Source organism: Meles meles, chromosome 7, assembly GCF_922984935.1.
Source record: "Meles meles chromosome 7, mMelMel3.1 paternal haplotype, whole genome shotgun sequence".
NCBI lineage: Eukaryota > Metazoa > Chordata > Mammalia > Carnivora > Mustelidae > Meles > Meles meles.
In genome coordinates, this window is record NC_060072.1 from 84,045,604 (window position 1) to 84,189,782 (window position 144,179).

Consider the following 144,179-nt stretch of genomic DNA (forward strand, 5'->3'; position numbering starts at 1 on the left):
CAACAGTACCCCTGTACTGTTGAAGAGAGACCTGAGTACGAACTGAGATAAAGAGATAGGAAGAGAATCTGACAGCATATAATTCTTGTGAGTTACAAAAACTCAGTCATAGAACTGATGGGACAAAAGTTAAGAGTATTTATAATATTAATAGACATTGCCAAATTTCTTTCCAAAAAAAGTTTACATTACCATCAGCCACATATGAAAATGGGTATTTCTTACTTCCTGACCCAAACTATAATAGCAACTGTTTTGATTTTTGGCAATATGAAAGCAATAATTTTCATTTATTTACCTATGACTTAAATTGTTAGATTGAATGTCTTTTCAAGGTTTATTTCTTTTTCTGTTCACTTTTTATATTAATGTAGTCCATTTTTCTATCGGGCTTTTTATATTTTTTCTTGGTGATTTTTAAAATTTGATTTATTAAGGAAATTAACTCTATGTTAAGGACTGTGTAGGCAAAACCTTAAGAAGTTTCTAGGTGCTTCTTCTTGAAGACAGTTTAGTCGCTGTTAAATAAGGAAAAGTCAATTGAATGGCCCCTCTTAAGTTCTAAGTAGGAGTCAAACTGACAGGCATCACCCTTAGGGAAAAATGTAACTGAAACTTTTTTGTGTTTTATCTATGACTGTCCAAAGCCCAACATCCCTTGGTATGTTGAAACAGTAGCTACCGAAAAGGTCAGGCATATCTGCAGAGTACCAGGCTGCCTCCTGGGAAGATCGTATTATGTCTTCTACCCAATTCCTTTCCTTTTGAGTTTTGTTTCCGAACCTCTCTTATAGATTGAGATGATCTGGGAAGGGACAGGAAACAGTCCTAAGAGTCTCAAAGTGAAACTCACCATGAGGGATATCTAGAGTCAAGACCTGAGATCAATATCAGGTTTAAATGCCCATGGATGGGGAAAGGGACAGGGTTGGCTCTGATACAGTGTGTAGCTCTACTTGGAGCCCCTTCTGAGCCAGACAGCCTGTGGGCATGAGCCTGGTGGGAACAAACTTCTGGTGAGCTGAGGCACTATAGATTGTTTGGGCTGTCAAGGTGACAGCTAGCATGGCACTATATGGATTAAGGTTATCCTTCATCACTTCAGCCCTCATTGAGTTGTGGACCTTTAAGGGCATTACTGCCACAGTAGACACCTGTTAAGAAATTGTGCAGCGCTGGTGTTCAACAGTGACCCCGTGTGGCAGCACCAGAAGCTGCACATAGTGGACAAGAGGCTGATGTGAATGGATTACATTCACCAGTTCATTCTCTTCAATTTGGAAGCAGGCACCTCAGCAATCAAATGTCTTGAGCGTTCCTGGACAATTTGAAGGTGGGACTATCAAGAAAGAGTTGTTGGGCATCCCGGTAATTTGACTGAGGGAATATTTTGAATAATTTTGACCTCAAACTTGAGAGTCAGATTATACCAGTTATATTATACCTCTCAAGGAACTACCTACCACCCAAATTAAAAAACTCTGAGTTCCCTTACTTTTTCACAGCAATGTGTTTATTTGCATGGGTTCAACAAGAATCTTTATACCAGAATATAATTGGAAAAAACTGATCTTATAACCATGGCCTTTCTTGGAATGTCCTGTTTGAGAATGATGCTCATTTAATCAGTTATGGCAAACAACTCTAAGGAACAAAGATTGATTTTACTTATGGAGTTACAAAACCATCTCAGGAAAACTGACTTTAGTATCATCCCTAAAGGTGATAAGAACACGGTGGGAGGGTGGGGGACGGGACTCAAGTAGAGGAATTCACCTAAACTTATAGATCGTGCAAGCAAAATATGGGTAGTTTCTTGGAGTTCCTTCCCCAGCCTTGAGCTAACAAATAATAGACATGTAAAACTACAATTCTGTGGTTCCATTAGCTGTTCAATAGTACATGGCTCTCAATTTTTCAAGCAAACCGAAGGAACCCTACATGATTAATTAACACTTTTTGCACCTATGAAAAGAATCAGGCAAACATAATGAGTCCAGCTCTTTTTTAAGGGTCAAGAATAATCCTTGCGATTTTTATGGTCACAAAAAGGGAAGTTGTTAGGGAAATTGGAAAGACTGAAAGGGGCAAAAAAGGCTACTGGGAATACTTTGATGGAATACCAGATACCAGATATCTCTTCTGAATTATCTGATTCTAGACACATGTTGCCTCTTGGGGGGGGGGGGCATTGTGGGCTTTGAGTCCTGTAAATTATGGAAAACCGATGTAGAAATGATTACTGCCCAGAGAAGTAAAAGAATTCTGCTGGTGGAGATCAACTGATTTTCCCCTTTGGATAAGGCCAGTTTTGTGTCTATTAGCAAATTCATTTTAGCTCTCCTGATTGCTTATGTATGTGTCTGTTCTCTAAATTATCCTTTGAACCATTTTTTTAAACATCTTATATGTTTCTTCATTAATAATGAGCTAAATAAAATTTTCAACGTAAGACAGATTTATGACTGTCATGGATTTACACTTGTGAAAAAATGTATTTATACACATGTTGTGTATTTGAGCTCTCTTTAGGTATAAGAAGTGAACCAGGGACCCAGCTTTATTTTCTTCAAAAAATTAGTCCTTTTTTCTTAATTTATTGAATAGCCCTTGCCTTCCCTATTAATTTGAAGGCCCCCATTCTGGTCTTATTTGGGCCATTTATGTGTTCTCTCTTATGATCTATTTATTTATTTCCATATCAGTAAAAATCTGTTGTAGGTGCTACAGTTTTAAAATACATTTTAATAATCTGACAGGTTATTTTGATGTTGCACTGAGCCCATGGAGGAAGAACAGATTGTCCTGCCAATTTAGATTAGTCTAAAAATTTTTTAAAAAATTTTTATTTATTTTTTGTTCTTTTATAAACATATAATGTATTTTTATCCCCAGGGGTACAGGTCTGTGAATCGCCAGGTTTACACACTTCACAGCACTCATCATCGCACATACCCTCCCCAATGTCCATAACCCCACTCCCCCTCTCCCAACCCCCCCTCCCCCCAGGAACCCTCAGTTTGTTTTGTGAGATTAAGAGTCACTTATGGTTTGTCTCCCTCCCAATCCCATCTTGTTTCATTTATTCTTCTCGTACCCCCCTAACCCCCCATGTTGCGTCTCCACGTCCTCATATCAGGGAGATCATATGATAGTTGTCTTTCTCTGATTGACTTATTTCACTAAGCATGATACCTTCTAGTTCCATCCATGTCGTCGCAAATGGCAAGATTTCATTTCTTTATCTTCATCTTCTTTATCCATTCATCTGTTGATGGACATCTAGGTTCTTTCCATAGTTTGACTATCATAAACATTGCTGCTAGAAACATTCGGGTGCACGTGCCCCTTTGGATCACTACATTTGTATCTTTAGAGTAAATACCTAGTAGTGCAATTGCTGGGTCATAGGGTAGTTCTATTTTCAACATTTTGAGGAACCTCCATGCTGTTTTCCAGAGTGGCTGCACCAGCTTGCATTCCCACCAACAGTGTAGGAGGGTTCCCCTTTCTCTGCATCCTCGCCAGCATCTGTCATTTCCTGACTTGTTAATTTTAGCCATTCTGACTGGTCTGAAGTGATATCTCATTGTGGTTTTGATTTGTATTTCCCTGATGCCGAGTGACGTGGAGCACTTTTTCATGTGTCTGTTGGCCATCTGGATGTCTTCTTTGCAGAAATGTCTGTTCATGTCTTCTGCCCATTTCTTGATTGGATTGTTTGTTCTTTGGGTGTTGAATTTGCTAAGTTCCTTATACATTTTGGACACTAGCCCTTTATCTCATATGTCGTTTGCAAATATCTTCTCTCATTCTGTCAGTTGTCTTTTGGTTTTGTTAACTGTTTCCTTTGCTGTGCAAAAGCCTTTGATCTTGATGAAATCCCAATAGTTCATTTTTGCCCTTGCTTCCCTTGCCTTTGGCGATGTTCCTAGGAAGATGTTGCTGCGGCTGAGGTCGAAGAGGTTGCTGCCTGCCTTCTCCTCAAGGATTTTGATGGATTCCTTTCTCACATTGAGGTCCTTCATCCATTTTGAGTCTTTTTTCGTGTGTGGTGTAAGGAAGTGGTCCAATTTCATTTTTCTGCATGTGGCTGTCCAATTTTCCCAGCACCATTTATTGAAGAGGCTGTCTTTTTTCCATTGGACATTCTTTCCTGCTTTGTCGAAGATTAGTTGACCATAGAGTTGAGGGTCTATTTCTGGGCTCTCTATTCTGTTCCATTGATCTATGTGTCTGTTTTTGGGCCAGTACCATGCTGTCTTGGTGATGACAGCTTCGTAATAGAGCTTGAAGTCCGGCATTGTGATGCCACCCACTTTGGCTTTCTTTTTTAATATTCTTTTGGCTATTCGAGGTCTTTTCTGGCTCCATATAAATTTTAGGATTATTTGTTCCATTTCTTTGAAAAAAAAAAAAAAGGATGGTATTTTGATAGGGATTGCATTAAATGTGTAGATTGCTTTAGGTAGCATAGACATTTTCACAATATTTATTCTTCCAATCCAGGAGCATGGAACATTTTTCCATTTCTTTGTGTCTTCCTCAGTTTCTTTCATGAGTACTTTATAGTTTTCTGTGTATAGTTTCTTAGCCTCTTTGGTTAGGTGTATTCCTAGGTATCTTATAGTTTTGTGTGCAATTGTAAATGGGATTGACTCCTTAATTTCTCTTTCTTCTGTCTTGTTGTTGGTGTAGAGAAATGCAACTGATTTCTGTGCATTGATTTTATATCCTGACACTTTACTGAATTCCTGTACAAGTTCTAGTAGTTTTGGAGTGGAGTCTTTTGGGTTTTCCAAATATAGTATCATATCGTCTGCGAAGAGTGATAGTTTGACTTCTTCTTTGCCGATTTGGATGCCTTTAATTTCCTTTTGTTGTCTGATTGCTGAGGCTAGGACTTCTAGTACTATGTCGAATAACAGTGGTGATAATGGACATCCCTACCGTGTTCCTGACCTTAGTGGAAAAGATTAGTCTAAAATTTAAACTAACTAAAGATAAAGCATTGGTTTACAAAAGATTGGCCCAGTTATTCGGGCCTCATCAACCCCTCCCAGACTATCCTAACCAGGCAGAACACAATTATGAGTCTAGAAGGTAAGAAAACATGTCTTCTGAGTTGTGAAGTTAGTAAGCCCATCGTTTATTCCATAGAGGGACAGAGAATAACCCTCACTTGGACAATTATATGAGAGAATAGAACAGTATCGACAGAGGCATTCATGGAGTGATAGCGGAAGAAGTCAGAACTATCAAAACCACCAGAGGCTTGAAACTTTTGACTTAGAACCAAACCCACTCCTATGCTCAATGGCTTTTTGGATGTTTGCATTTTAACAACTGCTTGAGTTTGAATATAGTAATTACTTACACCCTTTGCCTCTGGGGTTTTGGTCAATGAAGCTACATTGGAGTACGCAACTTGGACCCCTGTGCCCCAAATTTCCACCTTAAGATCCACATGTGCACCCGTGCTCTGAAGAATGGGCTATCATCGTGGCATCTCAGGAGTCAGGAAGGGCCTTAGACTCAGTCATACCATGAAGGCCCAGGTTGTTTTTGCACTAACCCCGTCTTCAAAAGGAATCTGGATATCAGACTCTGACCATCTTGCTGTTCTGATAAAACTTTTCTAAGATCATGGGGGAGGAGCCAGGGATGGACAGAGAAAAGGTCAAGCTGTAGAAGCTTTACCCTTAAAAGCTCCAGAGAACTGGAAGTGCTGATAGAATTTCTGTGTTATTGGGAGGCTACAATATGAGTAGAGTCCCTGTTACAACATAGTACAGAAATTGATCTCCATGAAGATTAACCTGAGTTTAAAAAAAAAATATTATGTTTAACCTACTCTGATTACAGAGAATGGAGAAATAGGATAGGTAGTATGTTTCAGATCAGATAGAGTTTTTTAAGGTTTTTAATTATTTGACAGAGAGAGAGAGAGAGAGAGCACAAGTAGGCAGAGCAGCAGGCAGAGGGAGAGGGAGAAGCAGGCTCTCTGCTGAGCAGGGAGCCCACTTGGGACTCGATCCCAGGACCCTGAAATCATGACCTGTGCTGAAGGCAGTGGCTTAACCCACTGAGCCATGCAGGCGCCCCTAGATTTCTATCAGAAGAATTTTTTTTCAAGTTTGGGTGCATAAATATAGCTTTCATGAATAAGTAATGTTCTAGGACACTGACAAATGTGTGCAAATCTGTCTCCAACGATCAAACGCCCCCCACTATTTTAGTATTACATCCCCGAAAAAGAAAGGCAAAATTCAAAAATACTTTTAGCTCACATTTTTAATGTTTAAAAACTATGTTAACAGAGCAATTATAGAACAGAATTTCTTATATTTCTTTATTTACACCATATCCTGGGGGGAAAATAAACGATTTGATTAACCATGAATAGCAATGTTCTGTGACTTGTGACTCACTTCTATCACTCATCTGAAAGTCATTTACAAGTTTTCACATGAATAAAACAGTGGTGTGTTACACATACTGGACCTATATGAAGTCTAAAATACAACAAAGACTCTGAACGGGTTACGTACCAATGGTCAAGATTCAAGTGTTTTGGGGAAAAAATGACTTAAGATGGTTTATGTTGGTGTCAACACTGAAAATGAAAAGCAAACATGCAAGACTTTCAAAAGCTTGATAAAATAATGGTCTTCTTTTGTCCTTCAAATTTGTGCTCATAGTTAATGTTCAGGTCCCCCCCCCAAGATCCCAACGTTTGGGAAATGCAGCAATTCAACTTAATTTTGAAAAGAAAAAATTCTCCCCCACTTGTTTTAATAAATACTGTGTAGTGGTATCAGTGTTAACAGCATAAGAGCATTATGAAGAAACAGTTTGTCATTTTGGGTGTATCTATTTCTATATGACAGTAATTTGGGTCTAAATATTCCTTATTTGTAGCTCAGAGGGTTATCTCTTAAATGATTGAGCTTAATACCAGTATAAGAAATCAATGCAACTATTTCTCCGACATTTTGCTTTCTAAACAATTAAGTAAGATTTTTAGATTCCAAGTTTACACTGAGAGAACGATGTTACCTGGGCGAGAATGTAAATTTTTTCTAATTCCCAAACAAAACCACTAATATCTATGACATTTATTCTTGATATGCAAATACTAGATTCTTGATATGCAGACTTCTATTTCAGTGTGGATCAACAACTGCAAAAATATACAGCCTCCTATTTATTTACAACATATTTACATACAAGTGAAGTATTTCCTACAATAAACCTCAGCTGCATAGATTCTTCCTTTTAAAAACACAAATTCAAGCCTGTAGACAGATGGGCCCAGTTTGCAGCCCTTCCTCTGAGAAAACCCTAAGGGAAAATGACCGAGCCTTGTGAATGTTACAATTTTCAAGAACTCTCCCTTTTCGATTTAGTGATATTTTTCAGTTGTTAGCCACCCTATTCTCAATTTGTACCTGAAAGCCCTATGTCATCATAAATTCCCTGTGTATATTTTGGAGGAAGTATTTCTTGTTGCTAAAGGATCCCCAGCTCTGCCATCCCTCAGGAAAACCATCTATTAGCACTGCTAAATGGTACAGTCTGTATCTTCTCTGTTTTGAGAGTGGCTACAAGTTGACAGTGAAGTGAAACGGAGGAATTCTGTTCTTCAAGTTTCTGCCCTTTCTAAGCCTCAAGCCATTTACCTGGATAAACTGAGGGAAACTCGTGGCTTTTGCTCTGAGCCATCAGATCAAATATCTGATCTTGTCCTCAACCTCTTCTCCACCCTGATGCATGTGCCTTCCAGCACTGTGACTTACTGAAATGGAGCTGAGCTCTCCATCCCTTTCCGAGCAGTTTGTAGGTGCTTATGCAGTACAGACCTTTCTAGAGAATCCACCTTCAGAGGACAGGCTGGCTCATCACACGACGCACATGAACGCTGTGGAGAGCTTACTCCTACACGAATTCAGTACTTCATCGAAGGCTGCATTTACAAAGGGTATTTTCTTTTCCTTCTCCGCAAAAAACACAAACACTTTACTTCCATTTCTTCACAGCCTCAGACAATGTCATCTGAGTGCCCCTCAGCCCAGGCTGACAGACCCGAGGGCAGGCGGCCTTCCTTGACGACTGAGCACCTGCACCAGCATTTCCTAGGAACCATACTCTGAGGTAGGACTGATGGGGAGAAAGAAATGACAGACGAATGGACTGGGAGCGGTTCTCACACTTATCGCGCATCAAGATCAGGCTGAGGGCTTGTTCAAACCCAGATTGCTGAGGGTTTCCACCCCGAGAGTTTCTTTTTTCCTTAGTTCTGGGATGGGACCCCAAACCCTGCATTCCAACAAATCCCTGGGTGATGCTGCTGCCGCCAGTCTGGGGACCACACTGTGAGAACCACGGGCTTAGAGGCTTGAATCCAACTCCAGAAGGAAGTCAGCTGTGGGCCATTTTTGGTGTGGTCCTCAAACAGGAATCTTATCGCAGTCCCTTGTCCATCCCCAGCCCCTTGACCATCCACCGTCCCCCCCCCCGCCCCCCGCCCCCCGCCCGCCTTCCCGCCCCCAGGGTGCTTTTCTCAACAGGGTCTGCAAATAGAAAGAAGGAAAGTCAGGGGGAAGCCTTCTTACACAGACCTGATTACTAGACAGTTAGACCATGGTTCACTAGCACAAAACCCATTAAAAGTGCTGTGTGCGGGTTGGCTCCAGTGACTGGCACACGAGAGAAGCTGTGCAGCAACATCCTGTTCTCTAACAGGCAGGGGGAAGAGACAAACTATAGGAGCAGCAGGTCCTATGAACAGAAAAGTCAGGCCAAGCCTGAGACCTCCAGGCAAAAGAAAGGCCACAAGCTGAGGAATGTCCCTGGGGGGCTCACGAGAAGCCCCTCATCCTCCTTCCCCTCCTCCTGCCACCAGGTTCTCCGGTGGCCCTGGACTTCTTTTTCCTCTCCTTTGCTGGAGACCCTGCTTCAGGCCCCACTGATCTCCACTCACTGGTGGTGACCCTACCCCCACCGTCCGGCAGCTGGCGTGGGCAGTCCAGATTCCACTAATGGGAGTGACATACTCTTGGCAACTCCGAACAAAGACTCCTTCAAAATAATATTATTTTTGGTGGTTAAGGCTTTTTAGCCATCATGTTATATTATCCTATTCTGCTGAATGATGGGTCTGATCATCTTTCCTAGCTGCTCTGGGGGGCCTAAACACCACGTATAACCTTGTTTTTAAAGGAAAATACATTCCAGCTTGTAAACAACCACCTAACAGGGTTTTGCAACATGATCTGCTTATAAATTGGGGACAGCCTGTGTTTAACGAGACTAGATTTCTTTCCTGTACATCCTTTCCTATTCCACTCCCAGTAAGTAACATTAGGTAAATTAGGGATTTACAGCATATTGTGTTATAATAACTAGAGAACAGTTCTAAATCCAAAATATGAAACCGGCACTGTTCGCTAGTGTTAAGGTTCTATCTACCAAAGGAAAACGTGCTGCTCCCAATGGCTAAGGTATAATATTCTTTAGTCTACTAATTTAGCAGAAAAACTTCTATAGCACTTGACTGCTGTTTAAATTCTACCTAACATCTGTGATACGTGTATTTTTGGCTACCAGTTCACTATTCTGAACAAGAAGAATTATTGCAGTACACTTTACAGCTAACCCCACACAAATGATGTAATTAATCCGTGGTATTTGACAAGTTACAGTAGGGCCTATTATATCTTGTCAAAAATAAACTTCGATAAACATACAAAGATTTTTAAAAACCTGCAGTATCACAGACATCAACAACAACGTGCCTCCTCTAAATAAATATTTTAAATAATAATAAAAATTCCCTGTACTGACACATAAAATCCAGAGATCCAAAAATACCACTACCCGTCCCAAAAGTTAATGGTAATTTTCTAAGTTGACTTTGTGAGTGTCAAGTGAATTGTTATAAACTAATGAGGAAAATAGAAAGTAGCATAATATTGCTTGCAAGCTCAACTAAGTATATTTTTTAATGGAGGGACTGTCTACTACCTGGCTATTTCATTACTCGGTGCCCTAGACAAGCCTCTGAGGGTCACCTGACTTGTTTTGCTTAATTTCTCTCCCTGTTCATCCAATATGGAAGACATTGCTGAAAAGGACAGAGGGGGCTGTGGATTTTACTAGGTTAGGTATTCACATATGGGTAGGTATTCATATCTAATTACCGAAACTCTGACCTAAGAGGGATGTAATTCTGGAGCATTACATTAAATGCTATGAATGATCCTACCAACAAATGCAGGAAATAGCCTTTCGAGGGAAAGGAAAGAGGATCACGAGGGGCTTCATGCCTCCTTTTCTATGGAACATTAGTCTGAAGAGGGAGGGGACAGCTCCTTGTTACTCCCAGTGAATGGTGAGCAAAGGCCTTTAGGGATTTTAGTGAGGGAGGAACAGAACTCAGAGCTAAGTGCTTGGAATTCCTCCCAAGAGTCTGTGGTTAGAATCTACTTATCTCTGGATAAGAAATCTGTGCTTGGTGAACTTATGTGTTTGAGAAATTCAACCAGAATATAAATAAAACACAAGTTCTGTTTCAAAAGACCAGCTCCGAGAGCACCAACGTTTCTTGCTGTGCGACAGAGACAATCCAATCACAGGTGATGGTCCAGCTTCAGGGGGATGTGATTCTGGGTTTCCTTGCGGTCCCACAACATTACAAGCTATGCCTTAGCCCCAACTCTCTTCTCTTGTAGTCTCTGTGTAATTTCCTTCCACCCCCTTTCGGAGATAGTGGGGCTGGAGTAGGGGTGCGAGGCAGCTCTGTCCTCCTGTGTGGGTCATGTCGGGTGGGCTGTAATGGCCCACCCCTTCGTTAGGGATGAGAAGAGGAGACAGCACAGGCACCGAAGTCCCTGTCTGAGGGAAGGAAGGTACACTGATTTGTCACAAGTTCTTCTCAAAGGCTATCTCTGAGGGCTCACTCGCTTGCTTGCTTGCTTTCTTCTTTTCTATCTTTCTTTCTTTCTTTTTTCAAGACTCTGAGTGGATTATTGATGGAGAAGAAATAGGAATGAGGCTTATTTAAGGTACAAAAATCTTGTATTTGTAATAACCTAAATTTATAGATATAAAACAAGTCTTTTAAAGACCCCCTAAAGTACCCAATATAAAACAGGAATTACTTATCCTAGATCACCCTTGGTTAGATACACATTATTCCCTGTGCAAAAAGCTGGTGGACATGAGTAAAAGCTGCTGGGTTTATAATTTAAGAAAGTGTTTTTTTCTCCCTTCAACAATACAGGTGTAGGGTTGAAGGCTATTTGCATCAGAGGAATATTTGCTTAGGCATTTCGGATGCTCTTTTTGCAATACTCGTGCTTCTCGATTTATTACAAAGGTGTTGTGGGTCTCCCTCAGTGGAAGGTGACTCAGATTAGAGTAACTTTGACATGACTGGCCAAGAGGGAAACAAAACTTCATTTTCTAGATAACCCAAATGTGTAGTTTGAGATGTTTACCAAGGTAAGAAATCCTTCTCACCCCCTTCCCAGCTAAGAACACTCATTGGAGAAGGTCTCCCCAGGATGCAGGGTGTGGTACTAGTGAGGCCACTGGACCGCCAGCGCCTGGCTGCCAGGTGATCGGGGTCCCCTCAAATATTGGGCAGGTTCTGACCCAGCAATGGTACACACCCTGTCACTCTCTTATGATTATCCCTGTGTGCTATGGTAACCAAAGTAGGCAAAATATTTATGAAACCATTTTTTTTTCTGTAAAGCAAAATAACTATATACAATTCAAGATTCTTTTCTCTTCTAAAAAGATACCGACGGTGTGAGTGGAACACCGGCAAGAAAATTATTTCAGAACCTGGACGCATAATAAATAAACATGATCGATGATTATGTTTCCAAAGTTCTAAAGGACCATGAAACCCCCCCCCCCCCCAAAAAAAATAGAGTTAGGAGAGTGAAAAATAACTGATTGTGAAGGGTACTGAGAAATACAATTGCATGAAACTTAAAAATATCCACAATCCTTAAACTGATCCCAACTCTTAGAGGGACAGGAACTATTATAGAAACAGGTTTCTGTTTTGCTACCGAAGTGTTATTCCATTTTAAGTATCCTGTGAATTCCTGTTTTGCTTCTGTAAACTTGCAAAAGAAGTGATGAGAGATTGCTGATGTGTGGTGACGTGACCGAGCCACGGGCTGGAATGTTTCCTGTCCTCAGCTGGTCTCAGTGGCCTTCGTCACTACTTGATGAGCAGGCCCAGTCGTAGATGACCAAGGGAATGCTGACCAGGGAGAACAACACCCCCAGGACCAAGAAAAGGGCAGCCTGGAGCAACATAAAAGCATGGGTTATTTTCAGGGAAGCCAACATCTCTCACATACACCTAGGAAACAAACAGAAATGCTTTTCCCTCTCTTTCTGTGTCCCCTTGTATTTGGAGTCTGTTACAACCATTGGCAGACTCTGAGAATCATTCCAAGACTGTATGGATCTGATTCTCCAAGGAGGGGGCAAACAAGAACTAGCTAGGCAGGGCCATTTCCCATATTCTTTTGTTTGACTTCACGGTCAACTCAGAACGAATCCATTCTACCGACTGAGTATCCTTATAGTTTCTTACAAACTAAGATTACAACTAAAAAATAGAGAGAGAGAGAGAGAAAGGACTTTGAAAACATACAGGCCATTTTGTTACTTTTTACCAACCAACTGAAATTACCACTGGCTGGCAAACATTTCTATTTGAAAAAGTGGGGAAAAAACATATATAAAAGCAAAGTCGAGGGGCGCCTGGGTGGCTCAGTGGGTTAAAGCCTCTGCCTTCAGCTCAGGTCATGATTGCAGGGTCCTGGGATCAAGCCCCACATCGGGCTCTCTGCTCAGCAGGAAGCCTGCTTCCTCCTCTCTCTCTCTGCCTGCCTCTCTGACTAGTTGCAATCTCTCTCTATCAAATAAATAAATAAAATCTTGAAAAAAAAAAAAAAAAGCAAAGTCGATTTGATCAAGTGAAAAATGGGCATCCAGAACTAAGTTATTGTAAGGGTTGAGGAAGGCCAAAAGGGGGACTGGTTACTAAAACCAGAATCTGGAGAGCATGAGATTAGAAATTGCTTGGCCTTGAAAGCATCCAACCAGAGCTTTGCAGGAGAAGCATGAAGGAACTTGAGAGTCAAGGGGGCTGAACTTGAACCTGGAGGATAGAGCTAAGGAAAGGAGAAGAGGCAAATGGTGGGGTTGTCCACAGGCTTCTCATCGGAGGTCTGGTCTAACTCCCTGGGGGGCCCACATGGACAGGAGCCTTTGTCTAATGCTTTCCGCTAGATCCTACGACCAGTTCTAAGGTGAGAGCAGGGTTGGGGAGGCCCACAGAACTCACGGGCAACAGGCCTCCGGCAGTTTCAGATTTAATCTGCATTGTATGTTACCGCTATGTCAGAGTGACCGCTCCCTCTCTGTGCTTATGAAGCCTGGTACAGTTTAGAAGGACGTGGGACTTATGGTTTCAGGGAGAATCCTGCTGGGGAGGCAGATGCTATACCAGATCTGTGCTGCTTCTCCTAAAAGCACAAGGAGGGTTCCTCCTGCCTGCATCTCTCACCCGGGTCTGTTGATTTGGGTCATGTGTGCATTGGAGCGCTGACACTATCTGGAAGGGCAGCTGAGAAGCCTTCTCCGAGGCCAAACAAATGGTGCTCCGGGAGGTGCTCAGGCAGCAGCCACTTCACCCCTGCTTCCCTCACTGTCTCCAAGTGCAGCACCTTCAAGATGCCCTTGAACTTCACCAGACCTGGAAGCAAGAATCCCCACATAGAAAGGTAGTTTCTGAATCTAGGTCTGTTGTTCCAAAGTATTTCTGTCAAATTAGAAGAGGTCTCTTTAAGCGAACGCCGCTGTTCTCAGGAAGGGATCCCATGTGCCCTGGGCTGTGGGAAGCAGTTACAGGACTAGGAATGGTACGGAAACAGCGGGCTGTGTAAAGTCTTCGAGTTCCTCTCCCTTTCCTAGCTTGCTAAAGACAAGGCATCGCCTCACAGAGACACAGGATGACAAACGTCTAGTTTCCCAGCTGGCCCTGCCCTAGCTCAGAGCCCAAGTTAAGGCACAATAAGAGTACCACATCTTCAGAGAACAGATCAGAGTTGGATACGGTATTTTAAATCTCCCAAAGGGGAAAACGACAGGACTGCTGCTCCCCTTTTGAGGCCGCTAAAAGTAGGATTAGGTGGGGGAGATGGACTATTTATTTGGTAAATTTAAATGAAAAACTAATCAGAAAAAGAATGGCTGGCCTGAGACATACCCAAATTCTTTGAGTTCCTTTATCTCCATCCTGGCTTGTGATTTTTAAATAAAGAGATGAAGGAAGAATGAAAATAAGCATATTAGCGGATGTGACTCCTGCAAAATAAGAAAAAAAAAAATGAAGTCATTACAGCGGAATTTTAGCTTTCTGAACAGGTATCGGAGAATGAGAAGTATGAAGTTCATAAAGCCATACCTACGACCCCAAAAATATCCTTCATGGAGGGTATGAAGATCACCAACAAGTTGATAATAACCAAGAGTATGAAGGTAACCAAGATATGACGACACAAATTAAACTTTGTTTTCTTAGCCAGTTCAAATAAAGACGAACGAACCTACAGGAAAAGAAAACAAAGGCTCTGTGAGGGCCCCTGGCACACCAACTGTCGCGTCCTCAGCAGAAACACGTGTCCTGGTGCACAGGAATCTGGGAAATGTTTTCTAAGTCCTTGTGCAGGATTACAGGTAGGGGGCCTGGCTTAAGGAAAGTATGTTTATTTACAAATCGGTAGTTAGCTCTGGTGGGGGATCATTCCCGTCTTTATCTGACTAAGGGTGCTCTTCCGGTCCGTTTCTGTTCTCTCATCACGCATGACCAAGATCTGAACGCTCTGTCTACATTTTGAAGAAGGAACAGATTCATGAGAATTAAGGTTCATCCCAGCAAAGCCTGCCCTATCTCACTACCCCAGAGTCTTGAGGTGCCTCCTTGGTTCTGTTCCAGTCACCCTGGGAGGTTCCCTGCAGCAGGCTCTCTGTGGGGCAGGCTCTAAACAGGGAGCGAAGGGCGAGACCTCGGCTTTTCTTACAGGGCCCCGCGGCCTGTTACTCACCGTGAAGAACAACACGGGCACTGTGAGGATGACAGCAACAATCACAGCCAGCCGCACGGTCAGGATGAGAATGTCATCTTTACTCTGGTACTTGTGAAGGAGGTCTGACTGCACGTTTTCTGAAGCGAGCAAAAGAGAGTATTGAGAGAGAAACAAGGCACGTTGCTGAATGACAGCTGATCTGAACAACAAAGAACTTGCAACCTAAAAGGCAAGGAAAGCAATGTCCTGGGTGTTGCAGTAACTATATGGAAACAGTTTGTGGAGTTGAGAAGAAAAATGCCCTGTGACAGGTTCCACCTGTCCGTATGTCACCTTTAGAGGAATGATGACTGTAAAGTCCTCGCTAGAGGCCGCTGCCCAGTATGCGGGTGCTCGATTTATACCAAATTCAGCCTAGGCGTAAATTGGGGCTAAAAAGAACATCCAGTCAAAGCACAGAACCCTTCTTAATCTAGACTTTCCCCACTTGCTGCCACTCGTCAAAGGACGCTACACTGCCTCAGCCTTGTTGGGTGGACAGCAGGCCCCACAGAGCCTTCCAGACCCTCCTCTCATCACTCAGCTTCCGGGGGCCAACCAACGGAGGTACAAACTTCACCACCAGCAGCAAAGAATTCACTCCATGTATGTTTTTTTTATTTAAAAAAAAAAGTATCTAGTTTTTGTACCACTTTGAACCTTTTCTTGACTCTGAACTTCAGGATGTGATTTCAAAGACAACCAAAGCTAGAATGGCAGTCCCTGCGAATGCGCACTGCTTTGACAAGACCTCCTTCCCCTCCTGCCATGTCTCCTGTAAGGTCTTCTCACTGCACCAGTCTCAAGGTTCTGGGGGTGGAATTCCAATTCTATTCTGTGCCTTAGATTGGGCTCAGTTTTGGAAAAGGGAGCCTAGGTTATAATAAAAATCTCATTAGTTCAAATTTTCTTGAGTCAAAATTTATAATGATCTAAAAATAGCTGAGCCTTTTTCTTTAACCAAAGACTACAAAAAGGTGTGGTGTTTTATTTTATGTGAAGAAAAAATATGGATTTGCAAAGAAAACTCATGGCTGGAACAAGATAACAGTGAGACTGTTGAAGGAACATGAAGCTCTCCCTCCCTTAACCTACCCCCAGCCCTGCAACTCTGCAGGCAACCTACAAACACTATTTTTATGCAAAAATTCAACATGGCATTTATGGATTCATCAGACAATGCTATTTGCCATTCCTTGTGAAAATGGTGACAATATAACTGTATAATCCGGGTAGCCATTCCCTCCAGGCTGAATTAATCATCTGCAAACATGTTTAAATTTTGAGACATTTGTGTTTTGGGGGAAAAAATATGCCCCAGAGAAATATTATTTAATAGAGAACAATGTGAAATACAGATATTTAAATTTAAATCAGGTCCCAAATTATAATGCTAATGAAAGATGTTCAATACAGCTTGAGGATCATCTGAATAGCAAAGGGGGAAGACGTAATAAAAGAAAGAAAACTATTCCTACAGGGCCAAGAAGTTACAAATGAAACGCAATTATTCTCTTTTTCAGATTTCATTCCTTTGAACCTTCCCTGCCATTCCTGCAAATCTTTGCAGGGCTCCAACTTCCAGTGAACAATCAGGCGTTTTATTTTTAATTAACACAAGTGTCATGAGTGTAGCACTCTGCTCTTTCCCACTTTCAGCATCTGTCCCTGTCTCTCTTCTCTATTAATGGAATCTGACCCAATTTGCACCAGCAATTAGGAGAGCCTTCTCTGGTATAGTTTTCAACTTTGCTCAGTAAAGGTGGCATGCTTAAAAAAAACGCAGTTTCTTTCTTTTTTTTTTTAAAGATTTTATTTATTTGACAGAAAGAGAGATCACAAGTAGGCAGAGAGGTGGGGGGGGGGGGGGGCGGCGGCGGGAAGCAGGCTTCCTGCTGAGCAGAGAGCCCGATGCAGGCCTGGATCACAGGACCCTGAGATCATGACCTGAGCCAGAGGCAGAGGCTTAACCCACTGAGCCACCCCGGCACTCCAATGCAGTTTCTTTTAAGGACAGTATTAGGAAGAAATAATTACAGCATCTTGTTTCAGTAATTACTCTATTGTGCAGTCTGCTCAAATAGGTAAAGGAATCATCACCATTTACTTTATGTAGAAGAAAAGACCAGCAAAATCAATGGGTAGATTTGTTGCTTTTTGGTGCTATCGTGTTAAAAGTTATTTGGGTATTGGGGTGCCTGGGTGGCTCAGTCGGGTAAGCAGCCGACTCTTGATTTTGGTTCCAGTCATGATCTTTGGGACTGAGCTGAGTGTGCTGGGCTCTGGGCTGAGCAGGGAGTCTGCTTCAGGATTCTCTCTCTCCCATTGCCCTCCCCCCTGCCCCGTGCTCTCTCACTCTCTCTCTAAAATAAATACATAAATCTCTTAAAAAATATTAAAAGTTCTTCAGATACGAATTTTCACTAATTTATCTACAAATACATATATTTGTGTGTGAACAGAAGTCACTTACCGTAGAATGTCAAGTAGCCAAAAATGGCAGTCAAGAAGTACATAACAAACATGGCGAAAAAGGAGATATTGGACACCATCTGCATCTTTTTCTGTGATCGACTAAGAACAAAGATAAGGGAATTTTAAAAATTAAAAACCATGTTACTGAATTTAAGTACTGGTGCTAACACTGAAAAATACTAACAACTTTCTGTCGGGCTAGGGAAGGTCTGAGCGGCAGAGCTTACCTGCCTTCCCCTCCCCTGCCCCCAGCAATTAACCAGTTTAAAATAGCTTCTTTTATGCCAAACGGGTAATGTGAGAGAGTGATTCATGGAACTACCAATCCCTCAAATGCCCTTCCCCATTCTTTTGAAAGAATATCAGGTTCTCATCTGAAGGGAGGAAAATATTTTTTTAATATTTGTTTTTGATATTATCTCCATACTTAGCATGTACGGGGGAAAAGGGCAGAATAAATTCAAATACTATTCTCGCAGCCCAGAGACCACGGGCAAATCTGGAACTTCATCTCAGGTGTTCTATTGCTAAAGCTGTTATTTAGTTTCCTTTTTTCCCACTGAGTAGCCTCGGGGATGCACTTGAAGTCTATGTTTCCAGAAAAATAAATCCCAAGTGATCACAGCTGTGATGATGAAGGGCTCTATATCTTAGGTCAAGTTTACTCGGGGAGTTTGGGTGGCCATTTAAGGTTCTTTAATGGCCGAAATAACTTGTCTATGAGACTTGTACTCAATAACAGACCATGATAGTCATAACATTTGTTTGGGTCATAACAGGAAAAACTGAGATGCACACACATCAGAAAATTACAAACTAAAAGCTGGACTATTAAATTTAAAAGATGTCAAAGACACGTTTAAATGTCCGAAGTATAGGATCATAAAGTAGGATTGGTGTACACATAGGTAGATAAAGATATTGCAAAACTTACCCATATATCAATTAAATGTGAAAGAGGACGAGTCATGAGTGAATCAATGCTAAATGATATTTTATTTTTCAAAATGGAAAATATTGTATATCTTTTCTGAGCTTAAGACTATGTCATGAAGACTATTTTTATCTGTAAAGTCTGCTAACAGTCAGCTAAAAAGAGAACCCAGGAGGAAATTTATAAGCGGGACTTTAATTTTCTCTAAAACAGCAATCAAAAAAAAAAAAATCCATAGAATCATCTTAATAGTTTAAAATGAACAATTATATTCTCTTGTCCAGTTTTTGGCCTTAACGTTAACTTCTTTCTGCCTGATTTCACAGCCTTTTCCCTCTAAACTAATACAAGGCAAATCAGACACAAGGCATTTTGCAGTTTATACATGAATCTGATTATGATTATAACACTTGGCAAGGAAGCGTAAGTCACATAAAGCAACACAAAGACTTGAACTCTCCTAAGTAATATAGTATGGGAAAAACCAATTTAACAAAAAAGGCCACATAGGTGGCCACTTTATATATTTATGGCCAAAACATAATGCAGTTTTCTGATTTTTCTTATTTTTTTTCCTTTAATATAGTACTTGTTCCAGAATGGCAGATAGTAAATGTTGAAGCTGGCTGATGAATCCATCTGCCTGTTCATTATGCAAATCTATTTATTTCAATACAGTACTTGCCTATTAATGAGGGGATATAAAAAATGATTAAGGTAAAAAAGGTAAAATGAGTAAGGTAAAAAACAGATCTCTTACTCTTTAAGCTCACTGTAAATTGGCAGGACTGATGGGTGGCAGACAAAAGCAAACGCAATGGTCGGTAAAGCGTACACGGTCTGTTTGAAAGAGAAAAATAAACATTACGAAGAAGCATTTTTTACTCTAAAAATTATTCCGCTCCAATAGTTCTGTGCTGTCGTTTTCTCTGACAGCTCTTCAGAATCCCTGGATTACTCGATTATTAGGAGGGCTTTGGTGTCAAAAATAGAAGCAGCTTTTCTAAGAGGGCTTATCTAGCCTGAGACGTGAGGCACTTGGCACACAGAGGTCTTAGGTTCCCCTCACCTACATCCTATTTTACTGCTTCAGGCAAAGCATCATCCCATAGTTACATGGCACTGGCCGGTCACCCCGCACGTTCCCTGCATTATTTCACGAAGTCCCTACAACAACCCTGATCGGTAGACAGACCACTGATGCTCTCCCGCCTCCCTTCAACAGGTTAGGTGACATGCCCCGGGCTTCTTCCATGTCTCTTCCACTGCTCTTTGCTCTACAGGGCATGTCAAACCAGACTTAAAAGATGGCATCTAAAAAGACAACTACTTTCTCAGTCACTACTTTGGCTGTGTCCTTAGAATTGTGCCTGCATGCAAGAGCTCTCTTTAGTTTTCTTTCTTTCTTTTTTTTTCTGGTCGTCACATTTTTATTGGCTTCTCAACATGTAACTTTATTTTGTGTATTTTTTTTATTAACATATAATGTATCATTTACCCCAAGGGCACAGGTCTGTGAATCATCAGTCTTACACACTTCACAGCACTCACCATAGCACATACCCTCCCCAGTGTCTATAACCCCACCACCCTATCCCTCCCACCGCCGACTCCTCCAGCAACCCTGAGTTTGCTTCCTGAGATTACGAGTCTCTTATGGTTTTTTTTTTTTTTTTTTTAAAGATTTTATTTATTTATCCGACAGATAGAGATCACAAGTAGGTAGAGAGGCAGGCAGAGAGAGAGAGGAGGAAGCAGGCTCCCTGTGAGCAGAGAGCCTGATGTGGGGCTCGATCCCAGGACCCTGGGACCATGACCTGAGCCAAAGGCAGAGGCTTTAACCCACTGAGCCACCCAGGCGCCCCAAGTCTCTTATGGTTTGTCTCTCTTCCCAGTCCCATCTTGTTTCATTTTCCCCTCCCTTCCCCCCATGACCCTCTGCCCTACCTCTCAAATTCCTCATATCAGAGAGATCATATGATAATTGTCTTTCTCTGACTGACTTATTTCGCTTAGCATAATATGGCCATACCACCCTGAACGGGCCCAATCACATCTGATCTCTTTAGTTTTCTTAGATTAAGACATTTTAAAACTCTCACACTCAGTACAACTTCTGATGCAAAAAAAAAAAAAAAAAAAAGAAAGAAAGAAAGGAAGGAAGGAGGAAGAAAAGTAACATTTCTCATGCTCTAATTCTGTGAAAGCACTGGACCAGGCCCATTCTAAAAAAAAAACGCTGTGAGATATAGAACAGTATCCTTGTTTTTCACTCGGGGTCTGGTAGCTTGCCAAACGACTTAAATCCAAGCCTGACCGGTTCTGTAGGCCACGGTTCCCCATGCTAATACCAGCATCCCAACTGTGTGAAAGTTTGAAGTGTCAGTTTGTGTGTCTGTATTTCAGCATCTGTATTTCCACTGCGCGAGCTGGGGAAACCGGAGGGATGCCTTTCTATCACCACCAGGGAGGAGAGGTGAGTGGGCTAAGGAGGTATTAATCTGTTTTTAAAGATCTACAAGGAAGAGAGGAGCTGAGACAATGATCCACACAGAGATTTTCACAGAGAATGCTTAAGGTTGTCCTTTATGTAAACTGGATAGGAGGAAGCATGAAATCTAGTATTTGCCTATTTCTCCAAGGTCTCTGAATTATGGGATTTGGCAAGCAGTGGTTTTGTGTTCTGTTGAGAATGAATTCTTTCAAAGCAGTTTAATGACAACAAATAGAAGAACTATAATGCCCTTAACAAAATGCTCTTTTTTATATTGAAAAGATGAGGAACCTTACCTTTGAGTTGAAGGTAACATATTTTGGTGTACACATGTCAGGGTTTGTTAAATTAGCACTTGTTGTTGAATTTAGCTCTGGAACAGTGCAGGGAATTTGAAATTTCTTGTAGATTACCTGGTATTAAGAAATATAGGAGAAACAATTAGACTTTATCAAATAAAACCAAATAATAAATAACTGCTGTATGGCATCGTACTGTGGCAAAACCAAGCCAATCATTTCATCAGCACTTACCACTATTAGGAAGAAAACCATACAGCTCAAAGAAAATCCACTAGTATAGCCAAGATACCCTAAAAGAAAAGTTGAAAAAATTTATTATTATTTCATGTATCACCTTGTTTCTTTCAATGCATTATTTCCAGCATAGGTTCAATAATATACAAATATGCCTATGTGAATAGATTTATTATTTGAGAGTGCTCCTTTATTTGGCAAAAAAAAAAAAAAAAAAAAGGCGACTTTAAATAAAAGTATATTATCACTTTGATTCTAGTTTTCCCTGATACACTAGACAATGCAGATTCCCAGATAGGGAAAAAGAGCCTCCCAAATCCGGTAGCTCTCTGTTGCTATACTCTGATGGAGCCTTCCAGCCAAATCCATTTACTCCTTGATCTCGATATTCTTTATTATGTACCTATCGCGTACATACTGACTATCAGCTATAAGTACTTCTCTTCCCGGATGAGGGGCCCACACAGAGGAGATGAAGTGATTTCTAGGAATAAATTGAGCGTCTGGGGATCTTCACGTTGCTCCCCTTGGACTCCCCATCCACTGTAACTTCCACAAAGGCGGAGTTAAGTGGTCTCTGGGAGGTTGCATTGTTCCCAGAGAAAAAGAGCCCTTCCCTCCTTAAACTGAAAATAGCTATGTGTGTATATACAGAGAAGCCAAAACACAGACCTAGGAACCATAAAATTAAGTCGTTTTTAAGATCTACTTCTAGATCTTACATAACAGCTGCAGAGGGTTGATATTCATACAAAACAAAACACTACGGTTGGCAATCATTTGCAGGAAGAACTTTAATCTAAATGTCTTCCTTGAATTAGTCCAGAATTAAAGGTGATGCATTTTGGACTAGATACCAATCTGGCCACATGATTCAATGTATACAATTCCCACAACATCAGGCACATTTGTCTCCAAATATAAACATACACACACGAAAATATCAAAACCAAGTGGATAGGACCTAGATTATGGCAACCTTTGACCTTTCATTTCAATCTTTCCCTTCAATGAAGCAAATAATTGAGATCGGTTAGACTCCAATAATATACGAATGATTCATTATACTTTAGGGGATAAATACAAGCAACTTTCTGTCTTGATATTAGATTTGAAAATCTACTGATCTAAATAATCAGGATATTGAAAACCTTGTGTATGGAGAATCCATATTCTGCACTTTTCTCAGAGCAGCCTGTAAGTTGGGCTCTTCGATACGGCACTGAGTCTGTTGCTGGCCCCAGAGCCTCACCTCCCCCCTCCACAGCTCAATGGAGGGATTGCTTAGGAGGTCACATACTGACCAGTGTTTTTAGCCCATACTAAAAGTCAAGCCTGCTTAATACTTGTAGTTTATCATTCACATAATCTTTAACTTACAAGTAAAAGTAGAGGGGGCAAAGTTATTCATTTTTATTAGGTTTCTGACTCATCTGGGCACTGCAGAGACTATGATAAAAGCAAGCTCTTTCCTTACCTAAGTTCTTCAAAAGACACAGAGGGAGGATGATGCCAAAGGTAACTACTACTACCAGCACGCGGCCATCCACATACCAGGCTCTGAAAAAGGCATTTAAGTTGGGTCATATTTTCATAGAAAGTGAAATTTTGTTCTCAAATGTAAAACTTCACAATACATTTTAATGAATTTTTATTATTATTAATTTTTACCATTAATTTCTATCATTATTCAGGCTTATCCAAACACTTTAATCCAACCACTTCCTATTTACCATCGTCTCTCTCCTTAGTGATGGAAGAAGGGACTTTTTTCCCTCCCCCACCAGCTAAATGGGGCAGTACTCTGAATAATTTACGTGGTGTCAAAGCTGAATGCACACACTGCATTCTGTCAGATTACAACATGTCTTATCAATTATTTAAGGAGAAGTTCCATTTTGTTTTGCTTGGCTAATACCATTGAAAAACAAGTCAGCACAGGTAGGCATTGCTTTCTCCCTAACCTTTTGTATTTGACCTTGAGTCCTGATGACAGAACACGAGGAATTCTGGCTCCTATGATTCTGCCTTGAAAGAAAACAGAGAAACTAAGACTGGCAAGAACTATTAAACAAGAGGGAGTTAAAACAATGGATATGTCAGGTGTAGCTCCAACATTTTCCAAGCTTAGTTAGATCTTTAATGAAGTTGGCTCATGTAAATGTCGCTCTGCTCCCTTCTTTAAGAAAGAGACTAGGGTCTTAATGTGTTTGCATGTTCCACTTCTGTGTTAAATATATGTCTGTGCTAAAAATACTCTGTATCTGTTCTGTTCCGTAGAAACTGGATATAGATTTCAGGCTCTCCGGGAGATGCAGCATCTACTGTTTGCAGCTTGACAGATAAATCTACCTTTTAAATGCTCATCGTCAAATGGCTTTCCCTGCTTCTTTCATTTATCTAAAAACCCCAGAGAAATGTGATGGAACAACAAAAGAAAGAAAAAAAAAAAAAAAAAACCCAGGGAAAACTCAGGTTCCTGTAGTTTTCATAAAACAAAAACTTTGGTTAGTCCACATTAAAATTAAGAATATTTTTGTTATCTTACAGAAAAAAAAGGTCTATCACTTACGAAAATGCCTCTTCCTTTCCCATAAGAAACTTTATGGCGGAGGGCAGCTCATTTTTTACTATGAAGAGGTAGCTCAGCATTGCTAGAGGAAAATGAGAACATTTTTAGAAAGAAGATACTAAGGCTCATGTTGCAAGCTATATAAAAGGCTACCAGCCTGTTCTTAGACTGACCTTCAATAAGACACAAAGACAGTTTTAGCTACTCAGTATACTTGGTTTTAAATAAGTGACTGCTCTCTCTGCCTTACTTTCCATGTGCCATTTTAGCAATGAGAACGATACTGCTTCCATTTTGTTAAAATTCATAGGGCCACCCAACCACCAGAATTAGAAAAGATAATAATATTCACACACTTTAAAGTTATGTATAGAAAAGCATGTTCCTTTTACCTCCAGTGTTCTGTAGAGAGGTGGCTCCAAAGATTACGAGCTTCCCTGTGGTGCCAAAGACCTGTTCTCCCAGCTTTTCATAAACCATGCAGCCTATTTAAAAATCATAGTTGAGAACACAAGAAATGACAGGGATCTAAAAGTTAAAGAAAGCCAAGATATCCTCATTCTAGGGACTATTCCCCAAGTTATTCTCTCTTTCTCAAAATAACATACATAGCCTTTTGGGCTTGCAAGGGTTAAGGTGCCACAACCTCGTGACATTTTAAAATGTCAGACATGACCACCATTTCTCCTTTTTCAGGTTGGCTACAAAAGCACTACAGTTCAGTTATTAGGTCATAAGGCTTATTTCTAACTCTCTCGAAGGGTTTTCTACTGGATGGGGGGATTCCTACTCTGATCTCCTTTCTCAGGTCTGGTGCATATCATTAAAGTAAAGATTTGATTTAAAAATAAAAATCCTTATTGTTGGGACGAAAGTTTCCTTTTGAATTAATTACGTGAACTGACGAGGCTAACAAGGAATTATCTTAATCTTAATAACGTTCCATGAATGCCTCGTGTGTCCTAAAAACAATAACAAACATACAATAGTCAACACCAGAATGTTCATCGTTTGTAAAATTTAGTTCAGATACATAACTCAGAAAAGAGAGCAATAGATAAATCTGTCAAAAGAATAATTCGGCTACAGGAATATCCTAACATGTTCAACTGTCTCATCTTGATAAATACTAAACTGCTAAACCATTCATTAAGAAAACATGTTTATATGTCTTTATGACAGTTCGGCTCACGTTTCCAAAACTTTCACAGAACGCAATATGGGTCCAGCTATAATTAAAGCTTTGTTCAAGCTCTCAGAAGACTGGTGTTTAAACAAGACAATGGTAGACGCTCAATCTATTACAAAATGTCCCAGTTAAATGGAGTAATCTCTGTACATTAATAGTTGGCCAATGTGGTTTCAACTAAAGTGAAAGTCAAACAGAATCCATTTGTCCCAGGAATAGAAAATAAACACTTCAGGTATTACACTGCCCAGAACTTGGAGCCCTTCCTCAGTACCCTCACTCCCACATTGCCTCAGGCATAACATCTTCTCCTTGGAATATACAAAAAAGGGAATGAAAGCACTGTTTATTTTTAAAATCTTGAAGGCTATAAAATCAAAACATGGGATTCTTGTTCTGAATTTATAAAGACCTAAGGAAAAACTGAAGCTTTTCAAATGAAGTCATCTTAAACTAGAAAAACGGGTATGATTGGGGGTTTGCTTTCAAGGGCAATGCTATTCTCTCAGTGTACAAGACAATTTAATGTCCATGGTGCCGTGTCTGTTTCTCTGGGTAAGTACCACGATAGGTTTCTGAGGAACTGTAGGTCAATGTACTCTTCAGTAATCCGTGGCTGAACCGGGAGGGCATTACTCGTTCACAGTATCACCATGCAAATCATCCGTCCTGGCTTTAACAAAATTAGACCTACCATCAGCTTACCTGTTTCCTTTGAACAGATCAAAAGAAGGTTTATTGAATATATAGATAGCAGTGTCACGGAAGTCAAAAGTATCCTAAAGCAAAGAAAACAAGCCTTGTAATAACTATAACAGAACATACTCAGACCTTACATTTTAGAAGGGCAAAGGCTTATTTATATGGTTAACACTGTTTGTTGGTAACATCCAAATTTTGGAAAAGATTAGTCAGACCCTTTTTAAAATCCTCAATAAAAATGTTCCACCAAATAAACAGCTGCTCATTAGAATCTGAGTAACCCTAACAGTGCAAATCCTCTATGTTCATTCAAAGCCTAAACAGCTCTCTGAGGTCATTTCAGTTGAAATGACTTTCAGACAGTATTAGGAAAGAAAGCTTTTATGGTCTATGATGCACTTTCTGTTACATCTGAGTGAGAAAGTATGAAAGAGGTGTGGGATGGGGTGGCGGGGGGTGCGGGGTGGGCAAGGGCTGAGGGGAAGGCTTGTAGTGACTCTTAGGTCGATGACCATGTGACTTTAGGCAAATTGCTCAATTTCTCCCACCCCTAGATTCCTCACCTATAACAGACACAAGCTAACTGATGCCTATGGTTCTTTTCATCTAATTACTCTGTGGCTATTTTTGAATCTATGCATTGGACCACTGAGATAATTCACATTTTTTGCATCTAGTTCCTCTTAAAGACCAAGCATTTCTTCTAACTGATGGGAAAATTTTGATTAGGAAAATGAGAAGACATTTTTGAAGGACAAACTCGTGTCTTTGTTTTGGTACATCTGGCTCATCATCAAACCCACCTACCTCAAGAAAAAGCACAGCTAAAATGACATGGGAGATCACCTAGATTATTTCCGAATCATTTGGTTAAAACAGACTTGGTAATTGAAAATAAAGCCTATTTGCTTAAAAAAAAAAAAAAGTTCCAGCCCCCCAAATGAAACCACTTGATGTAGGGGATCTATCCCTAGAACAGTATATAAGTGCAGTTGATTCCACATGTGAGTAAATAAGGCAGGGAATTTTCTGGCAAGGGCCATTGAGAGGTACTTGGCCTATCATGGGATTCTCTCTGTGTGGGGTCTCTCTTCCCAATGCCAACCCCCGCCCGCACACCCACTGAACCCCTGTCCTTGGGCTCAGCTTAGATGTCACCCCCTTATGTGCCTTCCCTCACCCCAGGCAGAAAGGCAGCTCCGTGGCTGTCTCACATCTTACGGTGTTTTGCTTCCCCTATAGGCAATGCGGCCGTAAGGAGATCGATGGGGGAGAAGAGAATGGCCAACTGCAGAGCAGACAGAATGCCAGAGACTGGTCATAAAACATAAAAGAGGGACAGAGCTCAGCGGAGGTAAAACAAACATGGGGAGAAAGGACAGAAAACCTAGCACTCTAGGTGAAGACCAAACTGACCAGCCAATAAAAAGGGGAATTTAGGCGAAAAGATGATAAGGAAGTGCATTCAGACATATATTGACTTAGCTAAGATCCCGGAGGGGGAGGGTGATTCCGAAGGTAAGTCCCTTATTACCTCTTCTGGCTGAGGGACAGGAGAAAGTGAGAGCAGGCAGTTAAATACCCAGCTCGTAGTTCTGAGATACGTAATGGAGCCCCAGGTGATATGTTCTGCCAGAGAGGAAGATACAGGACCCAACTGTGGTATGATTTTTCTTTCACCTTGTAAGAGATAAACAATATTTATTCTGAAGAAGCAAGCTTTGAATTCTGCTCAGAGTTCACTCACATTTTTAGGGACATGAAATGAACGGGTGACTTCCCTGTGTGCATGCGATAAGCCATAGAGGACTTGGGTGTAACGCAGCCTAGCATGGGTTTCCCATAGGGGACAGGAGAGATGCAAGTTGCTGCTGTTCTGGAGTGACCACATGCCCTGTTGAGTCTATTGCCCTGGGACTGATCTGGAGAGGAGGGGGATCCTGCCGCCAGGCCCCAGGATAATGACTAGAGAGTATGACCTTATAGGAACTACGTGCCTGGCAGGAGGGACAATTACTAATGTCTACCTAATGATTAACCGAAGGCTAGGAAAACTGGGTACTTATTAGCAAGAGAAACATTATAAGGAAATATTCCTTCCCTCAGCTAGCAGCCCCTGGGACCACATGGGTCTTACATATGGTTGCCTCCCAACACATTCTACTGGGTCACATCTCATTGTAGGTGATGCTCAAGCTGGCCTGTGGCCCTTGGCAAGAAGTCAAGGATTTCTTCATGAACTCTTATCACTTCTTTTTCTCTTTCCGGGAGAAAAGTCTTGGTCAAGGAAGAGATTAGCAGGGAGTTCATCTATGTTCTCCCCCACACTTACCAACAGCAGAGTGAGATCCTCCCACTGTGATGAAAACAACCCTCCTGCTTCTGGGTTTAAGAGACATAACACTGCATCCCAGTCAGAAGGACCCGGAGTGACATTCTGACAGCCTCTGCCTTTAACCACCCCAACTCTGAAGACGGTCTTCTCCATCCCTCCCAAAATCTAGAGCTTCCCTTCAAAAACCAAAAACGAATATAAAACAAAATGCTTTTTTCTAGCAGGTCATAAAAGGCAAAATCTGTACATAAAATTTTAAGACCAGTTTAGGGTATAAAAAAAAATCTAGTAGTATTTTTTTTTAATCTAGTAGTATGAATGGAATTAAAACGTAGAGAAGTGCACCTCCTTGTTTAGATTCTTAGAAAGAAACTCTAAGTTGTCTAATTGGCTATAATGATGCTAGACCAGTTTAAGGGGACCCAGGGGTGTCAAAGATGCAAAACATAACATCAGAAAGAAAGCAGGAGGAATGACTTGAGGGAATGTAATGACTTATTTGAACACGTCTCCTGTCTGAAGCGTGATTGTGTCCGATGAGATCTTTGTACATATAACTGGTTTGCTGGCAGAGAAATATACACCGGTATTCCTGTGCTAAGAGGAACATGAGTGATTCCTTTCTGCATCTCATCCAGACATCATGTTCACTTTCACACTTCTGATCACGGACAAGTTCTAATATGGTTACGGCAAAAGCCGCTTGCTGAAAAAGGTGTTTGGGGGGCAACTAAATCTCGGCAATATCTCGGCGATAGGAACTGAGCTGTCAAGGTGTTGGTATTTCAGACTTATGTTCAGCCTTGAAGAGAAGGCGATCCAGACCTTGTGGGTGGACATGGGCACTGGGTAAGCAGCGGCAGGAGAGTTATCTAGTGAAGAATGTGATCAGGGACTTCCAAGAACCCTCACATTGTCAGCCACACTTGGCAAGAGGTGGTGCGGGGACATCCTCAGAGAGTCTATGTCCCCTACGCGGAAGGAGCCGGTTAGGAAACAATTCGAGATTCCAGGATCAGGGAGGGGCCTTTAGACACCGCCCTGTCTGGTTTTCCACCCAGCATAGGTAACCTCTCTGCTCCATCCCACACACAGGCATCCAGGTCTGCAAAGTGTGTCACAGGGGACCCATACACCGCCCATCCCATCCTGCTTCTGTAAAGCACCACACACAGGAACCTAGGCTGAGCTGAAACTACCGCTGCCATTTCACCCTTTGGACCTACTTGCATCTACTTAAAATCGAAACCCTCTTCAGCCAAACAGTCCATCTGATGGTGCTCTTTTTCAGATTGTGCCTTTGACCTACACTTTTCCAATTCTTCCAGCTGTCATCCTGTGATGGGGCATTCAGGCTCTTTACATCTCAGTCATGGTCCAGTTCCTCAACCATCCTTTGTCATGGCTGTGTGCCAAGAAAAGCACAATGCTGTCACATCAGTTTGAGTCCAAATAGCACAAAGCATGTTAAGATTATTAACTTGAGATGGACATCATGTTTCCTAGAAGGCAACCTATTTTGGTGTTCATTTTTACGGCAGCCAAGCCATACTTTTGATTCTTACTGAGCTTCTGTTAGAAACACCTATTAGGCTACTCTTCCTGGTTCCATCCTGTGCATACTTTGTTTTTGTTTTTTTAAAAATGATTTTTATTTATTTATTTGACAGAGAGAGATCACAAGCAGGCAGAAAGGCTGAGCAGAGAGCCCATGGGGCTCGATCCTAGGACCCTGAGATCATGACCTGAGCCAAAGGCAGAGGCTTAAACTCACTGAGCCACCCAGGTGCCCCATGTGTATACTTTTTTTGAAAGGATTCTACACTTTCCATTACATTTTGTCTTTCCAGTCTCGTGATATCTTTTAAAATTGTTGACCTTTTTTACTTATGTATCAGCTACCTCATCGAGCTTCATATCTTGAATTTGCCTTCATCTAAGTCACTGGTTCTAACTTTGAAGAGAACAAGACCCCAATCTAGAAAATGGCCCGCTGTCCCATCAACTGCTCCAGCCAGAAAACCGGAAGTCACCCTTGATCTTTTATCTACTCTCTCATCCCTAACAACTTATCATTGGCAAGTGTCCTATCACTTCTCTCTCAAAAATAGTTCCTAAATCCATATGCCTCCCCCCCCAATGCCACTACTCTCATCGAAGGCACCATCACCTCTAATTTCTGGGCAACTGTCATAATCTCTGTCTCTCATTTCTTGCCCTCTCTGATCCATCTTCCAACCAGCAGCCAAAGCAATCTTTTTATTTCATTGCTTTATTATGTCCCTCCATTACTAACTAGACTGTAGGACAGGCCATAACAGTTCGGAGTCATGGCCCATCTTATTTGCCTATTTACATATAATACCAAACAAAGCACACAGCAGACTCTCAGTGAAGAATGAACTTACAGAATATTAGTATCTCATTTGTAAGTCATATGGGATTATGCCAAATGTCTTGCTAAAATCAAGATACATTCTGCTTAAGACAATCCTGTGACCAACTAGTTCACTATTATCTCAAAAGATGAAGTTAGTTTAGCACAACTATATAGGAAAACCCTATTGACCTCCAAGGAACAATATTTTCTACAGTATTTGTACATAAAAGCTATTTAATAATTCACCCTTAAATATTGCTTGAGATCTACTTTTTACCACTTCTGAAAGCTGGGATGAAATCTGCCCATTTGTAGTCCTCTGGTGATACTCCTGCTCTCCATGATTTCTTAAATATTTCTGACAGGGGTCCTTGATACATTTAGTGTATTTGGTGCAAGAAAATTTTGGCTCCTACCTTAAACAATAACATCTAAACATCTATTTTAAAGACATTTATTTGTTATTGTTTTGAATCAAAGTGATAAGACTGTAATTCTTTGCTTCCCATAACTTACCCAGACATTATATGGATAACATTATAATAAATTTCATTTCTTAAAGTGCTATACGCTAATCAAATGGAAAACTGTGTCAACAGAACCACATATTTAAGGCAATTGAAATGTTCTTTCTTTCTTTTTTTTTAAGTAGGCTCCACGTCCAGTGTGGAGCTCTACGTGGGGCTTGAACCCACAACACTGAGATCAAGACCTGAGCTGAGATCCAGAGTCATATACTTAACCCTCTGAGCTGCCCCAGTGCTCCAACAATTGAAATAGTCTATGTGATTTCACAACTATATTTGGGTAAATTTATCAAATCCTATCCTTTAAATTGAAGAATTTTACTGTATATAAATTATACCTTAAAAAGACCAACCCCACAACACATCTTTTAAAAGCCTAGCGAAATAACAAGAAATCATATACCATGCTCCCCACCCAGCATCAGAGCCCTTGAAAGAGGTGGAGATGAAGCAGCAGTCACCACCGTCGATCCAGAAATAGCTTCCATGGGGGTGTTTACATGGGGGTGTTCCGGGCTGCCATGCAGGTGAGTGCTTTCAACTCCTCCCGGACCCATTTCTCTTAAAAAATAAGAGAACCCTTCCCAACCTTCCCTGCATGACTCTCCCTGACCTCTCCTTGTCCAAAGTTTAAAGCAGCTGCCCTCAAACTTTAAGGGTATATACGACTCTCCTTAGGATCTTGTTACACTGAAGCTTCTAATGCAGTAAATGTGGGGTGGGACCTAAGAGTCTGCATTTCTCAAAAGTCCCCAAGTATTTCAGATGCTGCTGGTCCAGGGACCACTCTTGGAGTAGCAGGGATTTAAAGCTGCCAGCTCTGACCCTGTGGCAGACAGATCTCCGTGTTCCCATTTCTCACAACTGTTGAACCAATGCCACATAACCTGCCACACTGTCTGCAGCGGGGGTGCCATGCCACGATCACAGTGTGACTACCTATGACACGGCCCCATGGCTGCCCAGGGGAGAATGCAGTGAAGTGAAGCAGTTACAGCTGAATCATTAGCATTCCTATGGGGTGCGGACCATTCCTATGGGGTGCGGACCATTCCTATGGGATGCGGACCATTCCTATGGGATGCGGACCATTCCTATGGGATCCTGACTTCCTCAGGATATTAGGGCATTAGTTACTCCACCAATGTATATATTTTAAAATTAGGGACTCATGGGTGGCTCAGTCAGTGAGGTGTCTGCCCTCATCGGGCTCCCTGCTCAGCACGGGGCCTGCTTTGCTTCTCCCTCTCCATCTGAGGGGGCCCACTCCTGACTCATGCTTGCTTGCTCTCTCTCCCAAGATATAAACAAAATTATTTTCAATGCCACACCCCTCCCCCCCACCCAGCTGCCCTCAAACTTTAAGGGTATATACAACTCTCCTTAGGATCTTGTTAAACTGACGATTCTTCCAAAAGGGATCTGAGGCTCACTACACTATATAATTCTTCCTCTTCCAAACCCAGTTAAAAGTATAAAACATTTGCCATCATCGTGATTAGAACAATCCATATAAAAACTCTCTGCACTGGAGCAAAAGTAATCTTTTTCACTAGTTTTGCTTTTATCTGCCATCATCTCCCACCAATCTACAGCCCCTCCCTCCAAAATTCAGAGACACACGTTCTGGTTGAGGCAGAATATTTACAAGAAATTTAAAATTCCAGTACAAGCTAGTTCGAAAAACTGTAGGAAACATACTATTTTCTGGCCAACCATCTTTCTCCAGTCCTTCCCCTCTGTAACTGGCCTCTCTTTTACTTTCTTCTACCTTTCCCTTTCTCAACCTTTCTTCCTGTCTTCCCCGCTCCACTTTTTTACTCATCTCTAATCTCCACTAACTCTGTCCTCCATCCCCTCCCTGCCAGCTCCTCCAAAGGGAAATACCTACATGAAGTAAGTAAAGATCTAAAATCACTGCTTCAGAGAGCAGAGAGCACTAGCTGGCGATGAAGGGAGGGCTGGGCAGTAGGGAGAACCCAAGCGAAGATGCTGAATGTAGTTACCCATCTGCGTAGTTAAGAAGCTCAGATTCGGGGGGTTTCCAGCTAGTGTGACAGAAAGCTAGCGGAGAAGGGAATTTTAGGGTATGGGAAAGAGAGGGGTTTTCAAGTGAAAGGCCATGACATCTGCAGTGGACAGGGAAGGAAGCGTACTTCTCCCTGAGGTTCTCCGAGGTTGTTGGTGACATCGGAGGCAGACACAGTGGGAGTACCCGAGGGAGGAGCCTGGAAAGGGGGAGGGAGGGTTGTGGTCACAAGTAGAACGTCTGGAGGGTAACTGCAGAGGCAGGTGGTGCAGCACAGTTCCTGGCCCAGGGAAACCATGCTAGCGGGAGGCTTAAGTGGGGGGGGGGAAAAAAAGGGCAACACAGAGGAAGAATCGTCTATTTAATGAGAGCCCATATGGAAGGGGATGTGCCTGAAAGTGAGGAGAGAGACCAAGTGTTCTGAGTTCCTAATCCATGTGAAAATTTGAAATATTTTGGAAAATTCAAACCTGTCTTTTACATACAAATCCATTTCCTAGAACTTTAATAGGGACTCAATCTAATTAATAAAACAATTGATCATCACTCAATAAATTTAGGGTATTTTCAGTACGTCAGGCCCACACTAAGCACTTTAAAATATTTCACTTATGAGTAGTACTATTACTATTTTACAGATAAGGAAATTGAAGTTAAGAGAGATTAAGTATTTTGTCTAAGGTCACAGAGCTAGCATTAGAGCCTTCAAAGTCTGATTCCAAAGTCATTACCCACCCATGCTATATTGCCTGCCAAAGTCAAATGTCCACAGAGGAATGACAGTGTAAAAAGTAAAACCTAAGCAGAAGACAAATGACTTAGAATGAAATACATCATGAGCCTAACAGAGCCCGCTGTTAACAGTGAGATTTGGGGTGATTTCTTTATACTTAATTTATTTTATGCATTTTCAAAATGGTCTTTAATGATTGTCTCACTTACAATAATAGTATTAAAATGAAAAATGTAAAGAACCTCTTAAATGATACTAGTATTATTCCAATTCTTCCTTTTGGGGAGGGAGAGGGAAGAGTTGCATTTGTTTAAACCCCAAGGTCATTAATATAGTCCCAATTTCTTTTTTTATTTTTTTTAAAGATTTTGTTTATTTATTTATTTGACACAGAGAGAGAGATCACAAGTAGGCAGAGAGGCAGGCAGAGAGAGATGGGGAAGCAGGCTCCCTGCTGAGCAGAGAGCCCGATGCAGGGCTCGATCCCAGGATCCTGAGATCATGACCTAAGCGGAAAGCAGAGGCTTAACCCACTGAACCACCCAGGCGCCCCTATAGTCCCAATTTCATTTAAGGAGCTCACAAAATACTTAAAGAAAGGAGCAGAAACATATAATTATTGTGTCCCAAAGTGTACTTCCTAGTCACTAGAGTGTGATTAAATTTCAACATTCTGAGGGTCAGAGGACCAGCATACCAGGATCCGGTAGCATGCAATTATTTGTAATATTTACAAATTAGAGAGTGAAAGGGATGGTTTTTAAATGCTGAGCTGGGAACAGGCCAGGATCAATTATTTGTACAATTCCTTCCATTTCCTTCCTTGTAGATAAATCTACATTTCTTGGTGCAAAGCTGCTCTTAAACTAGCCTCACTGCTGGTTAGATATTTCGTCTTGTCTAATTTCTAATGAAAGAAATACGCCTCACTGATGACCAAATCAAGGAAGATCTAGTATGATCTTACAGAGAATGAAGTACTTAAAAGACGTATGCGGACAGAACTAGAATTTTATCAATTTAGTTGATACTTCATGAAGTTAAACAGTTAGGAGGAGGTTTGAGTTTAAAAGAGGAAGTTGTACCGGTAAGAAAGCAAGCCATGTGCCACTACCACTTCCTGTTTTTGCTTGTAGTCGTTGGTCGAGGGCTGTGGGTTTTGCGGGCACTCCATTTATAACTCTTGACATGTCCTCCTTCCTCTTCTTCCACTCCACAAGAACAACTGGCTTCCTTTTTCCTCAAACCTGGATCCTTACCTTTGAAAATGATGCCCCCTTTGTCATACTCTTAAGATGTAACTCCTGAGTGAGTTACATTCCACGTAACCATTAAATAAAGGAGTGTGCTGTTCCCGGTGGGTATTTTGGACTTCCACTCCAAGGGGAACGATGGAGCTGTGGCTTCATTCATCCTTTCCTACTCTGTTTCCATGGTAACGATGCACACTGAAGGAGCGATGGGAGAGTTAAGAGGACTACACCATGGGCTCACTGCCCTCCTTCCCCTCATCCCACACCAATCACAGTGTCATCCTAGCAAGTGCCTTAGCCTCTGTGACTCTTAGCTTCTTTACCTATAAAATAAGGATGATAAATAGGGTTGTTATAGGTCCCACGGCACACGTATACTTGATAACATCTTTTTTTCTAACTCTCTAAAGGAAAAAAAGCTATTCGCAGCTAGCAAGCCTGACAAAAAGAAGCTACAGGTGGTTTTGGTCAGCACGCCGTAGCTGGCAAACCTCTACTGTAGTTGCAGATCGTTGAAACGCGGACCTGATGTGAAGGGAAGCTTGTAGCCATTGAACAAAGCACAGCTAACTGGCCCACACAAGGGCAGTCTTCCACTCTACTAACCCAGCTACCACTCTGTGAGTAGTGAAAGTTCAAGCTAACCTTGAAAATCCACATTTCTGGGCTGTCCGGACCTACTGCGCTGATACACACCTGGCTTACTGCAACCCAGGAAAGTGAACGAAAGGGCATTCACGCATCACGGAGGTCTTAAAACTGGTAAAACCTTAGACAGTAGAGTTAAATTGTCTCTCGCAATCCGAGAAAAACACAGTGCTCCAAATGGGGGCCATGCTGTTGTCCTTCGGTGGCCCCGGGACAGGATGCGACTCAGTCTACACAGGACGGCGCCAACTCAGGGTGCATGCTCTCGCGCATGCGCGCAGTGCACACACCCGCGCACCTCTGGGGCCACGAGAATTGCCTTCTTGGAACCCCTTATCAGACACGTCTTAGATGACTCACCAACTAAGCATAACTGCTCAACTCTTAAAAACAATGGGTGGGACTCATCTCCTACGCTTGCCAACCCTCTTCGTTTACAAAATAAGCACTCATTTTTAGCACAACACTAACCACTCTCCTATTTCTGAAGCGCTTCTTAATCCAGCGAATTTCAATAGAGTTCAATGAGTTCAACAGAGTTCAATGGCACTGCCACTGCCCTTTTCACATGTGTCTCAAATGTTGGCAAGGCTGAATGTGCCATTTCTCCTCTTCCAGTATTATTATTCCCAAACAAGAGACTCTGATGCCAATGATTTTTGCTGCCAGCTTCAGGACAACAATTTTCTCTTCAGATCATTTCTAAGAAACAGTGACTATAACTCAAAGAATTTTAAAAACAAGTAACTGATTGACAAGAGGGAAGAGGATTGTGACTATACTCATGGACCTCCTCCTAGGATCACCGGAAGAGTAGGGTTTCCCTATTGACTTCCTCTTTAATCGGCGGGTTTTTAAGATCACAAGATCCAGTTGGTCTTTCCCCCGGGAGGAGGCAAAGAACTGCCTGCTTAGGAGTGCAGAGAGAGACGACTTAACATTTATGAGGAATAACTTGATAAATATCACACAGACCATCTCTGTTACTGCTAAGAGCAAAATTATCATCTTGGTGGGTGTGATTCAAACTTTCTGGAATACATATGAAGTAACGAAGCAGTGACAATTCGGGATCATGCAGAGTACATATTTGTGAAGGAACACTGCGGTCTCACTCCAATTTAGTAGAATCTGCTAAAAAAGATAGGAGACTCCAGAGCTCTGCTGAGACAGTTATTTAAGAATACAAACCTCCTGATATCATGAGAAGCCCCCCCCCCCCCCCGTTTTTTTTGGCTAATAATGATCAAATACCTACAAGATAAGAACAGGACTTAGGGCAATGTTTGATGGACCTATGGTTCTTTTTTTTTTTTTTTTTAAAGATTTTATTTATTTATTTGACAGATAGAGATCACAAATAGGCAGAGAAGCAGGCAGAGAGAAAGGAGGAAGCAGGCTCCCCGCTGAGCAGAGAGCCCCATGTGGGGCTTGATCCCAGGACCCTGGGATCATGACCTGAGCTGAAGGCAGAGGCTTTAACCCACTGAGCCACCCAGGCGCCCCTGGACCTATGGTTCTAATTCCATTTCTGTCTGTCCCTGATGTAGGCTCAACCGTAAAACACTGAATTTAAAGAGAGAAGTCCCCTGCTAGCCTGATCTTGATTTACAGAGATCTTTATGTTCTAGATTGACCCTTACTGGCATGGTCATTTACTGGTGTGTTTGTAAACACTGTAATTATAGGTAATGCAGTATTGCATCTTTTTAGTGGTCCACAGAGGTAAATATTAAGAAAAAGAGAGACAGAATTCACCTACAATTGAAGCCGACAATTTACCACAAAGTGAAGGTAATTGCTGTGCACTGAAAATGACAATTACGTTCCTTTTTGCAAATAGCAATTTAACAACAAATGCCCTTTTAGCAATGTAATACTAACCTCTTACAGGATTTAACAGGCTCTGAATTATTTGGAATGTTCAAATGAAAGAGGCATTCCCAGGAAAGTAACCAAGTAACCACTTGGGGGTGAGTCCTGTGCTAACCTGGTTATTATCATTACATCTCCACAGCCCACTGAAAATTTGAGGGCGAGCTAAACCTTTCAGTTGGTATTTGCCCTCCAATAAGTTTGCACCAATTATGAGGGCCATTGTTTTGCCGTAAAGGCTTGTTTTGGTTTTGCAAAATCTAATTCTTAGGTATTCATTCATTCATGTCAATGAAACTTTATTGAGAATCACATATATGCAAGCAACTGTTCTAGATCTTGTTGGGGCCAGCAGGGTGGGAGGGGGGGGTGGGGAGTGAGGAGTTAGTAGTGGTGGTGGGGGGGTGATTTGAACAAGGAAGAATTAGACATTAATCCTGCCCTTGTAGGGCTCAGAGTTCCATCGGAAAGGTAAAGGAGGATCAGGGAAACAGGTCTGGAGGTGGCATCCGACTGGACCTCACAGGCCTGTCAGGATTCAGAAGCACAGAGGTGCGTGGGAATAAGGAGGGGGAAAGGCCAGGGTGATGAGGATGGTGCAGGTGGCCTTTACAGAAAAGAAGGACGTGGTGTGGCTGAAGTGGAGGCTCTCTGAAGGCAGATGGGGTTGAAAATACAGTTTGGAGTAGATGGCTCGGCATCAACTCCTTATTCTCGCTCTAAGGGTCTTAAATATCAATACTGAAAATCTGCTTTTCCTCAGTTTTCTGTAGGTAAGAAGGGGGGAAAAAAAGTCTTATTGCATTGGTTTTAAATGCCTTAAAAAAACAGGCTTCTTTTCATTAGTTTCTTCCCCTAAAAACACCTGGTAGAAAGACAATACAGAGTGGAAGCTTTGCACCCCCACTGTGCCCCAGCCCCTGTGCCACTCTCCAGAAGCAACCCTTGTCAACAGCTCCCTCGTGCACCCTCCGAAATAGTCTGCGGGGTGTAAGCACACACACACTCTCCTCCCTTGCCCGCTTCCACCGAACGGTCAGGCTTTTTCAGACAATAACATTCTTGTGACTTGTTTCCATACCAGTACCTATAATTCAGTTTCCTCTTTCATATAGTTGTCAAATATTCTATTTTATGGAGCTACTATGAGTATGGAACCAATTCGCTAATAATGGGCTTGGTATTATCTTTGTCAGTACTTGGTTTTTAATTCTTAAAATTTAGCTAAATATTTGGAAGGAGTTAAGGTCAAGGGCTCACGAAGGCAAGGGGCATTCTTAAATCGCACTCGAGGCCAAGTCGGGTGTAGATACGACACATATGAAGCAGTTCAGAAGGTACGTTAGTTTTATGATATACTTTAAGCATGTATTTTATGGGCTGTTACCAGGAACCTGACCACCCCTGATCTACAATGTGGTGCACTTGATATTACAAAACTATTTCCATTACAATAAGGGCGACGGTTCTTGGTGAAACAGTAGTAACATAGTCCGGGAATATTGACGATTATACAAGATGATTTTTAAAGCTGAAATATTAACTTGCTGGTATCTTTTGATAAGAATAGAATTTCTCTGATGATGTACATTAATAATGCAGAATTGGTTTCTGATGAAGGTATCACAAAAAGACAGATTGGTGTTTTAGATCACACTGGTTCTAGAGTCAGAAAAGCCTGGAAGGAATCTTGGCTCCCCAACTTGGTAAGTTGTTATTAAGCCTCAGTTACCTCATCTGTAAAACGGAGCTAATACTTACTTCATAGTGTTGATGGAGATTAAATGAGATAAAATAACATATGTAATTACTGTTCAATAGATGTTAACCATTATTTATGACTACCTAATTAGTAATTCCACAAACAGGTACTATATAGTGCTACTATGTACAAAGCACTACTGGTACTCCCTTCATTTTTCTCTCTCAGAAACACACACACACTTTCTCACGCACACACACTCTCTCACACATACTTTCTCACACACATACTCTCTTCTCCTTCTGTCACACACATGTACACACACACTCTCATAGCAGTCCTATAGGGTTGGCACTAATTAATAAATGCCTTCTAGCATGCCACTTTTCAAAGTGTGTCTTTATTATATTTTTATCTTTTATCTTTTATCTTTATTATATTATATTTTTATCTTCACAACCAAGTGACATAGAGAATGGCAAATGGGACTCAAAAACTACGAAAACTCAAAAAAAGAGCCTCTGGAATTGTAGTCAACCAAAATAAAATTTAAACTTAATATTGTTTCACAATTATCATTTCAAACAGATGGTTTATAAACTCAGCGTTTATAATAAATGATCGTATCTTTCGAGGTCTCAGAAGTATCATCAATTACATTCTCCTTTATCACAGTTTTACACTTAAGTGTTACATTATTAAAATAATAATATGCCAGAAAGATATGAAAAAATATAAAATCTATACAGTTTAATAAACCTCTCGTTTACTTACTACTATGAGGAAATGATATGTTCTAAAGACATTCATTTTCTATAAAATGTATGCTTTTAATAGATACCTTTAGAAATGTAACTTTCCTGTTTTGGGCTAGGGTGGGAGAGATGGTAAAGTGAGATAAAAATTAAAACAAACCCCACTATTCTTCCATGCCAAGATTTACTTTGTTTTCCTTTTCTTTTCTTTCCTTGGGATGGGGAGGGGAAGAAGGAGAAGGAGACGGAGGATCTTAAGCAGGCTCACACCCCGTGCGGAGCCCTATTCCAGGTTCAATCTCAGGACCCTGAGACTGTGACCTAAGCTGAGATCAGGAGTTAGATGCTCAATCCACTGAGCCACCCAGGCACCCTGCCAGTATTTACTTTAATGCCACTTTGGCCATGAAGGAGTTACAGGGGAGCTATGTTAAAAAAAAAAAAAAAAAAGTGATAGAAGAGGGAGTTCTAGGGGAAGAGTTTTCAGCATTCACTGCCTTTTCCTTGGATTCCTAATCTTAGGAAAACTGAGTTCAACGGGTGCATTTTACCCTGAGATACTGGTGCCTCAGCATATCCCCGACTTGCTTCCTCAGGGTACAGCCCCATTTTCCCCCAAAAGAGAACATATTGTAACAACTGAACAATTGTAAACTGAAGATTCCCCGTTCCCATACTTCCTGTTCCTCGGATGGAATACAGGGCTTCAGAATTCAGGAAAACACAAAACCTAACTGCATTCTTCCAATGGGGCAGAGTTCACTGAATCCAACCGAATCAGATGTGTGTTAAACAGGGATGACAGCCATTATGGTTAGGTCAAAAAAAATGAGCCCCAAATTCATCCAAGAAAAAGAAATCACTCCCGCAAGTTTTCAGATGACCCCAGTGACGAGCTCCGCACCCAGCCTCAGAGAGACTTGGAGGAGCCTTCCCAGCTGCTTTTCTAAAGAAGCTTGGACAGGCTTGGACTCTTTTTCCGTGTTGGCTAATATGAGTCTGGAACAGGGCCCTGTACCAGATGAAATACCTTGATCCTGCCAACTGCTTCTTGGCTTTGAGCAGCTGTAGGAGCAGCTGGTTTTACGACACACAGAATGAGTCCTTGTTCTGAGGTAGGAGAGTGCTGCGTTTTGTGAAGAGCTTATAAGTTTGGGTCTTTATACAGCTACCTTCACAAGCTTTCACCTGATGATTCGGTGTGCGGTGCTTGCTATTCACACATCTTGCAAGTAACCAAGTGATTCATAAGAGTTTTCTGCAGGGCAGTCTTCCTACAACTGTGAGTGTCGAGTTTATCCGATTCTTCGCTTCAGTCAGAAACTGAACAGTCATGAGACAAGAGATCAATTATCCCTGAATCACTGTAATTAAAAATCAACTGAATTCTAGGAATGGCAGATTGAATATACGAACTTACTCTTGCTCCCTCCTAAGAACACTAGAGGAGACAGTAAGCACAAAATTTCAGAACCGGAAAGTAGACAAAGCTGAACCTTCAACTGGCAGTGGAGAAAGCCAAGACTCATCCAATTTTCACCACAGAATTCCCAAAAGGCCCCGGTGGCATTACTGCAAGTAAGGAACAGTGGAAAGGATGAGCTAAAAAAAGGGGATCCTCAAGAAATAACTAGATTCCCCAGACCGGCCACCTATTCTGTAAAGCTGAGGGGTTGCTCCTCCCCTATCTGGCAAAAGATGTACATCTGAAGAGACATTCTCTGTAAAGTATAAAATTCGGGTCTCTGGGTGAGGGATCCAGCACAACCTTGGGGTGGGGGGGGGGAGGGGGGCGTGGGTACTGCCAGGAAAACTGGGATTAGAGGAACACATGCAACTGAGATATCCACCCTCAAACTGTGTCCCCAACTTGGTTCGCAAAAAGATGGCGCAAAAAGATGCTGAGACCCTCCCGGCAGGTAACTGGAAGATGCTGGGTGATCCCAGCAGCCAAAGAGTAAGCAACACTGCTGGTTCCCCAAGTAAAAGGCTGGTGACAACACCTTAAGTGAAACTGTTCCCAACAAGCCCCACTCATGTGTGGCAGGCGTAAATTGGCCTTGTTTTCCCCATCCCTTACTTTTGAATATAACAGACAAAGAAGGACCACCTGACATTTCAGGAAAGATCCTAAAATGAAAGACCAGTTTCAAAGCAAACAAACAAAAAGTCAGCTTGTGCCAGAGGGATACAGTAAATAGAATTCAGACTGTTGGAAACTACAGGACAAACGACCCAGTTTCTTCATCACATAGATTGCATAGGAGAAAAGAAGAGAGAAATGGGGGAACCTACAGCTTCAAAGAGATTAAAACACATATCAGCCAACTGCACTATATGGACCTTATTTGAGTACAGATTTGGAAAATCCAGTTGTTGTTTTGTTAAAGGAGATAAACAGGCAACTCAAATATTGTTTGGATATGTGATGATATTAAGGAACTGTTCATAATTTTTTAGGTGTGACATATTATGGTTATGTTTTCTTTTTTTTTTTAAGATTTTATTTATTTGACAGACAGAGATCACAGGTAGGCAGAGAGGCAGGCAGAGAGAAAGGAAGGGAAGCAGGCCCCCTGCCGAGCAGAGAGCCTGATGCGGGACTCGATCCCAGGACCCTGGGACCATGACCTGAGCTGAAGGCAGAGGCTTTAACCCACTTATGTTTTAATAACCCTTATATTTTAATGGGTGAAATGATATTAGAGCTGGGATTTGCTTCCAGACAATCCAGGTGAGGGGGATGATTAAACAAGTAAGGCCATGGGATGCAGGGAATATGGGAATCTTTTATACTCTTCTTCCCACTTTATGCTTGAAATTTTCCATAACAGAGAAAAACTATCACTAGAATCCTTAGTGAAAACACTGAAATCATGAAACAAAATAATATCAGAAAGGAACATTCCAAGAATTTTTAAACGCTCCTGTAGAAAAAAAAATAACAGAAATAAAGCATTCAGTCAAGAGCGGAGGGAAATTGAGGACATGTCCCAGAAACTATAGTGAAAAATTATAGAAATGAAAATAAAGAATAAAACTGGGAGGACAAGTCCAGAAGTTCCAGAATCTGGGGATCAGTTCCAGAAACAGAGAAAAGGTAAAAAAGAGGAAGGAATTCACTGACACAATAATGTGTATGAAAATATCCCCAAACTGAAGACTATGACCTTCTAAAAGAAAAGGAGGTACCGACAGCCCGACACAGTGGATGATTAGGTCCACGTCAAGACACATCACTATAAAACTGAAGAACATGCGGGACAAAGAGATTCAACAAATTTCCAGAAACAAAACAGAACAAAACCCAAAAACCCTGGCTATATAGAAGAGATCAGGAATCAGGAGGATATGGGACTTCACAACAGAAGAAACTAGAGAGCGATGAATCTCAAAATTCTAAAGGAAAATTATTGCCAATATAGAGTTCTTTATCCAGCCAAACTGCCAATCCAGGATGCAGGTAGGATAAAAACGTTTTGCAGACATGAAGGCCTCGGAAAAACTTATTTCTGTTCATCCTTCCTCAGCAAGGAAGTCGATCCAGAAAAAGGAAGAAATGGAATACAGGGGAAATAGGGGATCTAGGAGAGAAGAGAGGCGAAGGGGATTCCCAGAGAAGGGGTTCCCAGAATGGTGACAAAGAGAGATTTCAAAATAAAAGCCTGTTCCCTCTGCCTCGGTTCCCTTAGCTGTGAAAGCAGGAACTAACACTAGTACCTATCTCAGAGACTTGCAAGGATTCAGCATAAAGACTTAGAATAGTACCTGGTACAAAGTAAGAGCTACAAGAGTCACTGTGGTTACCATCATCAAAGAATTGACTCTTCAACTACTAAACATAGAACTAACTAATACTGTGATAGTAAACATAAATACATCAGTGTAAAACACATTTCTGAAACGAACGTTTTTCCAGCTTAGGAATAACTGAATATAGTCACAGAATCATCGGGTTTCAGAGGTTGGCACTGTTCTGAGATTTTTCTAGTATAGTTGCCTTTTTTTACAGAGTAGGCAACTGCAGCTCAGAGTGGCTAAGTAACTTGCTTAAGACTACACAGCCATTCAGAAGAGGAGTTGAGACGACCAGGCGGGTGTCTCCAGTCACTGCTCTCAAAGTCACAAGTGCAGCGACCCTGCGGTATCCTCAGAGGGTCAGAGTTCCACACGTACCAAAAAAGTCACTATAGAAATATTTTGTCCAGGGGCGCCTGGGTGGCTCAGCGGGTTAAGCCTCTGCCTTCGGCTCGGGTCATGATCTCAGGTTCCTGGGATCGAGCCCCGCGTCGGGCTCTCTGCTCTGCAGGGAGCCTGCTTCCTCCTCTCTCTCTGCCTGCCTCTCTGCCTAGTTGTGATTTCTCTCTGTCAAATAAATAAAATATTAAAAAAAAAAAAAGAAATATTTTGTCCAATGCCATCCTTTCACCCTAAAACCTGGCACCTGGCTCAAGATATACAGAAACAGAAAGACCACACAAAATGATCCACCAGCACAATAGAAGAGGCTGCAGTTGGGTTTACAGAGTTGGGTGGACAATAAGGAAAAAATGTCTTGAATTCACTGTCCCAAACAGAGTTTTATTTCTAGGAAACACATGTCTAGTGCATTTACACGTAAGAGGAAGAATGTTAATCCCTAGTGCTACTGACCAAAATGGCCCAGCATGGGTGGACATCATTGATCCCTGGGTAATGGAATGGGCAGCAGTGTACTTTCATCACAGTTTTCTTTCTTCTTCTTCTTTTTTTTTTTTACAGTTTTCTAAGTCTAAAGGAATATACACAATTTGTAGGAGTACTAGCCATTCTAGTTACTGCTTCCAAGGAAATAATGCTCCCATCTCAACGATCCAGCAATGAAAACTACTGAGTGAGGCCAATGAGGAACACTGAGTGTAGTCTGTGCGGGGGAAACGCTGGAGAAGAGAATTTCGTCTTCGCCTCTTCAGACAAAACACCACTGATACTCCCTACAGGTTTGAGAGAGGAATCGGGCTGGGTGAGAATTTTCCTGGTATAAATTCTATGATCTGTTTTCATCTTGTTCCAACTGAAAACAAGCCCTCTGTACATCTGCAGAAAGTCCCATTTAACAGTGCGAGGAAAAGTTATCTGAAAACAAAATTGCCTATTTTCTTTTAACTAACTCTCAGAGGAAAAGTACATGCTAATTTCTCATCTGTGCTTCTTGGCTATTTATTACAAACAAATTTGCGATTACCTTTGGATATAGTACATGTTCCATTGCAGTCCAAATACCAAAGTGGTGAGTGGTTGGATTAGACACCTCTAAATATTTTGACCTTTTAGCTGAGATTTAAAGTGACAGAGAATCCAAAAATACCAAAAATCTTATTTTGAAATTTTTAAATCCTTTTTATAAAGGCTCATTTTGGTGTTTTTGGTGGATAAAAAGGTTTTCTCTTTCCCCTTCCTCATAAACATAAGGTGCAACTTGGAAAATCATTCCAATAAACAATGTAAAAGTAAGTACTCATAACTTAACCGAGTTAGTAAAAACATGAAGAGAAAAATTATTTAGAAATATTTCCAATTTCTTCTATAGCTGAGCAGAAACATACAGAAAATATAGTTTTAACACGGAAAGTACAGCAACGTCAACACTCACAGAAAAAGTAGGATTCCGGTGTTTGCCAGGGCAAAGGCGAGTCCCAAAATCCCACTGCCCATAATGGCGTTGCTGAGGTTAAAAACAGACATTCCCAAGGAGGTTGTTCCTGGAATCTAAACAAAGAGACAAACATAAGCAAATCAGTCCCCAGGAAAGATCATCGTGCCAAAGTCTTTAAAGCGCTATTAGGAACCGGTGCGGCAATAAAATTCAAGAAATACTTCCTTAGTGGTCTAGTTATTTTTTAAAATGGGTTTCAGCAGAAGATACATAGGATACCCTGGGGAATATAAGTAGCTATACTTTTGGTATTATGCTACATGAATTAAAAACATCTGTCCCATTTTATGTGATTAAAACAAACAAGCATCCCTTATTATAATGACACTTACATATTCATCACATTTCTTTTTTTCCAAATGGCTGTTAGTGAGACTTCTTCTACTCTCGCGGTCAGAAATAAACTTGCTGTAAAGACACGTATAATAATTTAACTTCACGATAATGATTGAAGCTTCACATTATTACTTATCAAAACATCACACACGAAAATTTATCAGTCCATTCCTTAAGCATTTACAGCCCGATTCAACCATCCTTCTGTTTTGTGTTGCCTTTTTTTTTTGGGCCAGAATTCACTGTCTCCACTTTCATTTTACCGAGTAAACTCCAAGCGCTCCAAGGGACAGATACTTTGCTTCATTTGTTTTTCTACTCCTCACTCTACTTTGTAGAAACCATTGCTAATAGCAGGTGATCATCTCGAGATGAAATGAAAGACAACCATAAATCAAAAAGAATAATCTCAAATCATTTCCATACTGATGGATTAAAACACTATATGCAATGGAAGTTAACCTTTACAAGGAATTTTCTCTCACTGAAAATTCGATAATGTCAAGGATACTATAAAGCGGGCATTTAAAAGAATCCTGGAAACAGGCCTCCTTCCGAGCTCACATCCCTGGCATGCAAACTTAGTAAATAAAGCATTCCCTCTCTGCTGCAAAAAAGAAAACAACTTTCCCCATCAGACATTCCTTCAGCAACTGCTATCTGCAAGCCAGCAGGCCAGGTGATGAGGGAGGCACGGGGATAGGTAGTAAGCGATGCTGACACCAGGCCAACATGAGGCTATAGGAGTTCAGGCTGGGAGATCATGGTGGGGGAAGGCAGAGCATGTAGCCCACGATGAGGGGCAGAGCTATAGGGCTTTAAGAAAGTGTGGCATTTAGAACTTGAGCTCAAATCCTCACTAGCTCTGAGGCACAGGGCATCCTGTCTCAGTCTTCTCATCTGTGAAATGGGAGTAACACTATTATATTATCTCGTAGCATTACTGGGAGAATTAAATAAGAGACCATGTGTAAAACATCGGTACAGCTCCAGGCACAGAGTAACAGCACTAGGTGTTAGTCACTCTGCATGGGGGAGGTGGGACTGAGGTTGGGATGGGAAAGATTCAGACAGGCTGCGTAAACTATATACAGACATAGAAGCAGGAATCTAGAAACCTCAAAGAACCATCAAATATATTAATGATGAATATAAGACCGTTATGGGCTAAATTCCCAATTAAAAAAAAATTCCTAAAATCTTTAAAAACAAAAAACTTTAATTAAAAAAAAAAAAAAAAAAAAGGAAGGGGGGATGTGCCTGGGTGGCTCAGTTGGTTAAGCATCTGCGTTCGGCTCCGGTCATGATCCTGGGGTTCGTCCTGGGATTGAGCCGCATGTTGGGCTCCCTGCTCAGTGAGGAGCCTGCTTCTCCCTCTCCCTCTGCTGCTCCCCCTGCTTGTACTCTCTCTGTCAAATAAATAAATAAAATCTTAAAAAAGAAAAAACTTAAAAAAAAAATTCCCATGGTGCCTGGGTGGTTCAGTTGGTTGAGTGTCCAACTCTTGATCTCCCCTGCATTGACTTCCACATTGGGTGTGGAGCCTAGTTAAAAAAAAAAAAATCCCAGGGTGCCTGGGTGGCTCAATCAGTTAAGCGTCTGCCTACAGCTCGGGCCATGATCCCAGGGTCCTGGGATCAAGACCCTCATTGAGCCCCTTGTAGGGCTCCCTGCTCAGCATGGAGTCTGCTCCTCCCTCTCCCTCTGCCCCTCCCCTAACCTGCTTGTGCACTCTCTCTCTCAAATAAATAAATAAATCTCTAAAAGAAATCCCCACTAACAAAACAGGTGTTATTGTCAAAGAAGAGTCCATAGGTAAACTGCTGCATGGATTAGTAAGACTAATTAGGGATGCTTTTCAGTTATTCCTTTGAAAATTTAATTGTCCAGTTTTGGGAAGAACTAGTCAGAGTGAATTTTTCACTAATAAATGTAAAGCCACTTGAATTGGACTATTTTAAAGAAGCAGATATCTTTAAACTGTACGTTACATTTTCATATGGTGTTTTGAATGATGCTGTATTTCACAATAAAACGTCTTTAAATAAAAGATATATCTCATCAAAGTTGGCTTAATTTAGCTACCCTTTTCATCTTTCATCAAGGGGTCTGGCTTCTCGCTGGCCTTACTTCTATAAGTTCGCCTTCTTTTGCCAGGATAAGCTAAAGACAGGTGATATACATACTACAAATTTGCCCTGCGGCCATCACCTCATATAAGCTGCACGATCTGTGACTTATCCCTTCAGCATCTGCCTGTGCCTGCCACCCGTCCAGCAAGAGGGTGAAACGAAGTAGAAGGCAACCTCGGTCCCCTGAAATGCAGGAGAGACTGTGCCAGCTAAAACCACAGCAGGGAGGTCTGGCTGTGTGAAAGGGAGTAGAGATAAGGAATCCAGAGAAGGAAAAGCCTCTTATATTGGTGGGATCAGCCAGAGGGAACTTAAAGGCAGAGGCCTGAGAAATACTACTGCAGGTTCTTAGCAAGAGAATGACCTAGGGACACCAGTATCTTTGGAGACCAACCTGGCAGTGATATGGTGTTGCTGTCGCTATTAATAATTGGTGTGACCTTTCTTTTGCCTTTAACATTTGTTTAAGATTTTATGTATTTATTTGAGAAAAAGAGAGAATGAGTGGGGAGGGACAAAATGAGAGTGAGAGGGCCAAGCGGACTCCCCACTGAGCACAGAGCCCAGCACAGGGCTCCATCCCAGGACACCAAAGTTGGGCGCTCAACCCTCTGAGTCACCCAGGTGCCCTGCCCTTATTTTAAATCTTTACACAGAATTGAGGTTTACAGATCTGGCTGAAGAGGGCCAAGGAAAAGCTGTCTTCCTTTTCACACAGACAGCCCCCTGAAAAATGGGGGTGCTGGACTTGCCAGGATGAAAGGGACTTGAATTTGTGTTGCTATTAAATAAAAGACTGTATTTAATCAGGATAACGTTAACAGCCAACGCAAGTCTAACCAAATTTTTATCCACAATGTTCCCCATTTGCCTTTCTTGTGGAGGGACTTGTTTTCCAAAAAGCATTTCCATTATTTTAAATCAAGAGAAAAGCCCCAACATGTTCAAAGAAACCAAACAGAATACCAATACGCTGCCTGTTAGGGCAGATCTATGTTCCCAGCCCGGCAGCGTGCCTCAGAGTCCATGGCGGTGGGCTGGTGGCAGAGAAGAATGGGACGCAGGCACCATGACCCCAGGGGCATTTACTAAGGTCAAACATTGTACCAGGTAAAGGGATAAAGAATAAAGTTCCCGCATGATTGCTAGGGCTTTCCTGCAGAATTTCTGCAGGATGAGAATAATGAGCATGACTTGCAAAGCTGTGGTAATAAGTAACCATTAAAAAGCATATTAAAAAACACAGTGTGTCAAATGCCTCTGTGATTCTGCCTCTTCTGGGGTGCTTTCTGCAGCCTGGCTTAATCGGTTTTCCCCTAAATCTTCACTGGCTCCCCCATGGACAAAGTTTCAAGTAGGGATCCCTTACCCTGCAATTCCAAGTACTGCTTAACTTAAGGTTGTCTCAACGTCCCAGTGTTAGCTCCCGCTGCTCCTCAAAATGATCTTTGTTTTGGTGAGGATGAGACAGGCCAGGCCAGGACATTCTGCACTTCACCCCAGACCTTGACTACCACCAGCCTATTGTTGCCCAGAGCCTTTCCAGTAACGCCAACAGTTGATGCACACGTATTTTGTGTTATATGTGTTACATACTGTTTTCTTACAATAAAGCAAGCTAGAGAAAAGAAAATGTTATTAAGAAAGTCACGAGGGGGGCGCCTGGGTGGCTCAGTGGGTAAGCCTCCGCCTTCGGCTCAGGTCATGATCTCGGTGTCCTGGGATCGAGCCCCGCATCGGGCTCTCTGCTCAGTGGGGAAGCCTGCTTCCACCTCCCTCTCTGCCTGCCTCTCTGCCTACTTGTGATCTCTCTCTTTTTCAAACAAATAAATAAAATCTTAAAAAAAAAAAAAGCAAGCTAGAGAAAAGAAAACGTTATTAAGAAAGTCACGAGGCGGGGCTCAATTGGTTAAAGCTTCTGCCTTAGGCTCAGGTCATAATCCCAGGGTCCTGGGATCGAGCCCCACATCAGGCTCTCTGCTCAATGGGAAGCCTGCTTCCTCCTCTCTCTCTCTCTGCCTACTTGTGATCTCTGTCTGTCAAATAAATAAGTAAAATCTTTTAAAAAAAGAAGAAGAAAAAAAAGAAAGGAAGGAAGAAAGAAAGTCACGAGGAAGAAAAAATACATTTACAGTACTGTCCTGTATTTACTTCAAAAAAACTGAACCTGTGTGGTTCAAGCCCGTGTTGTTCAAGGATCAACTATAGTAGGAATCCCTTCCCCCTCAGGAGACCCTCCATCCTCCTCTCAGCCAGGGGCATCCTGCCAGCTCAAAGCCTTCATCTTCCATGGTCTTCTTATGCTCCGGCCTTAAATGGAGTTTTCGGACTCTGACCTATTTACTATTTTTCTGCGGCAGAGACGGCGTCACGAGGTCATTTTGCATCCTGAGTGGTTATGTGATGCCCGCACTCCCTCTCCTTCCTATATGTCCCTGCCCATGCACCCACAACTCAGAGGACCTTATTAACCTGAATATGCATCTTCTTTTTAAGAAGTATGGAGACGCTTAGGCTGCAGGGAAATCTAGCTCAGTAAGAACGAAGTCCTTAAGAAAGCATCTTTATTCTCTTTATGTTGTTCCAAATTTCCTTCTCTTAGTCTTTATATCTCTGCTTTGCATTTCTGTAAACTTTTTTTTTAAACAAATAAAACCAACCTCTTTTGTGAACAGTCCATTCAAAATAACTAGGTTGTATGACTTATTACAAGTTTCCATTATCTCACCATTTAAAAAGTGCAATTCCATGCTAAAAAGCATTGACCTCAGGCAAAGAAATTGAAATAAAATTTCTCTTTATTGACTAAAAAAATGAGCTGTGGGCAAGGGTGCCTTTGATATGTGGTCTTAAATGATAAAAGTGTTATTAAAAAGAGTTTCACGTCAGTCTGTACCTAAGAAGCAGAATTCAACTAACTCTTAGGTAGCCAATTGTTCTGTGCACAAAACCTACAGTGGCTGTCGTGATGACCTTCAACAGACAAAGCCTTGGAAAGGATGTAGGCGTTACACGGAGGTAGTGTGAAAGGAGGCGAGAAATATAGAACAGTTATTTCAAACCAAAAATAAATCAACAACAACAACAATCCAATTAAGTATGGGTTGTACGATAGGAGAATAATCTTCCTATTGTATTCTCCACCAATCAGGTTCTTACTAGATTATAGTGTTTCATTCGAGGATTCATAACACAAAAGAGACGAGTGCTTGAATTTGAATGACCTTTGTTCGTTCTTTCCCTGAAATCCCAACACTCTACTAAAAAGGAAAAGAAAAAGAGAATAAGAGGAAAGAAGCAGTAACAAGGAGATTAGAAAACATGAAAGAATGAAAGAAATGGAAGGCATTTAAAGAGAAGACTGATTCAGGTGGCCAACATACATGTGAAAAGATGCTCAACATCACTCATCGTCAGGGAAATGCAAATCCAAACCACAATCAGACATCACTTCACACCTGTCAGAATGACTAACATCAAAAACACAAGAAACAGTAAGTGTTGGTGAAGATGTGGGGGTAAAGGAACTCTTGTGCACTATTGGTAGGAATGCAAACTGATGCAGCTACTCTGGAAAACAGTCCAGAGGTCCCGCAAAAAATTACAAATAAGATTACCATATGATCCAGTAATCCCACTACTTGGTATTTACCCAAAGAACACAAAAACACTAATGTGAAAAGATACATGCACCCCTATGTTTATTGCAGCATTATTTGCAATGGCCAAATTACGGAGGGAGCCCAAGCATCCATCCATAGGTGAATGGATAAAGAAGACAAGGTACAGGGGTGCCTGGGTGGCTCAGTGGGTTAAGCCTCTGCCTTCGGCTCAGGTCATGATCTCAGGGTCCTGGGATCCAGCCCTGCATTGGGCTCTCTGCTCAGCAGGAAGCCTGCTTCCCTTCCTCCCTCTGCCTGCCTCTCTGCCTACTTGTGATCTCTGTCTGTCAAATAAATAAATAACCTCAAAAAAAAAAAAAAAAAGAAGAAGAAGACAAGGTACACACATACAATGGAATATTACTCAGCCACAAAAAAGGATGAACTTGTCATTTGCAATAACATGGTGGACCTAGAGTGTATTATGCCAAGTACAATGTCAGTCAGAGAAAGACAAATACTGTACGATTTTACTCATATGTAGAATATAAGAAACAAAACAAATGAATAAAGGAATAAAGAGACAAAAAACAGAATCTTAAATACAGAGAACAAACTGATGGTTATCAGAGTAGGCGGGGCTGGAGGGATGGAGGAAATAGGTGAAGGGGATTCAGAGGACACTTATCTTGATGAGCACTGAGTAATGTCTAGAACTGCTGAATCACTATATTGCATACCTGAAATTAATATAACATTGTATGCTAACTATACTTGAATTAAAAAAAACCTTTTTTTAAATAAAGAGAAGACTGGGAAGTAAACAAAGCCTTAGTTGACGGGTAAACTCTACTGAAAAGAAAACAGACTTTATTTGGAACAGGAATTGTTAAAACAAGGAAGGACTTTTCTGACATGAAAATTGAGGATAGGAAGAAGTAGTGGAAATTTCTTCCTTCATATGTAGAAAAGACATTACATTTTCAAGGGCCCTTCCAAGTAATACAAATTTAGGACCCAAATTCTGAAAGATATAGAGGGACCAAAACAAGCAAACAGAGGCTGGTGAGGGTATAGACAAGAGCTGCCCCAGATCCTTTCAAGAAAAATTTTAATTGAAAGACCCTCAAATTTTGTTAGATGCTTCTGGGGTCATAACAACACTAACTCTGCTAGACAACATACATGAATATTTGCATGGATACAGCTAGGATAATCAACTAATGTTTCAACAACTTTAATATTTCAGCTGCTTCAAAGTAACAATAACCAGCAACCATCCACAAGCTAAATCGATACTGTTATTCCTTGGGGTGGAGAACAGAGAAGTGCATCCCAAAGAAAGAGGGTTGCCCTATGATTGATAGAGACTTTTCTACTTTTTTACTAAAAGGGTTACTATTGTCAGACACTCTGCCAAGTACTTTACATGGATTTTATCATCTCTTTTCTCAATACTTACACGTGGTTTCGTATACTATGTACTATTATCAGCTCCATTTTAGAGAAATTAAGTAACTTGACCAAAGTTACATTGCTAAAAACTAAACTGCTGAGCCAGGATTTGAACCTGAGCTGGCTGGAGGCAGAGCCTGAATTCTTAACCTACAAACGGCAGAAGAGTATTGCATTTACTATTCCCCAACAATCCTATGAAGTCAATTATTATTATTATCCATGTCTCACAGGGATGGAACTAAGGCTCAAAGCACGAGATCACAGAAGATCTATTGATAGAGCTAGGATTCAATTCAAATCTAAGTCTAAACCATGCACGAATGGTTCTTGTGTGTGTGTGTGTGTCTGTCTGTCTGTCTGTCTCTCTTTTTCTCATTTAACAAATATTTTGTAACATCCATCCTGTCCCAGGCACTCTTATCATATCATTACAAGGTATAAGAGATACAAAGATGATTAAGACGGCTCTTTCGGCTCTTTCTGCCAAGAAGCTCATATCTAGAAAAAGAGCCTATCTAGAAAAAGATCTCATATCTAGAAAAAGAGCTTGCTACTCTGAAGTGTGGTGCCCGGAGCAACAATATGGGCATCACCTAGGAGCTGGCTGGAAATCAGAATCTCAGGCCCCATCCCAAACCTCCCGAACCCGAATCTGCATTTTCGCAAGGTTTCCAGGCATTTTTGTGTGCACATTAAAATGTCAGCAGTGCAGGCCTAGTGGACATTTTGAAAGGTTTTCCTGTTTCAAGTATAGATTTCCATGACTACAACCCAAAAATTAGGGCATGAAGTAAAACAACTGAACTGGAATAAGGGCAGGAGTCCCAATACCCACACGGCTCTACTCTATTTTTAACTAAACTTAAAAAGATGATTCTGATAGTATCCTAGTGGGGAGTTTGCAGGCAAAGCTATCAGTTACACGCCAGGTAAGCAAAGATCAATATTTGCTTTCAACAGCCCCTCTGGCTTCCTAAAAAGAGATGCTGTGATCTAAAAGTTCACTGCTCTGGCAGAGGGCTCCCGCCTAGATTCTCATAATTGAGCCTGTTTCCCTTGCCCCCATGTGAAAAAGCCACAAGAAGAGGGAGAGGTATTTAGGTGTAGCTTCTGCAGGAATCATGATGGGGGTCTTTTTTTGGCCTTTTCCATTTGCCTGTTTTGGCTTCATGTTGTCACATGCTGTTTTTAATTTGAATTGTCCTAGAGCCAGAAAGGAAGCAAGATTCATGAACTGTGTCAGGCAAAGAGATGCATCACACTGTATTTGCAGAAGCAAAACCAGATTCCACAAAGCAAGTGGTCAACACCCGCCAGCGCTCCCGCTGTCCCCGCTTACTGCCTTAGTCACAGTCTGGGAGGAAGTGAGATCACCCAGGCAAGGTGCCCAAGCCACAGGCAAGAATGGGTGCTTCCAGCTATTACAAGCTGTAATCTCTTCAAAAGCTTACCATTCTTAGTTTAGTAAGTACAACTTTTAAAGATCAAGTTCAGATTCTGAACGGAATAGTATAATGACTCATTTTAAGGTCCTCAAAGGTTTGCACTGCTTCAGGAATGAAGCTCTATTATACAACCAAAATGTCCTATTTGTGAAATGGTTAGACTCCATCCCCTGTTAAGCGGAGGTCAGCAGTGACTGCAGAACCCTCTGGGTGTACAGAGCTTAAGACAGCACTGGTATTTTAATAAAATTAGTAAAGACTCTTTTATTCACCCATGTCCCAGGATTATAGCTGCAGGCAGCAGAATAGAGCAGAAAGACAGGCATTTCTGACGGACCTGTGTGTGCCTTTGCACAAGTCATTTCGTTTCTCGGAGTCTCAGCTTCCTTATTTGTAAAATGCATTTTTAAAGTTTTCCTTATTCGCATAAGAAAGCTTTGCAAGTCATAAGGAAAAATGTCAATAAATGTAAAAACACCTGACATTCAAGAAATGGAATTTACCATTGATAATTACTCAGAAAGGGTGCAAGAAGCATATTTTGGGTCCAGCCATAAGACATAACCCAACACAGTGAATGGTACTTGGATGATAATGAGGAAGTGTCTGGGTGGCACACTTCACCTCTAAGAATATTTAAGGAAGGGGAAAGGGAGGAGAAGAGGCAGGGCTGGAGCTTGAATTCATGAATGATGGCCCCTGAGTCCTCTGCTGGACTTCCAACTGCACGCCACAGCAGAAGGGAGAGCAGACTTCCAGAAATAATTTCCACAAAGGTATCTAGTTAGCTGACATATGTTTCCCAATTTCCTTCTGACCATCCCCCAAATGTGTACATTGTTGGTGTTCTCATAAGTGGTGTATCTACTCCACTCTCTGCCCCTGGCCTTTTAGCAGGCTACACGCTTTCCACAAACCACATCACCAAGTCCCAACCAGGAGAACTTCCTGTAAAATGACCCCCGCATCTGGCTACAAAATCCACATGTCAGAGAATGCCCCAGATCACTTAAAAAAAAAAAAAGTTATTGGCCCTACTCTTCTAACTTACGAAACAAAGGACCCAAGAGTTGCAGGACCCGCTGAGGTCACAGCTGGGGCCAAGAGCTTCACCGGCAGACTTTTCCCACCTGCCTCCCACCTCCCCTCCTCCCACTCATGCTATCTTTCTGTTTCATGTACTAAATCTCTACTACAGTTTCTCAAGAGAGCCACTGGGCCCCAATTCTGGTTATTACTATTTAAAATCTGTGTTATAAATGATGATTATAATGCTGTATTTGTAGTTTTGAAATGCGATCATTGGCAAAGGGGGTGTTGACCGTTGGTGGGTGACTATGTAAGTGAGGGCAGATGATGCCCGTTCACGCTCACATTCAGAGCGAAGTTCCAGCAGTCAGTCTGATTCACAAGCACAGAGCTTTTGAAAAGTTAGGGCTGGTTGGGGTCCATCGTGTTTATATATTTTTATTAGACTCAATCGAAAGATTTGAAAGGATGAATAAATTACTTTCCTATTTGCTTCCTCGGCTATTGCAGACTGAGCCCAACAGATGTCACATAAGAAATTCAAATTACATCTTCAAATGGAGCATAACTTTAGTAATGAATAATTCAGGAGAATAACTGAAAACCAGAATAATATTTGAGAGACGTTTCTTTCATGGGCTTGAGAGTGTAAGCGCAAAAATACTTACCTATTTATTTGACCATTTTCTACTTCAGTGAAATCATTGGAATCGTTGCTAATGTTATCGTCCTCGGGCACTGTCATGTTCTGCAACTCCGTTAATTCGAGTCCACTTTTGAAATGCATCATGTTTACAAAGTATCCGGAGTCAAAAAAATCTGTCCAAATTCTGTTGTGAGTGTATTACAAATGGATAGCAGCAAAAAAATAAGCTTGACAAACCTAGAAAACAGCACAATGAAAACTACTTAAACATACGACTATCACTGCCAATGCAAGATGAACTATTACAAGTAAACAAAGCTAACAAAGTTAACTTCCTGATAACTTGTCCATTTTGCCATCCAATGCATTAAGGCGATCTTTGTATATCAAGTTATGGAGGCTTATCTCCTTTTTTTTTTAAAGATTTTATTTATTTGTTTGTTTGTTTGTTTGTTTATTTATTTGACAGAGAGAGGAACAGCAAGAGAGGGAACACAAGCAGAGGAAGTAGAAGAGGGAATGCAGGCTTCCTACTGGGCAGGGAGCCCGATATAGGGCTCGATCCCAGGACGATCCCAAGGCAGATAGTTAACGACTGAGCCACCCAGGTGCCCCTGGAGGCTTCTCTCTAAATTTTATGCCTGTCATAAATCTCTCTCCATTTTAACTATAAAAGGAGTCCTGTCCCATTCTCTTCGTGTGCAGGCTAACAGGAATACCGCATCAACAGCGGCCAATATAGATGCCTTTAACGGAACAGTGCATTTAAAATGAAAGTGATGCCGTTATTTTAATGCACCTGATCCCAGGACACACACAGAGTGGGTACAGACTACACAGACACAAAAGCACCTCGGATTTAGCAAGCCCGGTTTAATAAACATGCGGATCCCCAACAAATGGCATCATGCGGGATCAATGGTGCAGGCTGGGGGGTCAAGAAGCAAAGGACAAATCTGTGGTTGGAAATTTAGCAAACACTTTATCCATCAACTGCAAGAGATTAAATCAATCTCTTCGGTGAAATCACTCTGTGTCAGGGAATTAGGGAATTAAAAACTCATACTCGGGGGATTTAGGTTAATCCACCTAAAACTATATTTCCTCTCCAGAAAGGAACGACTTGCAGAGTTCACAGTCTCTCCCACATGGATGACGGGGACATACATTTCCATGGTATATAAGCAGGGGTGGGGGAGAGGTTCAGACTCAAAGCATCACAAATTAAGAAACAGGTGGCCGGGCACCTGGGTAGCTCAGTGGGTTAAAGCCTCTGCCTTTGGCTCAGGTCATGGTCTCAGGGTCCTGGGATGGAGCCCCACATCGGGCTCTCTGCTCAGCGGGGAGCCTGCTTCCTCCTCTCTCTCTGCCTGCCTCTCTGCCTACTTGTGATCTCTCCCTCTGTCAAATGAATAAATAAAATCTTTAAAACAAAAACAAAAACAAAAAAACTCTGATGTGCCCAGCTAAGCATCCTAGTATATTCTAAGAAGCACTGTGCTCATTGATAGAATTTTCCAGACCCATAGACAATACCTTAGAGTGATAATTTTTTACAACTTTTCTTCTTCTCTTTCCCACAACCAGGCCATACTGTACTCCTTTTTGTTCATACAGACTCCTATCTGGCACGAAGTCCCCCTGCTTCCAGGATCCTTTACAACTTCCAACAGAGAGATTCCCCCAGTGCCGGGACCTCTGTTCCTGTCCTCCCCCTGTGCTTGTCCTCTGGAGTCTGGAGCCTCAAATGAGGAGATGGGGGAAACCCTAGAAACCAGGTACAGACGGGAAATCCTCGAGACAAAGCCAATTATAGTACATTTGAAACCTGCGGCCCTTAGTGTGCCAGAGACCGCCCCTGCCATCTGGGGCCAGGGTAAATGGACCCTGAAGTGGGGGCCTAGAGCTTCCTACACACCCTCAGAGAGAGGGGAGCAACTCTGTCCCCTGCTCATGAAGACACTCTCACTGCCCACTGGGGAAGATGGGAAGAAAGAAAAGAGAGGAGAGAAAAAGAAGAAAAAAAAGAGAGAAAAGGAAAAGGAAAGAAGGAAGAAAGAGGAAGGGAGAGAAGGAGGGAGGGAAGGAGGGAGGAAGGAAGGAAGGGAAAGCGAGAGAGAGAGAGAGAGAAAGGGAGGATGGAAGGAAGCAAGAAAGCAAGCAAGTAAGAAAGAAAGTACTTCCTAATACCTCAGGTTCTGGGAGACTCACCTTCCTGCCGGGCAGGGCCTCTCCTGGACAGCAGGAAGCCTGGGCAGATCGAGTGGAGCCTCGCAGTCTCCTGGGCAAAGGCACAGCTGGTGGCTCAGGGCTGATTGTTCTAGGCCGGAGGCTGGTAAGGCTAGCAACCGGGCCATCACTAATTGTTCTCAGTGCCTTCACACAGCAGCAGTGTTTACAACCTGGCTTTACTTGACCCAAGTTGCGGTGTGCTAACACGCACTCTTACGTGCTGGCCGCCTTAATGAAAGCTGCCCAGATGGGCTAGACTCGGTAATTTCCAGCAGTCTTGCCACACTGGCTCTCTCCTGTACAGCTTCCTCAGAGTCTGAAGTGATCCTACGGGGCTGGTGGGAAGCTGATTCAGTGGATGGTGTTTGCAGTTGGGGCTGCGTCCTTTCCTCTCTACAGACTGGTAGAGAGGTCATTTAAATAAATGGCAAAAAGGCAAAAGCATAAAAAGAACCAGAGGACATCCTCGCCACTAAAATTATGTCAGTATTAGGCAAATACCAGTACTAAGTTCATCACAAAGAATAAATATTTTTTTCCTTTGGCTTAAACAGGAAATTTTTTTCACAGTTCAGGAGGCTAGATGTCCAAGAGCAAGGAGTCAGCAAGTTTTGTTTCTTCAGAGGCCTTATGGATAGCTATGCCTTCTCTCTGTGTCCTCATGTGTCTTGCTGCTGTCTCTGTGTTGTCTGCGTCCTAATCTCCTTTTTTTTTTTTTAAGATTTCATTTATTTATTTGACAGACAGAGACCACAAGTAGTCAGAGAGGCAGGCAGAGAGAGAGGAGGAAGCAGGCTCCCTGGTTATCAGAGAGCCCGATGGGGGGCTCGATCCCAGAACCCTGAGATCATGACCTGAGCCGAAGGCAGAGGCTTAACCCACTGAGCCACCCAGGTGCCCCTAATCTCCTTTTTTAAAAATACATTTTTATTGTTATGAAATAACCTATCTGAAATCTAACTCATTCTTGGAAATGAGGTAAGTTAAATGGGGTAAGTTAAAGTTAGTGACACCTCTTACCAGGACTGAGGCCACACTTCGTAATTCCTCTCTGTGCAATTTATCATCTGTCTCACTGAGGCTCGATAATGAGAGATTTCACAGTTTGAAAAAAATCATATTCAAGAATCTGAAGCAGCTTCATAGGAAAGTCACATTCAGACCAGTCCTTGAGAAAGAATTTTTTTTTCTTATTCTATAACTAATACACACTCACCGTAGAATCATTAGAACAGACGTTGTAAAAAAGATCCCATCACCCAAAACTGGGCTACTGTTAGACTCTGATGTATTTCCTCTCCTTTTTTCTTCATTAGCCTTTCCTTCTTTTTCTTACCCCCTCTCTAGCTCCCTCTTGTCCTTTCTCTCTTTTTTTTAACAATGAGATTTTAGACTGTTTTTAACCTACTTCATGTAGAATTAGATTACAAGCATTTTGTAGAACAGAAAAATTTTTTATTTTTTAAAAAAAGTTTTATTTATTTCTTTATTTGTCAGAGAGAGAGAGAGTGAGAGAGCATAAGCAGGCAGAGTGGCAGGCAGAGGCAGAGAGAGAAGCAGGCTCCCCACTGAGCAGGGAACCCGATGTGGGACTCGATCGCAGAACCCTGGGATCATGACCTGAGCCAGAGGCAGCAGCTTAACAGACTGAGCCACCCAGGTGCCCCAGAAATGTTTTTTAAAAACATGTTAATTCCTCATTAATAAATAATATAAACTTTGCAGAAAAAAATTATAAAATAAATTTTTGCAAACGAAGGGGGACACAAGTAAACAGAAAAAAGTTACCTGTTATGTCAGCACACAGAGACGATCACTGTATACATATATGACCTTCCAGGGCCTTTCTACCCACATAGATACAGTGCCTGGCACGCAGTAGGCACTCAATAAATATCTGTGAAATGAAAAGAGTATAAATAAATAGCAGGTATACATTTACAAAAATCGAAATCATACCATAGAGTTTTAAACACACACATTTTTTTAAAATATTTTATTTACTTACTTGACAGAGAGAGAGAGAGAGGAAACACAAGCAGGTGGTGTGGGAGAGGGAGAAGCAGGCTTCCCCCTGAGTAGGGAGCCCGAGGTGGGGCTCGATCCCAGGATCCTGGGATCATGACCTGAGCCCAAGGCAGACGCCTAAAAACTGAGCCCTCCTGGCACCCCACGTATTTTTTCGCTTAACAAGATACCATCTCCAATCCCGAGTTACTTGGAGATAGTAAACCCGGGTCTACACCATCGGGGCAAATGTTTGCTGATCAGTGGGACTCTGCCGTAAATTGACACCCAATCTTTTACTTCTGGACAGTGACCCTGCTTGGCAGATAAGAGACTGATAGGCGGAGATGGGGCCAGAGCTGAGACTTCTCAGGGAAGGAGGTCGTGATCAACGGCACTGGCAGGAAGTGCAGGTTGAGTTCAAGAAGCAAAGAATGACACCTTCACTGAAATACAGAGGGGATTATAAGACAATACGATTAAGGAAAAGGCCTAACAGGGTCACTGTGTGAAGATCTTGATGTTAGCTCAATCATAATTACACTCTCTCAACATTTATAATGGGTTACAAATTAAAGTTTAATCAGCACAGAACATCTTTGGTCCTTTACCACAATCTTGCGAGGTACTCTTAAGCAAGCATTATCTCAGTACGCTGATTGGTACATTTTACCAAGAGTACCAACATAAAAGACATAAGTCTCTACTCTTCATGATGTTATGTATCAAAGAAGATACACAGAGAAACTCGTCTAGGCTTACATTACTTGTACCCTATTTAAGCAAGCAAGACCATCCCACACATAAAGTGACAGAATAGCATAAAGTATCTGCATGATAGAGACCCAGCTACATGACAAAGAGTAAATCCAGAAAGATTTCGGAGATATATATGGATACAGATATACAGAAGGCAGGCAGGCAAGCAGGCAGGAAGGAAGGGGGGAAAGGGGAGGCCTGGAGCAACCAGCTAAGATTTTACAAAGTTAGGACTTGAACTAGGTCTAAAACCAGGTGGATTTAGACCAGTGGATTGGGAAGACATAACTTGTACTGGGAATAGCACTGGCCAAATGTACACAGAACAGTCTTGCATGACCATTCAGATGAAGCTCGTTAGAGCAGAGGGAGCAAGGTACACGTTCTTGAGTAGTGGAAGGTTTACAGATTTGGTAAATGCTGATTAAAAGACTGCAGGGGGGTATGCTTGGGCATCCAACTCTTGACCTCAGCTCAGGTCTTGATCTCAGGGTCGTGAGTTCAAGCCCCGCACTGGGCTCTGCACTGGGCTCCACGCTGGGCGTGGAACCTACTTAAAAATAAATAAATAAATAAATATAAAATAAAATAAAATACTATGAGGGAAAGACAAACCAAAGAATATATTGTCACTTAAGCCACGTCAAAACCCACTTTTGAGGATAAATACAGTTTCAGTTGCTAATATACTTCAGAGTGGATTGACCTGCCCGGTATTTGTTCCTACTCCTATTAGTCCAGTTCTGTAACGATGGAAAGTCAAGAGCTACATTTCCCACGATCTTCTGCAGCTGGGGTTCTAGGTATATTTGGATCCCACCAATCAGAGAGCAAGGAGTGGCGGGGGGGGGGGGGGGGGCGGGGGCGGGGCAAGGCTTCCATTTTGCTGGTGCAGTTCTAGCAGGTACAGCAGATGGAACCAGCAATTGAGGCTCTGGATTCCTGATCATCAGATTTAGGTCCCGTGGTGTGTTTCTGCATCATGCAGCTGAGACAGTGAGAAACTGGCTTCCTGGTTTCCTGGCTTCTGGATGGAGGCACAAGGAGCGGTTCCCCTCTGGACTAGTTTTAAGTGGTGGTATTCCAGTAATTATTCCAAGAGACCCAGCCTACAGCCTGTCCTGCCGTCTCTTCTGACAATTTTATAGGCACTTAATTGCCTGTATTAAATCCCTTTCACTTAACATACATAGAAAGATCTCTGCTACATGCAACTAAACCCTAACTGATATTCATAATTTTATTCCCCCCCCTTTTAAATTTCTTATTATGGGAAATTTAAAACATACATGCAAGTAGACAGAACTGAATAATGAGCCCCCATGAACCAACTTCAACAATTATCAATTCAGGCCAGTCTTGTTGAAGTCTAACCCCCACCATCACAGAGAATTATTCTAAAGCAGATCCCAGATATCCTCTCATCTGTAAATATTTCAGCACTTATCTCTGAAAAAAATACTTTTATAAAACAATACCTCAGATCACTATCAAACCAAAAAAAAATGCCTTCATATCAATAATATCCAGTCACACACACTTAATTTAAAAATTGTTATGAATTTTTTATTCTGTGAAACTAGTAAGATTAAACCTTTCCTAGCTCAACTAGCCAGGTCAGTAGTTTTGAGAAAGCATTAGGCCTAAGGCCAATGATGGTCCTATTCTTCCTGCCATCTCTTCTCACATCTAAGCCAGTTTGCCCATCTGAGGTCCTTGGATAACATGAATTCATGAGCAGCTTTTTGTATCTCAAAAGGCCTCAAACAAGCCAAACAAGTTAACTAAAATGTCAGGTATCCTTGCTTTGGGCTAGATTGCATTAACTTGCTGTGATGATCCTAAATTCTGACCAGCAATTTTGTATTTCTTTGAGTAATAAAAACGGGAAATAAATTAATATATTAAAGTTGTAGTCAACACTCATTAAACAGTATACTTACAATCTGGATATTGCATCACGTATAAATTACACTTCAACTAAAACAAATCCTAGTGTATAGAAACGCAACTGACTTCTGTGCATTGATTTTATGTCATGCGACTTTGCTGAATTCCTCTATCAGTTTTGCGGCAGGTTTTGGGTGGAATCTTTTGGGTTTTCTACATAAAGCATCATGTTTTCTGCGAAGGGTGAAAGTTTGACTTCTTTGCCATTTTGGATGCCTTTTATTTCTTTTTGTTGTCTGATTGCTGAGCCCAAGATTTCCAGTACTGTGTTGAAGAACAGTGGTGGTAGTGGACATCCCTGCTGTGTTCCTGACCTTAGGGGAAAAGCTCTCAGTACTTCCTCATTAAGGATGATATTCCCTGTGGGGTTTTCACATATAGCTTTTATGATATTGATGTATATGTTCCCTCTATCCCTACACTGCAGAGAGTTTTTAATCAAGAAATGATGCTGCATTTTGTCAAATGCTTTTCCTGCATCTATTGAGAGGACTGTATAGTTCCTGCACTTCTTTTTTTTAATTAACATGGTATATCACATTGATTGATTTGCAGATGTTGAGGAACCCTTGTGGCCCAGGAATAAATCCCACTTGGTCATGGTGCATGATCCTTTTAATGAACTGCTGGATCCTCTTAGCTAGTATCTTGGTGAGAATTTTGGCATCCATGTTCATCAGGCATATTGGTCTGTATCTCGCCTTTTTGGTGGGGTCTTTGTCTGGTTTTGGGATCAAGGTAATGGTGGCCCCATAAAATGAGTTTGAACATTTTCCTTCCATTTCTATTTTTTGAAACAGCTTCAGAAGTATTCATTCTTCCTTAAATGTTTGGTAGAATTCCACTGGGAGGCCATCTGGTCCTGGACTCGTTTGTTGAGAGATTTTTGATTCCTGCTTCAATTTCTTTGCTGGTTATAGGATCTGTTCAGGTTTTCTATTTCACCCTGTTTCAGTTTTGGTAGTTCATACGTTTCTAGGAATGCATCCATTTCTCCCAGATTGTCTAATTTTTTGGCATAAAACTGCTCATAATATTCTCTTATAATTGCTTGTATTTGTGCAGTGTTGGTTGTGAGCTCTCCTCTTTCATTCATAATTTTATTTATGTGGGTTATTTCTCTTTTCTTTTTGACAAGTCTGGTGAAGGGGTTACTGATCGTATTAATTCTTTCAAAGAACCAGCTCCTAGATTTGTTGATCTGTTCTACTGTGTTTTGTTTTGTTTTAATTTCTGTATCATTGATTTCCACTCTAATCTATATTATTTCTCTTCTCCTGCTGGACTTGGGATTTATTTGCTGTTTTTGTTCCAGCTCCTTTAGGTGAAAGGTTAAGTTGTGTATTTAAGAATTCTTTCTTGAGAAAGCCCTGTATTGCTATATACTACCCTACAACCCAGCAACTGCCCCACTAGCTATTTATCCGAAGGATACAAACACAGTGATTTGAAAGGGCACATGCACCCCAATGTTTATAGCAGCAACGTCCACAATAGCCAAACTGTGGAAAGAGCCCAGATGTCCATCAATAGATGAAGGGAAAAGAAGATGTGGCATAGACCTACAATGGAATATTACTCGGCCATCAAAAAGAGTGAAATCTTGCCATCTGCAGCAGCATGGATGGAGCTAGAAGGTATTATGCTAATGAAATAAGTCAGTTGGAGAACAATAAATATCATATGATTTCACTCATATGTGGAATTTAAGAAATGAAACAGATGAACATGGGGGCAGGAAAAAGAAATAAAATAAGATGAAAAGAGAGAGAGACAGGGGCACCTGGGTGGCTCAGTGGGTTAAAGCCTCTGCCTTCAGCTCAGGTCATGATCCCAGGGTCCTGGGATTGAGCCCCGCATTGGGCTCTCTGCTCAGCAGGGAGCCTGCCTCCCCCTCTCTCTCTGCCTGCCTTTCTGCCTACTTGTGATCTCTGTCTGTCAAATAAATAAATAAAATCTTAAAAAAAGAGAGAGAGAGAGAGAGACAAACCATAAGAGACTCTTAACTACAGGAAACAAGCTGAGGATTGCTGGAGGGGAAGGGGGTGGGGCGTGGGGTAACTGGGTGATGGGCATTTAGGAGAGCACTTGAGGTAATAAGCACTGGGTGTTGTAGGCAACTGATGAATCACTAAATTCTACTTCTGAAACTAATAACACACTATATGTTAAGTAAATTGAATTTAAATAAAAACTTTTTATTTTTTATTTATTTTTTAAGATTTTATTTATTTATTTGACAGACAGAGATCACAAGCAGGCAGAGAGAGAGGAGAAAGCAGGCTCCCTGCCGAGCAGAGAGACCGATGCGGGGCTCGATCCCAGGATCCTGGGATCATAACCTGAGCCGAAGGCAGAGGTCTTAACCTGCTGAGCCTCGCAGGCGCCCCTAAATAAAAACTTTTTAAAAAGCTTAAAATTGATACTCACAATCTTTGAAAATGATCTTTGGGAGGTGGGGAATAATAAAAGTGGCCTTTGGTAGTGAAAAGCCCAGGCACCTGTAAGCAATCTCAAAGTAAAGACGTTTTCTCTCTTCTTCAAGACTCTGACTGGCTTAACCAAATGCAAGTCACAGCTCTGCTAGCACTTTGGATCACCACTTTCTCTCCACGTGCTTCCCTGCCCTCCGCCAATCACTCTCAGCTCCGTAAGTGGAAAGTGACTTGTCTGTAACCTTGAAATACCAGCCCCCACCAGCCTTTTACTGCCAACAACCTGAACAACTTGCTCCCGTCTTCATCGCTCCCCCGAAACCATGCTCAACTGGCAAATTCCGGCTCCACCATCCGGGAGCTGTTGACCCCAGGCAAGTAGGTTAATGTCGCTTTGCCTCAGTTCCTGAATCTGCAAACTGGAGATGAAGAATACCCAACTCAAACAGTCATCATCAAGAGTCCATGCTCGACTCCACGGGCAGCACCTGCAACAGTGCCTCATAGGCTCCTGGGACGATACTTGCTACTATTGCTACCACTTCCCGTCGCGGCAGGTGGCCCTTTCTCAGTTCTCATTTTCTCCAACTCCTTCTGCAGCAGGCAGGGAGCACAGCTTCCTGACCCCGCCCCCCCCCCCCACTTGCTTCTAAGCACTGCCCCTAGGCTAACTTCCTGCTCCCACCTGGAGGGTAGGGGTTCCTCCTTCCAGCACACACTCCAAATTCTTTCCTTTTTACGGTTTCAAGCCTGGAGTGTCAGGTTCCATCCCACAAAGGCATCTTTCAGACTTTTTCCTCAGTCTTTCTCATTTCCTAAAACTGGCATTCCTCTGCATTATGAAATAGGGTCTCCCTCATAAATACTACTTGATAAAGATCAAGTCACTTAACATGTCACATGTTTCTTCATCTGTAAAATGAGAAGGCTGGAGGGAGAGAGGATCTCTCAGGTTCCTTCCAGCTCAGAAAAATTTCCACAAATTCTTTTCAGATGCCAGCGGCCCGCTGGACTTCTTCACACGATGTTTGCCATTACCTCAAACTCCACATGCCTAGTTGAACACATCGCTGACCTCACACATCAGCTTTGCTATTCCTGTTAAAGATAATGTTTGTTCTCCTCATCACTCAGACTTGGGGCCCCGGGTATGGCTTTAATGCTGTTGACTATCTAATCAGTCACCATGCCCCATCAACATTCTTTTGTATGTCCCCTCCCTGCCCCTCATCCCTCCCCACCCACAATCCTAACTGGCTCTCCTCCATGCTACCTGCTGACCCTGCCCTCTCCCCACTACAGAGTCAGGTTGTTCCTGAAAATACATGTCTGGCCCATCCCTCTTCTCTTCTTGCCGATCATAATTGCCCAAAGTCTACAGGATGAAGTTTAATCTCTGGAACCTTACAACACAATCCCAGATTGCTTGGAACTATCTCTTTAATTTTCTCTCCAATGACATTCCTCCTGAACTTTCCACTCCCTCAATCGATCTAGTCTTACACAGTTTTCGGCATTGTTCACACCATTCCTTTGGCCCTGAACATGCTCCCCTCCCCCTTCTTGTGAAGCCCATTTCTTTTCTTTTTTTTTTAAGATTTTTATTTATTTATTTGACAGACAGAGATTATAAGTAGGCAGAGAGGCAGGCAGAGAGAGAGGAGAAAGCAGGCTCCCTGCTTGAGAAGAGAGCTCAATGCAGGGCTCGATCCCAGGACTCTGAGATCATGACCTGAGCCGAAGGCAGAGGCTATAACCCACTGAGCCACCCAGATGCCCCGTGAAGCCCATTTCTATTAGAGTACATTTCTCTCAAAGCCCAGCTTATTTGTTTTCATGCTTTTTTTTTTTTTTTTAAATTTCAAACCAACCTTCTCTGTGATATCTTTCTTCAATGAGCAACCCATGATTGATTATTTACCTGTCATGGATTCTTTAAGCATTTTTGTATAGATTACTCATTGGCTTATACAGGGTTCTTATATATGTTGATAGCCTTCATGTGTACTTATCATCCTCCGTAATTAGAATTTCAGCTCCTTGAAAACAGGGGTCATAGACCACGTAGCTCCCTAGCACATGGTAGTAGCAAATACGTTAACAATAATAACAATGACTAAATTTAAAAAACAAGCTATGATCATCTGTCTGCAGACAATCTATTAATGATCCTCAACAACACATTTTCTCAGTAAAACAAAATAGAAATGGGAAGATAAAGGAAGTAACATGAATAACCTCACCTCCTGGTTTTCATGAAGTCTGACACTTACTTCCCTTTATATTTAATCTGGGCATGTGAGAATTAGGCAGAAATATATGTAAAACTGTAAAGTACTATATAAATGGAAGGTATGTATCATGAACATCACAGTCACTATGCCTGGAATGTTTAGGAATTCTTGGCATGATTTCTAAAGGTCCAGAGAAAGTGGAATTAATTAAGGCAGTGGTTCTCTACTAGGGACAATTCTGGCAATGTCTGGAGACATTTCTGACCGTCACAAGTGAGGGGATGCTGCAGATTTCTAGGGGAGAGAGGTCAGGGCATGCTGGGAAATATTATACAATGTACAGGATGGCAGTCCACAACAGCTGTCTGGTTGCAAATGTCAGCAATGCCAAGGGAGAGAAGCCCCATGTCAAAGGAAGCTCACAAGGGAATGAGCCGCTCACTTCCTGGGACAGGAGGAGCCCTGCATCCTACCTTGTTCACAGTCTCCCGACACCTGTACCCATTGCTCCAGAATTCCTCTTCTCTTCCTGTTCCTATGTGATCTTTTAAATGTCTGTTATCAATATGGCCAGCCTATGATAACTGGGAATTAACCTATCCATATTCAGATGTTTTGAGACAACTCTAATTTCTCTAAGAAAATACTGATACACTCCAAAAGGTAACAAAGTCAATCTGTAACTTTGGATATGGGACAAACTGCATATTACATTAAAGAAAAAAACCCTGTGATGCTTAAATAAATGAGAACAGTGAATGTATTTGAGCAGTGTGGGTACCACAAAACTAAAAATCTTCCTCATTAACTGAAAATTCATATATTCGAATAACTCTAAAAACACAGTGTTGAAGCAGCCTGGAACAGTTCAGCCTCTGAGAAAATTCCTTCTTGGCACATGTATGTTTTTGCTCTAATGATGTTTTTGATCAAGAACTGAAACACTGGATGGGATTGTCTTTGTTTTTAAGGTTTATCCAAGCTATGACAGGTAGCTCCAAACAAAACATTCAAGAAAGAACAGGAATAATGAGAATTTTAAAGCATCACAAAGTGGTACATGTAAAACAAAAATATCATTTATGCAAAAAAAAGTACAAATACACCTTTGCATGAATAGAAAACGTCATAAAATACACTATGTCCCAATACCAAATGATGTAATAATCCTTGGACAAGTTTTTCTTCCCTCTAGGCCTGTTTTTCTCACCTTAAAACAGGAAGTTCTGATTGACCAATGTTCTCTCCAAGATCTCCAGTTTTAAAACCCTCTGAATTTATGATCCTATCGAGTGTTTCTTAATGGATCGCTTTCAGAGATAAGAAATGGGCTTGTGGGCAAATCTTCTGAATAGGTGAACTCGGCTGGAAGTCCTCAGTGCCAGACGGAGACAGAAGAATCACCCAGGGAGTTTAAAACAAAATAACCTAAAACACAACAGTTTCTGATTTAATTGGTCTAGGGTGGGATCAAGCATGGATAGTTTAAATGCTCTCCAGGGGATTCGAACGTGCTAGTACTGAGGTCTGCGGATAGATTGCAAATACAACCACAGCCCACCTACGTGTGACAAATGAGCAAGTTAGACTGGGCGTCAGAACCTGGAGAACACGTATCCCACCTACTTCAGTAGGAATAGGACAGATCTTTCGATTTTTTTCAAGAAATGCAGGAAATCAGGGTGCCTGAGTGACTCAGTCAGTTAAGCGTCTGCCTTTTGCTCGAGGTCAAGATCCCAGCCTCCCGCACTGGGCTCCATGCCCGGCCGGGAGCCTGCTTCTTCCTCTCCTCCCGCTTCTGCTCTCTGTTGCTATCTCTTGCTATTGCTCTCTCTCAAATACATACATAAAATATTAAAAAACAAATAAATGCCAGAAATCCAAATTTTAAGTGAGAATCTGATATTTAGATATTGACAACTAATTTCAAACAGTTTTAAAGGAAAGTGTAGGTCACATAAAATGTACCCACAGGCTTTATTTGGCTTTCTAGCCACCAGTGTGCAGCCTCAACTAAATGAGTTCCAGAAATGAAAGACAGCTTTTCCTCTGTGGTCTGTCCTGTCTCTCCTACTCAGCCTCTTCCTCCCACACCTGGGTCGGAGCCTATCCCTTTCCTTTTCCTTTCCATTGCCTCTTTCTTTTCCAATCTTCTTCACTCCTAAAAGATGGAAACTGAGATCCACACATTAAATCTTCATGTGGCCCCGGCTGTATCGCTGGGAACACTCACATTGTGAATTGTAACCTGAGGCTGTGTATCCATGAAGTCAACAATGGGTTGGTTCAGTCAAATCAGGGGAAAAGTCAGTCAAGCTCACAGTTCGGCAGAACTTAGACTTTATATCAAACAACATATGGAGCGCTTCATTTAAATTCTGACTTTGTTTTGTTTGCTTTAAAATCTAAGCCACTGTAATTAGAATCATCCTGGGTGTTTTTTAAAAAATATTCGCAAGTCTGAGCTCCATCCCAGGCTGACTACATCTCAAGATCTGGAAATGGAGTCTGGGCACTGGTAGCTTTTAAAAGACTTCAAGTGAGGGGGGAGGCACCTGGGTGGCTTAGCTGGCTGAGTGTCCAGCTTGTGTTTTCAGCTCAGGTCGTGATCTCAAGGATCATGGGATCTAGGCTTAGCAGGGAGCCTGCCTGGATTCTCACCCTCTGCCCTTCCCCCCACTTGCTTCTGTGCACTCTCATTCTCTCTCTCTCCCTAATAAATAAATCCTTAAAAAAAAATTTAAAAAGACAAATAAAAGACCCCAAGTGGGTCTAATGTGAAGGCAGAGTTGAGGATCACGAATCTAAACTTGTCCCGTACACCTGTGGATTAGCAGCACATTGAATTCCAAACGATTATCATCTCGAGTGCTTCTTTTAACTTGTGCAAGGACTTCCTCAGCTCTTTTCTCATTGTGTCTTCACAACTCTGTGTGTGTGAGCTCTGTGTGTGTGAGCTCACTCTGTGAGCTTGGACACTATTTATTAGCAGTGGACAGATGAGAAAACGAGGCATAAAAATGTGAAATGATTTGCCCAAGTGCCCCCAGCTAATTATTGGCAAAGACACACTGGAACTTCACCTGAGGCAGAGTTCCTTGATTGTAAGCCTGGTTCTTGCAAAGGGGCCTTCCCGATCACTGAATTCCTTTACTGTTATTGAGTAACCCTAACACAGAGATGGGCACTAGAAAACAAATGACTATAATGTGATCAAATTTCAGAAGTGAGTATAACTGTTTTTAAAAGACGCGGTTTAGGGGCGCCTGGGTGGCTCAGTGGGTTAAGCTGCTGCCTTTGGCTCAGGTCATGATCTCAGGGTCCTGAGATCGAGTCCCACATCGGGCTCTCTGCTCAGCAGTGAGCCTGCTTCCTTCTCTCTCTCTCTCTCTGCCTGCCTCTCTATCTACTTGTGATCTCTCTCTGTCAAATAAATAAATAAAATCTTTAAAAAAAAAAAAAAAGACGCGGTTTAGGGTCAGTGGTCCAAGGTGTCTTTCTCTGAAGGCTGTGATGTGATTTTGAAAGTGCTTACTTCTGCACACATTCTTCCCCCACCCCCACACCACCTTTCATAGTTTCCATTAAGATATTATTTTCAGAAAAGTATTTTAAATGATTAAATATGCACAGAATATTGGAAGTAAGGGGAATATTACTGATCAACTTTCCCACCACCTCTGATAGCTGAGAAACCTGAAGTCCCTTTTAATTCAAGACATATGGAGTGCTACCATGGTGCCAAGGGCTTGGCACCCATTATCTTAATTAAATCTTCAGGATAACTCAGTAAGATAGGTACCACTATAACCACCATCATCATTATCTTCATTCCCATTTAACAAATGAAAAAACAAAGGGGGAAAACAAAGATAGCCACCTGGGTGTCTCAGTCAGGTGAGCAGCTGACTCTTGATTTCAGCTCAGGGCATGGTCTCAGGGTCTTGAGATCAAGTTCCATGTCAGGTTCAACACTCAGCTGGGAGTCTGCTTGAGGATTCTTTCTTCCTCCCCCTCCACCCCTTCCCTTTGACTCTTTCCCTCCTCTGCCCCTCTCCCAGCACTCTCTCTCAAGTAAATAAATAAAAATCTTAAAAATAATAATAATAAAACAAAACCAAACAAACAAACAAAAAAACCCACAAAAAACAAAAAACAACCCACTAAGGTTTGGAGGTGCTAAACGATTTGCCCAATGTCCCTGGGCTGGTAAGTTGAAACCTAGTATTTACTTTTGACTCAAAACCTGTGGTCTCATCTCCTGCGCTCCATCACCTAGAGTGACAAAAGTGCAAAAAGTAAAAGATACAATATCTTTATGAAAATGCTGAGAGATGATCAGTGAACAGTGATTTGAAAGGGAAGAAAAAAGGCATTTGGGGTAGGCCTTCCCAAATACACAGGATAACACTAGGCATTCTAGTCCAGAATCAACATCCATGCTGAAGCAGAAAAACCACAGGGAGAGCACAGGGTGAACTGTGAGAAAGATGGAAAGAGATGAGGTGTTGGACCATGCAGGGTCCTCAGTGCCCGACTAAGGAATCGAGACTTTAACTTTAGGCCATGGGAACTCCCTGAAGGTTTTTAGAAGCAAAGTCACTTAAGAAAAGGTGGGGGGGCGCCTGGGTGGCTCAGTGGGTTAAGCCTCTGCCTTCGGCTCAGGTCATGATCTCAGGGTCCTGGGATCGAGCCCGCATCAAGCTCTCTGCTCAGCAGGGAGCCTGACTCCCCCCCTCTCTTTGCCTGCCTTTCTTGTGATCTCTGTCTGTCAAATAAATAAATAAAATCTTAAAAAAAAAAAAAGTAAACTGAGTTTTAAAAATACAGATCCCATGGAAGTGTGGAGACTGAATTAGGGGAGCAGGGCCTGGTACCCAAGGAGAGCAACCAGAAAGCTGTTCTGCCTCAGGAATTCCCTGCTTCACCCTTCACCACGTGTTGTGCTGGCCTGAAACACTGGTTTCTTCAGGGTCTTGATCCCTGTATCCCAACACATGTATTGCTTTGCCATGTCTAGGACAGATGACAGGGACCTGAACTTGGGCAGTGAGAATGGAGGTGAGAAGATAGGGTTGAGAGGCATTTGCAAAGGCCTGGTAACCGCTCAGAAGTGGGGAAAGGGTAAGAGGGAAAGAGAAGCAGGGTAAAGAAACCTCTCGCATCTTCGCTTGGGAGAAAGGGGAACAGATAATGGGATATAGAAAGGAAGGGATGGTCACCAGCAGCATAAAAAAGTGAATGAGATGACTAAGGTCTCAGCTTGAGAGGCATTTATTAAACAGTAACTGTGTGCAGGGCATTAGGGGAACAATAATGAGTAAGACTGGTTTTTGCCCACAAGTGTCATCCAGAGGAAGGAAAAATACAAGACTAGAATAGACAGATGCCTGGCCTCTTAGTCTCTGGACAAACGTCACCCTCCCACACAGGCCCTGCTAGACGGTCATCTATTCCAAGGGCCCTCCCCATCACATGATCTTGTTTTATTTCTCCCTTAAGCTAACAAGTACCTGAAATTCATTATATGTGCATTTACAGTCTCTTCCCCCAAGAGAAGGGAAACATGAACTTTATCTATTCACATATAATAAGTCCTCAGTAGGAAATATTTATTGAATATTGGGGTTAGGAGGGCGCCGTGAATAAACTTCATCAAGGTTTTAAGACCTCAAACCAAACTAGGCAAGCTTCCTAAATACCTAAGCGGACATGCTGAGAATTGAAGTGACTGGGAAGAGTAAAGCCATTTTGAGGTTGGGGCCAAGCAAAATCCAGGATCAGTGCCTCATCTTGGCTGTTTCGCATAGATTTCAGGAGTACCCCCCACCCCCACCCCGTGAGCCGTTTCAACAATGAGGCCAGCCAGCCACCTAGCTCAGGTTTTATTTCCGTTGTCCTTCTGACGTCAGAAAAAGCACGAGTTGCTGCACAGTTTCTTTATCAAGGTGACAAATTACAGGCTTGCTGTTCTCTGCAGTCTGCAAACCACAGCCTTATTCTCTCCTCCCCCTTGTATTAAAAAAATTAACTCCACTGCAGAGATGTCAAATCCCGTTCACATACACATAAATACCGTTTCTTAGCGCCGGGGTCTTTTTCACTCTTAACTACATAGATCACCATGGTTTCGTCTGAGAAAGTACGTGATCCTGGCGGCAGTAAGGTTTCCCCGGGAAGAAACAGTGCTATCAAAACTGGGTCCGCGCCGCAGAGAGACACACAAAGGGCTCTCAACTGTAGCACCACCTTCCTAAGCCCGAGACCGCCTGTGAAAGGCATCCCGAAATTCGGTGAGGCTGCAACCGCGAAATTCTTTTGCCGCCATATGCTCTTGTATATCCTCCGATCACAGTTCACCCTAAATCCAGGGGCGGGCGACCTCGCAGGGAAGCAGCACCCAGGCAGCCCCATAACCTGCGGGGTCCCAGGGGATGCTGAGGAGCCAGACCCTCAGGGACGTGGATTATGGGGGTGGGGGGCGCCCCAGGGCGCGCACTGGGGCGAAGGAGCGCTTTCCTCCCGGCACCAACGCGGCGAGTTCAAAGGCCTTTTGTGGCCACGTTTAGGGACGCGAGCGAGGCGCCGGGGACCGGAGGAGGGAAGGGGAGAGGAGCCGAGGGCAGCCCGCGCCCGGGCCCGGGCCCCGCGCGAGCGGTGGCCTTTTGTTCGCCAGCTCCCCCGGAATCCAGCTCTCAGAACAGCACTTCTACTTCTCCCCTTCTTCCTGTTAGAAAGCACCTCTTCAGGGCGGGAAGGGACAGTGAATCACCGCCAGCTTCCTTTAGTAATCTTCCCCTGCATCCTCCTACTCTAGGCTGCTGCGAGAGGGGGCAGAGCTCGAGAAGGGGCTGCTAACGTGCTCCTGTTTACTCGCGCTCTGCGGCTCGGTTCCCTCGCGGCGCCCAGTACCCCAGCCCCAGTCCGCCGCACGCACACCCCCGGCGGCATCACATGCTCTCCTCTGGACCCTGCGGACGCAGGAAATTCCCCCCAAATGTCCGGATTCGAGCACTCCTCGGATATGCAGCAGCGCTCTCCCGTCCGCTGCAGTCTCCCTCCAGACCCGCGTGGTCCCCGACACTAGTATCATTTAACCAGATCGCGTGCCACACTCTACCGCTATGAAAACAGACCCAAAAAGTAAGCCACAGCCCACGCAAAGGTGAAATCAGGGGCTCCCGCGCCCCCTTACGCTGCCGCGTGTGTTCGGAAGAACAGACGATCTGGACTTTTCCCGTATTTAATACAAGCAAAATCCGAAGGCAGCGGGTAGAACCGCGCACGCCTTCCTTCCACGCCCGCATGGGTGTCTTGTACGTTACCGCCTCCTCTCGCATCCAAAACATTCCTTTCCTCCCCGCCGCCGCTCCCTTGGCTCCCCCTGGAAAAACAAAATCGCCTTACCTTGGGCAATAAAGGGAAAAGTGGCAAAAGGGGACCGGGTGTCCGCCCTTCCGGGATTCCCCCGGCTGTGTGATGTCCTTTGTGTCAAGGTCTGGCTGCCGCGGCGGGGAAAAGGTGGCCTCCGTCAGCGAGGGCTGGGCGGGGAGGGTTCACACGCGGCGGCGGATTTCCGAGGAAGGTGAAGGGCGGAGGTTCCCAGCGACCTTCAGGCAGAGCGGCGTGGCCGCCCCAGCCCGCGCTCTCTGGCTCTCCTCCTCCTTTCGGGGCCGATTGCATCAGAATCTCCCCCCACCGCCAACCCCCACCCACACTCTGCTCGCCAGCCTCGCACTTACATCCACACGCTCTGGCACGGAGGGTCTCGAATCGCAGTCATTCTCCTACTGGGGGGCGCGTCGCCTTTGCACATCCATGGCTCGTGATGGTTTAAAGGGGAAAGTCAGGCCATCCCTCCGCGTCCCGCGTCCCGCGCGCCGTTGCCACCCCTCCCGCGCGCCCGCTCTTTAACCAAAGCTGCTTGTCACTGAGCGGTGCCCGTCACATGGTGTCTCTGCTGGCGGCCGCGCCTCGCGATTTCCCTCTTGCCGCTCTTAGAGGATGCAGCGACCGCGGCTGGCGGAGATTGAGCATCGGGGAAGGGGCGAGGGAGGGCTTGCGGGGCGTGAGTGTGATGGGCGCACTGACGGTGGCACCGGGAGCAGAGGCGGCGCGCAGCCTGGACACCTGCCCCACGCCCTCCTGGGGACCCGGCCCAGAACCCGGCTGCGGTGGGGGCTGGAGACCCGGAGCCCTTGGGGATGGAAGTGGGAGCGACGAAGAGGGCGCCGGCGGAGGAGAGGAGGGCTGGGCGACGGGGCCCCATTTCGGGGTACGCCAGAGCGCGGATGGGCCGAGGGAGCCAGGGGAGTTGCATTGTGGGAAGGGCGCAGCGTGAGGATGGCCGCGGGAGTGGCTGGTCCGCGCAGCCCGGCGAACAGCTGGCCGTGTCTGGAGCTGCGGGCCGCGCTGCAGCGGTGTGTTGGCTCCGGGCACCGCGCCGAGAAGGCCCGGGTTGGTGAGGGAACCGACGGGGGCGTTGCGCAGTGGCTGGGGGAGCGGGGCGCACGAGCACCTTTGAAAACCCTTTGTCCCTACCCCGCAGTGGGAGGCGCCTCCCCTCTTCCGGATCCAGCACCCGCAGACCTCGCCAGGCTTCCCCGAGATCGGTGCTGTGGCGCTCTGTTTGGGGGACTGGGTGTGACGCGACCTCATAGATGTGCCGAGGTCGGAGCGCGCACCTGCCTGGGTGCGTAGGGGCGCTCCAGATCCGGGGGCAGCGGGGTGCGAGGGAACAGGATGCAGGGGACTGGGCAACTGGGCCCGTTTTCCTTTCTTTTGCTTACTCTTTGTTTCGGGCATAGACCCTTTTAACTGGGCGCTTCCTTGCAGGGGAGTTGTGTTTCCTTAAAATGGCGTCAGGAAATCCCACCTGCGCCTCAATCAATTAGGATGTCGTTATAGAGCGAATTTGCGGGGTGGAAACTCGAGCTCTTTATTGACAGGAATCGTTCAGTCTCCGTGTTCCATCAAAACAGGAAAGGGAAGGTGAATCATAATTCAAAAATTAATCTACCTGGAGCTTTTCAAGCGGGCAGACTGAATGGAATAGACATCGGTTTTTTGTTTTTTGTTTTTTAACCACTCCTGGAAAAGTGAGAGGACAACCAAATTTCAAATCCCTGATAATTAAAATCCCTTATCCCTTCAAATGGCCATAAGTGGTTTCCATTAGTTCAGCAATAGCTTCCTGAGAACACTATTTAGAAGGCATGTGCTTGAATAAACTTGAGAAATCGAAAATTCTGTACAAACAGAAGAGGACGAAATGATGGTAGCTTACTCGGACAGACCCGCATTCATATTCTGTCTCTGACACTGTTGCCCTACGTGCTTCATTTTTGTCCCTGTCCTGTGTTCCCCACTGGTAAAGCAGAGGGTTAATTGTACTCACATCATGGGAATATTCTACACAACCTCAAAATGTTGGCTGTTCCCCCCTTCTTTCCTACAGGAAGCTAATTTAGTATGGAGCTTATTAATTTTAAGTAGTGTGCACCTTGCCTGACACAATAATTCTGATAAATAAGAAAAGCAACCTGAGGGATGCCTGGGTGGCTTAGTTGCATAAGCGTATACCTTTGGCTCAGGTCATGATCCTAAGGTCCTGGAACTGCATCTAGCTCCTTGCTCAGTGGGAGAGCCTGCTTCTCCCTCGCCTGCCGCTCCCCCTGCTTGTGCTCTCTCTCTCTCTGTATCTCTCTGTCAAATGAATAAATAAAATCTTCCAAAAAAGGTGGTGGGGGGGGGGGGATCTAAACAGGCAAGGTAAGTAAATTGAGCATAGTTCCAAAAGCTGTTGAAATCTTTACCTTACTAGGCAGAATGTATCCTCACCAATATTTGTTCGGAGAGCATCTGATCTCAAGCTTATCCCTTGACTAACTTACTTGCTAGTTTCTATGCAACCCAAAGACTGCAGTTACCTAGCCGTCTTGAATTGTTTGACTTGGATTCAAGAGCAGTGACTTGAACTTCTACTCCTTGCCAGCTACTCTGCTAGGCACTTGACACATAAATATTGTCTCATTTAATCCCTCCAACTGCTCAGTTACGTATTATCCTCTCTGTATAAAGAAGAAAGCACATTCCAAGAGGCTGGATTGGCCCTGTTCATTTAAGAAAAAACGCGGTGAAGGGTGAAGCCAGGAAGTGATTCCTGTTCAGGTCTCAACTGAAAGTCTATGCTCGACTCTTAACCATGATGGCAGATCCTCTTGCCACTAGACACACTTGGTCCTCGAGTTGAGAAGGATCTTCAGCCCTCATCTGGATTTTAGTTGACAACCTGGAAGGAGACCATAAGCAGCAACATGGCAAATGAAAGGCAGGGCTGCTGCTGTGTGGAGAATGGGGCATGGGGGGGGGGCGGCAGGAGGGAAGAGGTAGTGTTTAGGACCAGAGCCTGCTCACTGCAGTGTGTGGTTTTCTTCAGGCCTGCTTGTAGGTGAAACTTCCTTTCAAGTAGCTCAGCACTTAAACCCAATTTCTGTGGTCACGGATGGAGGCAAAGGGCGGTGTGATGACAACTCCCTCATTCACTGTGTGCGCTTGCTGAGACACAAGCAGCAGGACAAGCACTTCACAGATGGTTTCTTATTTAATCCTCACGACATTCCTAAGAGGTGCAGACCAACCATCCTAATCCCGGTTCAGACACTGAGGAAATTATCCCAAGTTCACACAGGTCTAGCTGGCCCATCTAGCTCTAGAATCCCCAGCAAACTCCAAAGCTGATTCTTGGACTCTGGCCCTGATATGTTCCCCGATGTGGGAACAACCCTCTTTGGAGAGCCAGGATGTGGGACTGGTCCCAGGCCACTCTGCCTTCAGGTAGGAACCACTGCCCTGTTTCCAGAGAGTCCCAGGAGTCGATTTGCTCTAAACTGGGTTTGTGAGCTCCAAGGGCATTGTCGATAGTATCTAATATTTCCATAATGGAAGGTGGTCTGGGCACATTCACAGGTTGTACTGTGGGCTGCCCTTTGAAACCAAGAAAATAAAATTTCTGTGTCTGCTCTGAAGGTGCTGCTGGAGAAGGATTTCGTACTGTGAAAGGAGAACTGATTCACCTGGGGTCACCTGGGATTTTTTCTGGTCGCCCCATGGGGCCTTTCTGTATGGTTCCAAGAAGGGGGTTTGGCTTTGTGGAGAAAGAGTCCCAAAGAGGATTCGGCATGAACTTAAGTCACATCTGCTCTGAATCCAGCTTCATCCTGCCCTCACCTTGGTGGCGATCACTCCCGGTGTGTGCTGCCCAGGAGGACAGCTTGTAAGGGTCCCGGTGAGCTGCGCACTTAGACAACCATGCTTTCCTCCGTGGGGTTTCAAAACTTTCCAGAGACATCTGGCCCCGCTACTAGCAGACTTCTTGTGGATGAATTGTGAGTCATAGGATAAATACTCTCTTCTGAATATGTAGTTTTTCCTTTTAATCTGTAAAGGACTGTTTTGGGAGAGTCTGAATTTTAACAATGATGAAAAATAGGAAAGTCAACTGGTGAGGTTAATCCAGAATAAGTGTCCTGTGCATTTTCTCCTTGTAACAGAAGCAGTACAGCCATCTGTGAACAAAACCTACCTTGTCAGAAAATAAGCTATTTATTCTGAAATCAGGTTTTTATTCCTATTTGTAGGATCTACTCTAAAATAACAGATGATCTTTAAAATGACTGGTTTTTCTTTTGACTCACATGATCACATTTCTTTGCCTGATGAACCCTTTTTACCATTCTTGTTCTTTGAATAATCTTATCCAGAGGTGACAGTATTTTGGCGCCGGGAGTTAAACAGTCACAGTAAAAAGTAATTTGCAGCTAAAAGAGTCCTCAGTCGTCTTGGCCATCTTTCTGCAGATACACAGCACTGTGTGAACTCACCCTTCTCAGCAGCACTGGGACAGACAGAGCCAACTGTCACTTCTTCCAGCACGGAGATAAACACTGTACCTCACGGGACTTGTTTTTCTTTCTTAAGATTTTACTTATTTATTTGACAGAGAGAAGAAAAACAAGCAGGGGTAGTGGAAGAGGGCGAACCAGGGAGCCCGAATCAGGGCTCGATCCCAGGGTCCTGGGATCCTGACCTGAGACGAAGGCAGACGCTTAATGACTAAGCCGCCCAGGCACCCCAACCTCATTAGATTTGTAATTGATGGGTTCTGGCAGGAGGTCAGCAATCTCCACCGACTCTAAAGTGAATTGAAATTAAAATCTCGAAGTGGGCCTCTTTAACAGTGTCTATTGTCTCTGACTTTGGCCCAGGTCAGCTTTGTAGGGTCATTTATTTATTTATTTTTTATCTCTTAGGGGAACAGGGAATAAGGTTCATGAAGTATTGTGACTATGTGACAAGATAAAGACCCAGGGCTGATGATCAGTCCTGATGGTTTGATGTCTAATTTATATGACATTTATGCATCATTGTACATGTCAACTGTGAGTGTATCTCCCTAGCTTGTTGCCACATGGGGTAATGATACCCATCTGATGGGCAAATGTGCCGGTATCTACAGAGGACAGTTAGAGAACTAACTGTTCGAGTACTAACTGGCTGAGTACCTCTACCACAGTTAGGGACACAAAGTACTTCACTGTCCCCACCTCATACTGAATATCAAGCCCACATCTCTACTCCCATTTCTGCTTCTCTGGGAATGGGGAGAGAGATGGTATTAGAGAACCATTTCAGCTCTCAACCTTATCTTTAAGGAGAGAAAGGGAAGTTTAGGATCTACTTAATAAAGTATTAATTAAAAAATAGAAGTGTTCCAATGCAGTATAGCATCTGTACTCACTAATGGTACCAGCGTAAATTGGTACAACTTTTTGTAAGAAAGCAAATTAGGTGACTGAGGGCAGGCTCTGGCCACATTGAGTTCTAATTCTAATGCCACGGTTTACTAGCTCTGTGACCGTGGGCAAGTTACTTAATGCCTCTGTGCCTCAGTGTCCTCATCTTTAAAACGAAAATGGACAATAATACCTATCTCATAAAGTTATGTGTAATTTGTATGTTAACAAACACTAGAAATAGTTCACAACATATCTTAAGTATTCAACAAATAATGAAAATTATTACTGGAAAACAGTTTGGCACTAAGTAGAAGGAACTCAGATTTCATTGGTGTCACTTCTGAGAATCAGTATCCTAAGAATAATACACAAAGATGTCACATGGATGCAGGCTTTGGAATCAGGCAAGTAAAGGTCAAAAGCATGGTTCCAAGTATTCATTTTTTCCCCAAGTACTCATTTAAAGCAAGGATGACATAAATTCATAAGTAACAGATTGAAATAAATTGTTCCAGTGGCCAGGCTGAACTATAAACTGTCCCTCAGCCCCTAGAGATACTTAGGAAACAGGATACAGGGTTAACCGTTCTTTTCTCCTGATCCAATGTGATCCTTCTTTCTTTATCAGTTTGGGTGTCCAAAGGCAACAGAGCCAGAGAGAGGATCTGCATTCAAGAGTGAGAGAAAGGAAGGTGATAGGGAAGAGATTGAAAAGCATCAGGGGAAGATAAGAAAGACAAGAAGATGAGAAAATGAATGACAAGATCAGAAGGTAGGAAGATCTGAAAACACTCGGAAATGCGTGACCTGAGCAGTCGGGACCGACGGGAAGACAGCTGGGTCATCTCAAGGTGTTGGAGGCTCTCCAGGTGCTATTGGATGCTAACAGTCTTACTTGGGGGAAATGCAGTTTTTGCCTTTGCTGATGAAAAGATAGCTTCGAAAAGGAGGGACTGACTTTTGTTTTTATTTTATGTTATTTTATTTTCTACTGCTGACAGTCCTTAGGAGGAAGAGTCCTATTCATGACTTGAGTAGAGTAACATGCTTTACTAAAATAAGTTTCTATTCTAAATGATTGTTCTTAAAATAGGAAATACCCCGAAATATCCCTTTTGAAGGTCTCTTTATTCAGTTTTATTTTAGGCATATGAAACTACTTCATAATCACAAAGGGGGTAATTTTAACAAGAGACGTAAAACTGATAGTCTTCTGTTGTATGTATTTATAGTTATTTATACACACATATATTTATACACACATATAGTTATTTATACACACTCAAATAAAATGCTCAAAGTTTTTCATTCAAATGTAACACGTCCAAGATTGAACTCATCATTTCTTTCTCCAACCCAAAGGGTCCTCTCCGCCTATAGACTCCATCTTGGGAAACAACACCACCAGGGGCACAACCACTCGAGCTAGGAAAAGGGAGGAGTATCTTGGCTGTCTCCTTTACTTTTCACATCAAATTAATTAATTCTTCAAATTAACATTTACTAAGTGCCAGACATTTTGCTGGTCTTTCATGGAGCTTGGAGTTAGAGTGGGAGGCCAATATTCCTCAGGTGATCTTGGCAGTAGTTGTGACAATTACAGGTGGAAAGGAGTGCTCAGAGGAAGAGAACACAGAGCATGACTGTGAGAGTAACAGAGGAACATGCACTGGCCTGGGAGTCAGGAAGGTTCCCTTGAGGACGGGAGCCTTGTTTGGATTCCGTCCTCTTTATTCTAAGGGTTTTAATAGGGAGGAGGTAATGGACATGGTCCAGTGTGCATTTTCGAAGGAATAATCGCCCGTCCCATTGCTCAGCTGCCGAAATACTTCAAGCATCTGTTCCTTTTTCTCCGTTCTCATGGTTATCACTAGCGTAAGCTTCCATCAACTCTCTCCTGGCCAAGTTCTCTCCAAAGGACGTTGATTACGTACTTCATCATATAAGTACATGTATGTACATGCACATATTTGTCAATAACATATATGTATTACTGTCCTGTTTATTACATACATTAAAAACATTTCCCCAAATTTTTAATAATTAAATAGGATTTTACATTTTATATTGCTTAAGAATATTTTATTCTATTACTAAAATATATTCCTTATTGTTACTAAAATGTTAGCATTTTAATGAGGTAAATTTGATTCAGTATACTTTATTTTTTAAATTGTGCTTAATGTTCTGTGATACAGCAATTCACAAGTCTGGTTCCAGATTTGATTTATTTTGACGCTGAATTTAATGGCTGTCATAGCTGGCAAAGAAACCTCAAAGACATATGTGGACCCAATGGAGGAGTGACTGTTAGCTTCACTTACCACATCCAGCCATTCATTTCTTAATCCCATCCACTAATTTACAAAGATTTATTTTATTCATTGTTCATCTACAAATGTGCACTTAGATGAGGGTTGTCACTGATGACTATGGAAAAGAGCCCATAAACCTTACTTGATAATTCTGCATGTGCTTTAATGGACTTCTTACTCACTCTGAGGAGATGGGTACCGCTTTACCTTGCAATGTAGACTCCCTCAGCTCTACTTTTCCTTATTTCCTTGTGCCTGTATTATTTTTTTTTAATCTGAAGTTTCTTTCGATGAGTCTTTTAAATCTACTTGTCCGTTTTTAGAGGACAAGTTAAAAGAAAATAGTATTTTGTCAATTTAACCAGTTAAGCACGCAGAAAAGCAATGCATCACAGTATGCCAAAAGGGGACAAATGAACAAAGGTGCCATTGTCACCTCCCTGGGCTCCTTCCTCAAGACACCCTCAGTGCTGCCAGTGACAGGGGGCCATCTAACGTGTGGGCTGAGGAAGGGTCATCGATGATCTATGTATGCATCTAAAGAGCAGTTCCAGTATTTTCTCCCTGAGGTCCATTTGTCATTCCACATCAGCCTTTCCTGAGAGGCTCCTGACAACTCACTCTATCTGCTCTTGGCCACCTAATCTCTCCACTGCAGTTTAGAACTCACTTGCCACTTCTGAAATCCAAACTAGCTTATATGCTTCCCTGCATTGAAATAATGTATTCAAAGACTGCATCCCCACTAGTCTATAAGCTTCCTAAAGGCAGATGACATGTTTTCACCTGTTTCCAAGTACCTCGGACATAATAGAAGCTCAACCCATATTTGTCCAATGAATGAATGTATGAATGAGTAAACAGAATATAGTTACGTAGCTCTAATGCTTTCATATTTAAATATGAAATATGAAATATTAAATGTCAGGTCCTTAAAAGGACAGGGAATATAACAAAAACATAAAATATTTATTGAACGTGCATTTAGCTAAGTTTTGAAAGTTTAGGAGCCTGTATATATGTATCAAATGAATAGCAAATGAATAGCAATTTTTGGAATCTCGTGAATAAATTATAATTTTAAAACACCAGGGATAGGTGTCTATGGAGCGTCATTCTTAAAAGGAAAAAAAGAAACCCCAGCCTATGTTTAAAAGTAATATATTTAGCTTCACAGTTTTCTAGCTTATGGGAATTATCTGGAAAGTTCAGAACCCCAACCACTTCCTTGACAATAAGTATAGTTTTTACTTTCAGAATTGTCTGGATAAGGGCCAGTGTTCTCCACAGCACATTCCCTGTATGAAATTAACATTTGTAAATGGAGTCGAACTGAATTTTATGCCTAAAAAAAGTTACAATTTGTTCTATTGTTCCTCCTTGCTCTTCTTATAAAAATGAGATTTAGACATAATCCTATAGTTAAGATATGAACCATTTAGCAATATCAGTTTAACAATGAATATGATAGTTCTTTGTCTCTATTCAAATTGTTATTGCTAATTCACTGATTTCAGTTTTGAAAAGGAACAGAATTATAGGAAAAGTGTCATACTGCTTGGTGTTCGTGTATTCATTCATTCATTCATTCATGTCTTCAACAAATGTGTTTGAAGTTAATTCCTTTTAAAGGCAGCATTCTTTATCTGATTCTCTAATCTCTTTTGGAAATTTGCTCCTGCATTTATTTCCTTACTATCGTATTTTTATTCCCTCCCCTACTGACGATAAAGTATTCTAAACTCTCATTTAAAAAGAGCAAATCATTAAAAAAGGAAGAAAGGAAGGAAGCAGGGAGGAAACAGGAGAGGAAAGGAGGAGCAGGAAAAAGAAAGGGAGGAAATTTCCCTTGATTTGACATCTCTCTCTAGACACAGCTCTTCTCTTTCTTCTATTTAAGAGCAAGCTTCTCCAAAGAATAGTTAACAGTATGTTTCCAATTTTTCACCTCTCCTTCATTCTTTAAATACACACACATATACAAACACAAAATTGCAAAGTGAATTTAGTATCATTGCAGAAAAGTTGGAAAATGCAGTAAAATCTAAGGAAAGCCAAACTCGTCCAAAAGTTTATAGACTACTAGACAAGCACTACTGACATTTAGTTCATTTTGTATGTGTGCCCGTCTTTTTTACATTCAGAATCATGTCCAGTTTTGCATTTTCACGCAACGTTAAATTATGATCATTTTATTGTATTATTAACAATTCTCCAAAAACAAATTTTAATGACTACGAAATATCCCATCATATCGTTCTGTATTCTCATTAACTTCAGATTTTCATTTTATTATATAGATGTATCATACTTTTCCCCATGACTGATTATTTCTGTAAGTAAACTTCTAGAAACAGAACCTAAGTGTTTAAATGTAGCAATATTTTAAAATATTTGATTCAAATTTAAGATCACTTTCGCGAGAGAGAGGAGGCACTAAAACATTAGTAGCACGTGACAGCGCTGCTGACGTTGCATCTTTAGCAGTCTTGACTATTATAATTTTGCTCATTTTTATTAATTTAGTAAGTGAAAAAGAATTTCTGGATTTAATTTGCATTTCCTTTGTTACTGATATTATTGAACTTTTAAAATGTGCTTATTAGACTTTTTATTTGTTCTATGAATTATATATCGTATGCTTTACTCATTGTTCTAATATTTTAGTGGTTTTTAATCCATTTGTGCAAACATTTTGTATTTTAAAAGTCATAATTGTAGCTAATTATACATTTTTTCAACTTTTTGTTTGCTGAAACAAATTTAAAATTTTTATGTCAATGAACTGTTGGATTTTTTTTTTCTTACATCTCTGAGTTTTTTCTTGTACAGATACAATATTCACTGGAATCTGGCCTTACTTCTTATGACTTGGGTTTTTCCCATTTAATTCTTTCATCCATCTAGGAGTCAGAGTTAAGAATCTAAATTGATTTGTTCCAAATCACTAACCAGTTATTCCAGCACCAGCTGTAAAATTCCTTCTCTTTACCCTTAGCTGTGGTACCTCCTTTATCAGATGTTATTACATTTAAAAATGTATGTGTAATAAGGTTTTACTCCTGATCTAACTATTCTGTCTGCTGATCTGCTCGTTCTATCATCTATACTTATTTAGTAGACCTTTGCTGTGTGCTTTAATATCAACTCGGGCACAAGCCTTTTCATATTTTTCTTAGCTATTCTTATCTGCTTATTATTCCATGAGAATTTTAGGATCATTACTAAGTCAGTAAGACAAAAATCCTAGATTTGGACTTTGATTATGCCTATAAGTCAATGTAAACATACCCAGAAAACATTTACAATAAAAACACATAAAAATCTAAGAGTTCCCTTACAAAGAAATGTGTAGGCTCTCCTCCTGTAATCTTGAACCTATAAGGGTCCCCGGCTGGCTCAGTTGGCAGAGCATGCAGTTTTTGATCTTGGGATCATAAGTTCAAACCCTTGTGTTGGATGTAGAGATTATCAAAAAATAAAAGAAAGGTACTTAAAAAAGTAAAGTATAAAATTTTACTAATATATAAATGAAGTACTGAATATGTCAGGAAATATACCATACAGTCAGAAGGTAATAATTTTTCCTAATTTATAGAAAATTAATTTTACACATAAATCCTTATTTTTATTTATTTATTTATTTATTTTTATTTATTTATTTGACAGAGATCACAAGTAGGCAGAGAGATAGGCAGAGAGAGAGGAAGGGAAGCAGGATCCTGCTGAGCAGAGAGACCGATGTGGGGCTCGATCCCAGGACCCTGGGATCATGACCTGAGCCGAAGGCAGAGGCTTTACCTCACCGAACCACCCAGGCGCCCCTATTTTTATTATTTTTAAAAAAGATTTTATTTTTAAACAATCTCTACATCCAGCATGGGGCTTGAACTCACAATCTTGAGATCAAGAATTTCATGCTCTACCGACTAAGCCATACAGTCGTCTTCATAAATCCTTCTTTATTTTTAATTTTTATTTATTTATTTGTTTGTTTGTTTGTTTATTTTGAGGGAGGGCTAGCAAGAGAGAGAGAAGAGAGAAGGCCAGCAGGGAGGGAGAGGGGCAGAGGGAGAAAGAGAGAGAATCCTAAGCAGGTTCTACATATAGCAAGGCTCTATCTTACTACCCATGAGATCGTGACCTGAGCCAAAATTAAGAGTCAGAGGCTTAATTTACTGAGCTACCCAGGCACCGACCCATAAAACCTTTCTTAAAAAAATAAAAGGAGGGGCGCCTGTGTGGCTCTGTGGGTTAAGCATCAGACTCGGTTTCCCCTGAGGTCATGACCCCAGGCATCCTGAGCTGGAGCCCCCTCTCCGCGACCACCGCCCCCTCCGCTCAGCGGGGAGTCTGCTTGAAGCTAATTTCCCTCTGGGCCTCCACACCCCTCCCAATAAACAAATAAATATTGGGGGGAAAATAAGGCACCCTTTTTTAGGTAAAATACATTTCTATAGCAGGAGAGCATAAATAACCTTATGTGCTTCAGTGTTTTGGGGTTTGGTTTTGGTTTTGTTTTGGCTACAAAAAGCGTTCTTGTTACCCACCCCCCCCCCCGCCCCGTCCACCGCTGGGAGAGGGCTCCCGGGGGTCTCCGAAGCTGCCCCACGGCCCACCGCACAGGCCCCTCCGAGGCCGCCGGACCCCCAGGCGCGCCCGCGGGTGAGCCTCCTGGAGAGCCCGGCGCCCAGCCCGCCCGCGCGGATCGAGCCTGCGGAGGGAGTCGGGCGCTCGCGTCCCCGGGCCGAGGGGCGCGTGGGGGCCCGGGCCGCGGTTCGGCGGGGAGCGAGGATCCGGGCGCCTGCGCGGGGAGCGGGCGCGGGGCCTCCGGGCTGCATCTTCGGGAGCCGCGGGCGCCCTCGGGCTTCTCCGGGGCCGTGCGGGGGTAGGGGTGGGGGGACGCGGGCTGGCGGCGTGCGAGGCCGCGGAGCGCGGGCAGCGGGCGGTGGACGGGCCTCGGCGCGGGGACGGGGCCTGGCGCGGCCGGGAGCCGGGCGCAGGATGGGTGCTGGCGGGCCCCGGGGGCGCAGGGCAGCCGAGAAGTGGGTGGCGAAGTCTGTGTCTGGAGGAGAGGTTGGAGCGTGGTCGGAGGCTGGAAGAAGGGGCGTCCCTGGGTGTGTTCCGTCCCCACACTGGGGCGCACCGATCTGGGGACCGCCAGGGGCACCGCCCTTGAATGTACTTAAGTTTTAACCACCCACAGTGTATTTGTTGACATTCTTACTCTATGGGTTAGGATGAAAGACATCACTTGGGTTTGCTCTATCTAGTAAAAGAGACTCTTGGTCCGAGTTACCAAAAATGTTTAATAATCAACCAATTGGGTAACTGTCGAAGTTTTGGATTCCCTGGGGGAGAGTTGAAGACTGAGATGAATGTGCGGGAAATTTATCCCCTTGGGATCTACACTTGAGGAAGGGAAGGAAGCAGCACAGGGAACAGAGAAGTTGGTTGGATTATGGTACAGTCGCAGCCAAAGCCTCAGACCACGCCTCAGGGAGCTCCGAGGCTGAGGCGGCCCTTCGGGTTGTCTTGGGTTAGGGTGAAGGGCCGGATATTCTTACCCGCAGGTCCACAACTGGATGCCCGCTGCCGGCCAACCCGAGTGTGACCTTGGGCAAATCAGCTTTCTGTGGCTGAGATAATTCTGTAAGAGAGCAAATAAATGGGGGTTTCTACGGGCGTCTAAAGGGAGACATGGACAATGTCCCATAGTGTCTTCTGTAGTCAAGTAGGCCTTGTAATTTGGTATCAATGTAATCAGGTATCAATGTGTACTCTATAAATGTAAATGCGACAGTAGAAAATTCTTAAGAGAATTATTTTTTAAAATGCACACACCCTAGGGTACTTGATGTCATAAACAGGAAGAAATATAAAAGGAAGGATTCTAGGGTTCTCATTGTTCTGACTTATCTGACTCTTAGGCATGAAATACTAGGATGCAAGAATTCGAATCTCATTTCCTTTGCTTTCCATTCCCTTCTTAAGAGAGGCAGCAACATAAAATGAAGCCAGGAAGAACAGCAAGGGATGGAAATTCACCATACATTCCTAAACAGGCAGGAGGGGATGGAACTTAGTTGAGACTTCAGAGACAGCATCTAAGCTGAATTCAAACTCAGATCGGTCTGCTCTTTTTTTTTTTTTAAGATTTTTATTTATTTATTTATTTACTTGATGGAGATCACAGGTAGGCAGAAAGGCAGACAGAGAGAGAGGAAAGGAGGCAGGCTCCCTGCTGAGCAGAGAGCCCGATGCGGGGCTTGATCCCAGGACCCTGAGATCAGGACCTGAGCCGAAGGCAGAGGCTTTAGCCCACTGAGCCACCCAGGGGCCCCACATAGTTCAGTTTTTAAAAGATTTTATTTATTTTTTTATTTATTTAGGGGAGAGAGAGAGCACGCGAGCGTATGTGCAGTTGCGCAAGCAGGGGAAGGGGCAGAGGAAGAGGGAGAGAGACAGCATCTTAAGCAGGCTCCACGCCCAGTGTGTTAGAGCCTGTCACTATGGTGGGGCTCAATTTCACAACCCTGATATCATGAGGTGCGCCGAAATTGAGTCAGATGCTTAACTGACTGAACCACTCAGGTGCCCCATAGCAAAACTCTGTTTTATCATTCATTGGTTTAATAAATATTTACGGATTGCTTATTTGTTAGGCACTTTCCTATTTGTTAGGATAAAAAAGAGGGATGGATGAGATACAGTTGTAGTCTGAAGATCTACTGGGCTTTTCAGTCCCGTTAATTATTAGGGTGTTTGTTTTGCTATTTTGCTCCTATGCCAGTGGCAAAGTAACTGAAACCATTATCCAATTAATTCCTTTGATGGCTTGCCTGAGTTACTTAATGCATGTTGAGGGGGCATCAGAAAGACATTAAAAGCATTAGGTACACCCTGAAATAGATTTTTGGAGATGAAGGTGAATATGCTGGCATGGGGAGGGGAGAGAAAGGCGACCCATTTTTTAAATGGAGGCAAAGTAAACAAGTATCCTATAATGGGAGTAAAAATGCAATTTAAGAGGGGCATTCCTGAATTGTTTGTTGGTTTTAATGAAGAACCTGTAATAGTAAGTTGATGCCCATCATCCTTTCTTCTGGTATAAGGTCCTACTCACAACTATGGCTTTTGCTGCTTAATAGACCAAGCTCTAGTCTTGTCCACACGCAAGTTGCAGCTACCTCGGTCTTGGGTATCTTCCCTTGTAAGATGGGGATGATAGCAGTACCAATCTCGTAGGATTGTTGCGTGGATGACACAAGCTACAAGCTTAAATGGGACCTGATACTTAGTGCTTACTACTTATTAGAACTTGTTAAGAATTGGTACTCTTTACTTGAACACTTAACTCTGTTTATAGTCAGTACGAGAGACTGTAGAGCCTGATGGTTAAGGAAATGGTCTCCGGAACCGGACAACCAGAGTTCAAATGCAGGTTCTGCCTTGGGCTGGCTTCATGACTTTGGGCAAGTGACTTACCTACATTGTTTCTCAATTCCTTGTCTGCCAAGTGGGGATGATATAGTTCCTACTCATAGTATTGTTGTGAAGACTGAGTGAGTAAGTGTCTGTAGAGCCTCTAGGATAATCCCCGTAGAAAGAGCATGTAGACATTAGCTATCATCATCATCACCATCATCATCATCACTGCCTGGCTTGTTAAAGACATGTGCTTCTCCAGATCAGTCGATGTTGCAGAACACATAGCCCTCAGACACACACCAACACACTGGAAAGCACACACATGCATACACACCCCAGCTACAAAGAGTCCAAGCTGCCACAGGCCATTCTCTGGGGAGACTAGCCACGCACTTACTCCTCTGCTGCATTTCCCTGGGAAAGGGAGCTGACTTCTGGGACAGAATGCAAGGGCAAGATAAGACAGGAGGAATGAGCAGCCTCTGGCGCCGCCAACCCTGGGGCAAAGGGCAAGCCTGGTGCCCTCCTCACCTTCCTTATCAGCCTCCTTTCCTTCCTTCGGCCACTCCCACCCTCTCCTGCACCCCCCAGGGCCTCTCCTGGATCTGATGCCCGGTTTCAGTGACTTTTGGCAATGAGCCCTTGCCAAAGTCTGAACTCTAATTAAAATATTTGCCAAGAACTTCAGGTATGCAACCTCCCAGAGGGCCTTTTCATTTTTTGCAGGAGGAAGGGGCAATAGCTGCTTTATTGGTCGGCCTCCCCAGCTCCCCTCCTTTCTATCACGTGTGGTGGCCATAGTTAGAGCCCGCAGCAGGGGGAGCAGTGGGGCCACGGGCTCTGCCTGCTGCCCCTGCCCCCTCCTCCCCCCTGACAAGGGGTCCTACTCTGGGTTCAGAAAGGTATCACCGGGCATCTAAAAACATTCACACTTCTAGTTGGAGAAAAGAAAGGAGCCATTAAAAAGAGAAAGGAGAAATAATTTTGGGTGGGGGCTTCGACAGGTCCCCTGAACCAGGCAGACCTGCCCGAAGTAAGCCAGTGGCCACCCAGGTGCCAGCTAAACGAGTGACCAGACAGATCTTGGAAACATCATAGACCTACACCATTCTGAGCTGGGACCCCTGCATTTCCTTTATGACATCACTGATAAGTGGTAAGTCCAGCCAGTGGGGGTTATTTGTTTCGTTTTCAGGTTATTCTGTTTCTCCCAGCTCTGCCCTTCGCCACCCACAATGACAGACCCTAGATAGTCAAGGTCGACCTCCCACATATTCTCTCTGTAGCCACCACCTCGCCCAGGCCAATCCTATCCCAACCTGTCTTGTGGTCTCTTCCTCAACGTATTTCTAGTTCCTCTGGTTATTCCCTACATGAGGGTAGACAAGAGGTTCTGCAGTTAAAATTTCCACATCTACAATCTGTGCTCACTTGGGCTGGTCCAGTGTCAGACTGTGCGCCCTAAACTTTGCTTGAGAAGGTGTTGCTCTGGGCCACGAGGCTTTACCTCCAAATCCTCACTTCTGACTCCTGATCTTGTTCTCTTCCTCTCCCTTCAGCCCATTACAACTTCTTAAATACTTCACTAAGGACTTCGCCGAGCAGGGAGCCTGATGCAGGACTGGATTCCAGGCCTCTGGAATCATCATGACCTGAGCTGAAGACAGCTGCTTAACCAAGCGAGCCACCCAGGCAACCCAAGTGGCCGGAAATCTTAAAATAATGATGCTTTGTCCCAAAATTCCACCAGCTTACACCAATCATTTTATCCTTGACTACATGCTTTGATTTTCTTTAAAGGCATGTGCAGTTAAATTCAGGGATGTCCAGAATATGGTTTATCTACTCTGAAAAGTAAAAAGTACCGGGATAGAGGACTTCACTATAATTCTAGGAAAAAATGCAAATTTAAATCTCTGTCTTTTGATGAAAATGGTGTTGAGGAAAGAAAGGGGCATAAGTAGAATCAAAAGCAACCTCGGGATTGGAGCTGTTTTCAGGAGTAGACTTGGGAAGGCCATATTTGCCTACAACGAGAATGCGTTAACAGGTACAACCCAATACCCACAACTGGAAAGCTGAAGCAACGTGGGGACAGTTAATAGAATATTTTGTGGACATTTGAGCAAAGAAATTATATAGCTAAAAAGGATTTTGCCATTTTTAAGAGGCTGTAAAGGACAGACTGGAACTTTTCTAAGCCTCAGTTTTCCCATCTGTAAAATGGAATGTAATTTCTGGCATACAGATTGTTGTAAGGAGTTAAAATATGTAGAGAGTGTAGACAGGGTTGGTACATGGGAAGCACTCCCCTAGCACAGAGGTCTCTGTAATTATGCACGTGGGGGCGGGGAATGAGAGACTGAAAGTGAAGGAAACATCTAGGAAGCTCTTCACCAGTAGTAGAAATGTTAGAAGCAGTGACGAGGTGCTCACGGTGTGCTGGGCACCGTTCTGAAAGTGCTTTAGAGAACGTGACACATGGACGTCTCCCCACAGTCCCATGAGCTGGATACTGCTATTCCCATTTGTCAGATTGGAAGCTGAGGGACAGAGAGGATATGTGACTTGCTTTAAGTTGCCACAGACTGAATTCAAATTCAAATCGCATCAGACACTTTTTTTTAAAAATATTTTTATTTATTTATTTATTTGACAGAGATCACAAGTAGGCAGAAAGACAGGCAGAGAGAGAGAGAGAGGAGGAAGCAGGCTCCCCGCGGAGCAGAGAGCCCGATGCGGGACTCGATCCCAGGATCCTGAGATCATGACCTGAGCCGAAGGCAGAGGCTTAACCACTGAGCCACCCAGGCACCCGCATCAGAAACTTTTGAGCACCATGCTGTTTCATATTACTGGTGTATCTGTGAAGACAAGGAGGAGGAGTATGATGGGAGAAACAGAAAAAGAAGGAGGAGTGAACAGACACCCATCAGTGAGAAGAGATGGCAGTGTGTGAGCAAACAGCCCTGGGTGAGTATACAAAGTCCAAAAGAGTATACAAACTCCGCTGGTAAGCGGAGTTGGGAGGGAAACCGTCCCAGAGCCAGAGAAGGAGGCTTCCTTTGTTTTTGGTTTACTGTCCTTGAAATGTTACTGTCCTTGAAAGGCCCTTGAATAAAATCTCTTGGATCATTTTGGAGCTTTGAAATGTTATTTAAAAATTAAAAAAGTAATAATAAAGAACATTGCAGAGCACCTGAGTGGCTCAGTCTTTAAGCATCTGCCTTTGGCTCAGGTCATGATCCCAGGAGCCCCACATCAGGGCTCCCTGCTCAACAGGAAGCCTGCTTCTCCCTCTCCCAGTCCTCCTGCTTGTGCACTCTCTCTAGCTGTCTCTCTCTCTCTCTGTGAAATAAATAAATAAAATCTTAAAAAATTAAAAATAAAAAAAAGAGCATTGCTTTTTGCTTTTTGAACAAAGAACACTCAGCACCCGACAGTCGCATGAAGTCCGTGTGTTTAGTGATTAGTTCTGTACACAGGTGAGCATTTCCCTCAAGTAGCACATGTTTAAAGAGCATAAGTGGCTTTTTTTCACACCCCATTTAATTTACACTGGTTTTACCTTCCCAGCACAGATGGCCTGCTTTCCCTCTTCCTGTGCTTAATTCGCACTGAAGCCAGAGAACGCTAAATGCCCATGAGGATTCAGCGGAGTTAGGGAATACAGGAAGAGGAATCGATGGTGCTAATAGTTCAACATAACTTCAGGGAATGCTTTCTAAAGTTATGATCTGAGGCAGAAGGCATTAAAAGCATTTTTTGCAGCATAGGAAAATGGGAGATACAGTAACTTCAAATATAAGAGAAAGCTGAATAGTATATGCAGTAGGATTCTTAACTGGTAAAATCAACAATTGTGTATCAACGTATCTGTCACGTATTTTTGAAAGGCCAGGAATTTATTTTCAGAAATGAATAATTACTGAGCGGGAATTTTGGTTGAAAGGACTTAGGGTGATTTGACTTTCTTCTTTAACTTCATTTTCATTTTTCCACGCTGAGGATGTATTCATTTTATAATCAGAAGAATCCCACTCTTTTAAGAAAGAGAAGTGACGGGGCGCCTGGGTGGCTCAGTGGTTTAGGCCGCTGCCTTCAGCTCGGGTCATGATCTCGGGGTCCTGGGATCGAGTCCCGCGTTGGGCTCTCTGCTCGGCGGGGAGCCTGCTTCCCTCTCACTCTCTCTGCCTGCCTCTCTGCCTACTTGTGATCTCTCTCTGTCAAATAAATAAATAAAATCTTTAAAAAAAAAAAAAAAAAGAAAGAGAAGTGACATTTCGAGTCTCTGTTTTCCCCATTAGAGGTTTAAATCTGAAGGAAAGCTGCAGTGTTGGCCGAGTTTTTTTGCCCGGTGGGGGCAGTATTAGTCCCCATGATTTCTGAAGTTGTCTTAATTTTGGTGTGTTTGGGAGAGCCTGAAGTGCGGGGAAGAAGTAAGGCTCCCCTCTTTCACCAGCTGTTGCTTGATTAGCGACACTAAGTAGAATTGTTCTTACTATTAAGTGGAAGAGTCAGCCTCGATGAACAGAAAGAGGGGGTGGTGGTGAAGGAAGGACCTTCAGGGGAACTTCCTCTTCAGCATTTTTCAGTGATGATTACTCCAGGGATCCGGCCAGCTGCAGCCTGCAGCTGTGTTTCCAGCTGTGCCGAGTGGGGCTGGATGATGTGTTTGGCAAATGCCCCAGTGGCTCTTTCCTGGGGCATGTGGACCAGCCAGTAGATATGGTGAAGCTGCGGCTTCACGGAAACTCTAGGGAGTGGGCTTTCTGAATAACTTTCAGAAAGTTGAACTTGTACCTTATAAATGTGTCAGAAAAATCAAGTGAGCCAATATTAATAAAATTGAAACCCACAAAGCACTATATTGATGTGTTTGTATGAGATTACAATTATTTCTCTCCTTAAGCTCTAAAACTTGAAAGCTTCACCACTGTTATTGTCATAAATGGAGTAGACACTTTTTAGTACTTAGCGTATTTTTAAATTCTGAAAACAATATTACAATGGCCATAAAGAATGTTTTAGAACATGAAAAGGATTGATCATGTCAGAATCCAATTATTTTTTACAAAATCTAATTACTTCCATTTGGGGGGCCTTAAAGTATTTATGCTTATAAGAGTAATGAAACTATATTACAGAAAATTGGGGGGGATATCATCCCCCTGAGATTCCACTACCCTAGGACAACTGTCGTCAATTCTATATATCTCCTTCCAAGTTTTTTTCTGGAGGCAACATCTTTAAATTGTAGTGAATATAATACTTTAGTAATCTGATTTCTTTTTGCTTTTCTGTTTAACACAATACTGAATAGGAGGCAGTTTAGGGTAATACTTAAAAATCCATATTCTGAAGTCAGGTAGGAGCTCCTTTGAGGAATTTTCTTTCCTTTAAGTAGAAAGGGAAGAGAGCATGGAGAGATAATTGAAAGAAAGCAGAGGGGATAAAAGAAGAACCTTGAAAAGAGCCTTAAATAAGGGTAATACCTCACAGAATTATTGAGACCGAAATGAAGTAATATCCACGATATAGCTACTATGTGGCCTGGGACACAGTAGGCATTTAGTGAATGGTAGCTATTGTACCGTACCTATAGTGTTATGTAGACTTTATAATTACTTTAATGCCCATATCAATATTTTAATTTCACTATAGAATTTCAGCAAATACATATACTACATCTTTACTGGTGGCCATTAATTTTCTTACAATTTTTCAACATAATAAATAATGCAGAACAGGGCTTTTTCACATTTTAGATAATCTTCTCAGACTATATATAATTTAGTAGAATTACTGTGTCAATGAACATTTTTAGGGTTCTTGATACATTTTGCCATATTGATTTTTAAACATGTTCCAATTTATAATGCCATCATCAATTTTTTTAAGCAATAGTTTTACTGTATCATTGCCAGGATTGAATATTAAATTTAATTTCTGTGTGTGTATGTGTGTGTGTGTGTGTACATGCTGGCATGCATATGCACATATTGTGTGTTTGTGTATGCTTACTAACGTGGTGAGAGTGAATGATGATGCAAGAGTATTTTTGCTAAGGCAAAACAAAGCCTCTGACAGGCTGGCATGTGGAATTAGGAAGCACTGCTCCTTATGAGTACTTTGCGGGATCTGTGTGAACTAACTTTCTCATGGAATTAGAAAGTTCCAGAAATATGACTCCCGCGGGATCTACAGGTCAGATGCCTAACTGTATCTCCCAATTTGCACTGGTTCAGGAGCTCAGTGGGAATGAATGAGAATTCAGCTTACAACAAATGGGGCTCAGATGCAGAAGGTTTTAATGGTAAAAGAGAGAATCTCCAAAAAAGAAAGAAAGATATATTAAACGTCTGGAAAATGCAGCTGAGGCTTTGAGGAAAAAGTCTCTTTGAGTAATGATTTATTCTGACAGAGTGGCTCACGCTTGACAGGAGGATCTGACTGCTAAAAGGATCTGACTGCTAAAAGGAGCATCTTAGAAAGAGAAGATGGTAATAAAGGAGAAGAAAAAAATATCACCTAGGATACAACATCTTTGCTGTGGCAACTTTCTCTGAAACAGTTGGTCAGGAAAGGCAGGTGTCTCCAACTAGCTGGAGAGTGAGAAATGCCCTGGAGTGGATGGGAGAGGTGCACGGCAGTGCGGGGGTGGCGGCGGGGTAGGAGGGTGCTGCAGAGCAGCACAATAACCACCAGTGGAGCAGGGATGGCTGAAAGACCAAACACAGAGGTAGGGCAGCAATGCTTTGGCACCAGTGATGATAAGTAAGACTGTGGCCCTGCCTGTAGCTGGTTGATGTCCTCTTTCTGAATTCCTGCTTCTGATCTACATTGGGCTTGAAAACTAGATACCCAATCTCATCAGAATTGTGGGTAAAATAACAATAAAAGTTTTTGGGATGATGGTGGAATCAGAAGTGCCAGAAATCTGTTTCCCTACCTAGACAAAAATTATACTGGCAGAATCTGTCTGAGGTAACTATTTTTGGAACTGTGGAATCTGTTGGAGGCTTGCAACTTCCAAAGGAAGGCTTGGATGGCAAATTGCAGTTCATTTTGGTCAGTTTCAGCTCTTAGCACAGTATCAGCTACCCAGACCTCACCCCCTTGATCCACTATGGGCAGTCATGCATGCATTCCAGAATTTTGTAATATAGCTTGTAGGACAGGATGGGCAATAAGAACCTTGTCCTCCAAACACTGAGGATCTGCACTCCAATTACTGGTTACTGCTCTGGTCACAGAAATGCAGACAGAGAAGGGGGTGTGTTGCACCTCTCCCTATTGTTGCAAGCCCCTCCTGCTCTAGCTGACATGACTTCCAGAGAACTTAAAAGGTCAATGACCTTTTTCCCCTTTGTTTTTCTTTTTCCTCTTCTGGGAGTCACACATTAAAAACCAAGACATTTAAAAACAGAAAGACAAAAAAGACCCTAAGACTTTCAAAAAAAACTTCAGGGGTGCCTGGCTGGCTCAGTCAGTACAGTACGTGACTCTTGATCTCACAATTGTGAGTTCAAGCCCCATATAGGGCATAGAGCTTACTTAGGGAAAAAAAAAAAGCAACTTCATATATGGGGACATTGGATAGTCACTGCACATGCCCAGGGAAGAGCAAATGCTTCTCAGAAAAGACTGAGAAGACCTTAATTTTACTCCTCAGGTCGATCCCTGACACAGAGATAGCTCCCAACAATCAAAATGGAAACAAAAACAATAAATAAAAACAAACAAACAAAAACCAGAAAACCCTGGGCAAAGGGAAGAATCTGCTTTTCAGAGTTACTACATTATTAGATACAACTCTTAAGTTTTCTATAGCAACAACAACAACAACAAAATCACAAGGCTACAAAGAATAGGAAAGTAAGGCCCATTAAAGGGAAAACAGTAAGTCAAAGAAAAAATTGTCCTCGAAAAAGACCCAATGGCAGATCTTCCAAAGTCTTTAAAACAACTGTCTTAAAGATGCTCAAAGAACTAAAAGAAGATGTGGAGAAGGTCATGAAAACAATACATGAACAAAATGAAACTATCAATAAAGAGATAGAAAACAAAACAAAATTTAAAAAAACCAACAAAAAGAAATTCTGAAGCTGAAAATTACAATAACAGAAATGAAAAATTCACTAGAGGGATTCAAAGGCAAATCGAGTAGCAGAAGAAAGAATCAGTGAATTTGAAGATAAAACAATGGAAATTATCAAGTCTGAGGAATAGAAAGAAAAAAGATTGAAGAAAAGTAAACACAAACAGTCTAAGGGACCTATGGGTCACCATCAAACAGATCAACATACGTATTGTGGGAGTCCCAGAAGGAGAGGAGAGAAAGAGGTAGAGAGAATATTTGAAGAAATAACATGTAATAAAACTCCCCAAATTTGATGAAGACATGAGTACAACAATCCAAAAAGCTCAATGACTCCAAGTAGGATGAACCCAAAGACACTCACACTAAGACAAATTATAATCAAACTATCAACACACAAAGACAGAGCGAGAATATTGAAAGCAGTAAGAGAGAAATGACTCATTGCATCTAAGGGATCCTCAATAAGATTATAAGTAGGTTTTTCATCAGAAACTTTGGAGGCCAGAAGACAGTGGGCTGATATAGTCAAAGTGCTAAAAGAACAAAACAACTAAGCAAGAATGCTATCTATATCCAGCAAAACTATTTGTCAAAATTAAGGGAAGAAATTAAGTCATTGCCAGATAAAAAAACCTGAGGGAGTTTGTTACCATCAGACTTGCTTTCCTAGAGATGCTAAGTGAGGCCTGTAGGTTGAAATGAAAAGACAATACACAGGAACTCAAAGCTGCATGAAGAAACAAAAGCCCACAAAGATAAAAACAGGGACAATTACAAAGTCTAGTATTTTTGTAACAAAGGTTTATATCTTCATTTTTTATTTTCTGCGTGATTTAAGAGACTAAGATGTTTAAAAAAGACAATTATTTATCTAAATGCTAGTATTATTGCAACTTTGGTTTATAACTTCACATTTTGTTTTTTACATAGTCGAAGAGACTGATACTTTTAAAAAAATTATCAGTTTATGTTTTTGGACATGCAATATATAAGGATATCATTTTATGACCTCAATAACTGAAAGAGGTAGGGGCAGAAAAGTAAACGAGCAGTTTTTGTACATTATTGACAGTAAGCTGTTATAAATCCAAATTAGCATGTTATAACTCTAGGGTATTAAATGTAATCCCGTTGGTAGCCACAAATAAAATAAAACCCAATTCAAAAATGGGCAAAGACCTGAATAAACACTTCTCTAAAGAAGATATACACATGGCCAACCAGCACTTGAAAAGATGCTCAGCATCACTAATTGTTAGAGAAATGCAAATCAAAACTACAATGAGATACTACCTCAACCCAGGAAGATGGCTACTATCAAAAAACCCCTAGAAATTAACAAGTGTTGGCTAGGGTTTGGACAAATTGGAACCCTTGTGCACTGTTGGTGGGAACATAAAATGAAACAGCTGCTGTGGAAAACCATATGGCAATTCCTCAAAAAAATTAAAAATAGAATTTCAGTTTGATCCTTTAAAGCCCATTTCTGGGTATATACCCTAACATTTGAAGGCATGGTCTTGGAGAGATATTTATTCACCCGTATTCATATCAGTATTATTCACAATAGCTAAAATGTGGAAGCAAACTGAGTGTCCATTGACAGAAAAATGGTTAAACAGAATATGGCATACACATACAATGGAATATTATTCAGCCTTAAATAGGAAGAAAGGAAATTCTGACACGTGCTACCACATGGATGAACCTTGAGGACTGTTAAAGTAAGTGAAATAAGCCAGTCACAGAAAGACAAATACTGTGTGATTCCACTTACACGAGACACTTAGAGTAGTCAGATCATAGAAACAGAAAGTAGAATGGTGGTTCCCGGGGGCTGAGGGGAGGAGGAAATGGGGAGTTATTGTTGAATGGGTATGGAGTATCAATTTTGCAAGATGAAGAGAATTCTGGGAATGGATGGTGGTGATGATAGCACAACAATATAAATGTGTGTCACTGAGTTGTACACTTAAAAATGATTAAGATGGTAAAATTTGACACTACGTATATTTTAGCACCGTAAAAAGTCTCTGAGAGAGAATCTGAGGAATTATCCTATAAACAATGTGTGTGTATTTTAGTATTTGAGATTTATAAACTCCATTTTGACTACTTTTTAAATTTCTTTTCTGATTCCATACTCTGTTTTACACAAAGGACTTTGTCTAAGAGCTGAGTTCTAAGTAGGTGAAGCCTTTCAGCAAATTTTATACAGGTTTCTTTGCCCTCATCCGGGTTCATGATATATAAAGGCACTGTAATGAAGTGAATACAAATTTAGGCTCTGGAGTCAGAAAAAGTCAGAAGACCCGGGTTTGAATGTGAGCTCTGCAAGTAACTACATATGTGATCTTGGGAAAAAGTTACGCAACCTCTCCAAGCCTAAGTTTATTCATTTCTGAAATGGAGATAATAAGTTACATGTGGGGTCCCTTGTGAGGATTAAGGAGAAAATGCATATGTAATGATACAATGCACGAGGCCCAACACCAGTGAGAGGCAAGGTGTGTTAACACTCCACTGAGAAGAAGCTCCAACAGGACAGGGGTAGGACTCTCTCTTTCTCATTCTGCTTGGTGATGAGTGACTACTCAGCATGTTGTAGCCAGCTCACTTTACAATGTGGAGGGGATCATTGCTTTATTATGAGATGATAACAACATGGGGATTTGTAGTGGATTTTCTAAAAGAAAGATTGAGTTTTCAATTAAATTGAGAAAATAGGCAAGCAGAAAAAAACTCATTTCACATGAATTTATCCTGTAATCACAAACTGGGCCTGAGTGAGCATATGGCCTCTTAGAACAAGGGTAAAATAGTCTTTTGAGACTAAGTTATATGCATTCATTTCCCAAAAAGACCTAAAGATCAGATATTCAAAAGGGATACTTTTTAAATAACACTAATATTTAAATTGGAAAGCCTTTTTCTCACTTTTTATTTGCCTTTTGGATGAAGCCTTTACATGTGTGTAGACACATGTATTCATAGGTATGTGTGTGTGTGTGTGTGTGTGTGTGTGTATTCTTAGTTTGCCTACTTATATTTTTTTTCCACAGGAAAAAAAAGAAACATGCAATTGCCAGATAACCTTAGTGAATGTACCCCTTCATTTTTAATCAGGGAATGGGTGTTTTGGGGGGTCCATGTCACGCTCCCTTTTACCTCTACTCTCTTCTTTACTCAGCCTTACAGAGAATGGGAGGGCATAACTGATGGTAAAGTGTCTTTCTCTCAGACGACATGCCGAAAACACAAAAGCACATGTCAATAAGCCGTGCAAATGTATACCGAGATTGAAAACATATGTCCAAAGACTTGTACGTGAACGTTCATAGCAGCATTGTTCGTAACAGCCAAAATGTTGACACAACCCAAATGTCAATCCCTTGATGAGGAGACAGAATGTGGTGTATCCATACAATAGAATCTGTCTGTGTATATATATATAAATACATACATATTTGTATTTAGTTTATTCAACTCTGTTGTATTCACTGAGTTGTATACTTTCAAAGGGTCCATTTTATAGTATGTAGATTATATCTCAATAAAGCTCTTTATTTTTTTTTATTTTTTTAATGCTATACATTCTTATCTTATTTTATTTATTTATTGTTTTAAGTAGGCTCCACACCCAGCATGGAGCTTGAACTTACAACCCTGAGATCAAGATCAGAGCTGAAGTCAAGAGTTGGATGCTTAACCAACTAAGCCACCCAGGCTCACCCCTTTTAAAGTTGTTTAAAAAAAAAAAAGGAAAGAAAGGCATAACTAGATTGTCACAGATGTGTTGTTTTTATAACACCTATGTATAACTTCTCCGTAGCAGAGTTACAGCATTTTCATAAATAACCTGAAGTTTATTTACATAAAGCCAATTTATTCTGGAAAAAAAAAAAAGTCAGAATTTTCCAGGAAAAGCAGGCAACATTAATGGTATATTTGCTCCAACCCACTTGGAGGATTATGGAAATATTCACATTCATCAGTTGAAGCCTTTGAGGCAATGTTTGTTTTCCAAACGTTTCCTGCTTCCTGGAGAGGTGAAAGAATTCTTAAGAGTAATGCCAAAACAGCCTTACGCATTTGACGTGAAGAATTAAAGAGAATGACTAATGGAGTTCTAGGTGAAGCCTTTGCCTTCTACTTCTGTTCTCTACTAGTATGTGTGAGTCTTGCTTTCCTATACCCCGTTTATTTAAGCAATGAATTTCTTCCAGAAATGGAAAACCCAGCAAGCAATGATAAAGTCCCCTCCAAAAACAAAGTGGAGCTTTTGATAGCTTTTCCGTTTGAACTTCTTTAAGGATTAAAATGAACAATGTCATTAATATGCTAAAGTAAGGAAGTACGTTGAAGTAATATTACAGGCTTTAAATTACACTATGTCTTTAATCTTATAGGTATGATAACTGATATTTTGGGGCTAGGGATCGTTCCTTAATTATCAATAGAAAAATTCCTATACAGAAAAAAAGTACATCATGTGATTAGATATAGAGCTTATTTGCATCATACATTTAATTATGCTTTTTGAAGAAGGGAGTTGAGGGAAACTGGAAGGGGAGATGAACCATGAGAGACTATGGACTCTGAAAAACAACCAGAGGGTTTTGAAGGGGCGGGGGTGGGAGGTTGGGGGAACCAGGTGGTGGGTAATAGGGAGGGCATGTACTGCATGGAGCACTGGGTGTGGTGCAAAAACAATGAACACTGTTACGCTGAAAATAAAAAAAAAGAAAACAAAAAAGAAAAAAAATTATGCTTTTTGAAAAAAATAAGTTCTAATCTATAAAACAGATTAGAAATAACAGCACAAATCCTCTTAACCTGCCAACCAGTTTTATTGTTAGTTATTATCAGAAATTATCTATAATATTCAGTGAGCCAATCCACGGCTGGCTCCTTTAAGAACACAGTCTTCAAAATAAAGCAAAAATAAATTAAATGAGAAATAGAGACAGAATGAGTCATTTGCAACCTCCTTAAAATCAAATGAGATGTTTCTTCCCTGGGCCCAACAGCTTTCTTTTCAGCTGATGTCACTCAAGAATTCCACACCCAGCACTACCTGAGGGCTGTAGAGGAAGTGCAATGATACCCTGGTTTCCAGGGACATCTTCTTGCACTAGAGACATCTGAACCCAGGACTGCCCCCCCAGTGAGCCTTTTTTTAAACGCCTGAAGTCACTTCTCATGGTTTTAAACTTCTGAAGTCACTTCTCATGGCCCTACTCTTGATATGACCCATCCAATGACCAGACACCCATGACATCTGGTCAGGAACTAGGGACCAGTGCACTCCCTTCTGATACCCTGGGACTCATGGCATAACCCTTAATTTTTCTCCAGTGCCTCTCCTATCTCTTGCATTTGCCCAAGATTATCTTCCACTTTGTTTCTCAACACGCGTATGCTTGTTAGTCTCCATTGGCTCCACCCTCAACCTCAGCCCATTATCTGTTCTTTTCCACCCCGAACCACGCTTCTAGAGGTTGACCTTCACTGAAGCAGCACCTGGGCTTTTGGCTTTTTGGAGTCCAGATGGGTTTGGCCAATGGGAGGCACCAGAAGTCAGATTGGAGGGTAAAAGTAGAAAGATTGGGTTATTTATTCTTAAGGTCTTTCTCCTCAACTCCTATCCCTTGCCTTCTTGTGATCCTGGCAACAGCTTCATCCCTCTACAGCCCGGACCCCTCTTCCACATCCTTCCCTCCCTCTGCCTTCTCAGACCAAGTGGCGATAATGGTTTCCTGCCAGTACTTGTCCCAGATGCTTCATCTTCCCTCGTTAGTTCCTTTAATCCTGCCCGCCTCTGTTTCTCGTTGGGACAGTGGCTGATATCCTATACCTTTCCCTGAGTATCTCCCTGATTTCTAACTCTGAGGCTTCTTGGTGCAACTCCTGCTAACCACTCCTGAACTCACTCCTTATTCTCTAGGAATAACGATAGTGACGATGGGGAGTGGAAAAGGACGGCATACTTACAGTTCCTTTCCTTCTGTTTTATTCTCCAAATAGTATTGACAGATGACAGCTACCTGTGACACAGTATAAGACTTTCCTCCAGGGGCACCTGGGTGGCTCAGTGGGTTAAGCCTCTGCCTTCTGTTCGGGTCATGATCTCAGAGTCCTGGGATCGAGCCCCACATCAGGCTCTCTGCTCAGCAGGGAGCCTGCTTCCCCCTCTCTCTCTGCCTGCCCCTCTGTCTACTTGTGATCTCTCTGTCAAAAAAATAAAATCTTAAAAAAAAAAAAAAAAAGACTTTCCTCCAGAGTACTAGTCTTAGAGGGACAGAGACAGGGGCTCAGTGGGCAGTCTGGCTATGCCCCAGTGACATTTTTAGAGACAGTCTGGGACCCAAGTCACCCTGAACCATTTAGGACTTCAGCTATTGTTATTTCTAAACCCCATAGCTTTTGAGTGAGGGTTTGTGTTGTGTTATACAGACCAGCTGGCTTGATTTTTCCAGGAAAGGAGCAATCTTCAGAAAGCTAAGGTAGTTTTTAGGGTCAAGGCAGGGTCTGACAAGAAGCTTTAATTATTTCATTACATAAAATACAGATCTTCCACTGCCAAAAGTTTATAATGAGTTGAATGTCTTCTCTTAGCCCAATCAGCTCCAAACCACTAAAAACAAACCGTTTATTAGGCAAAATCAGATGTGTTGACCCATTGCTGTGGGGGAGACCACACACTAGAGAAACTGCCAGGCATCTCACCCAACAAAGGGAAAGAGAGGGTTAGGACTGATAGAATTCTGGAAGAGTAGAGTTTAGGTAAAACAAATTTTTTTAAAGATTTTTATTATTTATTTGATGGGCAGAGATCACAAGTAGGCAGAGAGGCAGGCAGAGAGAGGAGGAAGCAGGCTCCCCTTGGAGCAGAGAGCCCAATGCGGGGCTCGACCCCAGGACCCTGGGATCATAACCCAAGCCAAAGGCAGAGGCTTTATCCACTGAGCCACCCAGGCACCCCGAGTTTAGGCAAAATTTAAATAAATCAGTGTTTTGATAGGTTCCAAGCAAAGCCGGGCTGGGTGGAGTGGTTAACTTCGTATCTGGATTGCAAAGGAGACTGAAGGCCTTGTTTCCTTGCGGTGGCGGGGGGCGGGGGGGGGGGGCGGGGGGGGGGGGGAGGACCCAACAAGATAGATGTGGAATGTGTATGCTCAAATCCCTTATCTGAAGGTCTGCACCTGGGCTGTAAACCCAGATTGCTTTTCTGTGTCCAAGTAACTTACCCCCAGGCAAGTGGGTGGTTTCATTCTTACTGACATCATTTCATACAATTTAAATCAAAGTATTTCAAATTTTGATAGTCTCTGATTTTAGACAATAGATTCTCAGTGAGTGAGAAAGAAAGCAGTAGTCACTTAAAGTGGGGGGGGGGGGGATGACAGTTTACAGCTGCAGGGTGTCCTTGGGGGAAATATTGTTTCCTGTTAACTCTGCAGCTGGCTTTATCTGTGCCTTTTATTCCAATCTGATGAATGGCAGGATGGATTTTTTACCGTCCGAGCTATTTTTACTTTCTCATTGCCTTGATGAACTGCGTTGGACATGTAGCATAAGCAAGAAATAAACTTTTGCAAGATTAAGCTGCCGACATTCTGAAATTTTAGTTTAGTTTAGTTTAGTTTTGTTGTACCAGAGCATAACCTAGCCTATTCTGGATGTCAGAGACATTTCTATTTTAATTACATTTCCATAAAATGAGGTATTGGCTTAGGGGCTGGTAGCAGGTGGTAGAAAACTATTACTGGAAGATGAAAGGATGTATATCCATATTCTGCAGGAGGAAAACATTTGGTACAGTTGTCATCTAAAGTAATTTGTGCGGCACATCGAATTTTTAATAATTTATGGTTTAAGAAGAAGAGGTTGGAAAATAGGATGTTTATAGCCTGTGTTGCTTGCTGATGATGAAGTTTGCCATGGTATTAGAAGAAACAGATAAGCTTCGGAAAGAATTGGTCCGTTTGCATGCAGGAAAGGGAATAGAGCGTTCACAAATTTGGGAATTTATAAGGTTGCAAAAGGCAACTGTTTCTGAACCTCAGACCATAAAAGGTAGCATTGAGAATTACTTGGTTAAGGGGTGCTTGGGTGGCTCAGTCAGTTAAACATTTGCCTTTGGCTCAGGTCTTGATCTTAGGAGCCAGGGACTGAGTCCTGCCTTGGCTGCTGGCTCAGCAGGGAGTCTGCTTGTCCCTTTGCCTCTGCCTCTCCCCCTGCTTGGGCTCCCTTCTCTCTCTTTCTCTCTCTCAAATAAATAAATAAAATCTTTTTAAAAAAATGACAGAGAGAAATGCTCAGGTAACAAAGTCTGATTAAAACTCAAACCTGTAGGGGCTCCTGGGTGGTTCAGTGGGTTAAACTGCTGCGTTCGGCTCAGGTCATGATCTCAGGGTCCTGGGATCCAGCCCCGCATTGGACTCTCTGCTCGGCGGGGTGTCTGCTTCCCTCTCTCTCTCTGTCTGCCTCTCTGCCTACTTGTGATCTCTGTCTGTCAAATAAATAAAACCTTAAAAAACAAAACAAAACAAACCAAAACTCAAACCTGTAGCAAGGATCAGATCATTGGCCATATTGTTAAAATCTCCGTATTGGTTAGGGTGGCACGTGCTCTATCTTTTCAGTTGGACAGACTAGCTCAGGGTAAATGTGGCTGTCCCAACAAAGACAGGCCCAAAGAAACTGCAGTTGAAAGAAAGAGAGAGAAAAAGAGAAGGGGGTGGGGCACAGTAAAGCAAAGAAATGTAGAAAATTCAAGAAGTATGATGAAAGCGACATGAAAACATGTCTGTTCAGAAACTTGCATGCAAGTGTTTATAGCAGTATTATTCATAAGAGCCAAAATGTGGAAACAACCCCAAAGTGTATCATTTCATGGAGGAATCAACTGTAGTATATTCACACAAAGACTATTATTATTCATCAATAAGAAGAAATTAAGTACAGATATATGTTACAACCTGGATGAACCTTGAAAGCGTTGTGCTAAGGGGAAGAAGCCAGTCACGGTAACCAACCGCCCACTTCTCTGTTACCCTCTCCAGTGTGAGTTCTTTAAGGACACTGTGTATCTTTGTATTCCCACCTCCTGCAAACAGTAAGTCATAAATAAAGTGTGATGACAGCAACTGTAACTTACCAAAGGTTTACCATATCTCTGTGCTAGGGTAAAGGCGTTACCCACCGTATTTCATTCAATCCTGATAAGTCATGTGTAGGTCTCTTTAACACAAATATTGGTAGAATGAGTCTCCCCGAGTCTTCCAGGTGTCTGGGATCTTTGTGTCTTCAGCATGTGAGTCAATATAGTAGGAGCGCTTATCAGAAACACCTTCCCTGGGATTTCTGCACATTTCTCAGAGCTTGGTTTTTTTCATAGTCTCTTCCTGCTTTTATGTTTTTATTCCTCCTGAATTCCTGACCTCACTTGGATCTTTTCTCCTGTCCGTGTCATCTCTCAGCTTCCTACCAAACATGGAACGTGGGCCTTTCCTTAAGCGTCACCACGCTCATTAGCATGATGTAGTTGGGGGAAGCAGATTGTTTCCTGAAGCCTTTTTTCTTTTTTAAAGATTTATTTGTGTATTTATCTGACAGAGAGAGAGAGATCACAAGTAGGCAGAGAGGCAGGCGGGGGGTGGGGGGGAGCAGGATCCCCACTGAGCAGTGAGCCTGATGCAGGGCTAGATCCCAGGACCCTGAGACTATGACCTGAGCCAAAGGCAGAGGCTTAACCCAATGAACCACCCAGGCGTCCCAAGTTCCCCAAAGTCTTGAGAAACACCAAGTACCATGTTGCACTGCGGCCCAGTATACACTCTAAAATTGAACATGATGCCAGATATCTCTGAAAGACTACGCAAGAAACTGCTAATTGTGGATGCCTAACGAGAAGGGAAGCAGAGGGCTGGGGGCTCAGGAGTGAAAGATGGGCTTTTCACACCACAGGCTTAAGCCATCTTTTCAAGAAAACAAACCCAAAAAATGCAATTTATAAAATCGTTTTTTAAATTATTACTTCGCTCTTTAAAGTCCTTGGCCATTCTCATCCTCAAAACATGACCTTTGACTGCTTCTCGTAGTACCTCAGCCTTCTCCTTCTTCCCTATTCCCTGCACTCTCAAAACTTGTTCTCTGCTTTCCCACCTCTTTTTCAGTTCTCCATTAATTGGACCCTTTTTCTAGTTTTCTGGACTAGGCCCAGAAGGAGAAAGAAGGGAGAGTTTTATCTTTCTCGTCTGAAGACGCTGTCTGTGTTTTCCTTGCGTCATGCATCTAGGATAGGAAGCTGCCCTCTGTTCTTACATTAAGTCACACCGACTAAGATGGCTACAATTTTTTCAAAATGAAAAGAGCAAATGTTGCTGAAGATGAGAGAAATGGGAACCCTCAGGCATTGCTCGTTGGAACGGAAAATGGTGCAGCCCCTGTGGAAAACAGTTTGACAGCTTCTCAAAAGGTTAAACATAGAATTAGCATATAACCCAGCAACTCCATTCCTAGGTAGAGAACCGAAAGAACTGAAAGCAGGGACTTGAACAAATATTTGTATGCCATGTTCATAGCAGTAGCCAAAAAGGTGGCAACAACCAGTGTTCATCAGCAGATGAATGAAAAAGCCCAATGTGGTATATACATACGATAGAATATTATTGAACCATAAAAAGGAATGAAATATTGTTCTATGCTGTAACATCGATGGACCTAGAAACATAAGGCTTAGCAAAATGAACCAGTCACAGAGGGACAAATATTATATGCTCCTCTTATATGTGGTACTTAGAATTCAGACTTATAGAAACAGAAAGTAGAACACAGGTTACTAGGGGCTGAGGGGAGGGGCTAGGGAGAGTTGTTGTTTATTGGGTACAGAGTTTTTCTTGGGGATAATGGAGAAGTTTTGGGTATGGACAGGGGTGATGGTCATGTGTTTGATGCCACTGAATTGCACACTTATGAATAGTTAAAATGGTAAATATTAGATTATATAAATTTTACCATAATAACCCCCCTTCTCCTTACCATTCTTTCTCTACCTGCTATGTACTGTTTTCTTCGTCACAGAGATGCAAACCCAAGCTGAGGAAAATAACATTCTCAAGGTCACACATCTAGGAAGCACGGGTTTGGGATTACAGTCCATGTATGCATTCAAGCCTTCTCTTCATCATATACTGCACTAAATTATTCTCTTATTTACTGTCCCACTTTATCATAACACTTCCAATATTAAATTGCAATTAACTGTTGATCTGTTCCCCTCGTTTGATTGTGACTTCTTTTTTTTTTTTTTAAGATTTTCATTTATTTATTTATTTGACGGAGAGAGAGATTACAAGCAGGCAGAGAGAGAGAGGGGGGAAGCAGGCTTCCCGGTGAGCAGAGAGCCCAACTCAGGACTCAATCTCAGGACCCTGAGATCACGACCTGAGCTGAAGGCAGAAGCTTAATCCACTGAGCCACCCAGACGCCCTAACTGTGAACTTCTTAAAGGAAAGAAAAACTTTCTCCGTCTTTGAATGCTTAATGATTATCTCAGGGCCTGACACATGGAATCTTCTGGAAGCTGAAGGCATTGCCAAGAGTTAGACCCAGCTAGGTCTTGGTCTGACATAGGCCTGTAACGGATTCCACCAAGTAACTCCACAACTATTAATGTAGCGCTTATTCCAAGCACTGTTAGATGCTGGGGTGTAGGGAAAAGGAGCACAGTCTCCCACTTCAGGGAACTTCAGTCTAGTGGGCCTGGTGTAGACGGTGAGAGGGTTTCAGAGAACCATCAGACACTTGCTCAGAGAGTGCCCAAGGAACCGTAGAGGAGATGGTGCTTGATCTGAGTCTTGATGAAAAGAGGAGGAGAGCAGGAAAAGGGCAGAAGACAAAGCCTATGGGAAGACGTGGAGTGTATAAGGGTGGAGTGGGTTCTGGGAATGATTCTTTGTGGTTGGGATATGGAGGGAGGGGCCGGCGCTATGCTCTGATGTGAAGCTAGGGAGGTGGGAGAAGTCCCAGTTGAAAAGGGCCACAAAGATTTGGGGCTTCATGCTGATGAATGGTTTTCAGAAGAGAAATGACATGATCACATCTGTGCTGTGGAAAAAGTCCGAGTGCAGTGTGGGGAACAGGTTGGAGAGGGGCAAGTCCAGAAATGCCGATGGCTTGAAGCCATCTGAGAAGGGTTGCAAGCCAGGGGTTATAGGAAGGGCCCCGTCACTCAAGGGATGTCGCACAGATGCCAGAAACAGGGACTGACAGCTGAGCCTGCTAGTGTAAGGAAGCTGCCGTCAGAGAAGGCAGAGGTCAAAGATGGAGTCCAGGAAGCAGGCTGAGTCAGGAAGCAGAAAGCGAGTGCCAGCCTGGGGCATGGGTTCCAAAACTGGGACCTCAGGGAACCTGACGAGCCTTCAACATCCCAGAGGAAATGTCAAAGTCAAAAGGCATGTCCCCTTTTTATGAGAGGCAGGATGAAAGGAACCAAGCATCTGGGGCCTGAGAGCTATTCTTACGTCTCTCTGCCCAGTCCCCTCTCCCTACTGTGCACGGGGTAATCTTTTTCTTTTCCCATTGAACTACGTTGAGACTTTGAACAATCATGAATTCAACGATTATTCAGCATTCCAGATGAGCGTGTCACTTTGATAGAGCTCTTGGGACACAGAGACCAAAAATTGGTAGTGGGGTGGAAACCGCTATCGTCCTTGTAGCCTGGGCTGAGGAGCACTGAGGAAGCCAGGCTGCTGTGGACTGTGTAGGCCTCTCATCATATCCAGCAAGCTCAAGAAAGGATAAATAGGAAAAAAAAAAAAACCAAAAAACCAATATTTATTGATTACTTATTTGTTTAGAACATGAAATTTCCAGGGGCACCTAGGTGGCTCAGTGGGTTAAAGCCTCTGCCTTTGGCTTAGGTCTTGATCTCAGGGTCCTGGGATCGAGTCCCACATCAGGCTCTCTGTTCAGCAGGGAGCCTGCTCCCCCTGCCCCCCTGCCCCACCTGCCTCAGTGCTTACTTGTGATCTCTCTCTGTGTCAAATAAATAAATAGAATCTTTAAAACAAACAAACGCATGAAATTTCCAGTTGCGAGAGCAGAACATTGAGGAAAATGTTGGCAATTTCATGTGGTTCAGACTGTGTAAAAGTCCCCTTGTGGGCCTCTGAGGTACATAACTGACTTAATCAGTCACATTCACCATTGGTCCAAGGAGGCCCCCTTTGGTTTGTCAGTTTTGCCACGGTCCCCCGAAACAAGAGAACTAGAGCCCTGACCAGCTTCCATGAAACCTGCGTGCTCTCCCCTCCCTCCCTTTTCAACACCCTCCGGCAGCAACCACTGTCTTGAATGTTGGGTCCGTCCCTCCCTTGCTTCTTTCTCTCATTGTTGCATCCAGCATACAAGTATGGAATCGAGATTCTCTTTAGTTGTCACTGTTTTGAAGTTTATGAGAAGCACATAATGCTCTAAGTATGTGATATTCTGAGACTTGCTTTTTTCTTCAAGGTATTACTAAAATAAACTGTAGTTCACTAATTCTCAGTGTTTATAGTATTCCATTGTCTGATATACAGTGAAAAACACTTTCTGGGTTACTTCACTCCATCTCCAAAACAACCCCCAAATGGGCAGTTCTTATTCATCCTTACTTTGAGAGCAAATTAATTAATGGTAAGACATCAGGACTGAGGCTCGAGTCTCAACTCCGTCACTTTCTGGGCAAGTTACTTAACCTTGAAAGGTTGAGATTGACCTACAAGCCTCAGTTTCCTCTTCAAAAAAATTTGGATTAAAAAAAAGCTCCTGCCTTAGGGGACTATAGTGATTATCCTTAGTGTGACCTGGCAGGTGGTAAGCACGAAATGATGTGAGTTATGTTAGATTTTATTACAAAGCGAACCCACTGGGGCATAGGCAGATTGAGGAACTTGCCAGCGATTAGATAGCTAGTAATGGCAAACCAGAACTTGAACCTGTCTTTGCACAACACAACAACAAGGTCATGCTTTTCCCCAAGACCTTATCAGTGTATTATGGTGTGTGTGTGTGTGTGTGTGTGTCAGAAGAAAAGGTGCTTGTTTAAAATGCAATTCACTAGGCTTTCTGTCACAAGCAAGAAGGAATTTCTCTTGCTTCATTGCCTTCAATACAGGCAGTAAGTACTAAACATTTCTTTTTGGAACAGTTTATGAGAGAAGAATGTTTTCAAATTTATGAGGCTCTCATGCATTTTGAGAAGAGATTTTCATATTCCACATATTTCCTTCTTTGGATCTTTCTATTTAGGGATCAGTTTAAAAATACAATCCCTCTATCTGAAGCAAAAGGGTTGTGAACTCTGAGTTCCACATCTCTTGAGACTTTTAGTCACTTTCAAGGAGAAATACAAAGAAAATGAAAGGAAATAAAAAAGAAATATAGCTTATTTTTGGCTTGGAAAACAGCATGATTCTGTGTTAGGCTGCAGTCCATTGGAGACACTGGAAGAAAATCTGTCGTTTACCAAAACTTCAGGGGTGCTTTTCCTCTCAAGAAAATAAACAGTTGCTTACTGGAATTGCATCCTTAAAATAGGCATCTTCAATATACTTGGTTTCTTTTACTGCCTGTTGACCAGATGCCTCACTTTTAAAAACTGTATCAGTGTGGGATTTTTGCCACATTTCCAGGAAGAATATATATAACTTTGGAAGTTTAAAGTTATACACCGAGGACCTGGGAATAATTCCAGAAACCCCTGAGAAACAGATGATTCACGGGATTCGTTTGTGATCACTTGTCCTTTTAAAACTAAAGACCACTGGAATTGGATCTAACCAGAGTTGAATTTTTCTTCAAGATTTCTTCCCCTACCTCTTTGAAAAGACGATGGCCTCTTTCGGCAAACTGAAGCCACTTGTTGGCAATGGTATCATCTTTGACTGGCGGCAGGAAACAGATTATTCGATATCTGTACATTCTCTACTTAGATTGCTTTACCTACTCTACCTGAGGGATAGATGTCTGGAAGGACCTGAGTATTTCCTCGGCACATAGTCATAGTCACGGAGACTTGACCTCTATGTGACTGCAGTGTCAATCTGGAGGTCGTTGGGTTGTTCTGAGGTCAAGATGATTGGGTTACAGGGGGGTCTGGGTGGCTCGGTCATTAAGCACCCACCTTCGGCTCAGGTCATGATCTCAGGGTCCTGGCATCAAGCCCCACATCGGGCTCCCTGCTCGGCGGGAAGCCTGCTTCTCCCTCTCCCACTCCCCCTGCTTCTGTTCCCTCTCTTGCTGTGTCTCTGTCAAATAAATAATATATATATATTTTTAAAGATGATTGGGTTACAGACAGGATGCTAGGACACCACCACCTTGTCAATAAGGAGAGAAAGAGATTGTTTGAAAATGGTGACTCAGGGGGTGCCTGGGTGGCTCAGTGGGTTAAAGCCTCTGCCTTCGGCTCAGGTCATGATCTCAGGGTCATAGGATCGAGCCCTGCATCAGGCTCTCTGCTCAGTGGGGAGTCTGCTTCCCTCTCTCTCTCACTCTCTGCCTGCCTCTCTGCCTGCTTGCGATCTCTGTCAAATAAATAAATAAAATCTTTAAAAAAAACAAACAAAGAAAGAAAATGGTGACTCAGTAGCTGATCTTCAGGCTGGCAGGATTCTTGGTATCCTGGGGTCTCGTTCTCCTGAAAGAATTTATAGCCATGTTTTCACACCATGTTCCATAGGTCTCTAGATTACAGTAGGACCTCATGGGCCATTGTGGAGAGATGAATCAAGTGGAAGGAGGTCAGAAGCTGGATCTCCTAGTCTGTAGACCTCATCCCTCCCCATTTCAGCCAGCATAGCTTTGCTTTTATTCTCACTTATAGAATGGACTCTATCAGATATTTTTAATATAATCAGATGAGAAAGTTAAACTTGCCACAACTCCTGTCAGGGAAAGTAAGTAGTCACGAAGAATACTAAGGTAAGTCCAATAAATTTGTGTTCAGTAAAATGCTATCTCAGGAAAGTGAGTCCTGATGACTTCAGAACTTCTGTTTTTCTGGGAAAGATAGACAGGTTTGAAGACAGAATAGAATTATGCATGGGAATGGAAAACAGGCTGCGTATGTTGTGGGAGGAAGGGCAGACAGAGAGAATCTCTAGTTCACAAGCATAGCCAGAGGGTCCTGGGAGAAGAAATATGTCAAATCAGGTTTTACAAAGTGGTGCACAGTGGGATGTGTAAGGTAAAAAAAAATTTTCTTTGCTACCTAACCCTCTCGACACCCCATGCCCCAAACAATATTTTGTAAAACTTGCTCAGTAAGGCTTTGAGGCTTTCATGGTGGATAGATTCTTCCTGGAGAAGGCAAGAGATACTAACGTTTGCAAACTGATGGTGTCGAGAAAAAACAGATACCATACACGTGTTTCATTTGGTGATTCACCAGAAGGGCTCCCAAGACCCAAACGCAGATGATACTCACTTGCTCAGATTTATTACAGCAAGGGATACAGAGCAAACGGCAGAGGGAAAAGACGCAACAGAGGAATCCGGCGAGGTCTGGCACAGGGTTCCAAGAACTTCCTTGACCGAGGCCACAAGGGAATGAGTGCTCTTTCTCTAATAGTGAACTACAGGGATGCGTGGGGAATGTCCCTGCCTGGGAAAGCCAAAATGAGTTCCAAGTCCAAGGCTTTTGTGGGGGACTGGTTACGTAGGCACATTCTGTTTGGCAACCGGTCTTGGCAACCGAAACTCAGGACCCCAACAACGAAACCAGGTGCACATCATTAATCTTGGCATCTGTGTGGAACAACCTGAAAAGCCAGTATGGCATGGGCCGTTGCTTCGGGTGTATGCAACAAAACCATCAATCACTAATGTAAGAAGAGCCTTTTGAGGCCCACATTCCCGGGAGTTGGCCAAGGAACATTCATGGTTCCCTTGAAGACATAAGGAGTAAGCAACCAGAATAACCAGACTCGGGGCGTGAATGTTCCCCCTCAGGGTACCTGGAGCACAACCAGGTCTGGCCAGCATTTCAAATGGATTTCACCGCCGCCCCAGCATCACTTATATGGAGTAGAGGTTAAGGATGGCTTCTGCCACCTGGAGGCAGATCCCAGGCTAGGCAAGAAAGCCTTCCTGTCAGACAGAGGCTTCCGGTTGAAGCTGAATAAACTCTCTTTTAAGTCAGAGTGTTGAATTTCATGTACTCGCTATATTTATTTTACAAGCATTTAGTAAATTTTTACTCAAAAGTTTGAGCCTCACCTCAGCTATGCTATAAGAAATACAGGGGATATTTATTCATTCAACAATTATTTGGAGTACTTAATGTGCTGTTTGCTGGACTGTTGTGAATGTTGGGGATGAATTAATAAAATGACAGTTGTCTGCTCTTATGAAGCTTACAACTCACGTGGGGAAAATCAGAAATGTAATTGAAGGAAGATCTAATCCACTGACTTGGGGTAAAGTCATAAAAGAAGACAGGTGTTCTACCTAGAATTCTAGAAAAAGGAAATCCAGAGGAAATAATGAGTTTAGGGGTATCACGAGGCTGTTTTATCAGACACCTTTCTGCATGCCTTCCTAACTAGGGTTAGGGTGACCAACCCTCCCGGTTTGCATGGACTAAGGGGTTCCCCAGGTTGCAGTACTCCCAGTGCTAAAGCTGTGACAGTTGGTGACCCTACTTCCGGCTCATGACCGTGTCACTCCTCCTCTGAGAACTATTCTCCCCACCACGGGGCTGGGTCTTGGCAGCCATGAATTTTTGTGCTGTGTCAACCTGCCCACTGGGCTGTATTGGAGATCAGGACACATTATTATTTTTTTGGGGGGATTTTTTTTATTTGTTTATTTACAGCACAACAGTGTTCATTATTTTGGCATCACACCCAGTGCTCCATGCAGTACGTGCCCTCCCTATTACCCACCACCTGGTTCCCCCAACCTCCCACCCCCCCGCCCCTTCAAAACCCTCTGGTTGTTTTTCAGAGTCCATAGTCTCTCATGGTTCATCTCCCCTTCCAGTTTCCCTCAACTCCCTTCTCCTCTCCATCTCCCCATGTCCTCCATGTCATTTGTTATGCTCCACAAATAAGTGAGACCATATGATACTTGACTCTCTCTGCTTGACTTATTTCGCTCAGCATAATTTCTTCCAGTCCCATCCATGTTGCTACAAAAGTTGGGTATTCATCCTTTCTGATGGAGGCATAATACTCCATCGTGTATATGGACCACATCTTCCTTATCCATTCATCCGTTGAAGGGCATCTTGGTTCTTTCCACAGTTTGGCGACCGTGGCCATTGCTGCAATAAACATTGGGGTACAGATGGCCCTTCTTTTCACTACATCTGTATCTTTGGGGTAAATACCCAGCAGTGCAATTGCAGGGTCATAGGGAAGCTCTATTCTTAATTTCTTCAGGAATCTCCACACTGTTCTCCAAAGTGGCTGCACTAACTTGCATTCCCACCAACAGTGTAAGAGGGTTCCCCTTTCTCCACATCCTCTCCAACACACGTTGTTTCCTGTCTTGCTAATTTTGGCCATTCTAACTGGTGTCAGGTGGTATCTCAATGTGGTTTTAATTTGAATCTCCCTGATGGCTAGTGATGATGAACATTTTTTCATGTGTCTGATAGCCATTTGTATGTCTTCATTGGAGAAGTGTCTGTTCATATCTTCTGCCCATTTTTTGATATGATTATCTGTTTTGTGTGTGTTGAGTTTGAGAAGTTCTTTATAGATCCTGGATATCAACCTTTTGTCTGTACTGTCATTTGCAAATATCTTCTCCCATTCCGTGGGTTGCCTTTTTGTTTTGTTGACTGTTTCCTTTGCTGTGCCGAAGCTTTTGATCTTGATGAAGTCCCAAAAGTTCATTTTTGCTTTTGTTTCCTTGGCCTTTGGAGATATATCTTGAAAGAAGTTGCTGTGGCTGATATCGAAGAGGTTACTGCCTATGTTCTCCTCTAGGATTCTGATAGATTCCTGTCTCACGTTGAGGTCTTTTATCCATTTCGAGTTTATCTTTGTGTACGGTGTAAGAGAATGGTCGAGTTTCATTCTTCTACATATCGCTGTCTAGTTTTCCCAACACCATTTATTGAAGAAACTGTCTTTTTTCCATTGAATATTTTTTCCTGTTTTGTCGAAGATTATTTCACATAGAGTTGAGGGTCCATATCTGGGCTCTCCACTGTGTTCCACTGGTCTATGTGTCTGTTTTTATGCCAGTACCACGCTGTCTTGGTGATCACAGCTTTGTAGTAAAGCTTGAAATCGGGTAACGTGATGCCGCCAGTTTTGTTTTTGTTTTTCAACATTTCCTTAGCAATTTGGGGTCTCTTCTGATTCCATACAAATTTTAGGATTATTTGCTCCAGCTCTTTGAAAAATACCGGTGGAATTTTGATCGGAATGGCATTAAAAGTATAGATTGCTCTAGGCAGTATAGACATTTTAACAATGTTTATTCTTCCAATCCAAGAGCATGGAACAGTCTTCCATCTTTTTGTGTCTTCTTCAATTTCTTTCATGAGTGTTCTGTAGTTCCTCGAGTATAGGTCCTTTACCTCTTTGGTTAGGTTTATTCCCAGGTATCTTATGGTTCTTGGTGCTATAGTAAATGGAATCGATTCTCTAATTTCCCTTTCTGTATTTTCATTGTTAGTGTATAAGAAAGCCACTGATTTCTGTACATTGACTTTGTATCCTGCCACGTTACTGAATTGCTGTATGAGTACGAGTAGTTTGGGGGTGGAGTCTTTGGGGTTTTCCATATAAAGAATCATGTCATCTGCGAAGAGAGAGAGTTTGACTTCTTCCTTGCCAATTTGGATACCTTTTATTTCTCTTTGTTGTCTGATTGCCGTTGCTAGAACTTCTAATACTATGTTGAACAAGAGTGGTGAGAGTGGGCATCCTTGTCGTGTGATCAGGACCCATTATTAGCCAATGTGTATCTTGAGAAGTTGGCTGAAGAAATTGCTCAGAATCTAACTGCGGAGCTCTGTAGTAGGTTTCTGTCCATAATTCTGTCTTGTAGGTTTCTTTCCTTAAGGTCTCTTGGACAAATCCAGCATTTGACCTTTGGGAAGGCTGTTTATCTTCTAATTCTCTGAGAAACCTGATCTCCTGCTAAGTTCTCTTTTCCTCTGCACCATTTTGCTTAAGCTAATTTAAATGGATTTTCTTTACTCTCACCAGAAGCTTATCTAAGCCAATTGTCCAGGAAAAGAGTATTCCCAAGTCAGGACAGACTACTCTAGTTCTTTCGTTAGAAACATTCCTAGAATATTCCTCAGGTTTACTGGAAATATCTTTTGGTATTTCCCTGGTTAGAGAACTGCATTTTCATCCCTTGGTATAAATATATTTGAAATAAATATATTTCAGATTAATCAGCATTCTGCCTCATTTTGATATCATTTCTTTAGAGTGGCTAATTCAAAGTGTATGGATTCTGTTACAACTGGAGTCTGACACAGAACCCCACCCTCTTTCCCTTGGGCATATTAATTATATGCAGTAGGCATTCAATTAAAACTTCAGAGGAGCAACAACCCGCTAAGCCTTTTCTTCTTCAGTTCAGGTGTGTTGCAAATTCTAACCACAAATAACTGGCTTGACCATTGCTACCGGATTATTCTCTTGCAGAAAATTTCACTTGCCTTTGCAACCATTCCCAATCATATCTGCTGCTCTGGGGTATCTTCCTTTTTGTTTCAGCCCTAGATCTCTCACTGTATATGCCCTTAAGCTTCCAAGGCTCAGTAGGCCATTCCCGACCACTACCTGTGTGTCTTAGCAAGCCCCCTCATAGCTAGCTCTATCTAGTACCAGTCATATAAACCTCAGCTCGCCTACAATGGCTCTGCCGCCACAGGGCTTCCTCTTCTTCCCTGGACTGGAGCACCTGAGCTCAATTCCCCCGACTTCTAGACCTTTCTCAGTGCCCTTTCACCTGTGCCTCTGCATCACCTGGGTAGGACTCTGGGGCAAGGGGGAAATAAAACTCTGGGCTGCCTTCCAGACCAGTGGAATTAAACTACATAGGCACATGTTCCAGAAAGCTCCATTTTTAAATAGCTCCCGGATTATCCTGATGCACTACTGACAGACCTACAGCAGGCCCAACCCTAGGTCCTTGAGGTCCCCTTTACCATTTTCTGTGTATTCCTCCTCACATGTTGCAAACTTTAGGAATAGGAAAACTCTTTTCTCACCATGCCCTTCATTAGAATTTCCCTCATAGGGGACCTGCTAAACTCAGACCCATTATCCCCCGACCTCAAAAGAAAACTCTGCTATTCAGGATTAAGCATGTATTTATTTTAGTTCAGTTAAAACATACATTGTTTCATTGAAACGGTGTAGCACTCTTTGCCAACAAGTCCTAGTGGAACCGCTGGCCTCTAACAGTACAGTGGGGGTATTTACATTATATACAGAACTAACACACCCAGGTTCTCAAAGATCTTCCATTACATTAGATCACACTTGATTTCATTACACTAGATCACATTTTGAAACTACTGCATTTTGAAAATTAGACCTTATTTAGACTTTAAATAAGAGATCTGAATTTGCACCAAGTTTTCATGAAAAAATGTGATGTTCATCCAGTCTGTTTATTGCAAATACAATTTAAACAATATTTTAAACTCTTAGTGTTTACATAATTAGTCAATTTTTTATATTGAAATCTCTGTACAGGTACTTTTGGGGACAATTCTTATAGATACATGTGAGTTCATCAAAATGCAGTTAAGAAACTTACAGGAATATATACACTTGAACCCAAGACCCAAACCTGACATTATATACATTATATATTACAAATACATATGGACAGACAATGTATGTACAGATTATCATAAATATTGAAAAATAGGTTAGCTTTAATGGATTAATGCTGTTCTATAAATAACATTACAGTTATAACTGAAACATCCACGGAAGACAGTAATGCAAAATGAGGTGACAAGACAGTGGTTTTAATACTGAAGACTGCTCATTAATGGGAATTCACTGTTTTAGGAACCTCAAGGCAGACAAGATAGCTCCAAGAAAACCATGCAATGGAATTTACCCTAGGCAGTTTGTTTTGAACCTCCAACAGCCAAAGGAGGATTGAACGAGCCTCCCCACGTCAATTTGCTATGAGAAGAAAATTCCTTTTTTCTGTTCCTTCCTGGTTGCCACGGTAGCTTCTCCCGCATGAAAGGATGTAAACTGTAGAAAACAATTCTACTTGGTACTTCCTGGCAGGTCTCAGATACGAAATCAGCAGTTCTTCCAGGAACTCAAGCAGAAGTGCCAATTCTTGGTCTGAACTAGAGTTGAGGTTCTAGATCTGAAGGGAGTGAGTGCTAAAACCCAATTAAATGAAAGCAGCGCCGTAGCATCCATCTTTTCACTGCCTTTCTGGATGGTCCCCAATCGCGTTATTTTTGTAGGAATACAAATGGACCATTGGTTTCACCCAATGTAGCACTACAAGACGTCTTCCAGTTCCACGAGGGTCTTCACAGACATATTCTGTCTGTAATTTAGTCACATATAATACAAGAATGTGTAACAAAAACCATGTCTGCCATATTTCTGGCCCCTACCTAAAACTAAAAATGCTTAGTTTAAGAGGAAACTTTAGAGCCAGAGGACCAATTGATGATTCCATTACTTGCTTCCCTCAACCACTAATGGAATTATGTGTATTAGATCTTAGACATGATGCCTGATGAGCAAAGTACCACATTATTCAGTATATTCACCATACACCATAACGTACAATAAATGTGTTAAAGCCACGTGATTTTTTTCACTTCTAACTGGCACTGAAATGGAAGGGTGAACATGCAGTTGGACCAACTACTTACACTCAGGATGCACTGTTTTCCCTAGCTAACCATTTGTTGGATGTAAACAAATAATTCTGTGTTGTACAAGAATGAGATGACAATCCAGTGCAAAGGAGTTTTAAAAACTTACTGCATGAGAAAACCCAGTGGCCTGTCTGAAGAGAACTTATACCAAATACCGGTGTAACCTGCGAATTAGACCTCTACTGTAGACAAAACAAGAACACAACTAAGCCATACATTATCAAGTAATTCCCACTTCCAGCAGTAGATGAACATTGCAAAGTTGTACTCTCTGGATAGAATAGTTTTGGCCTATAGCCATCAAATGCCCATTTCCCACTGCTGGAAGCAATGTCAAAAAAAGGGCTGGCCCAAAAAAAAAAACAAAAAATAAAAACAAAAACAAACCCCAGAGCTGTCAATACAGCTCTGGAGACAGATGCAACTGAATAAACCCTGTTTTACCCAATTGCACTATTTGGTACCTCAAAATTGGTTATTTTACTTCCCACTGCTTTGTATCTTCCATTCTAACAGATTGAAGCCATAAATATTTCAGTCTGAATGAAGTAAATTATTTGGGGCCAGAGAAGAAAAGTGACAAACAAGTTCATCTGATTTGGTATAGCAATATAATCAATCAGTTATTCTTTAACGGTGAAGTCTGAATGGAAAAAACTATGCTCCTATTCATGGTACAATTTGTCGTTACATCATTTTCTCTAAAAATTTTTTTGGGTTAAAAAAAGTATTTGGCTTATTATGCCTACAAAAAGGCAAATCATTTCACAATACTAATATTTGTTTTTAAACACCAATGGTTTTTTTCTTATGGAATTTGTTGACAATTGTTTTTGGATAAAGTTTAAAAAGAAAGCAACTTTTTTTAAAAGTAAAATAGTGCTTCTGAGGTCTTAAAATATTTTTGGTACAAAAAATAATAGTGTTTTTCCTCAATGATTATTTCAATACTTTGCTGTAAATTAATAAGAATTGTTTCTCACATCGAATGGTTCCATTAGGCACATTCAAGTAAAATCATAAAATATCCAAGTTAAACAATGACGCAGCCAACCATGTGGCTTGATAAAAGTTAAAGAGTTCGTCCATTCTCTGGAATGGAATAAAATTGTCACTTCCATTAACCCGAGACTCGTGGTTTGGTTGTTCATATCCGTTTCTATCATACAGAATAGTTTCTTTAAAAAGAAAAAAAAAAGTTCACTTATTCTGCACTCAGAAGAACCAGCGAGGAATCTGCACTTCAAAAGGAAGTGAAACTGAAAACATTAGGTGAAATTTCATAGTAAGTTGAGAGTTGACTCAACACTGGCATCAAGTGGACTAGCAGGGTTTCAGCGGCACCAGTTAATGGCCACCTCCGTGGGCATCGTGTACCCAATCCAGAACAATCAAGGCCATGCTTCCGGTCATCACCACTATGCCACTTAACAGGAAGAACACAGCCTGCAACGAGCATAGAGAGAAACTCATCAGCCAGCAGAAGACATACCTGCCAACATTCCTTCCTAATTTGAAAAATGGGCTTGGAATCACTGAAATGATGTGTTTACAGGGCTCCACTTTTACCTTGCTCAGATAACTGTCTTAAGTTATCAAGAGCTTACCTACGGTACAAAGTAACTCGGTTTTCGAAATCTTCCCAAAATTTGCTTTCCCATTCCTTTGTTTCAGACAGAAATGTAAATACTTTTCTTTGTGGAATAAACTACTTCATGTCGTAAGCAGAACAGGACAAGTTTTTTGTCTGCTTTTCACATTTCTTAAAACTTCAAAACTTCAAAAATTTTAAGTCACAAAATCAAACCGAAGTCATCCTACAATGCAGCCTGGTCAAAGCCAGAGGTTTTTCTAAGAGACATGAGTAAGTTTACTCCTCATTCTACTCCCTTCAGTTACTGCCACTATGTATTTTGAATAAATCAAGAAGACAGCTGAATTATACAGAATTATAAACAATTCTAGTGTTTTAATCAGACTAGAACTGTAGCAGGGTGAGGACTCAAAGGTAGTCTTTTTTCTAAATAACCTCACCCCCAGGACCTTCTGTAGTTAACATTATCATGTTCTTTGTAAAATCAGCTGTATTACACTTTAAAGTACACTTTATTACTTTGAAGTATAGGGACAGCTCTCCTCCCCCCGCTCCTCGCTTTGAAGACAGTCTGAAGGCCCATGTAAGTGTCCAAGTGGGCAGCCAGACTCCAGCTGCACTAATGCAGGACGCTGACTGGGAGCCTCCACACTGCACACACACTCTTTATCGGTGCTCCTACCTCTGAAATCTCTCAACTGCTTTCTTGCAATTAACGTAAGGCCTGTATTCGAAAGCGAACTGTCTTCCACCTTTTCTGCCCCAACCTTCCAGCTGTGAAGATCACCATTAAAGAAATGTACACTAGAAACTTAGGAGTAGAACTAAGGGACTACAATCAGGTAATTCTAGTTTTAGAAGAACACCACTGCTTCCGTAAGTCTAAACAGCTCACTCACCCCAATCTTTTGTACAGATTTCATAGGCTCTTTCTTCACTAACTTGATATAAAAGGCAGATGGCAGAATAAAGATCAACATAGCAGCTGCAGACGCCCCTGAAAAAGAACACAGCCCACTTCTTGAGAATTCAGTGAATCACTGGTCATTCCTTTTTTAAACTTTAAAATCGCTGATGTGATGAAGGACTCTGACACTTTCTAAAACTTACCGATGAAACCAAAGATATCTCTAATTGTTGGGACAAAGATGACAAGCAAATTGGTAAATGCCAGGATAGACACGGTTATGATACTATGACGCCACCAACTGAAATCTTTTGCTGCACACAGCAGGTGAGTTATAGAACTCCGGATCTGCAAAAGCAAACAAAGAGAGGTATGAAAATTCCAGCTTTAAATTAATGGGGAAAAAAAAAATCCCCAAATAATAGGGGCTGTATCTTTTAAGAAAAAAAACAAAAACCAACTTTCTAAATACTTAAATTGTGCCCCTTGTTCTACTGCTGTTTCCTTAACATCCGAACGTTAAAAGATCACTTCAGGTCTTCAATTACGGAAAAAATTACTCAGGATGTTTTGAAAATCTACGAAGTATTTTAAAAAAATCCCTTCAAAACCACTGTCAACTTGGTATTGCTCTAGAAGTGTTTCCCTTCTTACAGAAGAAGAAAATCTCACAAGTTTCCCATGTTTAAAAACTCATTCCTGGTGAGCGGAAGGAGGGCCGGTGATCACTTACTGGGAAGATGACTACTGGGACCGTCAGGGTGACAGCCACTAGCACAGCCAAACGAACAATGAGAAGAAGAATATCAGTTCCCATCACTGTAGAGTAGGTATGAAGCAACTCTGATTCAACGTGTTCTATGGAGAAAGACAAAGAAAAAAAGCTTCAAGTGAGCGGTTTCCTCTAGAGATTAGGTGGGAAATCTAACTTACAGCAAATACGCAACAAAGTTATTAGCTACTCACAAAACGGGTATAAACTAAGAGGCTAAGAAGATTAATTTAGAATTAGGATTAATGCAATTAAAATAACATTGAAGGAAAATTTTCCTAAATACCAAGTAGAGATTTAGCCACATGACCCCCATCAAAAACAACAGGAGCTACATAGCTAAATCCCATGGTCTGGCTTACAGTTTGTGTTGTAGAATGTGAAGGTGACTGGAAGAGGAGATAGCACGAACCCAGATGGAAGCGTACCGTAAGAATGCCATCAAATGGCTAAGATATGACCCTGGGCTTGCGAAATTACTGATTAAAGACTATAGGAAATTCTCAGCTCTAAATTCAGTTTCTCATTCCAAGTAGGAAATACACCGAAACATGGAATTCAAGTGATAGATTATATATGTGCAAGTATCAATTTTACTTCACGAGGTGTTTTTTTCTGAAAGCTAAACATTATTTACCATAAAATGTCAGGTATCCAAAGAGGGCAGCAAGCAGGTACATGAGAAACATGGCGAAAAATGAAATCTTGGACACATTCATCATTCTTCTACGGCTGCGGCTATGTAAATTCAAAGAAAAATACAGATATATCCTTGAGCAGTAGTTATAAGCAGTAATCAAATGTTCTTCTAACTTTGCCAATGAATTTACATAAAAAGAGGTAGAGCACTCACCCTTTGAGTTCTTCGTAAATGGGAAGGATAGCAGGATGACAGACAAATGAAAAGGTCAAAATTGGAACAGCGTAGACAGTCTGTAAAAAATGTAAACATTTACTTAAAAATCCTCATGTAACACACTTGGGTCTTCACAGGTCTGCAGTTTGTATTTTTAGAGTAACCAATTTTAGCATCAAACCCTAAAAGTTTTCCTTCTTCTAATCTTTCACTAAGTGTTATCAACATCCTAACCTCAGAATGTGTCATTATTAAATAATCATAGGATTATTTCATTTCAGTTTTCTACCCATTTTAAGATACAATCTAACATTTTCTTCTCAGTCTTCAATAATTCAGTAATTAGCTACTCATGTTTTCCAGAGAGTAGCTCCTACCCCTCCCTCCCTTTACCTTGGGAGTTATTTTTAAATTTCCAGAGGCTAGTATCCCTCTCTTTTCCCCTAATATCGTAAGAATTAAGAAAAACTACATTTAATCACCTGTGAGTTGAAGATAAAATAACGTGGTCTACAAGAATCAACGTCAGTCATATTAAATACCATCTCAGGTACAAAAGCCGTCGGCTGGGTTAAGGTGCTGTTCAGTGTCTCATTAATTATCAAGCCAACTTCCACAGGGCAAGGAATCTGAAATTTCTTGCAAATCACCTGAAAATGGATTATTTTTGTATTTGTTAAACTGAATAACGTGACTGGGCTTATAAACCAATCTTTAGCTTTAAAGAAGAGTTATACCTACCACAATCAGGAAGAACATCATACACAATAAGGAAAGGCCACTGGTATATCCCAAATATCCTATAAGAGGCAGAAATTATTGCTTCAATATAACACATTTCAGGCAAAAAGATTTTCTCAACTTTTAGGCAGTAACTCAATTCTGTCTCAAAGTCTTTGGTAATGAATACAATATTAAATTTCTAATTCTTATGTACTAAGATACAGAATTACTTAACAACGCTTGCTAATAACCAAAATAATAGAAACTTTCATTTTGTGTTATTACTATTTACAAAGCACAAGTATTATCAAGTGTCAAAATATCCTGGCCCCTCCTGGTAGCCACTGTTAGGATTTTGAAAAGGCCTACACGTGTGTATTTGGCAGCTCTCAAAGTCATGTTTTCCGGGGCTTTTCAGCTTTCAGTTTCTACTAAGAGAAAGCCAACTAGCTAGTGAGAGGCTCATTCCAGTTCTCTTTAGAGATGGGTCTACTCACCTAAATTTCTCAGCAGGGACAAAGGAAGAATGAGCACCAGTGACACCAGCAATACCAAATAGTCACCGTTCAGATACCACAATCTGAATTAAAGAAAAGAAACACAAGGTCAAACCCAATCATGAAAATTCCTAAGATATCATACACCTCTTCTTACTGGACTCATTTCATAGAGATACTATAAAAATAAACACAAAAAAAGGCAGGTCTGGAAAAAGCACTGCTTATTCACAAAAAGCCTATAGATAGGCATAAACTTTTAGCTGTGCGCTAGCTGAATATTCACTCAGGTTAGAAATGGGGTATGAACAGTATAACTTTTGTCCCACTGTTTGCTCTGGGAAGACTGCCAGCTGATTCATAACATAAAATGCTTCTTAAAGGCTCCAGACTAATGTAGGGAACAAAGCAGCATTGTTAAGTCGGTAATCTTATCTTTCAGCATTTTTAGAAGAATTGTACATCAACTCGGTTATAGCTTTGGCTTACAATTTTTAATGCAAGAAACAAGGAAATTTAAAACAAGTTTCTTTTAGACACTTATTAGCAAATGGAATTATTAAACACTTCAACAAGGAAATCTTCTCATACTTAGGTAAAACACATAGGCAAAGACAAACAACAAAACCCAATCCCCCCAAACCAGGATTTATTCCACATTGTCAACAGTTATGTTGTGACACCTTGACCCACCTTGACTCCAAAAATAGTCAAAAGGTCTCTTCTGAACTTAGAGAAAATATTACCCATATCTCCTATAAGAGTTTTAACAATGTCTTTTCCTTCCCAGGTAATCAACTATACCCTCTCTTAAATCACCAATTTCAAATTCTAATTGTCCTGTGAATTCCACTACACTTACTTACTTCAGCAACTGAAGACCCCACAGAAAACTCATGTTTAAAAATCAGCTTATTAAATTTCTAAAGCCAAAGAGATAACCACACTTCTCTATTTTGAGATAATGAGCTGTAAGTAAGTGGGGAAGTAAATTGCCCTTCCCCATGTTTACTCTAGATAAAAACCTGTTAGTCCACTGGGAGGAATAACTGTGCTACAAGGATAAGGTTTCTACAACGTGGCCATACGTTTTCTGGTCTTATGCATTTGAACAGATTAAGTTTTAAGAATTTCAAATTTATGAAAAATCAGACAGGACTGATTTGTAATGTAATTCAATGCTTCAACCTGACTTAGGTTAGACTTTGTGTTACTCTGCTACAATTTCTCAGAGAACAAATACTAAGAGAAAGTTAAGGAAACCTGCTTTCACACACAGGTTAGAGAAATTATTATCCAGAATTACAGCATGAGCTTCGATCTTTGATCTTTCATTCTTAAGACTTCAAATCAGTCTATGAGGGACTTCTTGGTCGATTTCAGGAGGAACATTTGCGAAAAATAATTGGTAAGTATTTTGTATTCAACTTTGATAAAATGTATCTAACCATGTTAGACTATAATTTTTCTTATGAGTAACCTTACTTAGCACCTACCCAGTTGTATCTTCAATGTTCATTAATGCCTGGATCACCAAAGGTAACTCATATTTCACTATGAAGAGGTAGCTTGACATAGCTGGAGGAAAACAAAATTATACCATTACAAGTGCAAAATGTGGCATGTGACACCAAAAGTAACGTGTCACCACTCTGCTACACAAAGAGTAAAAAGTCGACCCAAACGATCTTTTAAAAAATTCTCACCTCCAATATTCTGCATTGTAATTGATCCAGAGGCTGCAAGTTTTCCAACTAATCCAAATGCTTTATGTCCCAATTGTTCGTATAATAAAGACCCTAAAATACGAAGAACACCGAAGCATGAAGGAATGAACGAAGAAAAAATCCTGACAGGCGTAATTGTTTTAGAAGTATCAAGAGTGCTACCATACCTCCTTCATTGGCAGTTTTCAGAAGGAGATGAACAGAATACAGGGAAAATATTGACACAAATGTCAGGAGGATTCTGATGAGAGAAGGAAAAGGCACAGGGTTATACATAAGTACAGCTATATATAAGGGCAATTCTTGTGCTTGTTATCAAAACATTATATCCTAATATTTCTGTGCTAGATAGATAGAAAGCCCCTAAGAACTGGTGTTTACCATCCTGGCTAGTGCCAGCATCTTCCCTTAACCTGGTATTAAAAACCTGCATCATGTCTCAGGTGTTAGCTCCACGGTACTGGTTAAGAGCAGGGGTTTGCCCGCTGCACTAAGCATGTGGGGAAACCCAGGAAAGCTTAACTTTAAGGTGGTGGAGTTACGAGACCTAGGATTTGGTTCTGGCACCCAAATATTTAATTGTATTCTTGCCACTTCTCTGCATTTTAAGGTTCCTTTTATCTGTAAAATGATGGTAATGTCTGTCAGTAAAAATGTAGTACACAAGGCACTTGTGAAATCCAATTGAGACAGGTTTAGGAAAGACCCTGAGATCACTTGGACTATGTAAATAAGAAGAGGAATGGGACTAGGAAGGGAGTGAGATACCAACATTGGAAACACCGGGCACAGCTTTAGAACAACTGGACATAAGTAAAAGAAGCAAGCCCTGGGATGATGTACTGTATTGCACGCCATGTATGGAATATAGGCCCAGTATTATGATGAAATTAAACAATGCCTGTGCTAGAACAAGTAGCCTATCAGTCTGACTTGGGTTGCTCTTGGCTCCAGTGGGTGGAATTAAAAAAAAAAAAAAAAATAGGGGGAACTAGAGGTTCCCCAGTGTCACTTAGTTTTCTTTTAAGGATAGAAGTTCTCTCTCATTGCAGATTTACTTTCCTCCCCTCCTGGGAAAGCTAAGGGAAATGTGGATTTTTTTTTTTCTATTAAAACCAAGAAAAATATCAGGAAAACCCATTGAAAACTCTGCAAACAAGATCGTTACTTTTCCTGAATTCTGTATAGGAAAACCACATCTGGTACCATATAAGATCTGGCAAAGAAATGAGGTCTGTTAGTTATAACATTGAATTGCCATTCCAATGTCAAAGGCTTTACGGAGCCTAGTGAGAGGTGGGAAAATGACACCATTGGCCTTACCTCTAACTGAACAAAGTTGTTAGTTTCATCAAAAACAATGTTTGAAGTATGCAGACAAATTCAGTCCTCCTTTCTAACACTGAAATTACAGTAAGGGATGAATGGACTTTATAACCTTTGAGGTCACTTTCAAGCTCAAGGCTGAGTCTGCCTAATAAGGTTAGCTAGAGTTGCTTAACCACACTGCCACGTGGCTTCTGGCCCATTTAACTCTACATCCTCTAAATACACCTTATAAAATACTGATGGGATTAAAAACTCACTTGTTTAACCATTTATTAAAAGGGTTAATCAAACACATAGACCTTATTAAAGTATAATTTCAAAGGCACAAGGGTAACATCAGGATTTTGTTTTCACTTATGAAACAGGTGCCATTTTCTCTCATGTTAACTATAACCACACTAGCAGCATTAAAGACCGTCCAGTTTTTATAGTTAAGAGTCAGGAAGGATTTTGGAGTATTTAACAATGAGGCCATTCAAGTTCCCCAATAAAAACTTCAAAACTCTAGGGTCCTTCCTATGTAAATTCCTTCACCTTAATAGGAGGTCTCAAAAAGCTTCATGCTAATGAAGCAAGCTGCTAGCTTCCAATGCTCAAATGCTAGGCTTAACTTCGGTACAGGATTTCACCACAAAGCAGAACTTTGCAAAGGTCTGCTTTTCTTTTCATGAGCATTCTATTCTGTTGGAGAAAATAACTTGAGTAGACGGCACCCGTCAGCTAACTGAAACCCATGTGTCACAAGGGGACAATTCCCTGCTCCCTGTAAGATGTGGTTTCTTCATCAGCACAGTAAATCACACTATCTTCCACAGAAATTGCCTTACCAGGAGCTCATGGGTACTTAAAGTTAACAGATATGATACAAATATCATTGAAGATGTACGTTCAAATTTGCATGTTTTTGTTGTGTACCTTCTTCTCCCTGGAAAATAGGGTTCCTACTTTTCTTATTAAATTATCTGAGAATCAATGACCCCACACCAGTTAAGAACCACTGCACTAGTCTTCTGTTGCTCCAAAATCCTATTCTAGATATTTATGCTAGAAAGCACAGGAATAAGTCATTTTAACGGGGCAACGAGGGAAAAGAACATTTAAAAGCAAGTACTTATTAAAATATTTATTTTTTTTGCTATGGCCTGTGGCAATCACACAGACCTGGAAGAAATAAATATTAGAATAAAAACAGAACAACAACAGAAAAAAACCCAACATATGGGTTTCTTTTTAGTGTCCAGAAAATTATGACTCATTTTTCTTAGAGCAAGCATGTTCCAGGTTAAGCAAATACCACCACACCCTATATATTCTAAAAAGTCTGTTTGCCTTATGAAAAGGTTCTTGGTAAGACTATATCAATTTATAAACTGAGTTGGAAGTACCATGCCTATTAGTATTTTTTTGCTAAACATTCTGCCAGAAAAAAATTTCTAACAACTATGGATTTATCAATGGTTCTTTTTAAATATACAAACCCTGTTACCACTTTGTTTTAACTATTCCCACTGACTTAATGACTCTTGGTTTAATTACTAGTTTCCAGTGTTGTCCTATTTCTTCCTAACTGGCTTTCTTGAGATCATGCGGTTTACATATTACAACAAGGAGGCTTTTGGGTTTCTCATCTTAAATTTCACACAAATGATTTTTAAGTCAACTATTTCAACTGTAAATTCCATCTCTGGAGCCGAAAGTTTTATGTTTTATCATATTAACTGCCCTGCATGGCAGACTCACTACTTACACATACTTACATAAAAAGAGCAATTCCAGTATTAGCCATGGCATAAGAAAGCCCAAGGATTCCACTGCCCACAATCGCATTGCTCAGATTAAATACTGACATTCCAAAGGAAGTAGTACCTGGATGCTACATAGAGGGAAAACGATAACCAAACATATAACAATAATTAAATGGAGAAAACCAGCTTTGGGCAAGTTAGACTGAAATCTAAAAGTAAAACTATTCTTTTACTCCATAAAGCCACAGACACACAAATTACTATGTTCAACTTACAAAGTCTGTTTCATACTTCTTCTTCCCCAGATTTGATTCAAGTAAAAAGTTCTGGTTTTCAGGATCTACATCTGCATAATGGCTGTGAGAAGGGGAGAAAAAAGGAATTCTCAGTCGTTTCGAAACAGACAACAGAATGCTTTAACACAAACAGCCCTTTAGTTGTCACGCACCTTCCCTGGCACCTTCCCTGAAATGCGTAAGCGTTAAGTAGGAGTCGACTTTCACCAGAGATACTGTCAATGCGACAATCAGATGCTCGTTTCAGAGATTATACTCGCTCCAGATGCTACGGCAAGTTACAGCGACCGAAGCCGAGTCCCAGGTCAAGAACTCTTAAGCCCCGCAAGCCGATCAAAAAAAACAAAAACAAAAAACCCCCCAAAACACACAACTTCTCCCACCTTTTCAGAGCAGCTTGCTTGGTGGGGTAGGAGTAGTTGAAATCGCTGTTGGAACTGTAGCTGCTGCTGTCCTCATCCGGGGAAATATTGAACCTTCCCATTTCGGCTTTCTTCATGCTGGCACCGGGAGGAAGAGAAGGTGCAGCGGTGAACACTGGGCTCCTTTTGTCCTTAGCGGTGCACCGGCCCGCGCCGCTGCCTGCGAAGAAGGTAGAGGCGGCGCGTCAGGACTGCGGCGCCCGCCCGCCCGCCAGCCCGCCGTGGTCACGTGACGCCGCCGGGAGGCGCAGCGCGGCTGATTCATCCCCGGCCAGGCGAGTGGAAAAGTACCAGCCGAGCGCGAGGGGCGGGGGCGCGCCGAGGGGCGGAAAAGTACAGACAGCGGAGCCGCGGAGAACAAAGATGGTCCCACGGCGGCTATGCGCCCGCAACGGCCCGCGCCCTCCGGACGCCAAAGCCCCTCTCCAGAGGACTTTAGTACTGCACCGTCTCAATTTTCCCAAATCGGAGGGGAGGGGTGCACGGGGGCTCTGTTTCGGCTTTTCTCCAGCCTCTGGTCGTGCACAGGCATGCAGGGCACACATCCCACCCAGACATTGGTTAGGTGTGTGTGCAGCCCAGGCGCACGGATCCCAGTTTCTAGCATTTGCAACAACAATGCGCGTAATCTATCTTTTCATGCCCGGAGTCCCAAGATGGGGAAATGCCTCTGCAACAGAGAGCGAACTCAAACGGGGCAGAAAGAGCTGACACGGGTCCTCTCCGGAGAAGGGGAGAAAGCCCGTTCCCCGGCGACCAGAGGCGCCGCGGGTTTGTTTACACGCGCACGCCTGTGCCCTCGAGCACACTCGTCTACAGGCATTTGGCTCGCGAGCGCTTTCGCCCAGCCGGCCCCTCCTATGCCCGGAAAAGAAACTGATGCAATATCGATCTCCGATTATCAAATCTTCCGGGCCCGTCTTCCCCAATCGTGGCCTGTGTATACGAGAAGCCCGAACCTTCCCTCGCTGCCCCCATATACCAGATCCCCCTCGATCTCATTTTTTTATTAATGCAAATCAGTCACAAGACTTGCCGCAGCGGAGCCGCGGGCCGGGGTGGTTCCCCTCCCCCTAACGGGAGGATGCGGCTCCTCTCCCGGCAGGCACGCGGCCCCCGCACCGCGCCCCTCCCCCGCCCGAGTAGGGCGGCGACCCCCGTACCCGCCGGGACCGAAGGCGGGTCCCACCGACCCGACACGCCAGCGCCGGGAGGAAACAGACCCGCAGCTGTCTTCCCGCCGCGGGCCCCTCCCGGGAGCCCCTCCCCCACTCCCGCCAGGGTCCCGCGCCCTCCGCACAGACGCCCCCGTGCGTGTTACCTCGGTGGTCTCCGCTCCTGTATCCCGGAAACGTCACGCAAACGCCTTCGGTGGGTTTTTCTCCGCTAAACAAAAATCGTAAAACAAAAACAAAAACCAACAATAGGCAGGAAAAATAATTTTAATAAAAAAAGGAAATGGCAAGTTGCTGCCGCTCCAATCGTCCGGCGTCCGCCGTCTCGAAGGAAAGGCGCGAGGCTGCGGGAACGCGTGGTCCGGCTGCGGGCGGTGCTGTCGGGAAAACGCTCCGGGACGGCGGTGTCGCGCGGCTCTGGTGCTGCCTCCCCGGCAGCGGGTTATAGCGGCCGCCCAGGAGGACGCGTCAGGGGGCGGGGCCGCGGCCGCCCGGGTGCCTTCTCTTTGTGTATCAACACTACCTGGGCTCCGCCCCCGGCCCGCCCGGGCCCGCAGACCCCGCCCCCTGTCCCCCGCCCCCTGTCCCCCTCTCCTTCCTCCCCCCGCGGCCCGCTCGGGCGGCCGGCCCCGCCCGCTGGCGCTCCCACCCTCTGGAAAAGCCAAACCCCGCTCTCTCCTGTGTCTCGGTCAGCCCCGAAAGACCCCCGTGCTTCCCTTGGCCAGTTCATTTCAACCTCTATAGGTGCCCAACACATGCGGTCGTCTTTACGGAGCCTTCTCCTCAATTCCTTCCGTCCTGAGTTACCAGCAGTCTTTGCTGTCTCCCCAAGGCTTTTTGGGGACACTTCCCGCCCACCCAACCCTTTCCTGCCTGTTATTTTTGTGATTTACTTGGGGTTTTTCTCTCGCAAACTTGGACTAGTGCGGCAACGTGGTCTCCATGGTCGGTTCCGTTCTCGTTCTTTCTTCTCCATCTAGACCTGCTTTCACTCTAAGAAACTAGCCTGATTGGGTCCGTTGGCAACTGCATTTGGGTCTATCCTTTCTGTACGAGCGTGGAAAACCCTACTGGGGGAATGCTGCATCCCGACCAGGAAGCCAGACCCCTTGCAAGGGGATCCCGGTTGGGCCTCCGGTTGGGGGGACCGGTTTTCCTTTTGCAGACGCACCTCGCTCATTCCACCACCCCCGACCCAATCTGGAGCTCTTCTCGCCCTCCTCGCCTTCCTTCCCCTGTATTTACAAAGGCGCTGTCTCCCCTGGAATGCTGGTCTGGGAGACTTTCTCCCAAGCCGGTCCTTCCCTTCCAATGGTGATATGGTCTTGCTGAGCCAGGCAACTAGGGGGCCCCTTCGCTGCGGAATCCTCCGTGCTGCGGAAAGGCATGAGTCTGTCCCTTCGCTGGAAACAAAGGCCCCTTAGGAGAAATGCTTGTTGAATGAATGAATAAACAAACGAGTTTGACCTACTGCTCTCTTCCTTTTGGGGACGTGGGAGAGATTGGGCAGGGCATAGAGGAAAGGGCTGGGTGTGATCACAATTTTTGCTTTCAATGTTTTCCTGAGGAAATCTGTACAGCTGTCTGTTTCCGTGGCACGTGAGGCTGCGGGTGTCCTGGGCCTGCAGCAGCGTTCATGATTGACACCGGAGGACCGGCTTTCCCCTTTGCCCTCTGTGCCCCACCCCTTCTGCTAGTCAGACCAGTCTCACCTAAACAATACTCTTTCTTGCTGTAGTGGCCAACTTTCCCCTGACCATCCCTCAAGTCGTAGTCACTGAACCTCAGGCCGGCCCCTCTTTGTTGCATGAACTGTTTTTTAAGCCGTGTGGTGCTGGGCTTTTTAAACCTGTGCTGTCCTGTACTCAAAATTGTTCCAGGTTGTTTGTAGTCTGGTCTCCCCAGGGAGATAGTGAACTTCCCCAAGTCAGGGTTGGCATTTGACATACAGTCGGGCGGAAAACACTTACCTTTCTTCCCCATTGGCTCCTTAATAACACCAATCAACTCTTGTTGGGAGGGCAATCTTAGCGGTGGGTTGGAGGGACTCCCTGGAAGTTTCTTCATATCAGGTTTCAACTGATAAAAATCAGAAGGTCTTAAACCACCATTTCATCCAGGTGGGTCCCCTTGCCCAGTCAGAGGTGCTACGGAAGCCCTCAGGGTGGGTGGTTTTGGTTGGCAAGGGGCACCCTCACAGCTGGATCTCTTGTCCTTTGTAGGGCAACACATGCTTAAGAGAACCTGTAAAATTCAGGGTGTGTGTGTGTGTGTCTTTGTGTGTGTGTCTGTGTGTTGAAGGGAGGGCCATAATCTTGTTCTGACCTCTGTATTAGAACCTGAACAGTAACTGGTGAAAAAGAAAAAAAAAGAGGCAGAGGTATTGAAACATCTATTTTTCTTTTGCTAGTTTTTCAAAGGCGAATCTGAGGTATATCTGTTAACTCAAGTGGCTTCCAGCTGAGGCCTGATAAGCTCTGGGCTAAAATGCACCGGACACAGTGCCTTTACCCAATTTCTGGAAGCCTGTGCTGCCCAATGCTTGTTGGTTAGAAGTGCTAAAATTTTGCTTCATTTTCAAACTAATGTTTTTAGAAGAATGTTTTTCAAACTGCAGAATGGAACCCAGCGGTGGATAAAGACGAATTCAGTGGATTACTATGAGCTTTTTTTCTTGAGTGCCAGAGAAAATATAATAAAAGATAACACTATGCTATTATATAGTTACGCTCAATACTATTCTATATGACTTTAATTTTGATTTATACATATGCATATATTCTGAGTTGTGATGTAAAAATGTATTTCTTACTGTGGGTTGGGATCAAAGAATTTTGAAAGCTACTGAAAGCAAATCCATGCCAAGACAGAAAAGATCACAAATATTCATTTGTCAACTTTGGATTTTCAGAAATGCAGTCAAGGTGGATTGTTAGAACTTTCTAGCAAAGGTAGTTTTCTTCTGTCGAATTATTTGAACATTATCACCTAATAAAATACAGGGATTTTTGTTTCCTGGGGCACAAGGAGTTGACGTTCCTAAAGGGTTATTAAACAACTTGGTCTTTAGGATGTTCTTCAAAATTCTATTTATCCAGCATTTTACTTTGCCCGAAGTAGGCTTAAATCTAAATGTGCTTCATTCTAGCCTCCATTTCCAACCAAATACTTTTGTTTGCTTCTTTCCTTGTTTTTTTTTTGGGGGGGCGGTGGGTACAGAGGAAGAGGGAGAGAACCTCAAGCCTTATCTCAAGCCATCTCCCTGCAGAGCAGGCAGGGCCAATGCAGGGCTCGATCTCACAACCCTGAGATCATAACCTTGTGGTCATGACCTGGGCAGAGATCAAGAGTCAAAGGCTGGGGCGCCTGGGTGGCTCAGTGGTTTAAGCTGCTGCCTTCAGCTCAGGTCATGATCTCGGGGTCCTGGGATCGAGTCCCGCATCAGGCTCTCTGCTTGGCAGGGAGCCTGCTTCCTCCTCTCTCTCTCTCTCTGCCTGCCTCTCTCCCTACTTGTGATCTCTATCTGTCAAATAAATAAATAAAATCTTTAAAAAAAAAAAAAAAAAAAGAGTCAAAGGCTTAACTGATTGAGCCACCCAGGCACCCCTAAATAGTTCTGTTCTCAAGTTGGCTTTCATGGCTTTCTTCGAGCTGGCCTTACTTAGCCTATACTTCTGTCCCTATCCTTTAGAATTCCTTGTGGTAGACAGCTGCCTGCCATTACTGAATACCCAAACTTTATCTTTCCTTTGATGCTCAGCTTAAATACCACACCTTTCATTAATTTTTCTTTATTAGATGCTGCCATTTGAAACTGATCTCATTCTACTTTGAACTTAGTGCTTTGTAAGTATCTTTTTGTGGCACTTCTTTTGGTGTTGTCTGTGTAACCGATTTTATGCTAGTGTTTTTTCAGGGTAGAATCTGACTAATCACACCCAGCCTAGTAGCTTGTAAAAAGAAGGTACTTTCTGAGTAGATAGATGAATTAAATAAGTTTTTTCTCTATAACACCTATGTCTACCTGATTATACTTATTTATTTGTTTGTTTATTGTTTATCTCCCTCACTAGAATGTAAGCTCTGTGAAGGCTGGAATTTAATCTTGTGAAAATTAATAAAAGGAAATCTCACTAATGTGGATTTGGGATGTTAGAATGGGAGGCTGGTAGGGGGTGCTGGTACCACTCACCATCAATTAGGAAAAGAATTGTTGATTATAGACCCAACAGAAGAAGCCTGAAGGGGAAAGAATCATCAGTTACAGGCCCCAACATGAGAAGATGTACATTGCATCTTCTTTCAGAAATTAACTACCCTTGTAACTCAGTGGATGAGAAACTGTCATCACTTGAACTCTTGCTTCTCTCCAATAGACTTTTCTTTTTTTAAGATTTTATTTATTTATTTGACACAGAGAGAGAGATCACAAGTAGGCCGAGAGCCAAGCAGAGAGAGAGGAGAAAGCAAGCTCCCCGCAGAGCAGAGAGCCTGATGCCAGGCTTGATCCCAGGACCCTGAGATCATGACCTGAGCTGAAGGCAAAGGCTTTAACCCACTGAGCCACCTAGGTGCCCTCTCCAATAGACTTTTGCTCAAAACAACCCCTCCCAACTTTCTCCTTCTTCTCCATAAAATAAGGTTCCCTTCATTTGTTTGTTGGACTTGCCTGTAGTTCTGCCCTACCTTGCCTGACCCGGATTGTAATTGTCTGCCATTCCCAAATAAACCCACTTTTGCTAGTAAAATAACTGGCAGTTGTAGTTTTACGGTTAATTGCTTTGATCGCTGTTGGCTCCAGAACCTCGAACAGTGCCTGACAATACATTTTTGTTGAGTGAATAAATGCAGGAATAAAGAATTTTGAGCTTCTCTAGAACCAGGAGAAAACATACGATCTAGTGTAGCTAAAGGGCATCTATCTGATCCCCTACTGGCCAAAGCAGAACTCTTGATTTCCCCAGCAAAACCGTTCCTCTCTTAATTTTTACAAGTTAAAAAAATAACACCACCGGGGCACCTGGGTGGCTCAGTCAGTTGGGTGTCTGCCTTCAGTCAGGTCACGATCCCAGAGTCCCAGGATGGAGTCTCACATGGGGCTCCCTGCTCAGCAGGGAGTCTGCTTCTCCCTCTGCCTCTCACTCCCCTCTCACTCCCTGTCTCTCTCGAATTAAAAAAAAAAAAAAAAAAAAAAAAGGAAAATAACACCACCATTCATAAGGAACCTTAGGCCCTTGACCATGATCATCTTGAGCCATTCTTTTCCTCAAATATCCAATCCATCAGCAAATCTTGAGGGCTCTGCCTCCAAACAGATTCAGAATCTTGCCACTTCTGAGCATCTCCACTGCTCCAGTCCTAGTCCAAGGGACTGTCACCTCTCTCCTAGATCACTGCAAAAGCCACAGTCTAACTCATCTCTGGGCTTCCATTGTCTACCCAGCTGTCAGAAAAACCTCAGAACAGAAATAAAATCCCTTGCTTAAAAGAATAAATTATTTCCCTTCTTTTAAGCCCTCCGGTGACTGTTCATGGCACCCAGAATAAAATCCATATTCCTCACTCACCATGCCAGTACCAGGTTGTGCCCTTGCCTGCCTCGGTTGTGCCCTTGCCTACCTCCTTGGCCTCATCTCCTACTACTTTTTTTTTTTTCTCCACATACTAGCCAAATTGATTATTTCTCTCCCTAAAACACTCCAAGTTATTCCCTTTTCAGGGCTCTGTAGGTGCTCTTTCTTCCACCTAGAAATCTCTTTACCTAGATCTTTGTATGGTGGTTTCTTATCACTTAGGTCTCAGTTTAAATGTTGCTTCCTCAAAAACAAAACAAAACAAAACCAAAAAAACTTCTTTGACCATTCTGGAAAAATTTGTCCCTTGCGTGCAATCTCCATTTCACCACTGTCCTGTGTTTTTTACTGCATTGATTTCATGGTATAAAAGCATATTGTTTAATCATTTATTGATTTGCTTATCACCTCCCCCCTTTCTGCCTCTCTGCCAGACCCCTTTGTGGAATAACTCCAAAAGGAAAAGTCCTTTGTTTTGAGAAACCACTGAATCTTCAGTGCCTACCACAGCACCTGATATATAGAAAGAGTTCTAGGAATTTGTGAATTAGTATAGTTAACACAGAACATAACAAATAATACACTGAATAAATGTCAGTTGCAATGGCTTGCTGGTGGAAAAGGACAAGTTTTTCTTGAATCCAGTCTTCTGCATGCTTTGAGTGTGACAACTGATCCCAAGACTTGCTTTTTAATGGCTTCATTAATATGACCTTTTGCGATGTACACAGCCCGACATTCTTGTCCAGACAGTGTTACTCAAAATTCAAGTATGGACACTGGCATTAGGAAGAAATAGAGAAATTCCAACCTTCCCCAACCATAGCTGTCCCTTTATTCCAATGACTTACATAGTTCTTAGCATTTGTCTCTCCCAGGTTCCTCAACAAATTCCTCTCCCTACTCCTTTTTTTTCTCTTATCATTTTGTGTCTTTTATTCTTGACATTATGCTTAGTAGGCGCTCAACAAATGAAATGCTGTATTTTATCTTTGCAAGACAGCTCTCCGGCCCAAAGCAGTAATATTAACTGTCTGAGCACTCTGGTGACTTTAGCATGTTTTTCTGGTGCCGAAGTATACTCCATTAGGTAGCCATTGCCATGTAATAAATTATCTCACAACTTAGTGGCTGAAACTTCAAAGTTTCAGTCTATGAAGCAGACGTTCAAAAGCAGTTCCGTTGTGTGTTGTGGCTTGGAGTCTCCTATGTGGTTGCAGTCAGCTGATGGCTAGGTCTGTAGTTATCTGATGGCCTGCCTGGCAAGCCCGGATTAAGCATAGGAGAAGACTACACAAGGGTATGAATGCCAGGAGGTGAGGCTCTTTGGGGGTGATCCTGGAGGCCAGCCACTACAGAGAGGTTGTCAGCAGCCAAAAACATTTTATTGTAAGAAACACCGTATGCCATTAAAAGTGGTTTGAGTAATAAGGACTCATATACTCATATACTAGCTCAAGTAATAGGAAGTCCATAGATAGGACAGTCATAGGGTTAATTCTTGGCCTTGATAATCTCCTCAAAGATTAAGAGCTCACCATCTCTTCACTCTGACATCCTTGGCATGCTGGAGATGTTTCCTGTCATGGTCACGTGTTGGCTGCAGTGGTTTCAGGCATCATATGCAGACAGGGCCACATCCACAAAGAAAGGAATCAATTTTATTATAAGAGGTAACATTTCCTGGAAGTACTACCTTATACATCTCAGGTCCTACTGGCCAGAATGAGGTAACATAGTCATACACAAAAATCCAAGATGCATATTGTGAAGCCTTATGTTTGGAAGCTTTACCATTCTGTCAGTGCACACCTCATTTCTCAGTCAGAGAAAGAAAATCATGGTGTCCATAGAAGCTCAACTTTAAAAATAAAAGAAAAAATATTGAGGTAATTTTATAGATATTTTAGTATCAACATACTCAGTTCTGTTGGGACCACAGAACTTTCCAGAGTAGCAGTATGCTGTTTTTTTGGTCTCTTCCCCAAGTAAAGAGGGAAGGAATGGCTTGAATAAATGACCTTTTTGTGGTATTTATCCATTGGCCTTTTCATGTGACCTGAGGATGGTCTATTTTGCTAGGTGTGATGCATAATAATGAATGTGAACGAAAACAGTGTCAGAAAGATGAAGGATTTATTGACCATAGTTCTTTCACTGGGTAAACTGACACCTGCTAATTAGCAATAAGTGGCTTGGAAAGTGAAATGTGAAAGCAAAATCACAGACGTGAATTCTCACGTACAGGCTGCCAGGTTATTCAGAATGTGCCAAGTTTTCACTAAGAATAGCAAATTAAGCTAGAAGACATGTGTATATACTTAGTAAAAAGATGATTTCTGTTTTAGCGAATAGTATAGGATGCTCTATTCTTTCAAAAATCTTTCTTTCTGAATTTTCAGACTCTTAAAATTTTCCAAAATAAGGTGATTTAAAATACCTTTATTTTTATGCTTGTTAGTGGTCTGTTTTCTCGTCCAAAGAGAAATGACAGTAACTGCATGATGTGTTCTACTCAAACCACTCTTAGACCAAGCCCAGGATGGGCTTACATTCCCGGTCTTCTGTCGGTTTCTGGATCTTTCTTTGCCCAGGGCTACGATACTCAAATAAGGGTTTATTAAAATTAACATACCTGTAATTCTCGTTCTTAGATGGAAAACATTTTAATATCTGAGCTTGGTTCTGGAATCCTTACTCAGGTAAAAGTCCCAGTTTTAGTTGAAATCTTTGGCAGCTGATTAGACGCCAGCGTCCAGTTCCAAGTAACCTTTTTTTGGGACATCTGGCAATAATGCCACTTCTCAATCCCCGTTCCCATTCAGGGACATCCATCCAGAGGGGCAGTCCAGAACCAACCAGTTGCCGAAACTGTTAAAATTTATTTGTTTTCTTGAGGTGAACCACGCGCGTAACACACCCCTTTTGAGTGAAATAATGTCATTGTGTAGCCATTTGTCACCCCTGGGTGGATGAGGTCAACAAAGTCCTCAAAGTTGCTGTCTCAGGAATAAATTTCATTCGTGGTTGGAAAAACGAAGTGAGGAATGTTATGGGATAGGGAAAATAACTTGTTTATTTGCTTGCTGGTTAAGTGGGGGTAAGTAAAATAAAATTGGGCCGAGCATGGGCTCTGCTGGGGCGACGACGCAGTGCGTTAATTGAGTGAAAGACAAGACGCTGATCCGAACCGTGTTCTCCCTTTGTCTTTCACTCCACCCGAGGTGGGGGCGGGGGGGCGTGACATGCGGATCTGGGGCGGCGGGACTTGAGGGGGCTTGCGGCGCCCCAGAGGCGAAGGCGGAGGCGCCAGGACGCCGCTCCTCGCGTCTCAGGATGCCAGCGGGCTACACACAAGGTCGGGGGCAAGGCCGCGCGGCGGCTCGGAGCCCCAAGGAGGGGCGCGAAGGAAGCGAGGGCTGCCAACCCGAGGGCGAGCCGCGCGGGCGGCGCCAGCCAGGAGGCTGCAGCGGGCGGGGCGTGCGCAGCGCAGCTCCCGAGGGAGAAAGGAACCTCCGCAGTGGCGGGGCCGGGCCGCGGCCGGAAGACCGGGGCAGGGGGGGCAGCGAGGGGGGAGGCGATGGCGGGGGGCAGGCGGCGGGCGGGGCCTCCGGCGCGCAGCCCCAGTAGGTCTCCGGGAATTTTCCACTAAGGCGCGGAGCGCCAGAGCCGCCAAGGCGCAGCCCGCCTCTGCGCACCCGGGGCCCACGTGACGGTGATTCACCAGGCGCCGCCTCCCGGAGCCCGGGGCGGGGAAGCGGCGGGCAGAGGAGCGAGAGAGGGCAGGGGGAGGAGGAGGTGGGAGAAGAGAAGGGAGAGGGGCGAGGACGGCAGGGAAGAGGAGGAGGAATGTGCTGGGGGAGGCGCGCAGGGGAGGAGGAAGGGAGGATGCTGGAGGTGCGGAGGCCCCGCGGCGCTGGGAGGGGGCCAGGGGCCCCTACGACGCCCCCTCCCGGGTGGCCGGGACCTGCGGGGCGGATGCCGAGCGCCCGCCTGCTACGGGGACCTAGCCAGCCCTCCAACGGCGGCTGATCCCGGGGTGCTTGGAGGAAAGCCGCAGAGGGGAGGGGGGCTGGACGTCCCGCGGGGTTTTCGCGAACGCGCCAGGCCGCGGAGGGATGCCCCGCTTGGGAGATTGCGCTGTGGGAAACTGTCACGCCCTGTTGGCAACTGTCACGCCCTGTTGGCATCTGTCGGTGCTTGTGTACGTGGCTCTTGACGTGGAGAGCCGTGGCGGTGGAAGGCGCGCACCGGAGGGAGGGACGGACGGACAGACGGAAGGAAGGGTGCGGCCTTGGCCCATCCTCTGTTCCCTGGGAGACTCACAGGCACTGGTATTTGTCCGATTAAACTCCCGGACCCACGAGGCAACCGTTGAGGCTGCGGAGAACGTGGGATTTGTGCAGCTGGTTCCAGATGGTTCCCCCGTTAAGACTTGGAAATCGGCATTCCAAAGATTCCCTCTTATCCTTCTGCTGGGTTGAGTAGACATTACACACACACTCCTCCCATATCGCTGCTCTTGGAAGGAAGCATTTATTACAGAAGTATTTCAACTGTTTCATCTCTCGTGTCCTTTTAGGTTCTTTCTAGTAATTGTGACCTCTTCCTTTTCCTCAAGACATTCCATCAAAGACTTGGAAGCAAATTAAAAAGAAAAAATACTATCCTGAATTACAAAGTTAAGATCTTTGTTTACCGACTGCATTGCCTGTAAAGGCATTGTGCTCTGCTCAGGGTTCCTCACAACCTC

The 144,179-nt window shown here is 42.5% G+C and overlaps 2 protein-coding genes across 4 annotated transcripts; both read right to left on the reverse strand.

Moving 5' to 3' along the window:
• Window positions 1-6,276: 6,276 nt before the first annotated feature.
• Window positions 6,277-76,126, reverse strand: SLC38A1 (solute carrier family 38 member 1). Of its 2 annotated transcripts, none has more exons than XM_046011440.1 (17): window positions 76,003-76,126; window positions 60,664-60,772; window positions 56,666-56,880; window positions 46,328-46,403; window positions 45,933-46,048; window positions 26,067-26,140; window positions 24,565-24,657; window positions 24,173-24,254; window positions 23,078-23,160; window positions 21,598-21,656; window positions 21,361-21,477; window positions 19,331-19,410; window positions 17,635-17,735; window positions 15,141-15,259; window positions 14,501-14,642; window positions 14,303-14,400; window positions 6,277-12,327 (listed from the first exon to the last, which is right to left on the reverse strand). In XM_046011440.1, the coding sequence occupies exons 3-17, from the start codon at window positions 56,785-56,787 to the stop codon at window positions 12,226-12,228; spliced, it is 1,464 nt and encodes a 487-aa protein (XP_045867396.1). In that variant the 5' UTR covers window positions 56,788-56,880; window positions 60,664-60,772; window positions 76,003-76,126; the 3' UTR covers window positions 6,277-12,225. The 2 variants fall into 2 exon arrangements, with proteins under 2 accessions (XP_045867396.1, XP_045867395.1); XM_046011439.1 differs by lacking the exon at window positions 76,003-76,126 and adding an exon at window positions 75,668-75,987.
• A 44,109-nt stretch (window positions 76,127-120,235) lies between these two features.
• On the reverse strand, window positions 120,236-134,266 carry SLC38A2 (solute carrier family 38 member 2). 2 transcript variants are annotated; one of them, XM_046012154.1, is made up of 16 exons: window positions 134,000-134,266; window positions 132,640-132,756; window positions 132,236-132,317; window positions 131,973-132,088; window positions 129,054-129,127; window positions 128,866-128,958; window positions 128,656-128,737; window positions 127,160-127,242; window positions 126,681-126,739; window positions 126,422-126,589; window positions 125,937-126,016; window positions 125,721-125,821; window positions 125,045-125,169; window positions 124,515-124,659; window positions 124,304-124,401; window positions 120,236-123,256 (listed from the first exon to the last, which is right to left on the reverse strand). In XM_046012154.1, exons 2-16 carry the CDS (start codon window positions 132,753-132,755, stop codon window positions 123,158-123,160), a joined length of 1,521 nt encoding a protein of 506 aa, XP_045868110.1. In that variant the 5' UTR covers window position 132,756; window positions 134,000-134,266; the 3' UTR covers window positions 120,236-123,157. The 2 variants fall into 2 exon arrangements, with proteins under 2 accessions (XP_045868110.1, XP_045868109.1); XM_046012153.1 differs by having other exon boundaries at window positions 132,640-132,838.
• Between the last annotated feature and the right edge of the window lie 9,913 nt (window positions 134,267-144,179).

Coding starts and splice junctions, on each gene's coding strand:
- SLC38A1 (XM_046011440.1), bottom strand. CDS start 56,787: ATGATGCATTTCAAAAGTGGACTCGAATTAACGGAGTTGCAGAACATG. Junction 15,260..17,634: donor TGGCTACTTGACATTCTACG/GTAAGTGACTTC, acceptor TGCTCGCTTCAG/AAAACGTGCAGTCAGACCTC. Junction 14,401..14,500: donor GGATATTTTTGGGGTCGTAG/GTATGGCTTTAT, acceptor CTTATTTTGCAG/GAGTCACATCCGCTAATATG.
- SLC38A2 (XM_046012154.1), bottom strand. CDS start 132,755: ATGAAGAAAGCCGAAATGGGAAGGTTCAATATTTCCCCGGATGAGGAC. Junction 128,959..129,053: donor GAAAACTGCCAATGAAGGAG/GTATGGTAGCAC, acceptor TTCGTATTTTAG/GGTCTTTATTATACGAACAA. Junction 124,660..125,044: donor TCCCAGTAGTCATCTTCCCA/GTAAGTGATCAC, acceptor TTGCTTTTGCAG/ATCCGGAGTTCTATAACTCA.